General features: G+C 46.6%; 2 protein-coding genes across 4 annotated transcripts; one reads left to right on the top strand and one right to left on the bottom strand.

Moving 5' to 3' along the window:
• Positions 1-2477: 2477 nt before the first annotated feature.
• Positions 2478-46536, bottom strand: SRD5A1 (steroid 5 alpha-reductase 1). 3 transcript variants are annotated; one of them, XM_081291830.1, is made up of 6 exons: positions 45940-46536; positions 19419-19459; positions 19059-19225; positions 16478-16579; positions 7223-7373; positions 2478-2972 (listed from the first exon to the last, which is right to left on the bottom strand). In XM_081291830.1, the coding sequence occupies exons 1-6, from the start codon at positions 46243-46245 to the stop codon at positions 2906-2908; spliced, it is 834 nt and encodes a 277-aa protein (XP_081147956.1). In that variant the 5' UTR covers positions 46246-46536; the 3' UTR covers positions 2478-2905. The 3 variants fall into 3 exon arrangements, with proteins under 3 accessions (XP_081147956.1, XP_081147958.1, XP_081147957.1); XM_081291832.1 differs by lacking the exon at positions 7223-7373; XM_081291831.1 differs by lacking the exon at positions 19419-19459 and having other exon boundaries at positions 45940-46532.
• Positions 46537-46701: 165 nt separating this feature from the next.
• On the top strand, positions 46702-73336 carry NSUN2 (NOP2/Sun RNA methyltransferase 2). The gene is made up of 19 exons (XM_081281619.1): positions 46702-47069; positions 47177-47334; positions 47852-47956; positions 51473-51578; positions 54247-54318; positions 55127-55211; positions 56680-56872; positions 57258-57332; positions 58346-58476; positions 62088-62161; positions 62630-62760; positions 63406-63502; positions 66183-66364; positions 66619-66711; positions 67111-67246; positions 67909-67989; positions 68199-68337; positions 69673-69712; positions 72367-73336. The coding sequence occupies exons 1-19, from the start codon at positions 46974-46976 to the stop codon at positions 72647-72649; spliced, it is 2277 nt and encodes a 758-aa protein (XP_081137745.1). The 5' UTR covers positions 46702-46973; the 3' UTR covers positions 72650-73336.
• The last annotated feature ends 54591 nt before the right edge of the window (positions 73337-127927 follow it).

A 127927-nucleotide genomic window follows, 5' to 3' on the forward strand; every position in this document is an offset into this window, starting at 1 on the left:
TGTTTTTTTTTTATGTTAATGAATCGTGTCTATGAATATAAATACTTAGTGTGAAACCATTAACAGGCCGGCTCCAGCCTTCTGCTGTTGTTGAATATGTACCTGCTCATTAGCCTCGGACTGGCATTACCCCCACACACTCTGCAAACACTGTTCTCGTGTCAGTGATTCCGAAGGAATGCTAAGGCATGTGGCAGAAAATTAAATTGAAAACTACTTGAGTCACTTTTACTATAATTTGGGAAAGAAGCATCTTTGTAAAATGAAACTAGTTTTTGGACAACCTTTTTTTTTTTTAATTAGAAAAAACTACAGTCATCCCCTCTTCTCTATAGGAGATGTCTTACAAGACCCCGCAGTGCATGCCAATATATATATTGTATGTTTCCTCCTATACATACATACCTATGACAGGGTTTAATTTAGAAATTAAACACAAAGAAATTAATAACAATAACCAATATGTAATACAAAAATCATAATAGAATTGCCAGCATCACTGATCTCTACTTGGGGGCCAATGTTAAGTAAAATAAAGGTTAATTGGACACATGCAAGAATTGACATACCCTGATGATCAATCTGATAACTGAGATGGCTACAGAGTGACTAAAGGCTTGTAGGGTATACAGTGTGGATACCCTGGACACATAGATGATTAGCATCCTGGGTGAGGCAAGTCAAGACTTCATTATGTGCAATTTGAAACTTATGAATGATTTCCATAATTTTCCCCTTAATATTTTCAACTCCTGGTTGACCAGGGTATAACTAAAACTGCAGAAAGCAAAACTGTACATAAGGGAGACCCCTATAAGGATAAATTTCTAGTAAAAGTTCACTGTTAGTCAGCCATGTTTGCTTCTCTCGGGTAAGTCAGGCATGAACCTTTCATTGAGCAGATCCACCGTTAGGGGTATGAAGTCAATGTAACTCTTAAGAGGAAAGTTAAGTAACTTGTTTTGGCTAGGAGTATTATGGGGGAAACGTTCATATTTGGGTGTTATCTATTACATTTACAATTGTAAAGTTAAAGTGGAGATCTGATTTGAGGAACCCTTGGAAAGACAAAGCCGGCCAGACCACCCTGAGTGACCTCAGCGCTGCTGGATTTGCAAACATAAGGAACATTTAACGTGAGCTTTTTCTTGTGAATGCCCATGTCAAGCAAGAATGGAACTTAAGCCCAGCCACTCAGAAGCAGCCGGCCAGTGCACGCCGGTGGCCAAGCAGGTGCTCTCCATCTGCCAGTCCTATGAACACCTTTACTTTGGTGCCCTCTGCGGGGCTCACGATTCAACCCATAGCTAACCTAGACTTTTGCACCCACAAGTCATTCAATAAAAGAGACATCCCTGGTGCCTACCTGTCAACCCAACTACTCAGAAGGCCAAGAAAGGAAGACTGTAAGTTCCAGGCCAGCCTGGGTGCCTTCGCAAGCTCCCTTCTCCAAGTAAAAAGCAGAAAGGGCTGGGCACGTAGCTCAGCGGTAGATCACCTCTGGGTTCGATCAGGTACCCAGGGGGCGGGGAAGCACCAACCGAGTAAACCTAACAGTGAGCACCTCTGGGTCTCAGTAGAGCACCTTCGCCCACCAGGTACACCTCCCGGACACACCCGCCCGGATCAATGAAGACTAGCTCACATTCCAGTGTTCCTGAGGATATCCAGAATATTTATTGCTTTACGATTTCACGCAATTATTTGGACAGAAAAAGGGCAAAGTTTATCTAACAACAAAATCCCCCTGCAAAAACACTGCTTTTTTTACAGTGAAACAGCCACACCATATAGTTTTCTGTCGATTCTAGAACCACGAGAGACTACCACCCACCGCGCAGAGGAAGCGCTTTCTGTGGGGATGCCGAGAAGGGCGCGCCCGGCGCTTAAGGCCAGCTGAGCCGACCAGGCCCAGCCACCGGGCAAAACAGCCTCTTCAGCACCACATCCTCCAGTTGCCGCTGGCCTCTGCGTCAGTGAGGCTGAAGCATCCAGCGGGAGGGACCTTCCGGCTGTGTTCATGGATTCTCACAAAGTCGCGGAGGGATTCAGGGTCCTCCGAGTTGGAGCTTTTGCTTCAAAATCTGTGCTTAGGCAGTTGACACCTCTAACTACTGTCATTTGTCTCCATGTATCCTTGGGCGCATCAAACTTAAATTGTTTCAAGATTTTGTTGTGTTACATGAAGAGATACAAGAAAAAAAGGGCCTTAGAAAATTCTAGTTCTTTCCAGACTAAAGGAAGAAAAGAGCCATGCAGCACGCTGGAGGCACCCGGGCAGTGTGCAAGGCTGCCCGACGCTGAGTGGCTGCCCCCGGCCCACTTTCGCCTCCATTTGCTCTTGTGGAGCAGCCCCTGCACCGCCCTGCGCTGCTGGAGCTGGGCTGGAACAGGCGCCAGATGCCAGGGCGCAGCCTTAGTGGCCTAGCTCCCCGCTGTCTTTGAACCGCCGCTGTCCCCACAGGCAGTGACTCGGGTCTAAGTGTGCAGACAGCATTTCCCCTTGGAGGGGGGCTGGGGAGGGTCGGTCCACACTGCCCCTGACCTGGAACCCATCAACACAGGGAGCTGCAGAAGGGACAGTGAAGCCTGCTGCCCTGAGAAGCCATCAAAGACAGCTGTACATTCTGGTCTTACACACATTAAGCCCAAAGAGGGAAAGGCGTGACTGAGCAGTTATCAGCAGTAGTTCAGAAGTCCTGAGCTGGAACGCAGCCCGATCCTTCAACTTGGATTTCAGTTTGATTAGCTTATAATTAGGCAGATCACAAGGGTATGAGGAAAAAAACAGCGTATCTTAAAAACAACAAAAAAGCAGGGAAATTAAAGAGATGCTCATTTATAAGGTCCCCAGAAAAACATCACTGAGAACTTCCAGTTGAAGATGATTTCATTGACAACATATTCAAAGCAAAAATGGGATCATAATTTTTCTGAACTTTGGATAATCTTCAAACTTCTCAAGATACCACCTAAAATAAGAAAAAAGAAAAAGAACATCATTTGGTCCCTTAAACATTTCACAACTAGTAAAAGCGATATCTTTCATTATTAAGAAATATTGAGACTTGAAAAATCATAATAAGGACCTTGGCATTTCAAATACAGTTTAGTTTTATCAGTATCATGAAAAATTACACATATCTGAAGTGTGGTCCAGAGGTGACTTGTGCAATTAATCTTTCCACTGGGAAGGAACTGACCAGCATACCGGTACTGCCTGTCTGCTTCCAGGGCAGTGCACGGACTTGGGGCAGTGGGGCAGATGCATGGTTGTCCCTTCAGGTGACCTTGACACCAGGTCTGAAGAGAGGGCAGCCAGCCAGTGCCAGGTTCTTGGGCAGCTCTTAGGAAGGACTCAGGATAAACTGGGAAAAGGGAATTGGTGTGGTCTGTAACTAACCCTGTGCTCAAAACAAACAATATTTCCAGTTTTGATATAAATTTTACCAACACAGGCATACTCATTCATTTGGAGGTAAAAGCCAGTTGGGAAGGCTAGCAAATAAACAGATGGAATAAGGATTAAACATGATGTAAGGCTGGATGTGGTGATGTGTGCTCACAGTCCCGGGATTCGGAGTTTGAAGAAGAGGATCCCTGAGCGCAGGAGTCTGAGCCCCGCCTGGCAACAGCAAGACCCTCATCTAAAAAAATATTGTTTTTTTTCCCCATAAAAATAGAGACATTATCAGAGAAAGGAGTTCCCATATGCAGCCAAAATCATGATGGTGTTGCTAGGTTGCAGAGTTGCAGGGAGGTGTTCGTCAGCAGGGAAAGAAAAAGGAAAACAGGAACACTCAAGGGAGAAAGGAGGGTGGGTCCTCTGGTGGACAGGTGAGGCCTCTCCTGACCTCCAGTTCACAGAGGGTCTGGGGAAGTTTCCAGACAGCTCCGCCCAAGCCCACCTCTTGACTTCTGACTGACAGCTGGACTGCCCCTGGTGTCCCCAGTCCCCACTGCGGTTTCACTCACAATGGGCAGATTTTAGTGTCACAATGGCATGCCAAAGATCCAAGACCACTCTGGGGCACCTTGGCCCTGCTGATGGGTTCTAGCTGGAACTTGCTTCATAGATTTTTGTGGCTCAGGGGCTGTGCTTGAGTCCTGGAATCCGGTCTGTGTAAAGGTCACAAAAGTCCCCCTCCAGGGTACCTGTGCTCCTCTCATCATCAGCGAGGAGTCTCTAGGGCCCTCGTGTCTCCCGCATAGCAGGCTATTTGCTGAGGAATGTGGCTTATCCCCCTGGAGCCAGGCAGGGCCAGAGGGGTCTCAGGCAGGTTCCCCTCAAAATCAGCAAGTGGGGTCAGCTCAGTAGGCCTGGGCCAAAGAACCACCCCCAACCTCACATTCCCCCACACAGGTCTCTCTGCCATCTATTAATGGGAAGCATTTAGCTTTTTGTTAATGTGGCAGAAACACAAGAAGACAATGGCTTGAAAGTGACCCAGCAGAATCCTGCCAGTTTACACAAATTGAACTCTGTAACCCACAAAGATAGACTTGAGCATGTCCGACTGCCACATTTACTTTCCCATGCTGGTCCATGTATCCAAAAGGCACAAGATAAGAACAATTCCGAGACGATGGTCAGTCCCCAATAGAACAAGTGTCACCTCCTTGGCAGGAGGCCCAGTGACAACAGCCTTTCCAGCTGTACAGGTCAGTGATGACCTTGATGATGACCCTGGATGATGAGGTGTCCGCTCTTCAGCGAGGCCAATATGAGGAAGCACATCCCGGACAATGTACCTGTCATTGACTGAAGGCCCCCACAGGTCTGCAGGGGTCCGGCCATTCACCATGTTCCTAAGAGCCACCCCTTGAGATGCCTGCACAGGGCACTCCCAGAAAAGATCGTGGTTCAGTACGGAAGGTGACACAGTGGCCCTCAAAGGGCAAAGGCAGGGCAAACAGGACAGCATGTGTTACCAGAGACAAACAGCACGTCACCAAGTCACCAATGCCAGCTGCCGCAGGCCAGGCTCCTCCAGAGGCCAAAGGGGCCCTGAGAGGTCACAGCAGCTTTGCTGCCAGTCAGCTGGGATGCACTTCACAGAAACCACCAAACAGGAGTGAGACAGGCTTTGTTAGGTGAGGTCACATGTTAAGGCTTATAAAATGTGACCATGTAGAGATTTTTTTAAAGTGGCAAACAGCATGACTTCTTTTTCTTTGCCTAGCATTACCTGGTGACTTATAGGACCCTGAACAGGGCTGACTTTGATCTCTGCCTTGAATTCATTACTTTTAGTCTGAACTAATGTTCCATGGCCTTTGCGTTGAAACCCCAATAGGCCACCTAACCAAGGGATGCCCACCCGCTACATTATTTATTTTTTGTGGGGCTGGGGACTGCTCATTATTTTTGGATTATGCTAAACCTGAGATCATTCTTCAAATTATTCTTGAGAGCAGTTCTTGTTTTCATGACTCCCAGTTCAGTGCTCCCAATTTCTCTCCCATGTCTTCCTGGGTGGGCTTAGCTCTGAGGTCACTGAGTGATTAGCAAATGTTTTTCAGGCTTCACAAACCGTGCTTCCTGCATTTGAGTCTGATGAACGGAGACTGTGGGATTAGGTGAGCCTTTTGTAAATATGTTGTTGTCTGCCTTTGTTTTTTCTAAAGCATCACCCCATCATCCATAGTGTCTCAAAGATGTACTGAATTAGTTTTTTAAAGTGACAATAGTTTTTTAAAGTGACATTAAATATAACACATAGATTAGCATTTTTTTTTTTAACTGCAGTAGGGTTATTCCTGGCTGGCCTCAAGTTCAAGCAAAATGACATGCCTGTACCAAGCCCACCATGTCACAGAAAGCTGCAGATGGTGGCCATCTGCACAGCCCTCTGCTAAGCATAGCTGCTCCAGGCTGGGGAAAGAGATGACCACTTCCTTAGAATTCCTTTAAGTTTCACCCTAAAGTGAGAGTGTTTGTCAGCAACCCACCACAGCTGATCTAGTGTTCCTGACCTACAAACTGACTGTCAACACAATATTTGTGAATTTAAATACCAGTTGTCATAGTTAGAATTTCATTGTCATCCAATATTGTTTCTAGAACATTACAATAAATATAGTACAAGAAATAGCTCCATGGAGTGCTTTCTTTTTAAATCAATTTGATGGTTTAATTAGTTGAGCTTATTGGATTGTTTTTAAAAGGATAGCTTTTATTTTGTCCTTAGCTAATGAGCCCAACATTTCTGAACATAAAAAACTAATTAAATTTTCAGGATTTTAAAAATGATTTCACACTGATAGGAATTTAAACAGCAACTGAATGACAAAGAGTCCTTTTGCAACACAGGACTCTAAAAAGAACACCTTTGGGTTTTCATTAAAAGAGGTTTTCATCTGGGGAGTGGGATTATTTATTTTGCATTTCTACTGGCTTCATATTCAAATATGGATAAAGATTCTCCTGCTCCATCTTCCTCTGAAAAAACTTCCTTATGACAGACATGGCAAGCTCTTGTTCAATCTTCCCCTGATCCAATCTTAAAAAGTGTCAGTGTTATTTCATTAGTTTTTATTATAAGAAACAAACCTTTATTTGCTTTTTCATACCAAATATTGCAAATGTTTCATACCAATATTGCAAATATTGCAAATGTGAAGAACAGCCTGTTCCCCTGGAGGTGATGACGGCCACATGCGGGGCCCTGGAGGTCCCTGGCCCTGGGCACCCTAGTGCCGCAGAATGGGCACCAAGCTAGCTGCCTCCCTGTCACTGATGTGACCTGAAACCCGGCTCTGTTTTGCTCATTTTCTAAGACTTTGCTAGGTGTATTTAGTAACACTGGACCAAGCCTTCCACTGATGAATGCAGGCTGTGGGACTAGGTGAGCCTTTTGTAAATATGTTGTTGTCTGCCCACATTCTTGATTTTAATCTGTGTTTCCACCTCAGATCTCTGAATCACCTGCTTGGCATTGAACTTGACCATGGATTCCAGCACCACAAGCTCAAAGAGGCTATGAATGTAGTAGAGAAAACAGCTGCGCTGATGAGGATACGATGGTTCCTCATGCTGAGCCACACAGCAGGCGTGGTTCCTGTGGTCGTGCGTGGTTTTATCCGTGGTTAGCTAAATAAAGCAAGGCACACACTGGGACTCGCAATGCAAGTGAGCATAACACTTCAAAAATCCAACATGAAATTGTTACACTAAGATCAAAGAACAAATGAAAGATGGTACAAGTGTTTTCAGACTTACTGGTGATGATTATTTGCTCTGGCCAATAAGATACAGAAGGTGAAGAGAGCAAACGCCCCGCCTTGGAGGGACCAGCTGGCCAGCGCGAAGCCACACCACTCCACGGTTTCCCCAAAGTAGTTGGCTCCACTTACATATTCAAATAAGCCTCCTAGACAAAACAGACCAAAATAGTGCATTTACCACAACATAATACCACTCAAACGCTGACTTCAGAGACACTAGTGAATACGGATTCAGAGAATACAAGTTCAACTGTGGAAAAATACAACTTTTAAAGAACATGAAGCAACAAAACGCACTCCACGTTACACTCCAGTGCTTCACACCACAGCTTCCATGGTGCACTGCACACCTGCCTCAACGCCCGGCTACGGATCCACAGTTACGGTGGGAGACGGCCACACACCAACTGACCAGCTCAGCGTCAGGCTGACCACATCCGGGCAGCACGGGGACACAACGACCCAGCGTATCAAGGAAGATGTCTCTAGAACTCTTGACTGACAGCGACGAACCGTTCACCTTCGGGGAGTTTTGCTCCTTCACTTATCCAATCTTCACAAACACATGAGTCTCCGTCACAGTGGTCCTGCTGTGGGTGCTCAGCAGCCCCTCCCCCTTCACGACCACAAACCCCAGTGTGACAAACAGGAGAACCTGCAGCACAGACAGGGCCAGGGGCCCTGGGGTGCAGATGGGAGGGCAGTCACAGAGACTGGCAGGGAACAGGCTCACAGAAGGTGAAGGTCCACCCCAGGCTGCAGTGAGGGCTGGGCCAGAATTCACTGGGGACAGGAGCAATTGAGGTATGGAAAGGGGCCACAGCAAAGGCCCAGAGGCTGCAGAGCAATGGCTGCTCTCCACTCCAGGATGTGAGGGAGGAGGGCAGCAGGCCCAGTGGGGCTGCTGGGGTAGAGGAGGTGGGTGTGGCTGTGGCTGGTGACAATTTCAAGTGCACAGAACTGCTCAAAGATTTCACAGAGAGGCCTGGCTGACCTGCTCCCGACTCTTGCTCACCACTGTCTCCCAGGCTGTGAAGAAAACTGAAATTATGGCATTTGCAGGAAAATGGATGGAACTAGAGACCACCATGTTAAGCAAAATAAGTCAAACTCAGAAGGTCAAGGGTCGTATGCTTTCTCTCATCTGTGGAAGCTAGAGAGGGAAAAGGAAAACAAAGATGGGTGTAGATGTCATGAAAATCAAGGGAAAATCAGTAGAGGAAAGGGGCTAAGGGGTAGGAGGGAGGGAGGGAGGGAGAGGTGCTGGGGAGTGATATTGCCCAAATTATATGGTTCTATTGTGTGCATGTACGAATATGTAATGTCAAAGCCCATGATAGGTACAACTATAAGCACCAATAAAAATGTGTAAAAAAACTGAAAAATTTGATCACACCTGAAAGTCAACAGCAACTCCAGTGCTGTGTGGAGCCGTCATCTCTGGGCTCGCAACGACTGAATGTACAGGGCCTGGCCAGGGACAGTCCATTCCTTCGAAAGAGGAATGGGTCTTGCTGAGCTGAGACAGAAAAATGCTTTGACAATTCTTACTCGAGGAAGGCAGTGAGGGCGTAAGTTGGTAACACTGTGCTCTTTACTCTTTTGTAAGCTTGAACACGTAATTTTAAAATAATGCCAATGTCTATTCACTAGTCTCTTGGGATAATTAAAATGTAAACTTATCAAACACAGTGCATGAAAATGTAACATGCTTGTCTAAAACCAGGGTGGCATGAGTGTCTGCAGAGGCTAGCTCTTTTCTAAAGCTGTTTTCCCTCTGAGCTCTGGAGATTGGGGCCGTCACACTTTCTTATCTACCTATTTCTGTAACTGCCTCCATTTTCTATATAGTTTTGTCATAATTGTATGTCTCTCATCGGCAGCTAAATCCCAGAGGTGGTCGGGCCTTGGCACCCCCTCTGTAAAAGCTACCTCACTTAAGGCAGCCAGCCCAGGCCAGGGCTAGAGGGGAGAATGGGACCAGACATCTCCGTCCACATTTTCATCAGTGACCTTTCCCTACAGATAGCAATATATACACTTAGCTAAAAAAACCAAAACAAAACCCCATATATGGGGCTGGGGGGGTGTAGCTCAGTGATAGAGCACTTACCTAGCCTGTGTGAGGCACTGGATTCAATTCTCAGTACCACCTACAAATAAATAAATAATAAAATCAAGGTCCACTGACAACTAAAAAATATAGATTTTTAAAAACCCATAAGATCGACAGACCCTTAGCCATGCAAACGAAGAGAAGAAGAGAGAGAACTCAAATTACTAACATACGGGATGAAAAAGGCAATATCACAACAGACACTACAGAAATACAGAAGATAATTAGAAAGTATTTTGAAACCCTATATTCCAATAAAATAGAAGATAGTGAAGATATCGATAAATTTCTTAAGTCATACGATCTGATCTGCCCAGTTTGAGTCAGGAAGATACACACAATTTAAACAGACCAATAACAAAGGAAGAAATAGAAGAAGCCATCAAAAGACTTCCAACCAAGAAAAGCCCAGGACCGGATGGGTATACAGCGGAGTTTTACAAAACCATCAAAGAAGAATTAATACCAATACTTTTCAAGCTATTTCAAGAAATAGAAAAAGAAGGAGCTCTTCCAAATTCATTCTATGAGGCCAACATCACCCTGATCCCGAAACCAGACAAAGACACTTCAAAGAAAGAAAACTACAGACCAATATCTCTAATGAACTTGGATGCAAAAATTCTCAATAAAATTCTGGTGAATTGGATACAAAAACATATCAAAAAAATTGTGCACCATGATCAAGTAGGATTCATCCCTGGGATGCAAGGCTGGTTCAATATACGGAAATCAATAAATGCTATTCACCACATCAATAGACTTAAAGATAAGAACCATATGATCATCTCGATAGATGCAGAAAAAAGCATTCGACAAAGTACAGCATCCCTTTATGTTCAAAACACTAGAAAAACTAGGGATAACAGGAACTTACCTCAGCATTGTAAAAGCTATATATGCTAAACCTCAGGCTAGCATCATCCTAAATGGAGAAAAACTGAAGGCATTCCCTCTAAAATTTGGAACAAGACAGGGATGTCCTCTCTCACCACTTCTATTCAATTCAGTTCTTGAAATACTAGCCAGAGCAATTAGACAGACAAAAGAAATTAAAGGCATAAAAATAGGAAAAGAAGAACTTAAATTATCACTATTTGCGGATGATATGATAAGATAATATATCTAACAGACCCAAAAGGGTCTACAAAGAAACTGCTAGAGTTAAGAAATGAATTCAGCAAAGTGGCAAGACATAAAATCAACACACATAAATCAAAGGCATTCCTGTATATCAGCAACAAAACTTCTGAAATGGAAATGAGGAAAACCACTCCATTCACAATATCCTCAAAGAAAATAAGATACTTGGGAATCAACCTAACAAAAGAGGTGAAAGATTTATACAATGAAAACTACAGAACCCTAAAGAGAGAGATAGAAGAAGATCTTAGAAGATGGAAAAATGTACCCTGTTCATGGATAGGCAGAACTAACATCATCAAAATGGCGATATTACCTAAAGTTCTCTACAGGTTTAATGCAATGCCAATCAAAATCCCAACGGCATTTCTTGTAGAAACAGATAAAGCAATCATGAAATTCATATGGAAAAACAAAAGACCCAGAATAGCAAAAGCAATTCTAAGCAGGAAGTGTGAATCAGGTGGTATAGCGATACCAGATTTCAAACTATATTACAGAGCAATAGTGACAAAAACAGCATGGTACTGGTACCAAAACAGGCAGGTAGACCAATGGTACAGAATAGAGGACACAGAGACCAATCCACAAAATTATAACTATCTTATATTTGATAAAGGGGCTAAAAGCATGCAATGGAGGAAGAATAGCATCTTCAACAAATGGTGCTGGGAAAATGGGAAATCCATATGCAACAAAATGAAGCTGAACCCCTTTCTCTCGCCGTGCACAAAAGTTAACTCAAAATGGATCAAAGAGCTTGATATCAAATCAGAGACTCTGTGCCTGACAGAAGAAAAAGTTGGCTTCGATCTACATATTGTGGGGTCGGGCTCCAAATTCCTTAATAGGACGCCCATAGCCCAAGAGTTAATAAAGAATAAACAAATGGGACTTACTTAAACTAAAAAGTTTTTTTTCAGCAAGAGAAACAATAAGAGAGGTAAATAGAGAGCCTACATCCTGGGAACAAACTTTTACCCCTCACACTTCAGATAGAGCCCTAATATCCAGAGTATACAAAGAACTAAAAAAATTAGACAATAAGATAACAAATCACCCAATCAACAAATGGGCCAAGGACCTGAACAGACACTTCACAGAGGAGGACATACAATCAATCAACAAGTACATGAAAAAATGCTCACCATCTCTAGCAGTCAGAGAAATGCAAATCAAAACCACCCTAAGATACCATCTCACTCCAGTAAGATTGGCAGCCATTATGAAGTTAAACAACAACAAGTGCTGGCGAGGATGTGGGGAAAAGGGTACACTTGTACATTGCTGGTGGGACTGCAAATTGGTGAGGCCAATTTGGAAAGCAGTATGGAGATTCCTGGGAAAGCTGGGAATGGAACCACCATTTGACCCAGCTATCGCCCTTCTCGGACTATTCCCTGAGGATCTTAAAAGAGCATATTATAGGGATACTGCCACCTCAATGATCATAGCAGCACAATTCACAATAGCTAGACTGTGGAACCAACCTAGATGCCCTTCAATAGATGAATGGATTAAAAAAATGTGGCATTTATACACAATGGAGTATTACTCTGCAGTAAAAAATGACAAAATCATGGAATTTGCAGGGAAATGGATGGCATTAGAGCAGATTATGCTAAGCGAAGCTAGCCAATCCTTAAAAAACAAATGCCAAATGTCTTCTTTGATATAAAGAGAGCAACTAAGAACAGAACAGGGAGGAAGAGCATGAGGAAAAGATTAACATTAAAGAGAGACGAGTGGGGGGAGAGAAAGGGAGAGAGAAGGGAAATCGTATGGAAAAGGTAGGAGACCCTCAATGTTACACAAAATTACATATAAGAGGTTGTGAGGGGAAGTGGGGGGGAACAAGGGAGAGAATTGAACAACAGCAGATGAGGTAGAGAGGGAAGATGGGAGGGGAGGGGAGGGGGGATAGTAGGGGATAGGAAAGGTAGCAGAATACAACAGTCACTAATATGCCATTATGTAAAAATGTGAGTGTGTAACCGATGTGATTCTGCAATTTGTATTTGGGGTAAAAATGGGAGTTCACAACCCATTTGAGTCAAATGTATGAAAGATGATATGTCATGAGCTTTGTAATGTTTTGAACAACCAATAAAAAAAATCAGAAAAAAAAGACACAATTAATAAATGGACAAATGAACTAAAAAATACTTCTTAAAAGAAAAAATAAAATGGCCAACAAGTATACAAAAAAAGTTCAACATCTTTAGCAATAAGGAAATGCAAATCAGAACTATGCTGAGGGGGGTGCTGGGGCTGGGGCTCAGCGGTAGTGCACTTGCCTGGCATGTACAAGGCACTGGGTTTGATTCTTAGCACTGCATATAAATAAATAAGATAAAGGTCTATCAACAATTAAAAATATACATATTAAAAAAAAACTATGCTGAGGGGCTGGGACTATATAGTCCAGTGGCAGAATGCTAGCATGTGCAAGGCACTGCGTTCAATTCTTAGCATCTTATACAAATAAAATAAAAGCATTCTGTCCATCTATAACTACAAAAGAAAATTTAAACCACACTGAGATTTTCATCTCACTCCAGTTAGAAGGACAGCCAACAAAAATACAAACAATAATAAATGCTGGAGAGGATGTGGAGAAAAAGTATCACCTTTACACTATTGGTGAGATTGTAAATCAGTAAAACCACCATGGAAAACAGTGTGAAGTTTTCTCAAAAGACTAGGAATTGAATCACCTTATGACCCAGATATACCACTCCTCAGTATTTATCCTATAGAATTAAAGTCATCATACTACAGTGATACATGCATACCCATGTTTATAGCAGCACAATTCACAATGGCAAAAAATAAAAAAAAAATACATAAAAACCCCATAGCTGGGCATAGTAGCACACGTAATCCCAGCAGTTTGGAAGTCTGAGGCAGGAGGATGGTGAGTTCAAAGCCAGCCTCAGCAATTTAGTGAGGCCCAAAGCAACTCAGCAAGAGTTGTCTCTATATAAAATATATAGTTGTCTCTATATAAAATATAAAAAATGGCTGGAGATGTGGCTCAGTGGTTGAATGTCCCCTTGGGTTCAATCCCTGGTACCAAAAAAAAAAAAAAAAAAAAAAAACCCAAAACCAAAAACCCATAGATGCCAATCTGCTAAAAGTGTGCCCTTAAGGCACACACAGACGGCTTAAAGACAGCACACCGCAGCTGTCATGCCTACCCCACAGCACTTGTCCTCCCTAGTGTAGCCTGTGTGTTCTGATGATGGGACACTTGGGCATCCTACCTGTGCTGTGCACTTGCTCTTAACCACTCACCTGTTCACCCTGTACCCTCCCTCCTTTGGCCTTGGCCAATGACACTACCACTAATAGGTCTGGAGAGTGTTTCTGAGAGCAGTTGTAGGTGGCACACCAGCCTGTCAGAGACTGCCACTGTGTCACGTGGAGAAGCCTCCTGAATTTCCGTGAGCAAGGAGGTGACCAGTTACAAAGCCCTCATTCTAGGAGCTCCCAGAGCCCAGGGGTTCTGTCCCCTGCTCCCTGGCTTTCCCCTGGCACAAGACTTCCCTGCCACACTGTGGCTCTTTCAGAGGTGTACTTGTTTCCTTTATACAGTTTTCTTCGGTTAGTTTTAAACATACGTGTTCCTCCCAATGCTTCAGCTTGTCCATCCTCTAGTACGCACAGGACAGGTCCCTCTTCCCACCCTCTGCAGCCATCGCGGAACACAGCTCACATTTCATCCTGTTTCTTCACTTCTATCTTCTAAGTCCTTTCTGTGGTCGCTGGGTTTTGTTTTTGTTATTTTTTTTGCTGTTCTGCTTTTCTTCCCGTGCCTCTTAATTTAAGGATTAGAAATAAAGAATCTTAAAGTGTAATCTTCTGTAGGTTTTACGGGTTTCCACTTGCTCTCCCTGCTGACCTGCAGCACCTCCTGCTGTCAGCAGCAGCCCAGTCTCTGCATCTCTGCCTCGTCTGTGCTCAGAGCTGTGGTGGAGGCCCAGAAAGTGTTGACCAGGGACCAGAGGCAGCCCAAGGAGGAGGGCTTATTCCTCAATGCAGGAGGGAGGCTGGGCTGTGGGGACTGAGGCGCAGAGGTCATGAACTTTGCCTGGGGACAGCAGGTTCTGCTGGTGCTCTCTGATCAAGGGCATCACCCCTGCAATTGCTTCATTCACATTTTGTAATCATGTTGGAAACTGTGTTTTCACTGTAGAATGTTTGCAAATGTCTGATTAGAACACGAATTGGCCACTGGAGCAGGAGACAGAGGGAGGGGCCAGAGAAGTTTTTGTGGCACCTCTGCAGCTGTACGTGGGCAAGTTCGGGGCTTCTCTGAACCAGGGCACCTCTGGACCTCTCTACAACCAGCCTGGCTGGTCAGGACCCTCCCCTGGGATCCTGCCTTCTCTGGGGATGACCTCTCTCTGACACCAGGTTTCTCAAGTCGGCCACCTGCATGGCTTCTGGCATTTCCAGCATCTTTTCATTCTGACTCAGGGGCTTGTGGCATGTCCCATCTCAGTCTGACGCAGAGCACCTCCTCCTGAGTATGTGCACCACTTCTGAATTTGGGATCAAGGGTTCAGCACGTGGGGTGCAAGGGGAGGAGGGAAGGCACTGGCCAGCGGGCTCTGCCGCCTCCAGGGAAGGGCTCCTCAGAGAGCCACATGCGGGTGCTCTCTGCTCCCAAGCCCAGCACCTAAGACGGGAAGTCTTCTCTCTGCCAGGCTGCACAGGCCGTCAGCAGCTAGCCAGGGACCTGTGAGATCTTCTCTTCTCTGCCTCCTCTGTAACAGGACTGCAGTTTCTGGAGGTTGGTCCTGCCGACTCCAGGCTGTCTGGGTCACAGTTTAAGGCATATTTACCTACATTTTTCCCTTTTCCTTTTAGAACTCTCCTTGTTTCTTTGCATCTGCTTAGCCTTTTTTCGGTGGTTTACTCCTTTACTCATTAGTGCTTCCCCCCCTTCCTAAAACATCTCAAGCCCTCGCTTTATAAAGTGCACATATTAATTCTAAGGTGTGAGTCCTTTAGGCCTTCCAGGCTCTTCCTCAAGGTGCTGATCAATCTCCTCATGGTGCTGCAGCTTCTGAGTGCATCTGCCCCTGGATCTGGGGAAGGTGGTGAGTTTGCTTTTGGAGCCTGAGTTGAAAGCAGGTCCCCTGGGGGTCAGAGGCTTTTGATGGCCACATGTGTGAGTGCACCACTCCCCTAGGACAAAATGGACCTTAATTAAAGGCTTAAGGCTTTCAGACCACTGTAGGGCTGGGGACCTGGGCTAGAAGGAAGGCTGCCTGTTGGCCACGCGTTCTCAGAGTTTCTACATGTTGTTTTTTTCATTTTTGGTACTGAAGACCCAACTCAGGGGCACTTTATCACTGAGCTACATTCCCCAGCCCTTTCTGTTTTTTACTTTTATATAGAAGCACTTTTATATAAGTGCTTAGGGCCTGGCTAAGTTGCTGAGGCTGGCTTTGAACTTGTGATCCTCCCATCTCAGCCTCCTGACTCATTGAAATCATAGGTGTGCCTCACCGTGACTGGCTGCTCTCACACATTCTGTGGGCTGCTATGTAGATTCTGGCATCCACTTAGGCTTTGTCCTCTCTTGATTACTTTCTTGTTTCCTAATATTACATTGATGCATTTTAAAAGATTTTTTTTTTTTTTTAAAAAAAAAGGTCACACAAAATTCTAAGTCATTTTCAGGGAGAGTGTCTGACAAGGAATCTATTTCTTCATATTGCTGGACACAGAAGCATCAGATGCTCCTGTGAGCTCTAAGTTCTTCCTCACCCTGTCTCCAAACACAGATGTTTCTTTGTACTTAGTAACCATACCCTTGGCCAGAGACACCTCTTCCACTATTGAAACAGTCAGAACAGTGACATGCACTGGGACACTTTCAGCTAACACACGCTGTGCCCGATTTACCAGAGCAGAGAAACCAAACGGCTGGGCATCATATAGTGTGACTTCCAAACAGCGTCTCCCCTCAGCACTCACCCCTGGGAATCCGGTATCCAGTCTCCCCGGGTTTTCTGAGGTTCCTCAGGATGTGATCTGAGTGGATGTTGATCAGCATGCCCAATAACCACAAGGCAAAACCTACAGAGAAAAACCACAAGATCCTTACCACGAACGAACTGCAAGACTTAAGAACCCCAGGCCAACTTGGCAGAGCTCAGCAGCCCTTCTGAGGGCCACTGTTAGCATGAGACACTACGGTACTGGTAGTAAGCTCCGCAGGGCTGCCGCCCACTGTGCTGTGAGGGATCTGCTCTCCAACACTGATAACAAGGGTCTAGAAGAATCCTGTTGTCTCAATTCCACGATCACTTTATTTCTCTGTTGCTTAAACTGAAAGATGACTACTGCTTATGTGAATCCAACACTTAATTCCATTTGTAGGGATTGCAAAATCTTTGTATGAAATCTGAGAAAGTTGTAGAGTCAGGATGGAGTCACTTTTGTCAAGTCCTAACAAAAGTAAGTATTAAGTAGTCAGGAGGTCATGGAGGAGGGAGTCTCACACATGTGTGCCTGATAAACAAGAACTACAAGACTCAACCACAGCCTCACACTGTGGCCACCCACCTCACACATAAAGTACTTTAGCAAGGTCGTCTGGCCCCAAACATCTGCTTAAGCGTGGACTGATGCCACCCTTGTTATTGATCCCTGACCTCAAAGACCACTGTTTCAAAATATCTTCTCAATCCTCCTCATTTTTCCCTGAAGTCTTCCCCCTGCCTTAACCTCCCTGAATGTGCACGTGGTCTACAATGGCACACACATCCCAGTGCAGTGCTATCCCATCTGTAAGTATATGACACTGTTCTTCCGAGAATCTATGATTGCACTTAGGTGACAAATTCTTCAGGTTAACCACTTCTACTGTTCTAGAAAACTTGTTAGAATTTGATTATTATTTACTAGCCCTTAATTGTAACTATCACGTATAACTAATTATCCATGTAATTTCATGTGAGGCTCCTTACAAAACATAATTTTGTGAAAATATACATACCAAAGAAGATGACCTAGTTTGTACCCCACTGACACATTTTTTTTCATTTTCAAATTCTTCTGTTTAGTGGTAGAGAAATCGAGGGGTTTGTCTATGACGGATCAGTGTCTCAGTTTGTAGACCAGCCTCAAAGGTGCCTTCAGGTGACCTGATCTGTGTGCAGAGCTACTTTAAATGATCCTTAAATTCATGGGTCAGGAGGATTCTTTTGCTTTTGTTGTTGGTCAAAAGTACCCAAACAATTCATCATAAAAATGATTCCTACAAGAGTCTTAACTAAGTATTTAAAAACCTGTTTTTCTGTTAAGAAAAGAAATTCCCCTTCCTTTCATTCTTTCCTGCCCATTCTCAGGCCACTGCAGGGTGGGTGGTTGAAGTCACTGCTCGGCCATTTACTAGACAGAGGCCTGGGCCAGCGCTAACCTCTGGCCGTGTCTGCCTTGGAGGAAGGTGGGGAGGCACCGAGTGTATTCCCCACAGATCTCAAAAGCCTGTTCTTTTCTTCTGACTGTTGGTGCAGGAGAAAATAAGGTAATCGAGAAGCAGGTAGATCAGAAGTTCATAGTGCCATAGGACCATGTGGTGAAGTCCAGCCTTCCATGGAGGCCCCTATCCCTGGGGGTAGAGGATCCTGTAGCTTCTCATCCAAACTTCACCTTCTGGAGGAGGACATGGCCTTCTCCTTGTGCAATTCTCAGGACAATGAGGGCACTGCCCTTGGAATAAATTTTAATTCTTTGAAAAAATAAGACTGAGAAATGTGACGGTGCTTTGTCGGCAACAAGGAATTAAGTGAGCGTTAGTTTTTATATTATTACAAATTCATACACAGAGAGAAATCAAAATGTAATCAGGTGAAGTGCCACAAGGTAGTCTGAAAATCTGATGGGCTGAGTGGAGGCTTGTGGCAGCCGCCATGGGGTGACGGTGCCTGGCCTGTTACCACTTCTAAATGCTCCAGGACATGCCCCATAAGCGCTAGAAAAGCTCCTTTCTATACAAGACCCTGAGACTAAGCATTTCCCCTGCTCTTGCAAAGATTTTTGATTGCTAATGCTTTCTTTTTCACTTTTGCTCAGAATTTATAAAGCTAAAATTAGAAACTGAAAAATTCTAAAATGCATATTAATTCACATTAGTTGGTATACATTTTAAAAATTCAAAACTTCCCAATCCAAAAGTCGGCTTAAGCTAGAATACTCATAAAAGTCTACCTGCACTGTTGGAAGGTAACCCAGTCTGACTGCATCTCATGTGACAGGAGAAACAGTGGGAAGTCAGGGCTGGGTTAGGTTACACAGTCAGCCAGCCCCCAGGTCTCCCAGTCCTGTCTGTTACTCACCACCAGCTTCCTGCTCCCTATGGGTCCTCATTCTGTGGAACACCTGTGCTTCAGTGCCTGCGGGGGCAGGTGTCCTGTGTATGCATCCCTTCCTACCCTCGAGTGGCTCTGGGGTAGCCTGACTTGCCCTCTGGCTGCTCTGGACTCCCTGCTACCCTCTCCCTTGGGGGTTCATTGATGGAAAGGGAGGTAGAGCTGATCTCCTGGATGCTCACCTGTTAGAAAACGGGGCTGGGTGACCCAGTCGTCCGCATACACTGCATATTGGCTCAAGTATCTGCTTTGCAAGTAGCCATTATAGGTACAGAAAACAAATGCCATCGCCCATGAATACAGCAGTGTGGGTTTTCCTCCTCGAATCAGGTATGGGAAAATCAAGGTGCTAAGGAAACAAAAACAAATTTAAAAAGAAATAAAAAATACATTCTGCAATTCTGTTTATATGGCTTGGGATTTTCATCTTGTCTTGGTTTTTCTTGGTTAACGTCATCCTTAGTCACACTTGCATGGATGCACTCTGTGCCAAAGGCATGGATTACATCATAGTAACTGAGAAGTCCACTGAGAGAACTGACCTGCTTTGGCGGTGTTCACCACGGTGCACGAGCTCGGGACTCTTGTCGTGCGTGCAGCATGTGGAACAGACACACTGAATTAGAGACAGGGAGGCCTCAGGAGGCTCTTAAGTTTTCCACTATCCTAAAACCATGGGCAGTTCTACTGGGCAACAGGATCTGGGCCACACTGCCATGTCATCCATCCCTGCTACCAGGGCTCCCTCCACCAAGCACAGAGCGCTGCAAGGGTTCCCAGCTACCTGGCAGGAGGACCTGTCACCATGTTTGAGCAGATAAAAGGAAGACTCAGTGTGAAGTAATCTGTTCCAGGTCACCAGGCTAGTGAGAGGTTGAGTTCAAGTGCTAATCTGGCTGATTCAAAAATGTCACTCTCCCATTACAGCCCGCTGGCCTATAGGCACCCTACTAGAGGGTTAAGGAGGGGCACAAAAGGATCAGGAATTAGAAACCCACCAAGAAAAGAGGATGCAAAATGTATTTTGTGTTTGCATTTTCTCTTAAATGTCAATGTGTCATATATCCAAAGAGAGCACGTCACTATAAATCTTACAGTCCTGAAAAGCAGATAGCAACTTGTGCCACTAACTCTGACAACCTGATGCAACTGTCAAAATCCCTGAAAGACAAAGATGAACAAAACTGACCCAGAAGGAATACACTTGGATTGTCCCTCCAGGACATGGGAATTGTAAACTGCAAACTTTTGGTCAATATCTTCCAGTATGGCTCCAAATTCAGGCTGAAATCTGAACAAGTGGCAAATGCTGGCTGCACCTTGTGAAGGTGAGACCCAAGCCTCTCTCTATCTTCACACTCCTCTTCCTTACAGTCCTTCTCATTAGTACTGTAAATTACATGTACACATGTATACACATGTACACACAACACATAGAAACTGCATGTGCACATTTCTATTGCAGTTGCGGGCAATGAACCCAGGGCCTTGTGCATGTTGGGTACTAACATGCATTTTAAATCTCATCACTAAAAATGTCTTCCCACTTAGCCACCCTTGCCCATGGAACTGTGGGAAATGGCTATTACTGTTCTTTAAGAAAAGAAGGATTGACCAAGAAGATGGAAATCTTATAAGATGGAAACTATCTTTAAGGGAAACTATGAAGTACTTGGACTAACACGTACTTTATCCAGGCAATATGTCATAAGTCTATTTTCTGATCTGATAATTAGCCAAAGATATAAAAAAAATCAGTTCCCAGGGAGCTACAAAGAAATTCTATTTTCCAACTAATCAGATTACATGTAAGATAAACTGTAACACTTTTCTCTGTTATGTTACAACATTTCTATTTTCTCTCCTTTCCACATAAAGAAACAAGACTCAAATTTCACCCCATGGAACCTGCGAACCTCTGCATCCACAGGTTTGTAGACGGGTGTAAAGCGCTGAGCCAAGCGCTTTAAGAAAGAAGCCAGAGTTCTCTGATGCTTCAGTGGTCAGGACACCCTGCTGTCTGCCTCTTGCAGGCTGAGTTTGACAGCATAGGCACAACATGAACGTGCTTCTAAGTTCCTGATACATCTTCCTAATGGTTTCTGATCTTACACTAAGTGCTGTTTTTCACACTTCAAAACTGTTACCATCATCACTGTTTCACAGATCAGGATACAAGGCTCAGAGGCACCACTCCAGCTGACTGGGTTATGAGAGTCTTAACCTCATCAGTGCGCTACGCCCCACTAGGATTAACTGGGTGGAACAGAAGGCAAGCAGGTGCCTGGAGGAGGTGGGTCCCTGGGGATGTGCCTTTGGGGTTATATTTTGTTCCTGGTGAGCAGACCTCTTCTCTCTACCTCCGGGTGCACTGTCTGAGCTGCTTTCTTCTACCCCACTTTTCTGCCATAATGTTCTGCCTCACCCGGGGCCCTGAGGAGCAGAGTGGGCCGTCTATGGATTAAGATCTCTGAAACTTGAGCTGCCACATAAACTTCTCCTCCTCTAGTGGTTCTTGTCAGGTATTTTGGTCATAGGAGCAAAAAGCAGACTAAAGCAGAAACTGGTACTGAGAAGTGGGATCATTACTGTAACTAACCTGACCATGTGGCTTAGAAGTTTTGGGAGCTTATTTGAATTTGTGGGAGGAATTTTGAGACATTTAGATATGGAAGCTGAAAAAGCTTTAGATTGTTGTAAGCAGAGATTAATGGGCAATTCTGGGGGGTGATCAGAAGACCAGAATGCCAACAGGACTGTGGACAGTGATCATGGGGCTCCTAAGGTTTCAGGAGAAGGAGGACTTTAGAAATTGGACTAGAGACCATTCATGTTACATTCTGGCTAAGAAATTGTCTACATTTGCCTGTATCCAAGACTTTCTATGAGGCTGAATTTAGGCCATGGACTTTTTAATTTTAATATTTTATTTTTTAGTTATAGTTGGACACAACACCTTTATTTTATTTATTTATTTTTATGTGGTGCTGAGGATGGAACCCAGGGCCTTGCACGTGCTAGGAGCGCTCTACTGCTGAGCCACAACCCCAGACCCTAGGCAATGGACTTTTTAAAGGGCAGAAGAAATTTCTAGGCAGCATAGTATTCAGGGAGTGATGGCTTTTAGCCAAGTTCACTGTGATAATCTGGAGAGGAAAGCAAAGCAGATAGATCTGAAAAACTTGGAGTTCTGCCAGAAAATGGAGCAAAACTGGGGCTAAGGAATCCTGGTTGTTAATGACATCAAAGCCACTAAGAAACTCTAAAGACTGCCCAGAGACAATAAGAAGGATGGTTTGAGGGCATCTCAAAAACTGGCAAGAACACACCCATTTCAGGCGCAAGGGTGTAAACGACAAAGCCTTTTGAGACTAGACTCACAGGACACCCTGCTTCAAAGGGCAGCCTAGTAACTTGATTCACCAATCACCCAGGCACTCAGAGACTGCTGCAGCCACAGTCCCTGGAAGCTGGCTACTGCTCCAGGTGGGGGTGGACCCTGGCATCAACCCTGGTATCCTGGTGGTGGATGATGGGGTGCTGGTTGTGCAGGAATGCAGGCTGCTGGAGTTAGGGCATCGTGGAGGCTGCTGTGGAGATTTCAAAGGAAGGCCTGGGAGGCCAGGCAAAGTGCTGCAGTGGTGGAGGCCCTGAGGGCTGCCCCCAGAGGGCAACGCATGGAGATGTGAGGAGGAAGCCAAGGAGCACTGGAGACACCAAGATTAAAACATGGCAGTGTTGGGGAATGTCTGCCAAGGCCATCTGCAGGAATTGAATAGAAATAAGGCCACATGGGCTGCAACCAGCAAAGCCACAGGGGCAGAGCTACATAAGCCCTTTGGAAAGGACATCAGGATGCCACGTGCCCTAGATGCTGGACACAAAGCTACAGGACTTGCTCACCCAGCTCCATGTCAGTCTTGCTCTCCTCCCATCCCTGCTTTCTGTGTTCCTGTTTCTCCCATGTGTGGCTGGGGGCAGTGGGTCCCTGGGGGGGCCTGCCTTTGTGCTCTGTATTTTGTCCTTGCTGAGCAGAGCTCTTTCCTTGCTTCCTGATCTTATGTCCTGACCTGCTCTCTGTTGCCACTCCTCTGCCATAATGTTCTGCCTCACCTTGAGGCCTAAGGAATGGAGCTACCTGTCTATGAACTGAGACCTCTGAAACCATGAGCTGTAAAATGAACTTTTCCTCCTAAAATTGTTCATCAGATCTTTTGGTCGCAGCAGCGAGACAGCTGACTAAAACACCAGTAACGTGCCAATGGAGACTGCACGCTGGGCAGCGGCAGGGCTGGGGGCACACACCACCTTCTAGGTGTCCCTTCTACCATGTCATAAGGACCAAGATAGAACACAGCGGGCAGTGCTCTGTCACATTAAGTGGTCACCAGAAGTCATTTTTATTAAATATCCCTATTAAGTTAGAAACACACTTAATATGTCAAATGTCAAAAGTAGGTTACATGATTTGAGTGTGTTTCTGTGGGTACCATTTCTGCTTAAAAAAGGTGATAAAAACTCATGAAGAACAATAAAAGAGATGGGGAAAAGATATACCTTGTTTTCTCTAAGTCATGGAATTATGAGGGATTTTTTCTTCTTCCTTGGATTCTTCTGAATTTTATAAGTTTTGTACAGTGAGTGTGGCTCTCAACTGGAGCTCATTCACACGCAATACTGGCACCTATCTGAGATAACTAATGGGTTCAGAAGAGACTCCATAAGTGAGACAGGGAAGTTACATCTCCTGAGATGAAGAGCTGCCACTGTTGATTGACAAAGCTGATATAATCAGGCAAGTTTCCAAATCTCAGAAAGTAAAAGTACCCTATGAATGCTGAGGAAGAAAAGTGGATTAGGAAATCATCAGAGTACCCTATGTGTTCACTATGCGCTCCTTGAGGACCACAGGTGTCCCCACAGGATGGGGAGCTCTGAGCTTCTCCTACACAGCAGGGTGGCTGCCTCCTCCAGACCCGACCACTGGTCAGCAATGTCTGTGCTCCTCTGCTCCAGAGGGGAAGGGGCCAAGGGAAAGCTTTCCTCCTGAGGGCTGAGATGCAAGCATGCATATGGAATAGCTATTCCTTAAAAACTTACAGTGAGATTTTTGGGGTTTTCTAATCTGGGAGGCAAGTTTCATGCCTTGTGAAGTCACACTGTGAACCAAGAAATTATCTCTTGAAGTATTTTTCCCACAAACTGGAATAGTAATGTCCCAGATCTCTTACAGAGACAAACAAGGCACTCATTTACCAAATGCTTGGACTTTGGAAATAACGTCAGTGGCACCACACCCTACTGGCAACCTTCAGTTTAGGAATATCAAATATCTAGAGATTGGGCATTAATGTAGGCTAGAGTAGATTTAACCACTTTTATTTATTTATTTGGGCATTATAGTTAAACACAGTGGTGGGTTCATCTCGGCAGAGTCATTCGTGCATGGGTGTGATCTGATTCAGTCCACTTCAGTCCCCATTCCCCACTTCTCCCCTTCTCCCTCCCTGATTCGCCTGCTCTACTCCACTGCTCTTCCTCTCATCACCTATTTTTGATTGATGCTTTTTACATACACACAAAGGTGGAATCTCCTGGGCTATACTTACATATGCACAGAGCATGATTTTGCTAGATTCATTCCCCATTTCCTTCCCTTCCCGGTCCTCCCCCTTCCTCTTGTCCTACTGCACTGATCTCCCCTATATTTTTAATGATACCCATCCCCGCCTTCCTCCTTATTTTCTTGTATCTTCAGCATATGAGAGAAAACGCGTCCCTTTATTTTCTGAGCTTGGCTTATTTCACTTAGCATGATGCTCTCCAGTTTCATCCATTTACGTAAGTGACATAATTTCATTCTTCTTTATGACGGAGTCGAACTTCATTGTGTTATGTAAACTACACTTTCTTAAACCATTCTTCTACTGACAAGCACCTGGGATAATTCCATAACTTTACCATTATGAATTGTCTCCTATAAACCCTGATGCAGCTGTATTGCTACAGTATGAGGTTTAGTTCTTCTGGATAAATACCAAGGAATAGGATAGCTGGGTCATACAGTGGCTCCACTCCTAGGTTTTTGAGAAATTTCCACACTGCTTTCCAGAGTGCTTATACTAATTTACAATCCACCAACGATGTATGAGTGTACATTTCACCCCGCATCCTCACCAGCATTTAATATTATTGTATCCTTGATAACTGCCGTTCTGACTAGTATAACATGAAATCTTAGTGTTATTTTGATTTGGATTTCCCTGACTGCTAAAGCTGTTGAATACTTTAGAATATATTCACTGGCTATTTGTGTTTCTTTTTTGAGAGATGTCTGTTTAGTTCTTTTGCCCATTTATTGGTTGGGTTGTTTATTTACTTACTTTTGGTGTTAAGCTTTTTGAGGGCTTTGTATATTTTGGATATTAATCCCCTGTCAGAGGAGTAGCTGGCTAAGATTATCTTCTGTTTTTTAGTCTCTCTCTTCATTCTCTTGGGTTTGTTTTGGTTTGGTTTGGTTTTTTGCTGTGCAGAAGCTTGGAATTTGATGGAATCTCACTTATTGATTCTTGGTTTTATTTCTTGAGCTTTAGGGGTTTTGTTGAGGAAATCGCCTGCATCTCCATAATGAAGAGTTGACCCTGTGTTTTCTTTTAGCAGTTGTAAAGTTTCTGGTCTAATTCCTAAGTCCATTTTGATTTGAGTTTTATGAAGTCTGAGAGGTAGGGGTCTAGTTTTATTTTTCTACATATGGATCCAGTTTCCCCAGCACCATGTGTTTAAAAGGCTATCTTTCCTCCAATCTAGATTTTTTTGTACCTTCGTCAAGCATCAGATGGCTGTGTGGGAGGCAGGAAGGGGGTTTCCGTGTCTTCTACTCTGTTCCATTGGTCATATCTGTTTTTATGCCTGTAAGATGCTGGTTTTGTAACTATAGCTCAGTAGAATAATTTGAGTCAGGTATTGTGATGTCTCCAGTTTCACTCTTCTTGCTCAGAATTGCTTTGGCTATTCTGGGTCTGTTATTCTTCCCAATGGATTTAAGGCTGGTTTTTTTTTTTCTAGTTCTGTGAAGAATGTCATTGGTGTTTTGATGGGGAGTGCACCGAATCTGTATATTGCTTTTGCTAGTATAGCCATTTTGGCAATATGAATTTTGCCTATTCAAGAACATGGGAGATCCTTCTATCTTCTAAGATCTTCAGTGTCTGTCTTTAGTATTCTATAACGTTCTTTGTAGAGCGCTTTCACTTCCTTGGATAGATTAATTTCCAAGTATCTTATTTTTTCAGGTCATTGCAAGCAAGATGGTTTTTCTAATTTCTTTCTCAGAAGAATCACTGTTGGAAGCTATTGATTCATGGGTGTTGAGTGTGTATCCTGCTACTTTGTTGAATTCATTTATCAACTCTAGAAGTCTTTTGGTGGAGTTTTGTATTGAATTTTTGGCCTTCTAGATACAGAATCACAGGATCATGGCACAACTAAACAGATTTAACTTCTCTGATGCCCATTAATTCAATATAAAGATTTGGTGAGAGTCATTCAGTATAGGTTTAATTGTACATGTCTGACTTCTTCTTTTCCTATTTGTATCCATTTAATTTCCTTCTCTAAATCTATATTGAATAAATGTGGTGAGAGTGCTCATCACTGTTTTGTTCCTGATTTGAGAAGAAATGCTGTCGGGTTTTCCTCACTCACTTTGTCACATATTGTCTCTATAATGTTGAGGAAAGTTCCCTTTATCCCTAGTTTCTCCAGTGGTTTTAACATGAATGGGTGCTGGATTTTCAAAGGTCCTTTCAGCTGGTATTGGGATGACCATATGACTCTTGTCCTTAATTGCATTTAGCAGGTGGATTCCAGTTAATGATCTGCATAGGTTGAGACAAGTTTTCACCCAAGAGGAAACCCACTTGATCAGGTGCATTATCTTCTTGATGTGTTTCTGAAGGTGGTTTGCTAATATTTTACTAAGAATTTCTGCATCTATGTTCGTCATCTATAGTTTTCTTTCTTGATGTCTTTGTCTGGTTAAGATATCAGGGTTATACTGTTTTCACAGAATGCATGTTTTAATTTTTTTTTAGTTATAAACACAATATCTGATAGTAGGGGATAGGAAAGGTAGCGGAATACAACAATTACTAATAGGGCCTTATGTAAAATTGTGGATGTGTAACCGACATGATTCTGCAATCTGCATTTGGGGTAAAATTGGGGGTTCATAACCCAGTTCAATCTAATGTATGAAGTATGATATATCAAGAGCTTTGTAAAGTTGTGAACAACCAATAATAAAAAAAAATAATAAAAGTACTCAAAAATCCAGAGCAAAAAAATAAATAAATAAACAAATAAACACAATATCTGTGTTTTATTTATTTATTTTTATGTGGTGCTGAGGATCAAACCCAGTGCCTCGCACATACTAGGCAGGCACTCTACCCTGAGCTACATCCCCAGCCCCACACTCAGAATGCGTTTGTGAGTGTTCTGTTCCTTTCAGTTTGAGAAGGACTGGTGTTAGTCCTTTAAGGTCTGGTAAAACTCAGCTAAGAATCTGTCTGGTTCTGGGCTTCTCTTTGTTGAAGGGCTTTTAATTGCTGTTTCAATTCCATTACTTGATATTGGTCTGTTTAGGTTTTCTGTTCAATTTCTAGTTCAATCTGGGCATGTCATATGTGTCTAGAAATTTGTCAATGTCTTCTAGATTCTCCAGTTTATTGGAGTATAAATTTTCAAGTTTCTGAAGATTCTCTGGATTTCAGAAGTGTCTGTGGTGATATCTCCCTTTGTTTTTCATCTCTAATATTGTTTATTTGGGTCTTCTCACTCTTTCTTTTGGTTAGTTTGGTTAAGGATTTATCAATCTTATTTATCTTTTCAAAGAACCAATTCTTAGTTGCAGTGATCCTGTGTATTTTTTTCATTCTCAATTTCATTGATTTTTGTTATAGTCTTTTTTTTTAATTTTTTTATTGATTATTTATCGCATTACATAGTTCATGATATATCATCTTTCATACATTAGACTCAAATTGTGCTTTGAACTCCCATTTTCACCCCAAATACAGATTGCAGAATCACATCTGTTACATATTCACATTTTTACATAATGCCATATTAGTGACTGTTGTATTCTGCTACCTTTCCTATCCCCTACTATCCCCCCTCCCCTCCCCTCCCCTCCCATCTTCCCTCTCTACCTCCCCTGCTGTTGTTCAATTCTCTCCCTTTTTTTCCCTCCCCCTTGCCCCTCATAACCTCTTATAATTTTATGTATCCTTGAAGGTCTCCTACCATTTCCATATGCTTTCCCTTCTCTCTCCGTTTCTCTCCCCCCATTCGTCTTTGTTTACTGTAGTCTTTTCCTCATGCTCTTTCTTCCTGTTCTGTTCTTAGTTGCTCTCTTTATATCAAAGCAGACATTTGGCATTTGTTTTTTAGGGCTTGGCTAGCTTCGCTTAGCATAATCTGCTCTAATGCCATCCATTTCCCTGCAAATTCTATGATTTTGTCATTTCTTAGTGCTGCATAATACTCCATTGTGTATAGATGCCACATTTTTTTTATCCATTCATCAATTGAAGGGCATCTAGGTTGGTTCCACAGTCTAGCTATTGTGAATTGTGCCGCTATAATCATTGATGCAGCCGTATCCCTATAGTGCGCTCTTTTAAGGTCCTCAGGGAATAGTCCGAGAAGTGCAATAGCTGGGTCAAATGGTGGTTCCATTCCCAGCTTTCCCAGGAATCTCCATACTGCTTTCCAAATTGGCCTCACCATTTTGCAGTCCCACCAGCAGTGTACAAGTGTACCCTTTTCCCCACATCCCCGCCAACACTTGTTGTTGTTTGACTTCATAATGGCTGCCAATCTTACTGGAGTGAGATGGTATCTTAGGGTGGTTTTGATTTGCATTTCTCTGATTGCTAGAGATGGTGAGCATTTTTTCATGTACTTGTTGATTGATTGTATGTCCTCCTCTGAGAAGTGTCTGTTGAGGTCCTTGGCCCATTTGTTAATTGGGTTATTTGTTATCTTATTGTTTAATTTTTTGAGTTCTTTGTACATTCTGGATATTAGGGCTCTATCGGAGGTGTGGGGGGTAAAGATTTGTTCCCAGGATGTAGGCTCTCTATTTACCTCTTTTATTGTTTCTCTTGCTGAGAAAAAACTTTTTAGTTTAAGTAAGTCCCATTTGTTTATTCTTGTTGTTAACTCTTGGGCTATGGGTGTCCTATTAAGGAATTTGGAGCCTGACCCCACAATTTGTAGATCGTAGCCAACTTTTTCTTCTATCAGACGCAGTGTCTCTGATTTGATACCTAGCTCCCTGATCCATTTTGAGTTAATTTTTGTGGATGGCGAGAGAAAGGGATTCAATTTCATTTTGTTGCATATGGATTTCCAATTTTCCCAGCACCATTTGTTGAAGATGCTATCCTTCCTCCATTGCATGCTTTTAGCCCCTTTATCAAATATAAGATAGTTGTAACTTTGTGGATTAGTCTCTGTGTCTTCTATTCTGTACCATTGGTCTACCCACCTGTTTTGGTACCAGTACCATGCTGTTTTTGTTACTATTGCTTTGTAGTACAGTTTGACCTCTGGTATCGCTATGCCTCCAGATTCACACTTCCTGCTTAGAATTGCTTTTGCTATTCTGGGTCTTTTGTTTTTCCATATGAATTTCATGATTGCTTTGTCTATTTCTACAAGAAATGCCATTGGGATTTTGATTGGCATCGCATTAAACCTGTAGAGAAGTTTGGGTAATATCGCCATTTTGACGATGTTAGTTCTGCCTATCCATGAACAGGGTACATTTTTCCATCTTCTGAGATCTTCTTCTATCTCTCTCTTTATGGTTCTGTAGTTTTCATTGTATAAATCTTTCACCTCTTTTGTTAGGTTGATTCCCAAGTATCTTATTTTCTTTGAGGATATTGTGAATGGAGTGGTTTTCCTTATTTCCATTTCAGAGGTTTTGTTGCTGATATACAGGAATGCCTTTGATTTATGCGTGTTGATTTTATACCCTGCCACTTTGCTGAATTCATTTATTAACTCTAGCAGCTTCTTTGTAGACTCTTTTGGGTCTGTTAAGTATATTATCATGTCATCCGCAAATAGCGATAGTTTAATTTCTTCTTTTCCTATTTTTATGCCTTTAATTTCTTTAGTTTGTCTAATTGCTCTGGCCAGTGTTTCGAGAACTAAATTGAATAGAAGTGGTGATAGAGGGCATCCCTGTCTTGTTCCAGATTTTAGAGGAAATGCCTTCAGTTTTTCTCTGTTTAGGATGATGCTAGCCTGAGGTTTAGCATATATAGCTTTTACAATGTTGAGGTAAGTTCCTGTTATCCCTAGTTTTTCTAGTGTTTTGAACATAAAGGGATGCTGTACTTTGTCAAATGCTTTTTCTGCATCCATCGAGATGATCATGTGGTTCTTGTCTTTAAGTCTATTGATGTGGTGAATAGCATTTATTGATTTCCGTATATTGAACCATCCTTGCATCCCAGGAATGAATCCTACTTGATCATGGTGCACAAGTTTTCTGATATGTTTTTGTATTCGATTCGCCAGAATTTTATTGAGAATTTTTGCATCCAAGTTCATTAGAGATATTGGTCTGTAGTTTTCTTTCTTTGAAGTATCTTTGTCTGGTTTTGGGATCAAAGTGATGTTGGCCTCATAGAATGAATTTGGAAGAGCTCCTTCTTTTTCTATTTCTTGAAATAGCTTGAAAAGTATTGGTATTAATTCTTCTTTGAAGGTTTTGTAGAACTCCGCTGTATAGCCATCTGGTCCAGGGCTTTTCTTAGTTGGTAGTCTTTTGATGGCTTCTTCTATTTCTTCTTTTGTTATTGGTCTGTTTAAATTGTGTGTGTCTTCCTGTCTCAATCTGGGCAAATCATATGCCTTAAGAAATTTATCGATATCTTCATTATCTTCTATTTTATTGGAATATAGGGTTTCAAAATACTTTCTAATTATCTTCTGTATTTCTGTAGTGTCTGTTGTGATATTGCCTTTTTCATCTCGTATGTTAGTAATTTGAGTTCTCTCTCTTCTTCTTTTCGTTAGCATGGCTAAGGGCTTGTCTATCTTATTTATTTTTTCAAAGAACCAACTTTTAGTTTTATCTATCTTTTCAATGGTTTCTTTTGTTTCAATTTCGTTGATTTCTGCTCTAATTTTAATTATTTCTTGTCTTCTACTACATTTGCTGTTGTTTTGCTCTTCCTTTTCTAGGTTTTTGAGGTGTTGTGTGAGTTCATTTATTTGTTGGTTTTTTCTTTTTTTGAGGTAAGAACTCCAAGAAATGAATTTCCCTCTTAAAACTGCTTTCATTGTGTCCCATAGATTCTGGTATGTTGTGTCTGTGTTGTCATTTGACTCTAAGAATTTTTTCATCTCCTCCTTTATGTCTTCTACAACCCATTGATCATTCAATAACATATTGTTCATTTTCCATGTGATGTAGGATTTTTCCTTCCTTCTTTTATCATTGATTTCCAATTTCATTCCATTATGGTCAGATATGGTGCATGGTATTATCTCCACGCCCTTATAATTACTAAGAGTTGCCTTATGGCATAATATATGGTCTATCTTTGAGTAGGATCCATGTGCTGCTGAGAAGAACGTGTATCCACTTGATGATGGTTGATATATTCTATATATGTCGGTTAAGTCTAGGTTATTGATTGTGCTGTTGAGTTCTATAGTTTCTTTATTCAGCTTTTGTCTAGAGGATCTGTCTAATGGCGAGAGCGGTGTGTTGAAGGCACCCATAATTATTGTGTTGTGGTCTATTTGACTCTTGAACTTGAGGAGAATTTGTTTTATGAACGTTGCAGCTCCATTGTTTGGTGCATACAAATTGATGATTGTTATGTCTTGTTGGTGGATGGTTCCTTTTAACAGTATATAGTGACCTTCTTTATCCTTCTTGATTAACTTAGGTTTGAAGTTGATTTTATTCGATATGAGTATGGCCACTCCTGCTTGCTTCCGAGGGCCATATGAGTGGTATGATTTTTCCCAACCTTTTACCTTCAGCCTGTGTATGTCTTTTCCTATCATATGAGTCTCCTGAAGGCAGCATATTGTTGGATTTGTTTTTTTGATCCAGGTTACTAGCCTATGTCTCTTGATTGGTGAATTTAGGCCATTAACATTTAAGGTTACAATTGAGATATGATTTGTATTTCCAGTCATGCTTCTTTATTTATTTATTTTAGTTTGGCTAGTTTTGCTTTTTGGTTGTTTTCCTCCCCCTTTACTGAGATACCTCCTGCTGTTAGTTTTGGGCACTATTTATCAAATCCTCTTCTTGTAGTGTTTTGTTCAAAATGCTTTGCAGAGCTGGTTTTCTTGCTGCAAATTCTTTTAGCTTTTGTTTATCATGAAAGATTTTAATTTCATTGTCAAATTTGAAGCTCAATTTTGCTGGATATAGTATTCTTGGTTGGAATCCATTATTTTTCAGCGTTTGAAATACATTATTCCAGGATCTTCTCGCTTTCAAAGTTTGTGATGAGAAATCGGTCGTTAACCTAATTGGTTTACCCCTGAAAGTAATCTGCCTCTTTTCTCTCGTAGCTTTTAATATTCTCTCCTTGTTCTGTACGTTGGCTATCTTCATAATTATATGTCTTGGGGTTGGTCTATTATGGTTTTGAATGTTTGGGGTCCTGTAGGCTTCCAGGATTTGGCAATCCATTCCATCTTTCATCTCTGGGAAGTTTTCTAAAATTATTTCATTTAATATGCTGTCCATTCCTTTGGTTTGAAACTCTGTGCCTTCTTCTATCCCTATGACTCTCAGATTTGGTTTTTTTATGACATCCCATAACTCTTGAATAGATTGTTCGTGGGATTTAAGCATCTTTTCTGTGTTGACTATATTCTTTTCAAGTTGATAAACCTTGTCTTCATTATCTGATGTTCTGACTTCTACTTGATCAAGTCTATTTGTAATATTCTCGTTTGAGTTTTTAATTTGGTTTATAGTTTCCTGCAATTCTAGGATTATTGTTTGATTTTTTTTTAAGATCTCTATCTCCTGGTAGATCTCGTTCTTTGCCATTTGAATTTGTTTGTTTAATTCATTTTCAAAATATACTTTTATTTCTTGGACTTGCTGTCTCATGTCTTCTCTAATATTCCTTTCCATTCGAGTTAGGTATCCCTTGAGTTCTTTCCATATCCCTGTTTCTGAAGTTTCTATGTCCTCCTGTAGAATTGAGTTGTCTTGCATTGTTTGAAATCCTTTTTTCCCTTGTTTTCTCATGTTGTCCACGTTACTTTCCAGCTCTTTTTGATTGTCGTGTTTCTGCTCTCTTCTATAGATTTGTTTTGTTTCTGTATTACTCTGATGTCCCTCCTTTGTGTTGTTGAACTATGCCTGCTAACGTGGATTCTGCTGGGAAGGAATTCCGACGTCTGAGCTCCAGTGACGACACTACTCTGCTATGCCGTGCCCCAGTCTCCTTGCCGGGGTGCCCTAATGGGGGGGTGTGACTGGACTGTCTCTGTTTGGTTTCAGCACCCGGTCGTGGCAGGCGGGCAGACTCCCGCCGCCCAGTATCTCAGGCCGTGGGCAGGTGATCCATCGCCAGCGGGAGGGCGCTCTCCTACCGCCCAGTTACGCTGGCAGTGGATGAACTGTCGCCGGCGGGCCTGCAGTTTACAGCTGCCCAGTCACAAGAGCCTTGCCTCTAGTCTCCTGTTCTCTCCTGCCAGGCTTGGGTTCTCCTGCTAGACCAGATTTCCCCTCAGTGATGGTTCTCGGCAGTTCAAACTGTACTCTGGGCCTGTTTTGTTGCAATCTGTGGGAGAGTGGCGGTGGATACTTCAGCTCTCTAAGATGGTGGCCGCTGTTTGCCTTAGCGGAGTGTCCCTTGTGGGGGGCGGGGCCTTACCGGCTTCCTTCCCCGACTGCAATCCCGAACTCAGCCCGGGGGTCAGTGCGGGCTTGGGCTTGGCTGGTGGGATACCACCGTGTCGCAGCCACTTAATTCCCTGCTGACTGGTTAACCCCTTCTCTGCGGCGCCACGCCTTCTGTAGCCTCGGGGCAGGCCGCGCGTATCAGACAGCCTGGATCTCCGGGGTCACACCGTTGGCTTTTGGGATCCCCGGCACTCTATGGTTTTGATTTTTTCTGCTTGCCCCTCCCCCAGCGCTGGCTAGGCAGGTTTTGTTTTGTCCGCTGATGGGAGGGGGGGTTGAGCGTCAGGTGCCTCTAGCTCCCCTTTAGTCTTTATGCAGGCTCACTCTGATACTGCCTCCCCCTGAAAGTCTAGGAGAGATTTTATGCGAAATCCCCCTAAGTATGGGGGCTGGGCTGGGTCACACACACCTGTTTTGTTGCTGCAATCTGTCGGAGAGTGGCGGTGGATACTTCAGCTCTCTACGATGGTGGCCGCTGTTTCTGTTATAGTCTTAATTATTTTCTGTCTTCTACTGATTTGGAATTAGTTTGTTCTTCCTTTTCTAAGTCCTTGAGGTAGAGCATAAACTTATTTATTTTGGATTTTTTTTTTTTTAATGTAGGCACTTTGCCGCATCCTTCAAGGCCGTTTATTCAGGTTACCAAACTGGGTGGTGAGCGGACTTAGAACAGACCGACCCACACAAAAGTAGAGAAAAAGCAGGGCCCAGCGGTTCAGCCAGCCTCCGATGGAGGAAGACTGACTACGAGCAAGCTCAGCACATTTCTTATATAGGTTTTAAAATCAAAGGGATTTACTGTGAGAAAGTTACTTTAAAACAAACAGAACTGAGGGCAAAGGTATGAACAGTTCAATAACAGTTATCAGCTTATACCCATAATTCTATACCCCAGGGTGCCTGGTATTTGAACATTAGGTCATGAACTGATAAATTCTGGGGCTGGCACAGAAGTCCCCTTTGAAGATGGCATTACCATAGCAATTAAGCAATCTTCCATTGGCACCTTTATACTGTGAAATTCCCAAGAGAAGTATTGCCTCTCTCTCTAGGCAGTTCAAGACCCATGATTCATTTGCTGCTCCCTAACGGCACTCAATCCTATTTTTCTTCTTAGAACCGCTTTCATACTGTCCCAGAGAATTCCATATGTTGCATATCTGTTCTCATTTGTTTCTAAGAATTTCTTGATTTCTCTCTCATTTCTTCTATCATCCATTCTTCATTTAAAAGTGTATCTTTCAATCTCCAAGTGTTTATGTTGTTTCTATTATTTTTCTTCCCATTAATCTCTAGTTTCATTCCATTATAATTTGATAGGATGCACATGATTCTATGGATTTTTAAAATTCATATTAACTAAGACTTACATTGTGATATAAAACACTGTGAATGTGGTCTGTTTTGGAAAAGGTTCCATGAGCTGCTAAGAGGAAGGTAAATTCAGCTGTTCTACAGTGAAACGTTCTCTAGTGTCTATGAGGTCCATTTGATTTACAGTATTTAGGTTTGAAATATCTTTATTGATTTTACATTTGGATGACCTATATATTGGTAATATGTGTATGTTGAAATCACCCTGTATTATTGTATTGGGGTTTATCTGGGATTAAATGTCAAGAAGCATTTTTTAAATGTAATTAGGTTCACTGATGTTAGGGGCATATATATTCGCTGTTGTCAAATCTTCTTGTTGGATCAATCCCTTTACTAGTATGTAGTTGCCTTGTCTCTTTGGATTAATTTTTGCTTGAAATCGGCTTTGTCAGATATGAGAAAAGTAGCTACTCCTGCTTGTTTTCTGACCCCATCTGAATGTAATATTTTTTTCCATTCTTTCACTCTTAGTCTATGGGTGTCTGCCTATGAAATGAGACTCCTGTAAACAGTATACAGTTGGACCTTATTTCTTAATTCATTCTGCTAATCTATGTCTTTAAATTTGATAGTCGAGAACATTGACATTCGGTGTTACTATGAGTGTGTGTGTGTTGTTTCCTGACATTTTTGTTTGTTTACTATATCTAATTCTGTCTTAATTTTCATTTAGTTGGTTGCTCTTCTATGATCTCCATCTGTTTGGTAGATCATCTATTTGGTGTTTGGTTCCTCTGTGTGCTGTTTATCTTTCAGTATTCTTTGTAGTGATCACAAATTCTTTTAGTTTATCCTTATCATAGAAAATTTTTATTTTTCCATCAATTTTGAAAGACATCAATTTTGCTGGATATAGCAATATTGGCTGGCAATTGTTTTCTTTTAGAGCTTGGAATATTTCATTCCAGGCCCTCCTTGATTTTAGGGTCTGAGATGAGAAGTCAGAGGTGAGACTTTTAGTTTACCTCCAAATGTGACTTGATGATTTTCTCTTTTAGCTTTCAATATTCTTTCCTTATCTTCTATGTTAGGCATTTTGATTATGATGTCTTTGAAAAGTTCTGTTATGATATTATCTATCTGGGGGTCCTATATATATCTGTGGACCCTAGCTCATTTCTAATATATGGAAAGCTTTTGTTACTATCTCACTGAAAATGTTCTTAATGCCTTTAGCCTGTATCTTCGAGTTCTCTTCTATCTCAGCGACTCTCAGGTTTCTTCTCTTCGTGCTGTCTCAGAGCTCTTGAATATTCTGATCATGGTTTTTTATTTTTATTTTCCTTTATTGCATACTGTATATTCAAGATCACATACCCTGTCTTCAAGGCCTGAAGTTCTGCTGAAGATCTACGGTTCTATTTTTTACACAATCTAATCTGTTGATGATGCCTTCAAGTGAATTTTAAATTTGATTCATTACGTCCTTCATTTCTAGGCGTTCTGCTTGGTTTCTTTTCATAGTCTAATTCTTTATCGAAATGGTCTTTTATCTCCTATATTTGCTCTCTCAATTCATTTCTTAGTTCTTCTTTAACTTCATTGAACATTTTAATAATCTGTTTTTTAGAGTTCCTCTGAAATTTCATCCACTTCCATATCTGTGGGGTACTGTGAATTTTGGGGGGCAGATTTGCCTGTTTCCTCAAGTTTTCAGAAAGCTCAGACTTGCACATCAATTGAGATGGATTCCCCTTACTTTTTTATACATGTGTCCTTTTATGTGTGGTTATCTTTTTTCTTTTGGGACTTCTCTATTTCTGATGTACAAGCAGATGTTCAGGAGTAGGATCGGAGGTCCCCTTCTATTTGTTCCTATTTGGGGACTGTTTGAGGGTTTGAGGTTTTTGTCTCCCTAGTTCTATGTGTTGAAGTATTTTTGAGGTTCAGGTGGGGCTAGATCTTTGTTAGATTTGGTATTGCTTGGCTGAGCTGTGAGTACTGCTCAGCAGCAGAATCTCTACTCTGTGAACCTGAAGTGTACTGATCACTCCCAGCCTTCTTAGAGGGAGGGCGAGCCAGGGGTAGCACTCATGACAGCAACACATGTGCAGCCTAAGATCTGTCCAGTGTCTACTTTGACACCTATAAAACTTATGGCCACCTCTATAGGAATGCCGAGGCCAGCATTTGACATCAGCACCAACAATAAAAACTGGGAGCCAGATCAGGCATTAAACACAAGGTGTCTACTACATTGTTCACTGTACAGTCTACAGTCACAGCAACCGCACCCTGGCTCCTGCTGAGCTATATGCCTGTGGGCTGAGTGATTTTTGTTGCTTTCCACTCAACAACTTCCCCCACCAACTCTGGTCCATTAAGATCAGCTCCCTCTGTATTCCACAGGCCACTTTTTTTTTTTTTTTTAATGCTGCTGTCCTCCCTCTGCCTGCACGCCCCTCCACTCAGCGAAGGGGGCACCTCTAATGGGCTATTTCTTATATTATGTCTAATGTTTCCAAATTTCTGTGTCCATAGGGATTCTTTACTGTCCAGTATTAAATTTCAGTGACTTCTCTTAGTTACCCACTTCACTGAGGAGCGAGCTTCATGCTTTCTAAGTCTGGTGCTGGGCTGAGCAAGCACATCAGCAGGCAGGGTCCCTTATCCCAGAAGTAAACACGCCCGCCCCTTACTTGCCCTCCCTCTTTGAGATTATGGTCCATCTTCCTTGTCCAGGTACTGTCACTGGCTCTTGGAAGAACTGTCATTCTGCAGCCACCACTGGATGCCCCTGCCTGTGGCCAGCCCCAGGACCTGGCTCTAGACCTCAGCCTACCTGCTGCCCTCTTGGTGTCCCCGTGCCCACCTGGGCTTGGTTTCTTCTGTTCTTGTGCTGGGTCCTGTATCATCTGTGGTGCTCTGTCCAGGTGGAGGGGCTTTCTAAAGTTTGCAAGGCCAGCGAAGAGGGCTTATTACCAGTGCCGAATGCTGTTTCCACCCCAGGTCTCTTGCAAGTTCTCGCCAACTCAGGTCAAATGACTATTTAATAAGTTAGTTGCTTGGGTAAGACGGAAAATGTTCTTGTCTTTTTGGACAACGTTAGTGTCCCTGAACCACATGGGCTCTGTGCAACATATACAGCAGTTTTAAAAACTACACCTGGCCCAGCAAATCCTCTTGGAATGGCGTTTTAACCCACTAGTCCAGGGATCAGGGGCTTCAATACCAGCAGTCCCGCATTCAGCAGCCCTGGTCTCACACCTGCTCTGTGCAGTCTTGCCTGCGCCCAAGGATCTACTCAGGTTGTACCACTCTAGGGACGACTCTGGGTCTTTGGGGGGCAGACAGTGTTCACTCTTCCGTTTGAGTGATGCCTCCTATCCCGAGGCCTCCACTGACACAAGAAGTGCCCCCTTAGTTTCCAACGCCACGCCTTCAGAGGTCTTCACTGGCACTGCAGCTGGCAGCCGTGTGCATGAACCATACAGAGTGCATGCAGGATGTGCCCATCACAGAGCGAGGCCAAGTATTGATGCCAAGTACTGAGCACTGGATGGGTCCTTCCACACAGGCAGCCCAGGGACTCGCCTGGTGTAATATGCATGCCAGGCAGTGCCATCCCTGTGCCTGTTTTGAGGTGGGGAAACCCTGGCGCACATGGTTCAGTAACTTCCCCCAGGTCACAAGTGACGGGTTGTAAAGGCCGTCAGAACCAAAATGGAGTCACTTCTGTGGAGCTCCATAGAAATTAGGATGTGGCACAATGATCAGTAAAAATGAAAGTGTCCTCTGAACTGTGTTAGCATACATCCTTGCTGGGGTTTCTCCGTGAGATGCTTAAGGTCATGAGGTGTTAAGTTTTACCTAAAAATAAATGTGCGAACAAGAGCGCAATGCAACATCCACTGTTCTGTGTGTCAGGCGCAGAAACTTCGCTAAAAGGATTTTTCTGATACCCAAGTTTTCATAAGGTGAACGTAAATGAGATAAATGTTTATAAGTGAACTTTCCCTGTAACTTGGAATGTTAAACTTGTTATGCGAAATTAAGTAAGATACTCATAAAAGTCTAAACCTTAATCCACAGAGAAGCCTTTATCCCCATGTCCCTGTTCCACACCGAACAAGTGGGAGGGAGCAGGTGTTTCTAGACATAAATCTGGTTGAAAACAAACAATTCAAGACTGACTGTTTTCCTTTTGGGTCTTCACTGGAAACTAAAGCTAGTAAGAATTAAAAATTATTAAAACTGTAATTCTATATGCAAAGAATGTAAGAAAATTAAGATGGATTGATGACAAATTAAGTTCATTTATCAAAGAAAAGTGTCATGTCTAAAAGGGAGTGTTTTTAAAAAAGCTTTTCAAAATGTAAATTTGTTTTTTTTTTCCACCTCTTGACTTTTTTTTTTTTTAATTTTCAGTGGACACAACATCTTTGTTTGTATGTGGTGCTGAGGATCGAACCCGGGCCGCACGCATGCCAGGCGAGCGTGCTACCACTTGAGCCACATCCCCAGCCCCTCAAAATGTAAATTTAAGGACGGAAATAAAAACAAGACAGAAAGAAACATACAAGTTGGAAAGAGATGTGAAAACAGGGGTAGGTATCAGGATGCACTTTTGATAAGTTAAAATGATACATGGACAGTGTATGTGTGTGTGAGAAAGGGGTGGGACAGGGGAGGGAATTCTGTGTGGGAGGATGAAGGTTGTAGTCCAAGCAGAACCCTGTGCACAGGGCCTCTGTCATGTAACAGGGTCCTTTTCATCTTCTGAAGGTAAACCTTGCTGCTCAACCACTGGGGGATTGTTTTTAAAACTGGCAGGTTTTGTTCCCTCTTTCTCTCAATCCCTCCCCAGCTGCCGGGAAGCAGGGGTACACTTCCTCCTGTCCTACTGTGAGTGTGCTCACTATCCACAAGCTTAAAGAAACTAGACCTAGCACAACAACCAGGAATTGGATCTGCTAATAATGATGCTGGGAGAACAGCCCCCACAGCCCCTTGTGAGCCCTCGGTTCCCCGGGCAGTGAGACCGGCAGCCTCTATGACAGAGCCCCTTGCCTCCCCGTTTGCTAGTAAAGCAATTAAACTTTTTTTCTGTTTTCTTAAAACTTTGTCCTAAGCATTGGGGACAAGGACCAAGCTTTTGGTATCAACTAGATTGTTCTAAAATGGGAAAAAATAAATACAGGGCAAAGCTAGAGATGAAGCGGGTCTGGGCAGATGGTGGAGTGGGAGGTTTGAGAAGGATGAATCTTATGAGAGAAACTTTGTGTATGATAAGTTGGCGCTAAGTAGAGAAAAACGTTCACAGGTTTTTCTAAAACTTGAGCATTAACACACCAATACAAAATCAGAATCTAGTGTTCTGTTTAAAGATATAGGTTTTCTGGAAATGCCTATCTGTTCTCCATGAAGATGCACAGGAGCTCTTCTCTGCTTCCTTTAGAGTGCTGGGGGTTCAATCCAGGCCCTTCCAGGCACGTTCTCTACCACTGAGCTACTGCGACTTGCACTAGGTTTCAATTTCTAATTCTGAAATTGGTGTCTTTATAATTTCGACCATCTCCTGCAGGGCAACTTTTCTGGTCTTGTAGTCTCCGCTGAATTTTGTACCTCTTAGCTTTGAGTCAGCTCCTGTGGAATTCTGATTTCCTCTCCAGCCCTGGCTCAGCTACTGCAGCCTGGTGCTAACAATGTGTTTTCCTGACATACTGTCCTGAAACCAGACGACTTCATGCACCTCCATGAGAGGTGCTGAGAACCGTGCTGCAAGCGGAGCTGGTTCTCACTTGTCATTCTGACATGCACTCTTAAAGTGCAACACATGCTCCTCCAGGCTCTAGTTAATCCCCAGCACCTTCTCACCAGGCTTGACTTCCAGGTACCTTCCAGGCTTACCAACAGAAGCAAGCACACCACAGGAGGATCTTTTTCCTACCTTTTGGTAACCAACCTGAGAAACAAAGATTTTGTTATATCAAGATAATTTCCTGGGCTGGGGCTGTGGCTCAGCAGTAGAGCATTCGCGTAGCACGTGTGAGGCCCTGGATTTGATCCTCAGCACCACATAAAAATAAATAAAGGTACTGCGTCCAACTACAACCAAATATATATATATATATATATATATATATATATATATATATATATATATATAATTTCCTGTGTTTCATGGTGTCTTTATAAGTTTTTGGTTACTTAGGAAAATTGGCCCTTTTTTTTTACATCTATTTGCTATTGAATTATTTTACTTGTCACTCTTGTTTAATAATAATTGATTATTATTTGATATTGATCTTAACCCTATTTTTCTTGAATGTTTCTAAAATATTGATACGTGGAACATTCTGCCCAGAATCAAAGTTCTAAATGAGTCTTTTCATGTAGCGTTAAGGGAGATTTTCCAGCTGGGCTGTGCATCGAGTGTCCCCTAATGGTCCATGTGGTAAAGACTTGGTCCCCAGCTGATGGTACCCCTGGGAGGTGCTGGAACCTTTAGATGGAAGGGCCTAGTGGAAGGAAGGTCACTGGTCACTGGGTAAAGGGAGAGTGAGACCCGGGCCCTGCCCTCTCTCTTTGCTTACCCCTCCACTTGCTCTGCCATCATATTCTGCCTCACACAGACCCAACGCTTCGTGGTCAACTGACCATGAACTGAATCTCTGAACCATGACCCATAAACCTATCCTCCTTGTGAGTTGCTTAGGTCAAGTATTTGGTCCCAGGGATGGAAAACTGACTAACACAGGCCACCAAACATCCTCAAAGGGATACAAACCTTATTTTGTAATAAACCAACTCTGCTTACCTGGAATGTTGGGTTGAATGGGAAACACTTTAAATAATAAAGCAATGCTAAATTTTTTTAAAGTTATATTTGTATGGACAGATTACTGATGTAAAATTTATGAATTCTGATATTCCTAGTGTCAGTCATGCTGACAGATGATTGTATTTTAAAATCCTGGGTGTGATAAAAATCACTACTTCCTCATCCTCTGCTGAACTCTTGTCAGGATGCTAAGCAGGCTATTCTAAGTCTCTTGTCATCCCCCGTTCTGATTCTTTCCTACACGTTTGCAATCACAGATCCCTGGGAAAGACTCTAAAGAGCACTCCTGAAGATCAATGGAATCAACAGGAATTTCCAGGACTCAATGAAGAAACCGAGGGGTTCATGAAACCACTAGCCAAGATCAAACTGAATCGGACCCCTCATGTGAGATGGACTAAACTGATACAATTTACACGTTTTTACATTTTTTATTTAAATAGTTGTTGGCTTTTTTACTTAAATGCTTTTGTCTTCTAGATTTGAGAAAACATCTTTCTTATAGTCTACAGCAATTTGGTAAAGTACGCTTTTATGAACACAGAAACACATTTTTCTTCCCTACCTGGTACTTCAAACATTCAGAAACTAATCATACTTTTATTTTTTATGCAAATATAGTAATTTGTACAAGTTTAGTAAGAATCTGTTCTCTTTATAGTCTACAGTTGGAAACAATGGCTTCAATTGGAATGCCATATTTGAAAATATGTGTAGAATTCCTGGCTTCAAGGGTTCCCAGCCTTATAGTGAGCAAATAAAAACTGTCACTCTTCTGTAGTCCCTGGGACTCTAAGGCATCATGGTGCTACATGTGAAACCTAAAGCCTACCTTCAGAGGGTTCAAAATCTGAGATTACAAATGGCAACTCACATGTCCTGCTGAGCTAATGTAAATAATCCAAATTGGTAAGACTAAGCTTATTTTGCAAAGTAAGCTTTTCTTTGATTACTTTTGCTCCAATTTTGTTAAGACTGCAAGTACAAAATTATGTTTCAGAAGCAAACTACAGTACACTCACTATTAGACTGCATCTTTATTCATTGTTTTCGGGTTCCTACTATTTACCTCTAGATGGGACTAGATCCTAAATCATTCTAGCTTTTTCCCTAATATCTGGCTACAATTCTCCAACTAAGAACGGGAACTGCTCTTTTCTAAAGAGCTAAAAGCTGAAACGATATAGCTTGATACAAATTTCAAGAAATAAGCCTTGTGTTTGATGTACAGGCTACACAGAAAGTTTATCAAACCACCAGATGCTTTAACCAGAGACTCCAACTACAAATCAATATGAGAAGTTTGGCTGGTCAGCCTGGGGACAGCTTTTCCCAAGACGGTGGAAGGATTCTCCCTATCACAATGCAGTGTCCTTTACCCTCTGAATCTTTCCTTGTTGCTATCACATGATAGGATACTGTTGTAGTTAATATTTCACAATCTCCCTACTGTAAGTAACCTGGCAGAATCTAAGGAATCCTTTACTTCACACCTAGAAGGTAGCTCTGGCAACATCCCCAACTCAACTTTTCGTTCAACTTATTCTAATGGCCCATTTTAATAACACTCTCAATTCAACCTAGCTATAGGCTATTGAATGATAAAATTATCTGTGCCAGTGGTAATACCACATGTTGTATCTGGATAAATCCTTTTGTGAAAATTGAGACCCAACTATACAAAATAAGAGAAACAGCGAATAGGTTCAATGGTTACAACAGTTCCCATTGGACATTTAATTTTGTGTGTTTGTGCGGCACTGGGGATCAACTCCAGGGCCTCATACATGCCTTGGTTCAAGGCCCCTAAATTTTTATGTAATTGGATTTGTTACACTTTGTTGGATTTGTTTTATATTATTTCACTTTGAATTCCTACCTATTGCTTGACAACTTTCTACAGAAGTACAACAGAATAATGATGGCCCAGGACTTTGATGATAGCCAATGTCTACAAAATAGGGGAGGAAAATGAACTAATAGTGGACTCAGTTAAACAGTCTGAGATTCACTTTTTCTAAACCTCTTTATCGCTCAGATGTGGCTAAAATGTGGTCATATGTTGACAGACTTCTCACCTACACTTTCCTCAGTGTTGACCAGACTAGACCAAACCAACAACCAGACAGGCTAGTCCTGGCACCTAGGAACAATCAAACCCAAGTCCATGATGATCGAGTGGCAATGCTCTCAGAGAAAAAGCCTGACCCAGAGGGAGAAATGTGAAAGTGTTAAATCAGCTACAAGTCACTTCTGTCAAGTCCTAACAACACCAGGAGCAGATCATACAGAGGATAAACACCACCAGCAGATCATGCAGCAGATAAACACCAGGAGCAGATCATACAGCTGATAAACACCACCAGCAGATCATGCAGCAGATAGGCTTTGAGGAAGGAGATCTGTGCCCAGTACCAAGAACCAGCAAAAAGACTGCCAGACCTACAACTTTGAACAATGGCCACCACAACCTTACCCAAAATATAACTTCTGCAACGATATCTGTCCAACAATTGTTTATTCTTGTGCTGATACTACCCTTGTTGTTGACCTTTGTAGTCAAGCACCATTGTTGGAAAATATTTCACATAATCATCCTTGTTTTTTTGTCTTGAAAACCTCCCCCAGGGAACGTCTTTGGATATGCATATAGTATATTACAGCACACAGACTTCATTGCAATGCTCTGCTATTCTCAAATTTATTAATCTTTGGAGAATATCTGTTATTTAGGTCAACATATCTAACTGTCTGACTCCAGAGCTTGCTTTTATCCAGTAGAGAAACACAAGTTCTGATGTATTTATGGAAAAGTATATATAGACAGGAGTCTCACTGATATTAAAATTGCAGTAAAGCTCTATCACATAACAAAAAAAAAATAGATCAAGCAGACTGACAATAACTCTGCTTAACAGAATACTCTTTAGGAGCCTAAATTACGTAGTACTCACTTAGCCTTTATTCAACTCTGGCCTGGTTTAAAGTTCCTGCAAGGAAAGCTAAGAGGCAGTTGGTCAGGTGTAATGTGCCTGTCTCCAGTTAACTCCTGTACAGCAAGCCCTCTGGGTCCCAGCCACCTGTTCTGGTCAAAGGATCTGAAACTCTGTCCTTTTCCTCCAGTGGAATGTAAGATACCAGCAGAGAAAAAAAGTCTTATAAACACACACAAGTTGAATTCTCTCAACCTTTCTAGGAGGTGGGTGTTTTAAGGTAGGTTCCAAAAATCAGAGAGGTTGCTTAAGCTGCCTATTTTCCAACAGTAGCTGAACTCCGCCTTCTCAAATGCAGGCACATTGTTTTAACTGTGCAGTTTCTCAGAGCCTGAATGAAAACATTAACATTTTGATTTAAAATTTTTGGTCAATTATTTGCTTTAGCTGTTTAAAAGCCAGACAAACCCCAACTTATTAGACCTAAAGACTTCAGATAATCATTTAAAAAATCTTCACAACTGCCCCCCACTCCCAAAAAACTAGAAGTCACTCTTACGATGTACTTTTGTTTAGGGTCCTTGCCTGGAAAGCCATCCCCATAGTCCTTGCATAAGGTGCTGGAGAAAGTCTGAACTGGTGTGCGAGTATGAATTTTTGGACCAGATTCTCTAGTTGCAGCGGGGTCATGTGGCTAGGGGAAACGTTCCACCAGGGCCAAACATCCCAAAGGGTAACACAACTGAAATAGAGATTTAAGGCAACCAGCGCCATGTCTTGAGGTCAGAAACTGCAGACTACCTCTAGAGGAACTCAATGTGAGACTGTCACTTCCCAGGTCAAAGTCTCAACGCCTTTTCCCATCTCTCCTTTTCTGCCCTTTCTAACCGTCGCACGTCTCTTCCAGACCAACCCCTAGTGTTTCTGAACTAACTCCGGAGTCGCGGGATACAGGGAGCCGCACGGCCGGCGCAGCGCGCGGCAGCGGGGGACGTTACCGGTGTCCGTAGTGGACGATGAACATGGCCAGGAGGATGCGGTTGGGCCAGCTGCGGAGGCGCTCCGAGGACGCGCGAACGCACTCGCAGAGCGGCCAGACCAGCGAGGGCAGCTCCTGCAGGACCCAGGCGGTCTTGGCGGGAAGGCGGCGGCCCCGCCACTGCGGCGAGTAGCGGCCATAGGGAGCGCCCACCAGCAAGATGCACACGAAGCCCAGGGCGCCCAGGAAGCCCTCTAGGCAGGCGAGCGCGTCCAGCAGGCGCGGCTCCGCCAGCTCCATCCCGGCGGGCGGCCGCTCGCTCCATGCCAGGAAGCGGCGGCGGGTGCCATATAGGGTGGCAGAAGGGGGCGGGCGGCCTGGTTACGCAAAGCCTGCGCGCCGCCTACGACTCAGCCTCCTCCCGGCCCGCGGTAGAAGCACGGGTCCGGGAGTGGGAGCAGGCACCTGCTCCGCCACCCAGCGGGCCAGTAGGACCCGCCAAACCTGCTGACCCGCGCGCCGCGCCCCCACAACTGGAGCCCCGCCCACAAGCCGGAGCCACGCCCTCCGGCCCGCGCACTCCGACGGCCCCTGCCCACACCACTGGAGCCGCGCCCCTGCCCTCGCGAAACCCCGCCCATACAGCCGGCCGCGCCCCCATGGGGTCGGAGCCCCGCCCCTGCACTCAGAGCCCTCCTCTCCGCGCCTACTCCAGGGGCTGCGGGAGCACCCTCCACCGGGTCCCGCATTGCTCTGCGCACGCGCCGTTCCCAGGCGGTCCGCGGAGATGCCTGCGCTTCGGAGAGAGCGGCGTGCTTCGCATAAAGACGTCTTTGGAGCTCCTCTCAAGAGCCTCTCTGCCCTGCGGCGTGCTGCGTTTCTCTCGCGCTCGTTTTCCGGGAGGACGGGTTGTGGCGCTTTGGGCACATTTCTTGATGACCCCTGAAAGGACCAGGCCCACCCTCACGGGGGCCTTGGGCACAGGCCGGAAGTCCTGAGCGTCACGGCCTGGCGGGCCGGTGTCTGCGCGCAGCGTGCGCGGCCGCGTGGGCCATGGGGCGGCGGGCGCGGGGTCGGCGGCTCCAGCAGCAGCAGCGGCCAGAGGGCGTGGAGGACGGCGCCGAGGGCGGCGGGAAGCGCAGCGAGGCGGTAGGAGCCGGGCGCGGCGGCCGGGCGCCGCCCGGGACCCCCGGGCCCGCGGGCGCCGGCGAGGGGAGGCTCCTTGCGCCCTGCTTAGACTCCCGTTTGCTCCCCAGGGCTGGGAAGGCGGGTACCCCGAGATCGTCAAGGAGAACAAGCTGTTCGAGCACTACTACCAGGAGCTCAAGATCGTGCCCGAGGGCGAGTGGGACCAGTTCATGGGCGCACTCCGGGAACCCCTCCCGGCCACTTTGAGAATTACTGGCTACAAGAGGTAGGGCTGCCGGCAGGTCCAGGCCCAGGGGTTCCTCCGGGGAATGTTGGAGCGCCGGAGAGCTGCCTCTTTCCAGCCGTTTGCATTCAAGAAATATTGACCAGGGGCTCAGGGGTCAGTGAAATAGGTATATGTCAAGGAGGCATTGCATTTGGTGGCCAGAGGGAAAGGTGAAAAAGGAGCCCGAGAAAGGTTTGGTGAGGAATTGGTGAGCTGAGGATCCTGCCTTTGTAACAAGAGAATATATGACATTGAATTTGCCTGATATAGCTAGGTGTTTATTTCCAATCACTGTAGTTAAGAGCTTTGTAAGATGAGATGCAAGTAAAAATGAGCCGCACGTAATAAATGCAAGGAAGGCATTTAGTGATTCATAAATATTGTTCATAAATTTTTAAGGAATGTGGTGCAAAGGCAGTGGCTGAGGAACATCTTCTCTCCATGCAGTTGGTTTCAGTTTTAAAACACATGAAGTATTAAAGACTGCAATGTATGAAGCTTGCTTGTTTTTTAATAGCCATGCAAAAGAAATTCTCCATTGCTTGAAGAACAAGTATTTCAAGGAATTGGAAGACCTGGAGGTGGATGGTCAGAAAGTTGAAGTTCCACAGCCACTAAGTTGGTAAGTACCACAAGGTTTAGTCATGTTGGATAATTCTTTGAGATTTTAATTTTTGTCCCCTGAATGTATCTCTTGGCAGTTTATTTGCTGTTATCATGAAAAGTGACTTTGTGAACATCCTGGTGCTCTTTGAGCGCTTCTCACCACAGAACATTGGTATGCACGTGTTTACAAATGACTTGCAGTTTTCTGTTTCAGTCACTAACTTCACTTCCTTTGTTTTAGTAGGTCCAGTATCTTTTCTTCCTTGATGTTACCACTCTTGTTTCCATTTACAGCCTTTGTTTTCTCACCTCAGAATTATTGCAAAGTGGCTGCATCACATTCATTCAGAAAAAAGACAGACTCAGTCTGACAAAGGGTTATCATGGCTTGTGGTGGGTCATGTCCCACCCCAGCCCAGACTTCACCTGCAGAGCTGGTCTGCAGCACTTTTTCTCCCAGTGCCCATGCAGTGCCTTCTTTACTTGGGGTTGGGGCGGCGGTGTCTAGGTTACCTGTTCTGGTTTCAGTTGTGTGAAGGGGATCCCCTGTTCCCACAGCACATCCTGTCTTGTGAAATATCTGGGATACTTGAACAATGTGGAGATGCCCAGCCCTGGGTTAACTTACAAAAGTTGTCAAAGCAGATTGTGATTGTTCTGTATTTAAGGTTGAGTTTCAGATATTGAGAATTCCCACCAAGAAAACCACAAACATTTTAAGTAATTGCTGCATGAGAATGAATTTAACAAGTGTTTTCTGGCAACTTTTGAATATTGAAATGGGATGGTGGTGGTGGTGTTTGGTATTGGGGATTAAACCCAGAAGAGGCACTTTGCCATTGAGCCACATCCCATGCCCTCTAATTTTTTTTATTTTGAGTCTCAGGGTCTCACTAAGTTGCTTAGGTCCCTTGCTAAATTGTTGAGGCTGGCCTCAAACTTTAGATCCTCCTCCCGAGTTATTGGGATTACTATTACCACTGTGCCTGGCTTTAGTAATCATATTAGTCATGGAGCGTAGCTTTGCTTGCTTTTCTTTCTCTAGCCATTTGGATTTTCAGTGTTGGTACCACAGATATGCATAGCACATACGTTTTGAATGAATGTGGAATGGTCACATACTAAAACATATGTGCAGCCAAGATCAAAATGAAATATCACCATCATAGAGTACATTTCTGCAATACAAAAATCAATGTTTTTATTTTTGTTACAAATTTTAGTCAGATTTTTCAGTTAAAAATTGAAAGAGTATAGTGCAGGTAGATGACTCATTTTGGACTCCTGTTGGTGGTTACTAATGTCAGTGGAAAAGAAAGATGTTTTTCAGCTGCCATGGTTATGGCTTTGCTTAGTAAGGTGGCCTTCATGGTATCCAGTTTTTCTCCTCTTGAAGATTTCTCTTCCCTTGATTTGAAAATGTGATTGATGGTAATGACTCTTATGCATTTCTTCAAATGGAGACTGGCGTTTTTAGTTGTGCATGGATTTGCCACTTCATAGAATCACCTGAAAACATTTGTTCCTTAAGCCTATGTCTAGGAGTGCAGGGATGGGGTACAGGAGGTCTTGAAGATAACAGCATTTTTGTCTTATCTTGGCAGTTAGGGTGGTTAAGCTTGCCTCCATAGGGACAGGTGTGCTCTCGGGGCCAATCATTGTGGTCATTCTGCTGCAGGTTCCAACAAACTGAGAAATCATGGGTTGTAAATAAGTTTTCCTGTTTTTTATTGTTCTCTGCAAGCCACAGTCAAACTTGTTTTTTTCAGCTCTTTTGACATTCAACAGCCCCTTTCTCACTTTGTTGAACATCATATATAGGAAAAGGCAGTTCCGATGCCTCCAAGAAAGGCACTGCGCTTTTCTGTAGTTGAGTGAGAGTCATTCTGTGTCCCAAACAGTGTTTTGAATTTTAAGGCCTAAGTTTGTTTCTCTAAACTTATCAGTTCCAAATTAGTCACATGTATTTATGTTTGCCAGACATTTCATTTTCATTTTTTTGGTTGCCGCTCTGACTGCAGTTTGATGTACAGAACTATTGTGACCCTGCATTGTTAAATTGAGCACATTATTATTACACCTCAGACTTAGAGCCACAGTGAGATTCATTGCCGCATGACATGTTATGCATGGCTTGACATTAGATTGAGTGTGGTACTTACTGTGTCACCTCAGCATACTTATTTGTGTAGTTGTAGATTTGGGGCTAGGTGCAGGTCAAATTTAAAAAGCATATCTTTTCTTATCAGTGATGTCATTATTTATAGAAAGTACAGATATATTCACAGAATTGGCAGGAGATGCTTTATTCTTAGATCGGTGTGATTTACAGTGAACCTAGGAATTTAAATTAATGCCTTGTTGCGGGGGTTGGTGAAAAAAATGGTTTTTGGTATATTAAACATTTTAGCACATAATTATTTTGTTTTCTAAATAATAAAAATCAATTCACATAGCTAGGCTATGGAACCAATCTAGGTGTTCCTCAATAGATGAATAGATGAAGAAAATGTGGTATATATACTTAATGGAATATTACTTAGCTATAAAGAAGAGTGAAATTATGGTATTTACCAGTAAATGGTTGGAGTTGTAAAATATCATGCTAAGCGAAATAAGCCAGTCCCACAAAACCAAAGGCCAAATGTTTTCTCTAATATGCGGATGCGAATTTACAATAATGTGGGGGATACTAGAGAAGAATAGCATTACCTTAGATTAGATGGAGGAAAATGAGGGGAGGGGAGGGAATGTGGGGGTAGGAATGATAGCAGAATGAAGCATTATGTTATTACTTTATGTATATATGTGACTTCATGACCAATATGATTCTACAACATGTACACTCAGAAAAGTGAGAAATCATATCCCATCTATGTACGATACATCAAAGTACATAAATGCCTTTTACTGTCATGTATAACTAACTAAAACAAATTTTTAAAAAATTAAAAAGAAAATCATATTTTTTAAAAGACCTAATCAGGGCTGGGAATGTAGCTCAGAGGTAGAGAATTTACCTAGCATAGACAAAGCCCTGTATTTAATTCTCCATACTACCCAAAAAAAAAAAAAGCTTAATGTATGTCAAACATTCAGCAGTCTTTCAGACCAGACCTGTTGCATTGTGTCTTAATTCTGTTGTTACCTGTATTCCTTTAGGAAATTCATCCTCCTCGTGCCGCCTTCCCGCCAACCTCCTTACTGTCGTTAACTCACAACTATGAGGAGCAGGAGTGGAAAAGGCTCCATGAGTTCGTCTTTGTTATTGTAATTTTATAGTAACATACACATGTTTCTCACACCACCCACAGTGCACCACTTTCTTACAGGGCTGTGGTCTCCTTAAATACTCCTCATGCCCAATGACATTAGTGAGTGTTTCCAAGTGCATTTGAGAGAGCAGGTGGATGTGAATGAGCAAGTAAAACCAACTGGGAGCATCCTTTGGCCTGTGGTCTGTAGAAGAAAGCGGTTGTCAGGAAAGCACGTCAGTGTGTAGTCCACAGCTGTTTACTTTCTTTTCATTCAGGTATCCTGAAGAACTTGCCTGGCACACAAATTTAAGTCGGAAAATCTTGAGAAAGTCTCCACAGTTGGAAAGGTTTCATCAGTTCCTGGTTAGCGAAACCGAATCTGTAAGTAGGTCTCTCTGGATTGTTGGTTTCCTTAAAGCATTCAGTGCAGAAATGTATCATGGTCAGATTTGTATTGTGCTTGTCACTGGGAGCCATAGTAGATAATGCACACGGTAAGGACACCCATAAGTGTGTGCCCAGCTTTGGTTTCTGACCTTTCCCTAACATGGATTGTTGATTATGAAATTTAGTAAGGATGTGAGTCAAAGGTGTCATTTTGATCTATTGTCTCCTCTTGTGGGTTTGTACAACTTGGACAAAGGTAGTGTCACGTATGAGACCACTGCTTAATCCACTCCCAGCACCTTCTACTTTCCTGTTGTAGACGTAAAATAATAGGTTTTGGGGGCCATATTAGTAGAGTGTAGGGTTTATTTTATTTTTTTGTACCAGGAATTGAATCCAGGGATGCGTAAACACTCAGCCACATCCCCAGCCCTTTTTATGTTTTTAATTTTGAAACAGGGTCTTGTGAAGTTGCTGAGGCTGGCTTTGAACTAGTAGTGATCCTTTTGCCTCAGCCTCTCAAATTCCTGGGATTACACGTGTGTACCATCACATCTGACAAATGTGTGACAAAAGGATTTTTTTTTAAAAAAACCTGTTTTTTGTTAAAAAATAAGACTTGATCTCACTGTTAATCATCTCTATTGTCTCTTTCCACCTATACCTTTGCCAGAAAGTGTAAACACCTGGGTACATCTTTAGTTCTCATGAGATGTTCGTCTCAGTTTTTTTGCTGCTGCACATTTCCTTCAACTCAGTTCACTTAATGACTAATTTTCTTAAGAATCAACTTCCCCCAATAGAATAGTTTTCCCTCATGCAGTAGTTAAATGAGTACCCGTATAGTTTGCATAAACTTTGCTATTTCCTTTTTATTGGTTTGAAATTTCTTAATTTCACATGTAAAGTCAGGGCCCAGGTTTCCTCTTTTCCAGTCTACTTCTTTTTGACCAGGTCAGCTGCGTGCATCACCAGGTTATGTTTCTTTCTTTTTCACTATGAGCTTATGGAAATATTGTGCTTTCCAAGTCTCTTCCCTGAAGCCTTAACCAATTGGGATGCCAGTCACCTCGTTCAGTTCTTACTCCTACTTGATTCTTAGCCATTTTCTACTAATGTGACCTTTCTGTACACTGTTAAACTGGACTTACGTTTGCCTGGCTTTTCCTCCCTGAGTATTCCTTCCTGAACATTAACGAAGACTAAGTGCTGCTACATACACCTTCATCAGCTTTTAATCTAGAGGGTAAATCCAGTAAGGATAAGCAAAACTGTTATGAAACAGTTGTACACTGTTCAGGTGTGCACTGAAAGGTGAATAGAGCAGAAGCTTTGTCGGGATCACTGTGTTACATGGGGTAAGTTTTGAACTGCCAGGTTTTGGCAGCTCTGGGAGGTGGAGGAGATGGGAAGTCAGCGTGGCAACTGGTAAGGATCCTGTTGAGTGTTCTGATCAGGAGCCAGTGTGATGAGAGCTCTCAAAATAAACGTTGGTACCCTCTAGGATACTCAGAGCTGGCTGCAGAACCTCTTCAGGGTGTTTGTGATTCAAGTGACTAAGTGCTGGATGTCTGTAGTCAAGGGCCTGATGTCCCCATTCTACTTAATGCTTTATTTGAAAACTTGGATAGAAACAGAAGGCAGGCTTATCAGAACTCCAGAGTAACCCAAAAGCTTGGCATCAGTGTGTCTAGTGAGTAAATCAAGATTCAGAGAGTCTCCACAGACTCACTGCTGTTCATAAACCCGGAGGTGAAAGCTGCAGGTACAAGCCTAAGAGTAGGCTCTGACTGATAGATTCCTGAGTGTAAGGTGAGTGGTGGCTGCTGGCCTGCAGTCCAGGCACAGAGGCAGGAGTCGTGTGCAACAGGCGCCGCCTGCAGCTGGCAGAGCTTCCAGGCTGTTCGTCTGTGGTGGAGGCAGTGCTGACCTACAAGCAGCAGGACTGTATCTGAACACGATCCACCTGTCACATGCCCCCTTAAGAAGGTGTGAGGACTGCAGTTAGTGAGGAATTTCGGATATCAATTGTCCAAAGAATGAAGAGGAGAGCAGTGACTTTGAAAGGCAGTTGTGAGGAATAGAAAATTGACATGGATGGTTACTGAAAATAGCAGGATCAGAAAATAGAGGTTAGGGGCTGGGAATGTGGCTCAAGCGGTAGCGCGCTCGCCTAGCGTGCCTGCGGCCCAGGTTCGATCCTCAGCACCACATACAAACGAAGATGTTGTGTCCGCCGAGAACTAAGAAAAAATAAATATTAAAAAAAAAAAAAAAAGAAAATAGAGGTTAGACTTTAGTCAAGAAGGAAGAGTTGCCTGACAGAATATTCTGTCCTGTGTAGAGTCGGTGCTTTCAGTATTGCATAGCAGGTCCACCTTTGAGAGCTGCTCAGCCAACCCCCTTGTGCTTTCTGAAGAAGAGGAGTTGGGCTGTAATAAAATTTAGTATTACACCTGAATTTCTAATATTCATCCTTAATTAGCCATCAGTAGCCACTTATCTATAAGTATAAAAGTCTGTTCTCATTTAATATCCTGTGTAATGGTGTGATTTCTTTTCTGTGTAAAATTGCATGATCTTTTCCTGTTGCATTTGATACAATGCCCAGTGTTGAAACTCTTGCCATTTTTATCATGATTGCTGATTTTTCTCCCTCAAGGGAAACATCAGCCGACAGGAAGCCGTCAGCATGATCCCACCGCTGCTGCTGAATGTTCAGCCACATCATAAGGTATGTACCTGAACAGATGGGGCCAGTAGCTCATAGCATTGTCATGCCTGTTTGTTTTGTTGAAAATATGTAATCTTGTATTTTTTTCCACTTTGGATAGAGAATGGCATGTATTAGGTTTTTTATACTTTTAAGTCCTATTTAATTTGCACAAGTCAGATAACTATTTTCCCCCTTTTAAAAATTTAGTAAGTATTGTAAGACTGAGGAATGCTCGAGAAGTGGAAGCTAGTATCAGAGTAGCGCTAGTACCCCTTTATTTACTATACAGATTATCTTTAGTGATCTTGATTAGTCAAGTCACATTGAAAATCACAGTGAGCTCATATGCCAAACATTGTCCATTACTCTTGGTATAAATTAATTCCTTTTATCACCCACACAATCCTGTGAAGGAAGATGCCGTCACTATCTGTTTTCCCAGATGAAGCAAAGAAAGGAGGAAGAAACCAAGTAGCTGGCCCAGGGTTACAGAGACAAGTGATTGGGCTGAGGTTTGAATCTAGGGTGTTTTCTACTGTAGCATTGTGCTCTAATGATTCTTGCTGTTCATCTTTAATTAATTGCTTTCGTTGGTTTCTGGTGCCATTCTGTTCCTGTCTGGAATTGGTGAGGGGATGGTAGTCAGGCATTAGCTATTATGGGATTTCTATAAGTAACATAGGACCTGCTGTAGATTCATTCCATTAAAAAAGTGTGTTCTTGAATTAGAAATCAAAATACTAGAATAACGAAATTTGTTTTAAATTAAATATAAAATATTTGATTTTTTTTTTAAATCAACCATAATTTTCTTGCTCTTCAACAGATCTTAGATATGTGTGCAGCACCTGGATCAAAGACCACGCAGTTGATTGAAATGCTGCATGCTGACATGAGTGTTCCCTTTCCAGGTACTCACTGGGCTTGTTTAGAAGGGGTAGGAGCTACCTTGGTTCATAGCTGAGGAAGAGACCTAGCATTGCCTGCTGGCTGGGCCTTGAAATTTTTCTGACACACAGCTGAGTTTTCTATTAAGCGAAGGTGGAGCTGAGCATTTTTGAACAGTGTCCTCAAGAGTTCTCAATCCCACACATTCATGATTTGGAGGGTCCTTTTTTTTTTTAGGATTTTATGAGTTTTCTATAAAAGCAGTAGTGTCTTTGGTTAGGCCTATGTGGTTTGAAATTTCAGTGGTACCATCCCCCGTTGTCTGTTGACTCACATCATGTGAGTGGCTGTGAGGTGTGGTCAGAGCTGTTGCCAGGCTCTCTAGGTACAGATACTCCACTTTTTACTGCCAAGTTGTGTGGCAGTTTTAGACGTCACATTTGAAACTGAATGTCAGTGCTCACCTTGCAGGAGTACTGTAAGACTGAGGAATGCTAGCGCTAGTACCCCTTTACCAGGGTTCTTTAAAGAAGCACAAGACAGGACACTTTCCATAGAGTTTGTTAAGCCACCTTAGTCTTTGGCTCCGTCCTTTTGAGACAACTGCTCCAGTTTGGTTTACTGTGTATATATGGTGTTTTCTTAAGCCTTCTTATATTGTTCAGAGGTTTTTGTTAAGAAATCTTATTTTGGGCTGGGGATGTGGCTCAAGCGGTAGCGCGCTCGCCTGGCATGCGTGCGGCCCGGGTTGGATCCTCAGCACCACATACAAACAAAGATGTTGTGTCCGCCGATAACTAAAAAATAAATATTAAAAAAAATTCTCTCTCCCCCCCTCTATCACTCTCTCTTTAAAAAAAAAAAAAGAAATCTTATTTACTTCACTGATTTTGTTTTCTCCAAATCAGTCATAAAGAGCCTTGGTTGTGCCAGTAGGAGCAGTTTCTCCTCTTTGTATTATTGATGTTTTGCATTTCATATTTTAAACAATGATCCTGATGATAAATGTTATTGAGCATATTTGTCCTTTTGCTGGAGGCATGAAAGGAATCAGATATGAGCTGAGGCAGCTTGCAGTAAACTTCCAGGCAGTGTTTCTTAGCATAGTTGACCAGTTGGGTGCCTCAGGACAGTTTATGCATTCAAATGTTAATACCCTACTCCAGGAGCCCATTTGTCCATCTATCAAAGCCCTGTGCAATATTTTAACACCTGATGGGTGGTTCCTATATTCTCTCCTCATCTTCCTTTGTAATTAATAGTTGCTTATCACAGAAAAGACATTGTTGGCATAGTCATTGGTACAAAGTGAATAATTTTTGAACAAATTAATCTTGAGAGTTTGAAATTTCATGGGTCCATAAAATCCATGCAGAACCACTTGGCTTCTTTTTTGGGACCCCCTTAAATGCTGTTAGAAAGTCTTGACCTCAGGTCTTAGGTTGACACATCGCTGCCTCTCACCTGACAACTGCAATTTTATGTTCGCAGAGGGATTTGTGATTGCTAATGATGTGGACAACAAACGCTGCTATCTACTTGTTCATCAAGCCAAAAGGTTGAGCAGTCCCTGCATCATGGTGGTCAACCATGACGCATCCAGCATACCTAGACTCACCATAGATGTGGATGGAAGGAAAGAGGTTCTCTTCTATGACCGGGTTCTGTGTGATGTCCCTTGTAGGTAGGTATGTTATTAAGAGGGCAGAAAGCCCATATTTAAAAGTCCAAACAAATCCCGAATACTTCTGGTTCTAAGCATTTCATTTAAGGGTTACCCAACCTGTATTTCTCCCAGATGGAAGCAAAGGAATTGCTCTAGGAGTTTAATGAGGTTTCTTGTTCTAGTCTGTAACTTCCTTTTTGGATTAAAAATTGAAGTATAATGCTTTTAGAGTGTCCCTAAAACAGACATGGAAAGTTGGTTGTGCTGATAAGAACACAGATTGTTTTCTAATTGGTTTTCGTAGTAATGCCTGTTGTGTTAATCATCTTGAGTATACATGCCATTACACTTCAGTCATTGATTAATCTGTGCAGTATCAAGCTCTTAAATATCTTCTTTCCAGCGGAGATGGCACTATGAGGAAAAACATTGATGTTTGGAAAAAGTGGACCACCTTAAACAGCTTGCAGCTGCATGGGTTAGTAAGCTGGTACCTAGTTGCCCTCAGTGACATGTGAAATGATGTGGCTGAGCACCCAGGACTTGAGTACAGAGTTCAGCTTTGGCAAGTGAGATTTGATGCTGCCTCGTGAGAGTTTGCTTATGTGTCAGAAATTGGGCTTATTTAAAACCTTTCAAGGGTAGTTGAAAGTTATGTGTATTTCAGGTACACATGTATTAAAGACCATTTTTATAACATTTTTCCAGAACATTTCAAACATGCGGTTTTCCTTGAATGACATTTTCCATCTTCGTGGTCTTCCCATCTTTTTTCTCTGTTTTGTTTTTTCATGTTGAATTATTAGTTTACTTAAATACCTGTTTTAAACAGCTTAGACTGTACTTTTAACATGAAAAATCACACATTTTTAGACAGAACTGTGGATGATCTAATGAAAATTCACCACAAATGACTTTAATAGGTAGTTTTGTTTCTCTACCAAATACTTATGGCATTTTGTGTGTGTGTGAAATGGAAGCAAGTATTTGGATAAGAGTTAATGAAAGGACAGTTTCTACATTGAAAAAACACATTTTTTGAAATGTGGAGGCTTTTTAATAGTAAAATTCACCTGTTATTTTCAATTCCAGTATTAGCTTTGTGCTTTGCTTACTGACATGGTGGGAAAGGTTAATAAAATAGAAAAAAAACATAAATAGGTGCCCTTTTTTTTTTTTTTTTTTTTAACCAACACAAACAGCACATGTAAGTTTTATACTGATAAACTTAAAAAGTTCTTTATTTGGGGGTGGGGAGGGTTGTTTGCTTTTTGGTTTATTTTTATTTTTATTTTTTTGTGATGCTGCAGATGGAACCCAGGGCCTCATGCATGCTAGGCAAGTGCTGTACAATTGCGCTTCACCCCCAGCCCCTTTTTAAAATTATAACTATGTTGTAAAAATCTGCAACTGACATAATAAATGTGTGCTTACAATATCTGTGCCCTGTGAGTATATTCAGTCTTATGGTGACCTGATGTCAACCTTTAGCTTACAGCTACGGATTGCCACCCGAGGAGCTGAGCAGCTGGCAGAGGGTGGGAGGATGGTGTACTCAACATGCTCGCTGAACCCCATCGAGGATGAAGCAGTCATAGCCTCTCTGTTGGAGAAAAGTGAAGGTACGCAGTTGAGGTGGTTTTTTGTTTTTTGTTTTTTGGGTTTTTTTTTTGCTATGGTTTATGTTCTGTAGATCTCTTCCTGGGCATTTGTTTATATCTGTAACCTATAACCATGACTCCTAAAGTGACGTGTTTCAGTTAAAACACTTCCTTAATGAATTTGTCATATGTTGTGAAATACGGGACTTCAAAACAAGCAGCTTTTCTCATTTTTGTGTAAATCGGAAAATTGTTAGATCCTATCCAAACTGATTTATTTTTAAAAAAATTTTATTGTGGTGACATACACAGCACATAAAGTTTGTCATGTTCACCGTTTGTAAGTGCACGTTATTGTGCGGCCATATCCACCATTATCTCTAGAATTCTTCATCTTGCAAAGCCAACTCTGGGCCCGTTAGCAAGGCCCCTCTCTCACCCTAGCAGCCACCATTCTGATTTCTGTCTGTGGCAGTTTTTCTGCTCTGGCTACCTCATAGAAGTAGAGTCATATGTTTGTCTTTCTGTAGCTGACTTCTGTACCTAACACAGCACCCAGTGCTCATCTGTGTTGTAGTCAGAACTTCATTCCTTTTTAAAGCCAAGTAGTAATTTATATACAGACCACATTTTGTTTACCTGTTTGTCTGCAGGTGGGTACTTGGATTTCTTCCACCTTTTGGATGTTGTGAACATGGTATATAAATACCTCTTAGAGACCCTGGCTTCAGTTCTTTTAGGTCTGCAGCTGGATGGTAATATTTTTCCTGAGGACCCCTCCATATTGTTTTCTATAGAATGACATCATTTTGCATTCACTTTCCCCATCATATTTTCTTAATACCAAATAGTAAGAAGATTCAAACTTACCATGTTTTCAGAATAGAAAGCTAACAGTTTCCTACACTCCCAGGTATGAAGCAAGTGGAACTGTAAGTGACAAAGCGTGTGTTTCTGAGGCAGCGTCCACTACTTGGCTTTCATTTGGTTGGGTTCATCTCATCTGTGGCTGGTCTGGTTGTGCACTTTAGACTAGGATTTAATATGGCGTGTTTATTTTGTTTTTTTTTTAATATATTGTCCTTGGAAAAAGATTTCCTAACCGTGATTTTTGCATGGTCACACCATGTTTGGGGTAGTACTTTGCTTCAGAAGGTATGTGAAAAGGACTGAGGGAATATAATTAGCAGTTTCACTATTATAGAATCAGACTTCTAAGCATTTTGGGTCAGGTGTCAGAAGTCTTAACCTGCTTGGATTTACACCTGCTTTAGCCAGGACTCTTGGAAAAATGAGAGTCTAGGTTGTTTGATAACACAAACTCTCACATGTCCCTTGCCGTGGTCTGGTCCCAGATCTCTGAGAAAGAAAAGGACAGACCGTGTATTCCCTGGTGGCGTGCTTAGCTGCTGTTTGCCCCTTAAACCTGAGGGCTGGTTTCTTTGTGCGAGGGTTCTCGAATGCTTCTTTTGCTGGTGCCTTTGTGTAAAAATGACTTTCTCTGGTTTCTTTGTGAACGTTTTCTCAATTTGGAATGGGTGGTCGTGTCCCCATCCTGTGCTGCTTGATGTAAAGTTTTTGTAGATTCTTTTAAGCTATTTGGTGTTTTCTGCAAAGTCTCTTGTTGCCTGAGTACTTCGGGTCATTACGGTTATTCCTTTTTCTTTTTTAAGCTCATGGCTAAGACCAACAGCCAGGATCCCTGATTATAGGAGAAGAAAGCTCTTGCAGCAGCAAGTCTGCTTCACCCCCAGTGGTGGCATTCTTTACATGCAGTACTTGTGGTTGCACTCCTGTCCACATGTCTTATAAGAGCACCCCTCTCAGGACCAACCTGCCTGCTCCATAGCTGCTGTTTTAGAGGGGCAGGTTCTCACCTGAGCACCACATGCTCTGACATCATTCATTTCCAATGCGCCAGCCTTTGCAGGAGCAGCCCAGGTGAGAGAGTGTTCTCTGAAAGTAGAGTTTCAGTTTTGGCTCTTCCCACAGGGCTCTCTCTGCGGCACAGCTTCATTCTTCTGCAAACCCAGGGGTGTGTGCTTTCATCCACATTTAAGAATCATTAGCTCTCCAGGGTCCTGGGGCAGATATTGTGGTGGGGCAGGGAGTTGGCTTCTGCCTCCTTGGAGGACTTTTCAGAGAGCAGTCAGTGCTGTTGGCCCAGTTCATTTTGTTTGGAGAGTTCTTGGGGGGGGGGCGGATATGTGTGTGTGTTTGTGTGTGAATTCTTAGAGTAACTTGATTGATTTTTGCAATATTTTCTTCTAATCTTTATTGTGTTGAAGAGTTTGGATTATGTATATTAAAATTTATACTGTGATTTTTTTTTTTTTTTTTTTTTTACTTATCTGATAGGTCTGAACAGATTTGTTGCAGCTTGCTGTTGGTCACTTGAGTGTCCTGTTCTATAGGTATTTCTTATTGGGAAAGTGAGTTTCCCGCATGCACCTGTCTGATGGTAATTGTTGCGTGTGGTTGTTTTCAGTCCACACTTGGGTGCTTTGCCTTAATCCTCTGCCAGAGGCTCTGCACAGAGATAGGGCTTCCTCTAAGAGAGCAGAGCTTCAATCTTAGTGGTCACTGGTGTCTTGACTGGAGGTGTCTGTTCCCCAGCCGACAGTGCTCAAAGCTTTTGCTGGAGGAAGGCAGCCAGTACTATGTAGACTACAAATAGTGGGTCAGTGTTGGCAGCTCCTAACCTTCTTGCTAGATGGAGGTCACCCTGAGGTCCATCATGGGGCCTCAGGACAGGGTTCAGTTCAGGAAAGCAGTTTTTTAGTGCCTGTGTGATTATTGAGTGTTTTAAACTTTAATGGAAGAATGTTCAGAAATGACGGAAGTCAGTAAGGTACTTACATAACATTTCTCATTGATACACGTCCACCTTGGGAATTCTTTTACTTTATTGTGTTTTTCTCTTCTGTGAAGCTGGAAAATCTACACTGGTGATCTGTGCCTACTAACTGGTTTAAATCGTTTCCCAAAAGGGCCCACATTACAGATTCTTTTAATGTCACTATTATAAACACTTAATGCCAGAGTGTGTATTCACAGTTGTCCCTTTATTTTTAACATTGGGGTGACTGTGTCCTGACTGGCAATTTTAGAAAATTTACTTTGATCTAAAACTGTTTAAAAAAATTTCCACAGTTCATTTTTAAGAGTTTCTCTTTGGCTCTGGGGTGTGTTTTAGATATAACAGCATGAAGACCCCAGTCATCTGACTGGTGTGTAGCTATAAGAAGAGGGAATAATGAATTTTAGCTGCTTTGGGTACTGGTTGCTGCTCAGAGAGGTTAGCCTTGCTTTCATATACACAACTTTGTTGAGCTGTATGCATCTGTTTTAAGTGTTCAGTTAAATGATTTTCAGTAAGCTTACCAAGTTGAGTACCCCTCACCAGTTTTAGATCATCTTTGCTATCACAAAAGGTTCCTTATGCTCATTAACATGCACTCCCTGCTCCACCTCAGCCCATAGCTGCTGCTAATCTACTTTGTCAGTGAATTTTCTTTTCCTGGACATTACCTATAAATGGAGTCATAATGGCATATGATCTTTTGTGTCTGGCTTCTTTCACTGGGCATAATGTGCCTTGCATTTTTGGAAATTTTTTTCTTTCTGTGAAGGTGCTCTTGAACTTGCTGATGTGTCTGCTGAATTGCCAGGGCTGAAGTGGATGCCAGGCGTTACACAGTGGAAGGTAATCCTGCTACAAGGACCATGTGTGGGTAATGTGAAGAATCCTACATCTTGTTATGTGGTTTAGTATCAGTTAATCACTTAATGACAAATGGTATTATCTGTGTTTCTTTCTCTGGCAGTGGAAAAGTTTTCTTGCCTTTATTTATTGTACAGAAACCTTTGTCATCGTCTCCATAAGTACAGCTTTGCTTTTATTTGATGGTCTGGAATTCAAGCTTTGTTTTCAATGTGAAATAATTTCACTTTACAGTTTTAGGTCAGAAACAGTCAGGCTTGTTTTAAAAATAAAAAGAAACCTGTGTGGAAAATGGTTCTTTTGTGGTGGTGGTTTTGTTTCTGATTTTGCAAACGTCCAGTCTTTGGACATACTGAGTTGCTCTTGGGGGGGGGAGGGGCATTTCCCTGCACCTGTGGTTTTCTTAGCATTGGTTGTGCTTTTAGTCTAGAAAGCTGCCCTCTCTTGCAGGTTATGACCAGGGATGGGCAGTGGTTTGCGGATTGGGCCGCTGTTCCCCACAGCAGGCATACCCAAATTCGACCTACCATGTTCCCACCAAAGGAACCGGAGAAGTTAGAGGCGATGCACTTGGAGCGGTGGTAGGTGTGTGGGCTCCAGGGCTTGGAGAGCCGTGAGGTTGGCAGGAGGGTTGGAAGCAAGCCAGTGATGTTGCTGTGAGGCCTGGCTACAGTGTGGCCATCCTCACATAGGAACTTTCCAGCAAGCAAGGTGTTCCTAGTGTCTCTTGGCTGTGGTATGGAGCATTTATAAATAGTGGCATTGATTGAGCTGCAGTGTTAAGTTTTCCGTTGGAAATTTCCTGTGCTCTTAAAGATTGCATTTTGGCCATTACGAGGATGGGCTGTGAGTGTTTGCAGTTAAGACACGAATTTTCTAAATGAATTACAGTAGATGGGGTAGAGAGAGAAGTTGGGAGGGGAGGGGAGGGGGGGATAGTAGGGGATAGGAAAGGTAGCAGAATACAACAATTACTATTAGGGCATTATGTAAAATTGTGGATGTGTAACCGATGTGATTCTGCAATCTGCATTTGGGGTAAAAATTGGGAGTTCATAACCCACATCAATCTAATGTATGAAATATGATATGTCAAGAGCTTTGTAATGTTGTGAACAACCAATAAAAAAAAAAAAAAAAGACACGAATTTTCTGTTATATCATCTTTATTTTAATACTAAAGAGAACGAATCAATCATAAAACTCGAATTTTCTGTGTTTTTTAGCCTTAGAATATTACCACATCATCAAAATACTGGAGGGTTCTTTGTGGCAGTATTAGTGAAAAAATCTTCCATGCCATGGAATAAACGTCAACCAAAGGTAAGGGCTTTTTTCCAAAATGCATGATAGGACATTTGTGTCTTTTTGTACATTTAGGACAAAAAGTAACAGGAGTCCAGTACCAGAAGTGTAGAGGCAAAGGGGAGGTTAGGGGGAGGCAGGGGCATTGGAGTTAAGAGGGTCTGAACCTGCACAAGGAGAATTCACTTCAATTTGGAGTTTTCCAAAAAGCGGATGTTTCTCTCTGTAGATAGATAGTGGAAAAGGCTATTTTGGGGGGAACACGTTGCTTCTACATCCTAAAAACAGTTGAAAAGACAAAACATGAAGCGCCTTATGGTCCCAAACCTGAAGCCCCTGGGTTCTGCTCTAGCACCCCAGCCTGTCTGTAGCACTTGTTTCACCACAAGGCGTCTCACTGACTGTGAGGAGTTTTGGATGCTTCATCCCACCCTGGAGACACGGCCTCACCTGTTTGTTAGAATCCTCATTGCCTTCTGGTACCCTTAACAAGGAGGCTGGGAGGCAGGTGGGGTTAGAAGGGGACCCCCCTCATCTCCACCCGTGGTGCCATTTGACATGTGCTGTTCCTATCTTTGTTTTACAAGTTATCTCATAAGTCAGCTTTCCATGTATAGAACATGGCCTGGAATCAGGGTAAAAATGAGTGTTTCTTTAAGACCCATGCTTGAAAATTAGGACAGACAATGCTTAGCCTTTGGAGAAACAGGAAGTGTTTCTCCTCATATTCCTGGGCACGTGTTCCAGGGCACCTTTTCTGATTCAGCCTCGTCTAGGATCTTAATGCTGGGGTGTCCCAGCTCCCATTTCCGAGGTAGAGCCCCTGCATGCTTAGAGCTGTGCTTCTAATAGAAATGCACCAGCCACATGTGTAATCTATTTTCTAATAGCCACATTTTAAAAAGTCAAAGTTAATTTTACTAATGTATTTTATTTGTCCCAGTATATTTAAAATGTTAATTTTGGGGCTGGGCATGTGGCTCAAGCGGTAGCGCGCTGGCCTGGCATGCGTGCGGCCCGGGTTCGATCCTCAGCACCACATACCAACAAAGATGTTGTGTCCGCCGAGAACTAAGAAAAAAATAAATATTAAAAAAATTCTCTCTCTCTCACTCTCTCTAAAAAAAATAATAAATAAATAAAAAATAAAATGTTAATTTTAAGTAACCAGTATAGGAAATTATTATTGAGAAAACTTTCATTCTTCCATACTATGTTCTAACAATAACACATATTTTGTTATTTGCTTGTTTGTTGATAGGATTAAACCCAGGACTCATGCTAAGCACATGCTCTACCACTGAGTTACATGCCAGCCCTGGTAGCATGTTTTAGGTGTAATGATTCATGTGACTTGCACTAGTATATTTTACCTGGTCAGTATATTCTCAACTGGCTAGTGGCTTTCAAACTTCCCAGCTGAGGCTCGGAGCCTGCTTGCATTAAGGGCTGCCTTCATGTCTTTGTCACGTACTTGGGTTTTGACTTTGACTTTATTTAGCCTGACATGATTACTGTCTTGCTTTTTAGAACATCTCAGTGTTACTGGCTCAGGTAAATGTTAACACTGCTCTTCCATTTCTGCCGTTTCATCTGTTCCTTACTCAATTCAGCAGTAGTTTTGCTAGTAAGCATAGTGTGTGCTGTCTGGTGATGAGGTGGGGTTTTAGAATCTAGTTGGAGTCACCTCCTGGAATTCATACCAGCTATCTGTATTTCTAGGGCAGTGGAAGGTTGTGGAACAGAGGAAGCACTGTGGAGAATAGGCCACCTGAAATGGGCCAAGAGACAGAAGACACCTTTCTAGATTTGGACAGATAGCTCTGTCCAGGGCATGGGGTTGGTTTCATGCTTTTTATGCTGAAATGGAAGGTGCTCTGAGAGGCAGTGCCGAGCTGTTTTAAAAGCTTGGACTGAGGCCTGAGTCGAGTCTTGGCTCCTTTGCTTAATAGCTTTGTGACCCTGGGGAAATAAAACTTGTCTGCCTAAAAGTAAACTTATTTCACAAGGATCAAAAGGATACATATTTTTTAAATCTTTTTTTTTTTTTTTTTTTTTTCCCGAGTGCTGAGGATTGAACCAGGGCCCTGTGCCTGCTAGGCAAGTGCTTTCCCATTGAGCTGTGCCCAAGCCCTAGAAGAGTTTAGTATAAGTGAAACGTTTTGTTGATACTCAACCAAATTTAAATTATACTATTGCCCTAAATCGGCAATGTGCTTCTTATCAGGTGTCTCCTGGACCCTAAGGTGTGTACTCTACCTAATTCCAGATGCCCTGGAAACTCGTCACCTCCCTCTCTTGCTTCCCTTCTTTATGTGCTTATCTTTTTGCACCTGCCTAGTAGTTCAGGAATTGTGTTTGACTCATTCTGTACTTCACTGTGCCTTGCATGAGCTGATGCACAGGAAGCATTTATAATTGAGAAGGAACTGGTACTTCGGGCCTGGCGGGCCCTACCAAGGATCAGGAAGTGTGTGCTCCTTAGGAGACCAGCTTAAACCCTGAGGGCATATTGCCTCTGAATTCCATTTATAACAGTAGACAAGTCAAAAGCTCTACTTTAGAAAAACTTTTTTTATTTAACAGTGCTATGGAAAATTACAGCAGATTGATTTTGTGAACTTGACAACTTTTATTTTCTTGAAACAGTGAAAAGTTTACATATCTTTATATAAAACAAATTTATTCCCTACATTAGGTACAGGGTAAATCTCTAGAGAACAGAGAAGCCACACAGTTGAGCACTGCAACTCCCACAGAGGGGAAACCTGTGGATGCCTTAGAGCCAGAAAGTCAGCTGGTCACTGGAACTGGTGACTCAGAAATAACAACACCCGAGAATTTAGAGAATAATGAAAATAAGAAAGATGGTGTGTGTGGGTGAGTTATTCTGTGATCCTGAGAGTTGTTGGGCCCAGGGCCTTTCCTGTGGGGACTTTGTACAGGTGGGGTGTGAGAACATTGCACACACAGGCCTTAGCTTAGTGGGCATGCACCATGATTGCTGGGATCCATTGGGCACTAGAAGCCTTCCACTTCTGCCTCTGCCTTCAGCCTTCAGCTAAGGAACCCCTGTGCTTTTGGTTACTGTGCGGGGTACCCATTCATTTATCTCATCCTTATTTTCTTCTTAGTCCTCCTCCGTCAAAGAAAATGAAGTTATTTGGATTTAAAGAGGATCCATTTGTGTTCATTCCTGAAGATGACCCATTGTTTCCACCTATTGAGTAAGGATTAATTCAGCCTGTTTAATTCTTCTTTTGCTTCATGTGATAAATGCACCCTTGCTCACGTGTGCACTCAGCACAGCAGCATTCACTAGGTGGTCACTCCACTGCCTTTTGGAAAACTGGTCCTTTGCATATCCGTAAAAATCTCTTGAGGCTCCTGTGTAGTGCAGGTGTCTCATGTCCCTGTCACTGGAGTAGCACTTGAAGGAGAGAAGCTGCCCTTGTTAATTTAGGGCCCTGACCTTGTGCCTCAAGTACTGTCTGGCAGTTCTAGGTGAAGGTAGATAAGTTTAGCGGTAGAAGTCCGGAGCAGAGCTTGGGTGCTCTTAACCCACACTGCAGTTGTGAAAGCTGAACGCTGTTGGGGAGAGTAAGATGTAACAATTTTTGTTAAAGGAAATTTTATGCTTTGGATCCGTCATTCCCAAGAATGAATTTGCTAACTCGAACTACAGAAGGGAAGAAAAGGCAACTCTACATGGTCTCTAAGGAGCTGAGGAATGTGCTGCTGAACAACAGCGAAAGGATGAAGGTAAAACTGTGCAGGCTTGTGACTGTGATTCAGGGTGTGCAAGATCTTGGCACTTGCTCTGCCCATGTGCAGAGTGGCTGAGGCCCCTGCACTTGGCCTGTGATTTCTGAGCTGGTGGCAGGCACAAGTCTGAATCCCTACTGTATCCTCCTGGAGCTGGTCCTCTGGGTGGGAGGGTGAGGGCATGGAAGCTCTGGCTATGCTCAGGCGGGCCCTTGTACTTTGTCCTGTTGTACGTTTTCCTTATATTGGCCATTTGTAGACCTTTTGTCATTTCCTTTCCTGCTTTTGAGTCTCACAGGTCATTTTTTATAGCAGTGTTAAGACCTGAACTGCCTTGTGCACGCTCCTCTCCAGGTGGTTCTGCTAGGTTGTCAAAGATGTCACATGCTGTGACAGTTCCTTGCTTTAAATGGCCATCAGAATGCATGCTGACCTATTCTTGTGTTTCCAAAATGTCCAGTTTTTATCTCTATTTGTCATGAGCCAATGACACAGGCCATTTGCAGCTGTTGGTGGGTTCTTGAAAACCCATTGTGGCGAGTCCCATTCCCTCCCTGGAGCTGCTCACATACTGTTCACCACCTCATAGTAGAAGGGAATGTTTTGATTATCCTGATTTTTGTTTGTGTGTTTCATGAATATATATTTTTTTCTTACAGGTTATTAACACGGGGATAAAAGTCTGGTGTCGAAATAACAGTGGTGAAGAATTTGATTGTGCCTTCCGGTTGGCACAGGAGGTAATTCTAGGCAAAGCATTTGGGGATGAGGTTGGGCTCTGGCCAGGTAACAGGGTCTGAATGACTTGCGCTTACCACCTGTTGTTGGACCTTGGCGGTTGTCAAGCTCCTCTAGGGCTTGGGCTTCCTCCTGTGGGGCACGCCACACACAGGTCTGTGAGCAGGTGATGATGTCATGGATTGCATCATGGTGATCTTTCTTCCCACAGGGAATATATACATTGTATCCATTTATTAATTCAAGAATTATTACGATATCAATGGAAGATGTGAAGACATTGTTGACCCAAGAAAATCCATTTTTTAGAAAACTCAGCAATGAGACATACAGTCAAGCCAAGGACCTGAGTAAGTGATTTGGATGACATAGAGGCACAACTTGGGTTGTGTCTGTAAGAATGAAAAAATATATATATATACAGGTGTTTCTTCTTTTTTGGCATATTTCTCAACCACATATTTCAGGGTATGCCTCCATATCTGCTTTATATCCTCAGATTTATCCAGTTATGGATAAACACAAAACCTTTTCACTTGTCATACGTGAAGATTACGAGTTCAAAGCCAGCCTTAGAAACTTAGCAAGGCCCTAAGCAACTTAGCAAGACCCTGTCTCTAAGTAAAACATTACAAAAAGACTGGAATGTGACTCAGTGGTTAAATGCCTCTGGGTTCAATCCCTGGTATCAAAACAAAAGTTTTGACTTAGCAGTTAAGAGTTCCAGGTAATTTGGAGCTTGCTTAAATGATGTAGGAGGATGTGTGTGGTTTCTGTGCAGGCTATGAGTCATTTTGTATGGAGGCATTGGGGGCTGGCCTCTTGAGCAAGCCCTCGGGGCAGCTTGCTGAGCTCAGGAGTCCTGGGCCATGCCACCAGCCAGCACTCATCAGCAGGTAGCCAGGGGGACAGGCTCTGGTGCTAGAGTTCACCTGTGTTGTAAGGCACATAGGACCAGCTAATGGGGTATCTGTCACCTGGTGTCTTTGCCAACCTTGTTAAAGCAAAATACTGCCATCTGGCTAGCAGGCCATTGCTCTGCTAACCCACCAGGATAGGTTTTTGGTTACATTTTCCTTTTATATTTCATAAACTTCCACTTCAGGTCCTTCTTTGGGGCATTTTCTCCAAGGCATAAAAATAATTTTGGCAAGGTCTTCTAATTCTGTTTTCCTTTGTTTTCATTGGGCCTCTGTCCCCTTGTCCTTGCTGTGTTCTCAACGCAGCTGTATGTATTCAGAAGGGCTTCTCCATCCAGATTCCTTTTTTTAAAGGTGATAAATATTTTGCTTTAATTAGTCATACATGGTAGTAGAATGCATTTTGACATTATACTGTATGGAGTATAACTTCTCATTCTTCTGGTTGAACATGAATTAGAATTACATTGGCCATGTAATTGTACATGCACATGGGATCCCATTTAGATTCTTTTTTTTTTTTTTTTTTTTTTTTTGATTGTTGATAGACCTTTATTTTTTATGTGGTGCTGAGAATCAAACCCAGTGCCTCACACATGCCAGGCAAGTGTGCTACCACTGAGCCCCAGCTCCATCCACTCCATCTAGATTCTTAGTCAAGAGAGGATTATTTGCTATTTCCTCAAAACAGCATAATGTAGAAGCACAATCAGTTGTGTCCACTGACTCGGGCACTTGGCAAACTTAGGTCTCTTTCTCTTCCAGCAAAAGGAAGTGTCGTGCTGAAGTATGAGCCGGATTCTGCGTAAGTCAGCGCACCCCATTGCCATTGGTTGTGCTGCGTTCTCTCAGGCGACGGGAACCTTGAGGGGTGGTGGGAACCTCGGGGCCCTTGAAAGCCTTTTAAGAATGTTACACCGAAGGTGAGACTATGAAAACCTCAGAACTGAAATACTGTCTTTGTAGATTACCATGAGGATACTTCTTTGTTGGACAGTCGGCTGGGAGGCAGGTGTGATATGTTCATGTTTTTGGAGAACAAAAATACGTAACACTTTCCAGGCATTAGGAATTGATTTGACTTCTGACTTATGTGGAAAACTGGAGTGTTGCACAGTGAGGTCAGGTTGTTGGTTCAGCTGGGGTGTGGTCCCCATCACACTCAGGCGTGGTTCCAAGGCTAGTTAGACAGGCTGGGCCCTGCTGTTGCTCACTTCTAGGTTGTCTAGTGCTTGTACCTGCTCACCCTGGAGCCTCACGGGGATCCCTGGAAGTATAGGTCCCAGAATCGGCGGCAGCTGCCAGATGAGGAAACTGGGGTGAAGAGTTAGGTGGCTTCCTCCTAAGTGGTAGCATCTCAGCCTCACCTCTAACACTGCTTCTTTGTAAAATAGAGGACCACTTCCAAGAGAAGGAATACAGTGGGGCCCAGGGCTGAGTTGATTTGGGGAGTGGCTATGTAGAGCCATTGTGTAGTTTTCTGTGAGTTCTGAAGGGCAAGGAGAAACCTTTGAATCCCAGATGTGAGGCAGGAGCAGACTGGAGAGCTGTGGGGGGGGCTCAGCCACAAAGGAGCAAGGGAGAGAGGATGGATATACAGCCAAGACCTGAGCCCCTTGCAGGGTCTGAGGTGTCGTGTGTTCCCAGGTTTCAGACTGACTGCTGTCTGGTGTGTGCTCTGTAGGGAAAAGAAGGTCTTGGTGTGGGAGTTAAGGAGTAGAAGGGGAGACTGTAGAGTGGGTGAACAACAGATGAGCTGGGTGGCAGAGGCAGGTGACTAGGGATTAGATGCCAGGAGCACTGCAGGTGGCCCTGCCTGATGTGAGGTGGGTAGAGTATGGGCAGTGAAAGAGCAGGAGCACGTGGAGATCACAGCTGAGCATTTCTTGTCTCCAGGACTGGAAACAAAGGGTGCACTTAACACTCATTTTGAGGTGCTTGAATGGACATGGAAATGGACTTTAGGGCAGGCTCCTGGGTAGAGGTTTTAGAATTAAGGGGAAAGAAGGCTCCAGGTCTCATGAGTGTACAGCTCTCTTCCAAGTCCTGGCACTTGGTGAGATAACTTAGGCTTTAGAGGAGCTGGGTTTTTAGGAGAGTAGTCAGTAAAGATGGGAGTAGTCAGGGAGGCAGGAGCAAAGCCACAAGTGAGGACATTGTAGGTGCCAGAGTCACATCGGGATGTCCCTGCAATTTGCCAAGGTGGTCTGTGATACCTGATGGCACTGGGTGGATGGGTGCCACGGACAGTTGGGGAAGGGGCAGAGGAGTGCAGTGCTGATGTGGGCAGCTAGTGGTCTGCTGTGTGTAATGGGAAGGGTTTTGTGGGCTCAGGAGAAGATGTAAAAAGGAGGACTGTTAGATGTGCTCGTAGGCAAGCTGGGGAAACAGAGCACAGCCCACCAGCATATTTTGAATGAGGCAGTTTTCTTAAAGTTTGAATCAAGACCCAGAAATGTTTTTTTTTTAAAAATAGCGGTGACATCTGGCCCTGATTGGAAAACATTGGGATATTCTAAGATGTCGATACACTTTCCCCACATAAATACTAGTTTCCATACAGGTAAATGACAGCTTCAGAAATTATTAGGTTTTGTTTGTTTGCTTGTTTTTGTGGTTAAGAAGATGGGAGTTTGGGAAGTTTTTGCATTTTTCTTGATTTTTGTCAACTTACTGTCTGTGCTTTATACCAGGAAAAATGGGAAGGGTTTGATGTGGTTCTTACTCTTTTTAGTGGTTCCCCCCTTCCTGTTTGGGTCCTTCTCCTCACCTATTTTAAAAATTCAGTCAAAGCCCTCTGCATCCCCTCCTCAGCCTGTGTTTAAACATGGCCTTCGGGAGCCTTCCCTGTGGATGCCTACAACCCTGGCTGGGGGGCAGTTGTCGGGGGCAAGATGTCCAGGGGCAAGAGTGGGGACTGCAAGGTGGGACTAGCAGGCCTGGGAGGTGGTAACACAACAGAACTGTGCAGTGTGCCGTGGGGCTCAGGTCATGATGTGCTCACCAGAGACCACTTCACGTGAAGTCTGGAGTGGGAAAGAACACGCACCCGGTCCGTGGCTGGGTTCTGCCACTCCTGAGTCACCCAGCCTCTGAGGCCCAAAGCTTGTTCACTGACTCCACCATGAGGTGGGCAGGAGGGCTCCGGGGGAGAGGCCTCTTCCTCACCGCAGTGTGCTGGCCCAGGGGGAGCGTGTTCAAGGCAGGGGAGGGGTGTAGATCTCCAACACAGAGCTAGCATGCAGCCTGCAGAGGTGGGGCCAGCCCATTGCCTGCTTAGGTGAGCTGCTTCAGGATGAGGAGGAGGAAGTGGTCTCCTGATCCTTCTTCAAGAAGACCTGCCACAGTACCAGACACAATGTCCTTCCAGCACCTTGAGGGTGTAGTGTGCATGCTAATGTCTCTTTGGATGCAGTTATGAACACAGCTGATGTAACATGCAGCTGTCTTCTTCTGTAGGAATCCAGATGCCCTGCAGTGCCCCATTGTGCTGTGTGGCTGGCGGGGAAAGGCCTCCATTCGAACTTTCGTGCCCAAGAATGAACGACTCCATTACCTCAGGATGATGGGGCTGGACGTGTCTGGAGAAAAGAAGAAAGAGGGGGTTGCTCTCACCGAAGACAGCACAGCCACCACTGAACTGCCGGAGGATGGGCTGGGTGAGGAGTTGAGAGCAGAGGAGGCAAGCCTTCCGGATGCCACCCCGGGTCGTGGCCCCATAGCGCCCGATCCACCCCGATGAGGACACCCCACAGCGCCCGATCCACCGTGATGAGCTATTGATGATGATGCATATATCATCAAGGGCCAGTCTCCGTTGGCCCTTGGTGACAAACTAAATTAAGAATGTCTTCTGAGCTGTAAAGTATATATTTTTTAAAACTGAAAACTGATGGGAAGATCGATGGAGCAGTCTGGGAGGATTGGTACTGCTTCTGGGTGGAGCTCGAGAGAAAGTGTCTTTTAGCTCCCCTCCTAGTCGCTTGTCTGTCATTGTGACAGGCTTTCATCTTTACACCATCCTCCTCTCAAGAAAGTTGCCCCTGTAGGATGTTCTGGTCCCTTTTCTTAGACCTATATTGGTCTTAAGGTCCAGTCTCTTAAGTTATTTATAGGAAGAATTTATAGCTCCTTATAAAGTCTTGGGGATGTCCCTTAGCTTCCTAGCAGTGTTGAGTTGCACATGGGCAGTGTGGAGAGGATGTGCAGTGGGGTTGTTATCTGGACCTCAGATGACTTCTGTGCCTTTGTAATAAAAGGTGAATATAACTTTTCAGAGTAAGTACTCTGTTGTGAACTGGGATACTAATTACGAGGCCTTTACGTGCTTTTATTCAGTTTTTATTTCTAAATGGGGTTGGGGTCTTTATTTTAAATGAGATTGGGAACTCTTGAGATGTTTAAATAAAGAGCTGTTAATGATGATGCATATATGCAGGTGACTTGATTTTTGCCCTTCTGAGGCAGAAAAACTTATTTTGGGCTAATGGAAATGTTGAACTCAAAACCCTCTTGTCTTGCGCGGTGAAAGAAATGTTCAGGTGCAGACTGTTGTGAAGTTGTCAGTGTCTTCTGAGCCACCTCGCCATGGCTCTGCTCCTCACTGTTCCAGCTCAGCAAGAAGCCGGGGTCATGTGGGCGAGGCCCCAGGAAGGCCTTGACAGGCAGGGAACCTGTCACTGATGCTGGGTGGACAGGAGCCTGTTTGAAATGGCTGCACTTGCTGATGGGTGCTAGGGGTGGGACACTGCTTATCAAGATTCAGCAGAAAGACTTGACACCTGCCTCAGCAGTTGCCAGCAGTCTTCCTTTATCAGCATCTGCCCCTGTCTCACTTCACTGTCCTCCTCCCGTAGAGGAGGAGCCTTCTCCAGTAACCTCACACCAAGAGAGGACCACTCTTCAGTGCTGATAACTTGGCCGTTTGACCCCAGTCTCTTATGGAAGTTTACACTGGCCACACATCTCACTTGACTGATGCATCTTCCGAATATCTCCTTTGAAATACTTTCAAACCTAACTGTCAAGGACTCTGGTTTTTAAGATGCATCTGCTGGTGAGGTGGAAGGCCTGGGGCCACAGAGGTGTGGGGAGTCAGTGACTGTCCTCCTCTTGGGCCATGTTTCCCTTGGCTGCTGGGACATTTAGGGCAGCTTAAAAAAAAAGATATTCTTAACACCTACAAAGAGGGGGTTTTCTTCTCGTTTGAATTAACGTTTTGGTGAGGGTTTCTGGTTTCCACACAGGCTGATGTTTGCTGGGGGTTCACCAAAGGAACCTGGTGGGTGGGGACTGAGGGAGACACGCTTTACTTACAGCCTCTTGCTCCCATTAAACTACGGATGATACTGAGAAGATGAATAAAAGAATGGCAAGTATGCATAGCCCTAACCACTTCCCAGACCAGCCAATGTGCAAAATGATCTGTCAGCAAAGTCATTTGATGTAGCATCTTTATAACAACAGAAAACCAGGAAGACCCCTGGTGTCCAGTCCGTCCTGGTGACTGCTGAGAAGGCAAGGTGCCGCCCCTTGTATGGGGGAAGAAGTCTTGCACTCAGAAGCACATGATATCCTTTCAAATTTGTGTAAAACAGCTGAAGGACACAGAAGCTGACAGTACTGGTTGGCCTCCCAGAAGGGGGTCTGCATGGGCCAAGACCAGGTGGAGGAAAGCTGAACCAAGGCTGTCTGCAGCCTATTTGATTGAATGAGTGAATGATGAACGGGTGGTGCACACATGAGAGTCCAGAGGACAGAATTCTTAGTGGCGTGGCGTCCGTGTCTTCTGGAACATATATTCCATTTTAGTAAGTGGAACTCTGGGCTGTCATCTGTTCTTGCTCACTTTGGGTAATGCCACATAGCTGGTGTGGGGAGGCATTGTGTGCCTCAGCAGTGGCCCCTCTGTGATCCCCAGCTCTGGGGATCATGCCTTCGTGCCTTCCCACATGTGGGCTGAACCTGTGACTTGCTTCTAGTGCAAGGATAATAGCAGTGGTGGGTGCTTCTGTGAAGATGAGGTCACACGAGACTGGTTCCCATCTTGCTGATAGCACGCTTCTTCCTGTATCGGGGTCTCTCAGACCACCCCTCCATGCTGCTGCTCCAGGGGGCCATGGAGGACTTGGCCTAGGCATCCTTGCCGCTGTGGCAAAAGGGAAAGATGGTGGTGTGCGGAGCCGACCCGGGGGTGGGGGGGCATCCTGGAGTCCTTCTGCATGGCACATCTAAAATTCCAGACCCAGAGGAGAAAAGCAGGTGTTCAGCATAAGGTGCCTAAATGGCTTGTGGTGGGAGCACTCCTGAAATCCAGGTCCCCAGGTGACAGCAAGATGCCCTGTTTGAAAGGAACTGAGGTCCTCAGCCCAAGGACGCCCTTGGTGCTGAGTCCTGCTGGCTTCCCCTGTACAGCTGTTGGAAGCGTATCCTGGCCTAAGTGAGCCGTGGGATGGCACACCCCCGAGGGACCTCAAGTCCTGCAGGCTCTCCTACCAACATAGCCGATCCGTTTCACGCCACTAAATCCTGAGGTCATTCACTGAGACACCATAGCTAACAGATACAGTTGCCCACTTCCTACTGAGTGGCCCTGGGCAAGTTTCTAGGCCTCTATTTCCTCATCTGTGAAGTAGGTGTAGTGCTGGTCCCCTGACGTGGCCTGGTTAGCAGACACAGGCAGCAGAGAGGCCAGCGCCCGGCAGCGAGTGTTCTGAAGTGGAAGCCGATTTGAGGGAGAGGATTTGCTGAGACAGTGCACTTTGATAATCACTGGCTTCTCTTTTGCTAGTGAACAAAACCTTTTGATTAGGAGAAATGTATAGAGCTTAAATTGTCATTTTTGCTCACATTCTGCCACTACGAAATTTTTAATACTGACAGTGACTAAGGTAGTGATTGAGTCAAAGCCCTTAGAATCTAATTTCTTTTTATCTGCTGGGGAGGGGATGTTTCGTGACACTTCCTGAGCTGCCAGTAGCAGAAAATCAGGAGCTGGACACAACAGGGACTATGAAATTACATAACAGCCACTCTGAATTTCAAACACCTATTTCTACCACCTACCTCTCCCATCCTTAAAGCTAAACCTTCATATTATCGATTTTTCTAAGCATAAAGAAAAACTAATAAAAACTAGAAACCATTGGTCCTCTGTTGAAACTACCATGATGCAAATTAATTCATGTTCCATTTTGGTTATTTATAAAATTGTTGATGTCAGGAGAAGGACCACTTTTAATAATAGAAAAAATACCTGTGTTTTTTTTCTGGGTGGATTTTGGTTACAACAAAGCATATTCCAGTAACAGATCTCTACATACCCAACCAGTCTTTTGTTTTTAATACTTTTTTTTAGTTGTCAGTGGACCTTTTATTTGTTTATATGTGGTGCTGAGAATAAACCCAGTGCCTCACATGTGCTAGGCGAGTGCTCTGCCTCTGAGCTACAACCCCAGCCCCCAACCAGTTTTTAAATAGCAACAACTATAAAGCTATACGAAGCTCTCCAAGTGTGCTACCGAGGCTATACCAGAACCAATAGATGTATGTTCCTGTTCATGACTGGGCACCTTCCATGACCAGCATTGTACAATTTGCCTGTGTTAGAATTTGTTGGGCAAATCAATCTTTGGAGAAGTCAGGCTCCTCAGAAACCAGACTCTGCTGGGAGTTTGCATAGAGGAAGTTTGGATCCAAACCTGGGACTTCGAATGTAACAGGGTTGGAGCACATGGGTTCAGGGAGAGAGGCCGTCACAACTTGACAAAGCTCTAGTGGGTTAGGTGGGGAGCTGGCATGGCTTTGCAGAGTTGGGATCTGGGCCTTCATATCTCACCATCAAGCCAGTCCTGAGGTGGGAGCTGCCCTGGGAAAAGGAGACCCTTCTTCTTAGGGCAACACCCCCAGAGTGACAACCACGGGCTCCTGAATACTTGCAGCTTGACGAGGACAGCTTTACGCTCCAACACCACCGCATCCACTCACTTTTCAGCATGTCCCTTTGTAGAATGAGATGGTAATTAGAAATAGGAAGCATAATTTCCAAACCATTGAAGAAAAAGTATCCAAATTGCATCAGTGTAAGGAAGGAACAAGGGGAGAATGGTAGAAATGCAAGAAAACTATAAAAATGCAAAACAGCTCGAATTTGCTAATGCAAGATGCAGATGTGGGTATGGTATTTTTAATTATGTTTGAATGGCTAAACATTCACACAGTTCGCTACCCGAGGTTCCAGTCAATCACCGCCTCCCTTCTGTGCCTTACCCCGACCCCTGTCAGCAATTTCCTGCCTGGCCTTCCATAGATAGAATGGGCAGATAGAGATGGCTAGGTACAATGTCCCCCTTTTCTACCACTGTTGACATGTACGCAGAATGTTCTGTTCTAGACTTTTTATTGTTATTATTCAATAAGAGATATCCAGGATCATTTCCTGTCAAGTACAGAGGAGCTTCATTCTCAAGAGTGACAGAGGCTACCCCACCTAACCAGACCCCTGTGAGTGCACATTGGGGTTGTTCCCAGGCTTTGGTTATTTCTCCAAAAGCCTGCAGGGAGTGACACTGTACCTCTCATCTCAAATATAACACACGTGGAGGTTGGAATAAACGGGAGTATGTATATTTTAAATTATGGTAGGTATTGGGTGCTAATATAAAATAGAATTTATGGCAAGACACGGTAAATGGGGAAAACAGGGAAATGCTATGTATTTTATATTTATAAAAGGAATAACCCAGCAAAAACATGTAACTGCCTTTAACCTTAAAACACTTTGCAATGACATATGGAGAAAAGTGATGTTAACAATACAAGAAGAAAATGACAAACCCAGTGATACTAAAAACTTTAGCATCTATCAGAAAATAACAAATCAGAATGTAGGAATTTGGGTACCAATTAGCAAGCTTCAGTAAACACCAAGACATGAAATAGAATACATGCTCAGTAAGGGTTATTAATAATTCAAAAGCTCATTCTTATAAAAGACCAATAAAATGATCAAGCCTTTGCTTGGGTTGTAGCTCAGTGGTAAAGCATTTGCTGGCACATGTGAGGCACTGGGTTCGTTCCTTAGCACCACATGAAAACAAAGGCATTGTGCCCAAGAGAAGATCATGTCTTTGGTAACTTCTCAGTAAGAGATTCCATCATTGGAAACTTAAGCTTGCAAGAACATACTAAATCTACTTTTACACCAGTGGATTTGAAGGTGTGGGGGGAGTAAAAATGCCCGGGTAAACATGCTTTTACTCCAACAAGAGAAAAGCACAGTAGGAATGTTGTTGGTCAGAGGAGTCAGCTCTGACGCAGGCGGTGCCCCTCAACCGTGTCTTCTAGTGGGATTGCGGGGAGGGGGAGTTCCCCTCTTGAATTTCCCTGAACATCTGCTTAGTATCTCATTAGAGCTTAGTGTTAGTGTCTCATTTCAACATGGAAATTTGCTCCGACAAATTTCTGAGTCCATTCTAGTTGTTTTAACAAAACACCATAAACTGGTGGCTTATATACACAACAATCATTTCTCACGGTTCTTGGAGGCTGGAAGTCTGAGATGAAGACACCATCGGATTCTGCTCTGGTGAGGACCGCATCCTGTGTGACAGGTGGTGACTTCTTACTGAGGACTCAGTGGCGGAAGGGCCACAGCAGCTCTGGGTCTCTTCTCTACATGACCAAATCTGATCCATGAGGGCTGAACGACACCTCAAGCCCCACCTGATCATTCCACCTTGTTGGCCAAGCTTCCACGTGAGCATGTGAGGGACACAACACCTAGGCCCAGGCAGCATCACTTCCTGGCCCGTCAAGGATGAGCAGGAAGCAGAGGGAGGGGAGGGGACCAGGCCCCTGGGCTTCTCAGGGACCACACATGCAGGGAGACCACCCGGGGTGGGCTTGGCCCCTCACTCTCCTTGGACGGCAGAACCTTCCAGAGGGCTTTTCACACGCAGTGTTTACTTTTATTTTCACACAAGTCCTGTGAGATGCCTCTGGCTTCCAGGAGGAAATCAAAGACTGTAGGGCAGATTTAAGGGGGATCTGAATCTGATTCTTGGGCTCAGGTTTTCTCTCCAAATGAAGAAGCTTTTAGAAGAAGTTGAAGGAGAGGTGGTAATGAAGACATTCCAAGCATGTCAAAATTCCTCGCTGTGGCCACAAAGGCAACCACCTCACCACAGCTGTCCTGTGCGCCCACACCACTGCGGGCCCACCCACTCTCCTGGTGTCCCATCCCTGATTCAGCTATTCTGGGGCCTCTGCCTCTGAGCCAAGAACTTTGCAGTTCTGTGCCTAGACAGCCTCCCCCACCCCATCCTACACCCCAGAATCCCTCTGCTGGGTTCCCAGCCACGCAGGCTCCTCCCTTCAGATTCTTTCCTGTTTTGAGGCATCTCCCTAGAGCAGAAACCCCTGATCATGATGACACAAATAAGGATTGTTCCCATCGCCACAGGCCGGGTGCTGGGCCACATCATCTCTGAGACTGAGACACCTTTGGTCTGGTCTGGAGGGTAGGGTCGTATCTGAGGCCCACTGGCCGGGGGTGACTTGGGCACAGCCTGGTCCACTCGCTGTTTAGGAAAGGCTCCTCTCCTTGTTTTCCTCTCTCCCTCCCTCCTTCCTTCCCCTCCCGTCCTCCGCAGCCCCGCGTGGCACCATCAGTAAAGGTGGCCCTCCCCGAAAGTGGCTCATTGGGTAGCCAAACTAATTACAAAGTCAACATATCGTGTATCGTGTATGAAACTGTGTGTGGTGATGATGAAATTGAGTGATGTTCTGGGAGGCAATCCCCTAATCCCTGCCTCCGAGGGCTTCAGGAATGGGTGGGGAGCAGGTGTCGTGGGAGGGTCTTCTTCCTCAGAGGAGATTTCTCTGGTCTTAGGGCATGTAGTTTTACAAACATGTTTATTCAGCATAAGGAAAATAAATTCTGCATTCACAAGATGAAACTAAAAACTTTTAAAATAATAATATATGCTGCAGAACATTAAGCTCATCAGAATTTTTTGGCCAGTGGAGCCACATAGAAACCACCCATGTGTCTGTGTGTGTGTGTGTGTGTGTGTGTGTGTGTGTGTGGTAGTGGTGGTGGTAATGGATGGCTCTGCCTTATAGAGGACCAAAGGAAAGCAAACCAGCAATGTGGTGACCTTCTAACTCCAGTCTGGGGGCTCCTCTCAGACCACAATTAGGTGATCTGAAGAATGGCCACCACTGAGCTGCAACCATCAGCCTTAAGGGCCATCTTCCCCTGTGCCACCCCCCATAGCTGTCAGGCACCCAGACACCTTGGGCTGGGATCCATGCGTGGCGCAGTGTGGGCCTGCTCCTGAGCTCCTGGCCCCATGCTGTCTGTTGCATGTGTCGCTGTCTCAGGGAGAGCCAGGCCAGGGCCAGTCTTCCCAAGGACACTCTTTTCTAGTCCCTGAAAAGATTGACAGGAACCATCTATCTCCCCTTTGCTCCAGAACATTACCAGTATCTAGGAATTCCTGCCAAAGTCAGGATCTAAGGCACTGTGTCATTTTTAAAATCAATTGAATTTCAACTAGTATGTGAACATTACCCAGCAGAGCTGCTCCCTGGGTCTCCTGGGCTCCCCAGAGCATCAAGGAAGGGCTGTAAGGCTGTGCAAACTTGGAGAAGACACGGACTGGAGCCCCACAGCCCTGCTGCTGGGGGCACTCCCTGGGTGGCCTCTAGAAACAACAATCACCTCATGGGGTCTCTAACTGCTAAATCAGGGGGCAGGACTTGTTGATCTTCCATACCCTTTCCAGCTCAGAAGGTCAGCAATTCTTTGGGTGGGACTCAGCAACTTCACTGCAGTACTTACATTTTATTCATGTGGGGTAGGTAGGGAGCTGGGGATTTAAAGTCCACTGATTTTTACAATCTTGGAGTGGTGAAGATTGTTAAAATATGACCCCAAACCCAGAAACATGAAAGAAGGGATTAATAAATTCAACTACATCATAATTTCCTGTTTGGAAAATGGCCCATAAAATTGTCAAGACAAAAGACAAATTGAAAAGCATGCTATATCAAAGGGCTAATTTCTTTAATAAGTAAAGACTGCCTCCCAATCAAACAGAAAAAGGTCACCAAACAGAGAAACAGACAAAAGGTATAAATATTATCAGCCCGCAACCATGTGGAAATGTGCTCAATCTCATTAGAGAATGCAAATTTAAACAATTGGCTTTTGTCCCCGTCACACTGTATTGACTGGGGGTGCGCGTTGACAAAACTCTCTGGTGGCAGTTCGACAATACCTGTCAAGTTTAACGTGCTCATACCCTTTGATTTAGGAATTATCCTTCTAGGAACTTTCCCAGCATCCATGTTGGTAAATGTGAGAGGGCAGATGTGCAGAGCTAATCACCGCAGTGTTGAAAGAGCAAAGGAAGGAATGCTAATAGGCAGCTGACTGAATCCATCCTCACGCATCCACAGCACTCAAACGACACTGTGCAGTTGCCAAGGGGGGTGGCCCTGTTTCCGGATGTGCTTCTCTATACGGATTAGTAAGTAAGTGCAAACCAGCAAGGTGCCGGGCAGCACCGGGAGCCTCAACATCGGCCCCTGCCCCATGCTGGAGGGTGTGTACGCAGCTGGTCTGGAAAGAGGCTGGCCGTCTGGTGCACTGGAATCCAGAACACATTGTTTCCTTTTAAATCTTGTTCCATGCTCATGTATCACTGTTAAAAATAACAGAGCATTTAATTAGAATAATTCATAGGGCAACACACTTCATGTGGCCAAAATGAAGGGATCTTGAGGGAGCTTTTGTACTAGCATTGGACAGACCACGCCTTCCTTGAGCCCTGGAGGAAGAAGAGGACTCAGGACAAGCGCAGCCCCGCCTCTTCTGCCCAGCCCACATGCTGCCTGCTGCTTGCTCCCAGCTATAGGGTGGCTGGACTGGCCTTTGGTGAGCTGGTGCTCATGGTTTTTAGAGGGACAATGAATGTATATGGCACATTTGTGTCATGTGTTTCCAATGCTGCTTGGACCTCACCAAGTTGGCCTCAGCAGTGATGTCCTGGCCACCTGGGCCTGCCCTGGACAGGGCTACCTGGCACCCACAGGTATCAGGACTCACCTGTGGCTCCCACACACTGGCAGGTTGGCAGCAGCCTGGGATGGAAAGGCATGATGGAGGCAAGAGTGGTCAGATCCAGACCTCTGACCTCTGACCTTTCACAGTCTGGTTCAGTCCTAACCAGCGATGCCCACACAACCCCTGTGGTGATGGCCACCAGCGCTGGTCCTAGGTCCTACACACACCAGGACCAGTGTGTGCCATGGATCAGAGACTTTCCTCTATTTGGCCCAAGATAACTGTGTTTTGCTGCAACTTGCTGATGTTCCAACAACTTCCAAGACCCTTGCGAGCTTTCTGAAGGACTGACTGCTTTGGAATTAAGTGTGGTTTTGAGAAGGGCTTGCAAACTTCCACCATGGCATCCCTGTGACACGGAGGTGACTCTAAGGTGGCATAACCTCAGGGCCTTTTCCCTCCAACCCTTCCATTCCTCTGCACCTTTGGAGCATTATCGTAGGGAGCCTGGGACGGCAGAGGACTCTCAGATGGATCCTTCTGACTTAGCAAAAGCTCTCTCCAGCTGACAGGGACGGATGAGGGACAAGCCCTGCAGGCACTTTGCAGCGGTGCATTTCTAGAAACTGCCTTGGTGAGCAGGCAGCACTTCCCCAAGGAACCATGGGGATAGAGATGGTATAAATGATGAGGGCCCCTGGCATTCCAAGGATGTGACATCCAACAAATCATGGCTGAAACCAAACCAAAGCCACCAAACAAAGCTCCAGCAGGAGCGTCTGTGCTCGCCCGCCGGCCCTCCCTCCTGGCTTCAGAGGTGAGGCCTTGGCTCTTGACCCAGAGGGTATTTGTCCTGGCACAGAGTTGGGGGCTGCTGGGCAGGGCACGGGCAGGTCTTCCTCTTCTCCTGGTTCCTCAGGGAGTGTCGAGCGGGCAGGCAGCAGCAGGCCCCATGTACACACCAGTGCCTGCTGCACTGGAAAGACCGTCCTTGAGCATCGCAGGCCCCAGCTGGTCTGGAATCTATGTGCTTGCTATAAAAAATGCAAACACTTGATTGATGATTCTGGCAGTAGAAGGATTTTGAGCTGGGAGAAGTTGGGGAATTTCTTGGATAATTCTTGTTCAATTTTTTGGGTTGGGGTACTAAGGAGTGAACTCAGGCACTCGACCACTGGGCCACATCCCCAGCCCTATTCTGCATTTATTTAGAGACAAGGTCTCTCCGAGTTGCTTAGTGCCTCGCCGTTGCTGAGGCTGGCTTTGAATGACCCTCCTGCCTCAGCCTCCCAAGCCACTGGGATTAAGGCGTGTGCCACCAGACCTGGCTGTCCTGTTCAGTTCTTCAACTGCTCTCTCACCAGCTTGCAGGCTCTCGGCTCGCTGTCACGTCTCGTAATGAAGAACGATTACCCAGCTGCTTACTCAGAGCTGGTGGTCATTTTAGTGACCTCCTGTTCACCACTGCACTGTGGTCACAGTGCAGAGTGGGAAATGCTTCAGGGCCCATGGGAAGACGCTTCTCCACGTCGGATGTCAATCCTTGTTGAATTTCTGTTATTCTCTCTGGTGTCGGTGAAGCACATCTTTAGCTGGTTTCACCCTGTGGAGCTGGTCAATGCCATGGTGGACTGGTGGACGGTGACCCCACCGACTGGCCTCCCTCACTGTCCCCGTGATGTCTTCTCTGGCGCATTCACTCACTGTGGCCCCCGCTGCCAGCACAGCAGTGATTCTGTCTTCTTTGAGGCCATGATGACCCCAAGAAGAGACTCAACCAAGCCCAAGAGAAATGATGCTATCAAGAGCCGCAGGAGACGTAAGGGGGGCGCTGCTGCTGGCGGGATGGCAGACACTTCCCAGTGGACCTTTCCCTAATAAGTAGAAGGAAACCCCAAAAATAAAGATGAAGGTCAAGTGTAGTGTCAGCATCGTAGTCATTTATCATCATTATCAAGTATGATGAACAGTACATAATCATATGTGCTGCACTTAATTTTTTAAAATTTTTTGGTGCTGGGGGGATTCAACCCAGTGGTACTTAACCATGGATCTACACCCTTAGCCTTTTTTTTTTTTTTTTTTTTTTTGAGATAGGGTCTTGCTAAGTTGCTGAGGCTGGCCTCAAACTTACAATCCTCTTGCTATGCTGTGTTTTTATATGACTGTCCATGCAGGAGGGCAGTTAGCACCAGCATCAACACTCACACGTGAATGATGCATTGCACCATGACACTGTGGTCCTACAATGTCCCTGGGTGACAGGAGCTTTTTAGCTCCATTATAATCTATGGGACCCACATGGCACGTGGGGCCCTTTGTTGACAGACAGGTCATGACGTGGCGCCTGGCTGTGTATGCTACTGGGTTTGGCCTCTGTGTCCCTGAGGGGGCCTTGGGCCATCACGGGCCACACGGGCACCTTGGTTTTCATCTGTAATTCAAGGCACATGCAGTTTATTTCTTACATGTTTTGCCACTCTATGTCATATACGGGAAGGGGAAATGGCTTTTCTTTTTCTTATTGCTATGAATCATAACAAATTTGCTCGAGGAAGAAGTGAGTGGACAGAACAAGAGTAATGTCTGGGTAACTGGCTGGGCAGAAGGAAACGGAGAGGCTGCCTGAGGAAACGTTCCTGGTACTAGGCGATGACCAAGGCCTGCGAGAACCAAGGCTTCCTGGAGCATTGTTGGCTTTTGGTTTTGATAATAATTTTGAGGGACAACAGGACTTTGCTTCTAGAAGTTTGAAATGGACTCTCCCTATGCCTGGGTCTTAGAGCTGCCTGCCCACTGGCCCAGGTCTCCTGGCCCAGGGCCGGAGACCCTCCTGTGGGCTGCTTCCCTACCATTCTGGTTAGCTTACCTGAGAGGACGTTTTGCAACGATTGCTCCTTGGATGAGCTCCGACTCCAGGTTGTAGATATGGAACTGGCCGGTCTGCTCTCAGCAGCAGAGAGTGAGGTGTGAAACATGGTCTGAGTAGTCCCATGGTGACTCGGGGCAGCAGCACAAAATTCTGTGGACAACCTTCCGTCAGAGGCAGCTGCAAGGCTCTGCTGCCATCTGCTCCAGGCCATGGTGAGCTTTCTTTTTTCTCTCTTTAAAAAATGTGGGTATTTGAAGACAAGACAAATATTAGGCTATCGATGAATTGTAATGTGAGACCTGTATTAAAAATGCAAGGGATTTTTAAAATTTTTAATTAATTTATTTATATTTTGCTTTTTAAGCATGACTTTATTTGCAGTGTGCTTAACACCTGTAAGCACAGGCATGCTGCTCTGGTTTGGAAGTGGCTTAAGTGTGCCCCCAAGGGTCCATGTGCCAGAAGCCAGATCCCCAGCATGGCAGTGTGGCTGGGCCTGGGGGAAGGTGATTAGGTCTTTGGGGGCAGCATTCTCAGAAGGAAGAGGTTGACGGTTCTCATGGGACCCCCGTTGGTTCCCTTGAGAGTGAGTTGTATAAAGAACAAGCCTACGCCCTGAATCTCTTGCTTCCTGGTATACCATGTGATCTCACCTTCCTGTACATGCTCCTGCCATGACGCTGTCTGCCATGTTGTCATGATCTGTAAGGCTTTCACCAGAGATCAAACCAAGGAGCCCACCCAATTTTGGACTTTCAGCCTCCACATGTGAACTCCCTAAACCTCTTTTCTTTATGAAATCATCCAGATTCAGGTATTTTGTTATAGCAACAGAAAACAAACTAAAACATATGCCATCATGGGGCCCAAGTATCATTTGAATTTTTCAAAATGCAGATCTCAGAGAAGGATTTAGTAAGTGTGTGTCAATGATGCTTTGAAGATTCGTTTTACTCAGCGATGAGTGAAGTGGTGGGATGGTCCAGTTGACTTAATGAGCACTTGAGGAACAGAGATTTATTCGGCCCATGGGAGAAATGGTGCTGGGATACACTTGCTTGCAGATAGATCTGGTAAGCATAAGTATGTACCATGAAATACTTGGGCTATCCTTACACTAGAAATGTGTCTGTAGCTTATCTGACATTCAGATTTAACTCTCATACTGTGTTCTCTCTGGTGATCCTAACCTTGGGACCAGTCAGAGCAGGAAGAACAGAACGAAGGAGAGCGGGAAGAGGGGTGCTGTGCTCAGGATCTCCAGGGTTCAGTGTGGGGCAAACCATCAAAGGACAGTGCAGCCTGTGGAGAGGCAGCCAAGGAGAAGCCGGAGGCCAGGGCTGGCCACACGGTGTGCCCAGTGGGAGGAAAGTCTGGGGCAAGGGTTGTAAAAAGAAGTGGAGATTAACCACAGGAGACAAGCACAGGCTGTTCACCCAGAGCTTGCTAGCACAAGGGGTTCAGCCCTGTCATGGCCCTGGCAGAGACTCAGAGGCAGGCCGAGGTGGGTGAAGGCACAGCTCCAGGTGTGCCCGATATGGGCGGGTGGAGTGGGGAGCTGCATGCCGTCCACCTGGAAGCAGGGTGTCCGATGGCATGGGTCTCATTGGTCCTGAGTTGGAAGTGGGAACACAACACAGAGAAACTGTCAGTTACTAATCAAGTCCCAGCCGTCTGAGGCCATTTGTGGTCTAGCGCCCTGGTCTGTGCCTGGAGAGAGCCACCTGGAGCCCTGGCTTGCTTCCTGAAGCAGGTTGTAAATCTCCTGTGTCTCTGGGTCCAAGGAGGAATCAGTTCAGAGACAACCCCAAGGGCCCTGAGGCTAGTGGTGTCAACTGATGAGACTGGCACGGTGCGGGGTGCGGACGAGGACAGAGCAGGAGGCACAGAGCCAGGCTGGTCAGGAGGAGCGGGCCCGGCACAGTGGGCAGACGTGCTGCTGTCCCTATGCCGTGTGCACCCGGGGAATGCCTTCCTGTTCCCTTATGGCCTCTCTGCATCGTCACTGTGGGCTTGTGGGCTCGGGAGAGGATGAACAGATCACTCAGCACCCCAGAGGGAACTGCCGAGCCTGCTAAGCCAGGGAGCTGTCTTGTCTAGGGCACATTTAGGGCAACAGCGCCCCACCGTGTGGTTTTGCCCTCGGGGGTGTGGTAGCACCCAGAGGCACTGCAGTCTCTGTGGAGGGGACGCTGCTGGTACTCCAGGTGAGGCCAAGATGGCCCTACACATCCTGCCGCGCACCGAGCACCCCACAGAGTGTTCAAATCTGCTCAAAGGCCATGTCCTCCCTCCCCTTGGGCCAGGCATTGGGAGGCCCAGTTCCTACCTCTGGCCCATCTCAAAACACGCTGTTCCTAACTAGTGCTTTGAAATCTCCAGATTCCTGCCAAAAAGGTCAACCTTCCCAGTCTCACCTCCGGGCCACCTCACCAGTGAGATGAAGACAGCTGTTCTGGTGCCTTGTGTGGTCAGAGAACCCAGCCACCCGGAGCTCGTGGGTGGCCTCTCACTAAGGCCAGGATGGAGCACCCCACCCTGCTTGAGTCCCTAGCCACACCAAGTGCTTCAGGTCCTGGTGGCCCAGCTCTCAATCTTCCAAGTCTGGGTGCACCAGTCACTCACTGGATTTCATGGCACCTCTGCCACCAACACTAGGTTCCCTGGGACAAAGGACGAGCGCCACTGTCGGTGTTCTCTGATCTTATTTCAGAAGGGGTCTAGACGAGCCCCCGGGGCACACGGAGGAAAATGCCCCCCATTTGTTCCCTCACTAGTCAACGCCTGCCCTCGAACACCTGTGTCTCCCAGGACAGGGACCATGACGTGGATGAAGCAGGCAGTCCCCCAGCTTCTGGAGCATGAGCCCAGCAGGGCCACAGGTGTGTGGCAAGGGTGCCAGGGACAAGATGAACCAGAGAGCGTGGGAAGACAGGTAGGGCCTTGTGGGGACACCCCCTGGGGCAGAGGTGAGAGGGCAGCCAATGAGGGAGGCTGAGCAGTGACAGATGTTGTGGGTCACTTCTGACCTCTGTGGCTGGCTGCCAAGCCAGGCCTTCATGGGGAGTCAGCTCGCGCTGAGGAGCCGAGTCAGGGGAGGAGGCAGGGCAGAGGGTGGCCTCTGAGGGCCCTGGAGCAGGAGCCACGGGCAGCACAACAGGATGGCAGTGGTTTCCCTAAACCAGAGGGCCCGGGCTGCACCCACTGGAGCCCGCGGGCAGCTCGACTGACAGGTAGACCTTGGGGAGGGCAGCCAGCGGGGGACGCTCAGCTCTTCCCTCCTGGCCCCCCAGGAGTGACCGCATTGGCTTCCATCAGTGGCCACTGTGCTGCAGTGGCAGGCTTGTCCCAGAGTCAACACGCCTGGCCTGGCCGGGGTGAAGGAGTGGAGGTGGACGGTGGGGCTGCGGGTCAGACCATGGCAACCCCTGCCACTGCTTGGGCCACCAGGTGAGTGGCCAGACTGGCCAGGCAGGCGAGTCACAGAACTTCTGCCTTTGGTTCCCTCCAGGCTTCAAGGACAATGGCCCTCACTGTCCACCCCACAAGGCCCAGGGAGAGGGTCAGGGACATGTAGTTCAGCCCGCCTAGTCTGACATCAAGAAGCCATCCCCAGGCCTCCCCTGCTCTCACCCGGGGCTCTGAGGTCCCCACTGTGGAGAGGTGTGACACAGGTGCTGAGACGCCTGCTTCCTGGTGCCGGGAACTGCCACTGGGGTTTGTGCATCAGGGTGTGCTGTGGGCCTCCAACCTCTTTCTAGAATCCGTCTTCCTGGACGGATTTGAGTCTTGCATTTTTAGTATTGTAATTCAGGGGCTGAATCCCAAAAGGCTTTCTTTTTTTCTTTTTCTTTTTTTGTACCAGGGATCAAACCTAGGGTTACTTAGCCACTGAGCCACATCCCCAACCCATTTATTTTATTTGTTTTTAATTTTGAGGCAGGGTCTCACCAAGTTGCTGAGGCTGGCTTTGAACATACGACCCTCCTGCCTTGGTCGTCAGAGCTGCTAGAAGTCCAGGCGGGTGCCAGCTGCACCCAGCCCCAAAGGCTTTTTATCTTCTTCAGAAGTTCGACAACTTCCCTTCCCTCTTTCCTTCCTCCATGTGCCCTCTGTGCCCCGCCTGCCCCCTGACTAGTGTGACTAGCTTGGGGGGGAGGTGCCACCCCCCGCCTGGAGCACCCACCACTCACAGGGAGCAGGGAGCGTCTCTGAGAAGACAAACCCCTCTCCCCCTGCTGGGTACTCTGTGGGGAACCGGCCACAGGCCTGTGCTCTTGCTGTGAGTCTTCCCTGTGGCTAGGGCCTTTCTCTCTGGACCCCCTCCAGTGTGCTTACGTCCTCTCAAAATGTGGATCCCCAAATTGCAAGCATTTTCCACAAGAGCCTGAGAGGACTTAGCAGAAGAAATGAGTACCAGTTTTCCAACACTTCTCTGTGCTGCCTGCTGAGTGGTGGGGGCATGTGGGGTCCCGAGGCTGAGCCCCATGAGCGTCCCACTAAGCGGGAGGAACACCCTGGAAGCGGCCTTCTCTGTGCCATGAGCCACCAGGTCCTGGCAGCACCAGGCAGGGTGCAGCCTCCAGCCTGTCTCGGACTTTCATGGCCACCTGTTTTCTCCACTTCCCCCTCGGGTCCACGCATGACACGCAAAATCCCACTGCAGAGAGCCCTGTGCAGCCACACTCCTCTGCTTCACTTTGAATTCTTGGCATTTTTCTTTTAATTGACCTTTAACCTTTTAAAGACTTCTTTTTGTCTCTTTACTCACTGATTTAATTAAAAAATTTTTTGACTTTTTTTATTATGGAAAACTTTAAACATATGAAAGTTGGGGGAATGGTATAATGAACCTCATGGGTCATGTGGCCGTCACCCAACGGGCAGCAGCTTGATATAATCCTGTTATGTCCATGAAGATGTCCCCCGTCACCCCCAGCACCTCCTAGCATTCCATTCATAAGTTCCAGGAGAAAGGAGCACAGGATGTGCTTTGACTTAACAACCTTGATGTGATTTTCTCACCTGAAACAAAGTGCCAGGCAGGAGAGCTGAATCCTGTTATGCTCCAGTTAAAAAGAAACCCAGGCTTTTAGCATCTTAAAGGGCACATCATGCACATTTCTGGGAGACTGAAGGCTCCCAGAGGCAGGGCCCCTGTCGATCTGGTGCACAATGGGCTGCAGGTCAAGCGGCCTGCACTTAGAAGCACTCAGTAAGTGCCCATCAGATGAGTCCGCATGTCCAGAAAGAGGCCATTCCCTGCCCAGTTGCACTCAGTCAATGTCTTTGCAACACACATTTCCCCTCCCTGCAGGGCTGCCCTTCTTGCTTAATAAACTGAATACTCCTTCAGTGAAGTCAACTTGTATTCTAAGTTTTATCCGATTGGAAGTTGTTCCTCAAATGAGTATCCAACCCAGTTGTTCCTCACCCTGCCTGCCCACTAGGATCACCCGCATGTCTTTGAAAAAACCCTGGGCCCAACCTAGAGAATCCGTCATGATAGGGCGGGGTGGGCAGGTCTCCAGAGGTCCTGAGAGGTGACCCTTGGGAAACCATTGCTCATCCTCAAAGCACCGATCGCACCCAGAGACAGGCAGGCTGGTTAGTGGAAATTACTGCTGGGCCTGCCTGCAATCATTCGCTTGACCCAGTTTTACGCCTTTCATGACCAGGCAGCAGCCGGAGCCTGACTACTAAGCAGCAAGCACAGCCTAATTGAAAACCACAAGGGGCCCCTTCCCAGGGAGATGGAGGGCTGGTGCTGGCCCTTCCAATTGCCTGGGTCTTATCACCGAGGCTCCCTAGGTCTTAAAAACAGGCTGAAGCCACCAGAAAGGGTGCCTTTTTATTCCTTTGACTTCTCGCAGTGGACTCGTCTTTGCCACCAGGCTCAATAAGCCGAGCTGAGGACTCAGGCCCCGGCCTCATCGCTGTTTTTTCAGGGTAAATCAGAGTCAGTGAGACTCCTCTAATGTGTGGGCCACCACGTTCTGAGACGGCCCCCAAGTTCCCCAGCCCCTGTGGGGCAGACCCTGCATCATTCCTGTCCCTGGAAGGCAAGCAGAACCAGGGAGGTGACAGGAGGCATGCCTGTTCGGCTCCTCATGAACTGACTGCAAGTTAATCTAGAGTGAGATTGTCCTAGGGTGGAGGTGCAGGAGGGCTTCGGCTCCAGGATGGGGTCTGGACCACCCTCTGCCTGGGCCTCAGACTCTTCCAGGCCCACCTGCCCCTTACCCCAGATGGGACTTTGCAAGTCTGCTTCCTCTCACAAGGCCCCTTGGGCTCCTGGTCTCTGCACAGTATCTGCATTCGAGGCCCTTCTCTTCCATGCCCACTTACACATGACGAATGAAGGTTTGCAGAACTTTGCAACTTGCCTAAAGAGTGAGCACTGGGTTTGGAAGGTCACATTGTCATGGCTGAAGTCTGTCCCTTCATGGCAAAGCACAGTCTTGAGCAAATGACTTCTGAGGAGAAAGAGGAAGGAGTCGGCTCTCAGAGTTGCCCAGAGACGGTGCCACCCTGAATTTCAGTGTCCCTGGGTCTACACTTGGCCCTGGTTAGTTCTGAATGTCTGTGGAGATTGTGTACCCCTCCCCTCAACTTTCTACCTGGAGTTACAATGGGAAAATTTGTTTCTTGTAATAAAGTACCTTAAATAAAACCAACTACCAGATTACTGTCTCATTATATTTTTTTCATTTATTTATTTTCCTCATTGCATAAGAAATTCTAATGCAAAGTCCAATTACAAAGAGGAAAAAACAGGAACACAATTTAAAACAGTTCTTGGTTTTTTTTTTGCTTTGAATTGACAAGTAACAATTACATATATTTGTATGATACAATGTCATCGTAGGACAGGGTATGCCTTATGAAGTGATTAAATCAAGCTGATTTGTGTATCTGTCTTGCGTATTTATCATTCCTTCTTGGTGAGAACATTTAAAATGTTTTCTTTAGCAGTTTTGAAATACACCATGGATTGTTGTTAACTATTGTCACCATGCTGTGCAATTTATCACTAAAATTTATTTTTCTGTCTGACACTGTATATCACTTTTTTAAAGCACAAATCAATTAACATACTATTTGTTTCTTATTCATTTAACTTTGTCTCCTGTATCAAAATGTTATTTGACTATTGGCACCCAGAGTTTGGAATCTGCGGAAACATCAGATTGTGAACATCTTGGTGTAACTTTCTGTGACTGTGTAGATTTCACTGACTGCATGAGCCTCACTTATTCTAGGGTATCATGAAGTCTGTTCTGTGTTCAGCTTCCCTGTAACAGTGCGTTTTCAGTGCTTGTTCTCTAAAGCTCAGGCGGCTTTCCCTCCCAGTGAGCCTGCACTCGGAGGTGGAGACCCTATCCCAGGAGCACTATCAAGCCTGAAGTGTTTCCAGAAATATTCCAGAGTTGGCAAATGCTCACTGATAAATCCATGGACTGGTTCATTATAAGATGGCAAATCTGTGAGAGTGCTACGAGGAAGAAAAATCTGGATTTTTATGAGCCATTGTTGCTAATCCTAATTGCAGATTGGATTTCCTCTGGCTGCCATGGCTAACTGCAATGGCTGGCCTCAACCCTGAGACTCAGATTTAATTGGCCTAGGTGGGTCCCTCATGAGCAATCTTTTTTTTTTTTTTTTAATTTAGTGGTGAAGGAAATCCAATCCAGGGCCTCAGGCGTGCTGGGTAAGCTTGCTACCACTGAGCTACATCCTTAGCCACAGAAGCATTTTTTTAAAAGAATTCCCCAAGTGATTCTGATTTTCAGCTGAAGTTGAAGAACACTGGGCTCATATAAACCAGATGCTGGTTTATAGATTGATAATTTATAAGATGCCCTCTTGCCTTGTTTTGAATTTCTTCCCATCTTGCTCACTGGGATGGGTAAGTTAATTTGTGGGATCAATGGGCTGAAACAGAAAAAATTATTTGAGGTTTCCCGTCAGTGGCTCACTTTATGAGCCAGGTCTGACCTGGACACCTAAACTAAATAACATCAGTACAAGAAAGTCAAATTGCAGGCCTGTCTCCCTTGGGAAGATGGATTCAATGATCCTAAAAAAAAAAATATTAGCGAACTGTACCCTACAGTGTTAAAGATGGCCATAATTGATACTTAGGAATCGCTTAGGAAGCTAAGGATGATTGATGCCTAGGAACCCAAAAATTTAATATAAGAAAATCCAAAAAGGATCATCACTTTGAAAGAGAAAATCATCTTAGTAAATGTAGAGAAGCAGCTGATAAAATTACCCATTCCTAATAAAAAATAAAAGATTTATTTTAAACCAGGATTAACAGTAAATGTTTCCGACCTGGTGCTATAGTATGGCTCTTGAATGTCTCCCCAAGGCGCATGTGCTAATGGCTTGGCCCCAGCTTGGGGCACTGTGGGGAGGTGGTGGCACCTTTAGGAGATGGGGTGTGGTGAAGGATATTGGCTCTAAGTGTTTTTGCATGAATGGGTGTGTGATTTTTAGGGTATTATACAAATGAGATAATATCATTTGCAAAAAGAGATTCTTCTTGCTTTGGTGTTCTGGTTAGGATGTAAATTGTTCAAAATACATAGACAAACAAAATATGTTTGAACAAAGATATGTACGTCTAATACTTAAAAAAGAAGCAAAGGCATAAAGAACTCCAAATTCCAGATAATGGTTGCCTCTGGGAACAGAGATTAAGAGCCTGGGGAGAGGGCACACAGGTGTGGTTATCTGCAGAGCTCTCCTCCTTGGGTTGAGTGGCAGGCTAAGGGTGTCACCACAATACATGATATGGACAGATACACGTGAAGGGCCCTACTGATGTTTTAAGGTGAATTGAAAACTATGCTGACCCCAGTTATGTTCATCTGAGTACACTCTAAAAAAAGAAAAAAGCAAGAAGAAGAGAATGGAAACCTCTTCTTAGTTGACTTGTCACTTACCAAGAATCTCAGGAGCAAATGCACTTTTTATAAAGTTTGTGATTGGCCTCAACTTCAAAATCCATCTTCCAAGATCGACAGCCACTCTTGATTCTAGGGGCATATTGTGAAAAAATTTCAGAGTCTTGAAATATAGTGCAATGAAGTCTTTCCAACAATCTAGATTATCCTCGCGTAGTGGTGCACCTTTTCTTCCACGCTAGTCCTGAACTGAGATTCAGAGTCTGGATGGAGCCATTGTGCAACTGTGAAAAATCTCCCTGAAACAGGTTTGATTTTTTCTATCTTTCTGGGAACAGACAGGAGCCTTGCGTCCCCAAGGGTCTGGTATAGCTGAGGCCCGGAGACCATGCTCTGCAAACACCGGATGGTTTGAGGATATCTCTGCTCCCTCGCCAAGGACTTCCTTCCCATAAAACTGCCTGTTCTCTGCTTGTGGCTGCCCCAGGCTGACCCCTTTAAGGAGTTCTGAGGTGACTGACTTTCCTTGTCATGGGAGCACATTAGCCTGCTTGACACCTGGATGTCTTTTTCAGTGATACTATTAACCCAGTTGCTTTTTATTCATCCATTTAACTCTGACTTACACTCTATGTGGAAGTTATTTAATGATCAATTATTAAAACAACCCTGTTCAAGCTCAAATATTGGGTTTTTGAGCAAACAGTTTTACATTGAACAAAGAAAGAACCTGACAGAAAACATGATGCTAATGAACAAACTGGATAGACTTTCTCAGGTATTAGTGAGTGGCCCTCAGGGCATGCTTTGCAAATGGACATTTTAAAATTTAATGATCCTTTAAATGACCTCCCTTCTTTCTTCTCTAGCACATGATGTTGGCGAAGGATGACAGTATCTCTCAGAAGAGATTCAAAATGATTTAATAAAAAATAATACGGAGGTTTCTCTGAGAAGAGGTGCACCGCTTTCTCCTAAGGTAGAATGTCTAGGCAGGCTTATTTGAAGATGTCCAGGTGTTGAATTGTCATCTAGGTTTTGACAGCCCCTGTTAGTCTACCATGTGCTCCACTTATTATTGCTGAATATCTAGTCATCCCACACCTCAGTGACTTAAAGCAAAACGAATCATTTTATTTTTAAATTATTTTATTTAAAATATTTTATTACTATTTTTAATCATGTTATTCCCCTCCCCCTCTTCCTCCTGCTCCTTTGGGGAGTTCATGGGCTCTGCTGGGGTTTCCTAAGAGGAGTTCTCTTGAGTCAGATGGTGATGGGACAGAGTGGTCTCAGGGGCATCCTCACTCACACCTGGGGACTGACGTCAGCCAAGGCCTCAGCTGGAACCCTGGGCCAGAGCCCCTCCTCATGGCTTCCCGAAAGCGTGGCAGCTGGGCCAGCGCGAGTCCCAAGACCCAGGAGGTAGAGCTTCCTCTTTCTCGAGGCCTGGCTTGGGAGTTGTGGGTCCTGCAGGGCCAGGGACAGAACACGTGCACAAGAAGGAAAGGGGCGTCCTCAGGCAAGGAGGACTTTCCATGAGGGCTCATGGGTGGCTTCTAAGAGAAGGGGGACTCCGCTTCTGCCAACTGAGCTAGCCGTGCCTGGAATGGCATGAGGCACAGGGAACATGCACGGGGCGGCACACAGCTCTGAATGGCTCTCTTCAGGAAGTTTAGGCTTCATTTTCCAGTGAGTGTCCCGTGAACCCACATGCTGGACCCTGTGCTGGTGTCAAAACCATGCCAGGGGCCCACACAGAGTGATCTGGGTGGCCCTCAGCTTGCAGTCCACTGTGAGGACACACTATGCTCGTTCCTGTGCCTGTGAGATGCACTGGCAGGTGATCCCTGTGGTGCCTCAGAGCCTGCAGGGGCTTGGTCTCCCTGGGGAATCCTGGAAGGCTTCAGGAGACTGACCAGGAGGGGACTCAGCTCCCTCCAATGGGCCCCTCCCAGCCTGTTGGGAGGTCAGAGGCTCCCAGCTTGGCATTAGGGATGAGGACACTGTGGGCAATCACAGCAGGGTGGAGGTGGCCATCACTTCACCCTCCTGCTCCAGCAGGCCCTGGCTCCAGGGGCTGTTCCCACCACAGAGCAGACCTGGTGAGGGGCAGGTGGACCAGGGCCGATGGGGGAGTCATCTCTCAGCCCTGGAAAACAGAGGATCCTGCCTCTTTGTGGACCTGGACGTCTGGGGGAGGAGAAGGGCAAGGGCTGGGAGCGGACGATCCCTGAGTCAGAGTGGACAAAGGGCCCAGCCGAGGTCCCCGGTCAGTCCCTAGGTGCCAGGCTGGCGATTCAGACCTGTGCCTGAGCTGGTCTGGCCTGGGGGCCTCGAGTCCTGACTGAACTCCTCCCAGAGACGGCGAGGTGCTTGCCACTCTCCAGTCCAGTGGGGCACCTCCCCGCCCAGCCTCGGGCTCTGGGCTGGAGCTCGGCTGCTCGGCTGTAGAGGACTGGAGAGGACAGAATGGGAGGAGGTCTCGTTTCTGGGCTGGCCTCAAACATTCACCCCAACCTCAGGCAGGAAGTGGAAGCTGGTGGGCAGCAACCCGGGCCTTCACCAGCCACCACCCCCATGAGGCCCAGCTGCCTCTTGCCCTTCCCTGGGGTGGGCTCCACAGCCCCTCTGCTCTCAGAGCCCTCTACACCCTCAAACTGCCTCCCCCAGCTCCTTCACCATCCTCAGAGACAACTGTCCTTCATCTGACCTCTGAGTGTTCATCTGACCTTCCTGTGCCACCTGAGGACACAGCCCGCCCCTCCTGGGTGCTTTTGCTCCTCAGCTCACAGAAGCCTGGCATTCCTGTCCCCTCTATTGCAGAGTCACTGGGCTTCTGAAGGGTCTTCTTGGCATTTGGGGTAGACCCTGTGGCTTACCTGTCCAGTGTCCACTTCCATAGACTTTGCCAATGGACACTTAACTTCTTCTGAAGCAAGGCCACATTCTGAGGAAAAATGAGTGTTCCCAGGGCCCCATGCAGCTAGGGTGAAGCAGAGCTGACTGTCACATGCACAGCCTGTGGAGATGCAGGAAGCTTGCCGGCTCCTCACCAAGTGCACCAGGAGCTGGTCTGAGCCCCGTGGGCTGGGAGCCCAAGACGTGTTCTCGGAGAACATGCCCACCTACCCACATGGTGACATCACCCAGGAAACTGGAGCCCAGCCAGGTCCCACTTCCTCCATTTGCTGCATCCAGGACTGTCTGAGCCAGGTTGGTTCCCAGGGAAGCCAGTTCTCTAGCATTAGCTGGAGCAAAGCCCTTGGCCATGAGTCCTAATGTCAGCTGCTCTTCAGAGCATTACCAGGCTGGGCAACAGAAAGGCCCTTCTTTTCCACCTCTGCCAAGAAAGCCACAATCTCTTTTGGCAAAACAGTCTCCAAAAGGCTCTTCTTGGCCAGAGCCCCAGTGTCTAGACAGCCGGCTTGCCAAGACCCAGAGCCCGCATCAAGTGACAAGGAGGTGACAGACAGGGTGTGGCTGCTCAGGGAGCTGGTCAAGGTCCTGACTCCCTCCTGCACTCCCCTGGCCATGGGATGTCCTGATGGGATATCTCCTTCCCAGGGAATCCTTACACTCCATCCACCTGAGGACAGTAGCCTGGAGTCCAAGGGGCCAGATCCACTGTGGCTCCATGTATGGTCAGCCAGGGCAGGGGTAAGCGGGAGGCCCCTGGGGCCAGCAGGCTGCTTCCCAAGGAGGAGAGAAGCAGGAGACGGTCACTCTTCAGGTTCAGGAGATCCATCCTGGGGTCTACTCCCAAGGGGGCTTGGTCTGCTCCCCAGTTTCACTCTGGCTGCCAGTCCTCTGCTCACTGCTGCTCCCTCTCAAATGACCCTCTGGTTCTGTGTGACCTCGCACTCTGGCTCCTTGAGGATGAGCCTTTGGCCTCTCAGATGGACCCACGGTGGCTCTGGCCTGGAACTGAGGAGGCTGAGGGCAGACTCCATGGGGGAAGGGTTGTTCCCAGAAGCATCTGTGGGCTGACTTGTTCTCAAAGGGCACCTACGAGGTCTCAGGAAGCTCAGGGAGGCCATTTGTAGGCTGGTAACAGTGGCTGCCCTTGGTTTTCCCTCCTCTTGGTGAACCACTGTCCGTCTGTGGTGGTCCATCCAGCGAGGCAGAGTCAGCTGGGAGGACTACTGGCCTCTGTGGCATGGGGCTGGTCCCTGTGGCAGGAGGCCTTGGGGGAGGCCCATGTAGTCCAGGCTCCCTCTCCTGGGCCAGCACCCCTTTCCACACCATTCTTGTTCCAGCTTGTTCCCGAGGCCCACCTGCTAAGACAGGGGAAAGAGGCTACTGTCGTCCTCGGCCCTCAGCCTGAATGTGGGCCAGGGAGCTGTCAGGAAGTTCTAGGCAGATGCAGACTCATTCTGGATGGCCCTTTCCTATTTCTCTCCCAGCACAGGACACAAAGTCCCTCTGAGACTCAGGGGAGTGCCCTCCCTTGCCTCCTCCAGCGTCTGGTGGTTCTTTGTATCTTGGCGGTGACAGCCCGTCTATCTGTCCTCATAGGCCCCTCAGCTCTGTCCCTGCTCCTTTCTCTTAAAGACACCAATCGTTGGATTTAGGGTCCAAGCCAAACCCAGAACCATCTCATCTTGAGATCTGAAGTATAATGACGTCTGAAAGACTATTTTCAAACAGGTGCTGGAGACCTGGATTATCTTTTGGGGGGCATTATTCAGACCCCTATAAGCCCTAAGAAAGACAAAAAACATTTACAAGTTTCTAGGCCAAAGAGAAAGATTCCTATAACAGAAAGGACATCAGACTGACCCCAGATCCCTAAATGACAGCACTGTTGGCCTGGTGTTGGGATAGCATCTAGAGAAGGGGCCACAAGTCCACAGCCCCATGGCCCAGGTCCACTTTTGGGTGAGGGAATACCCTCAGTATGGGGCAGTTTGAGGGAGAATCTGCCATGAACCCTCTGGCAGGGAACACTGAAGAAGAAGGGGACTCTCCGGGGACTCTCCAGATACTCATGTGGGCTGAGCTCAGGGTCCACATATATGAACGACTGTGTGAAAATATGTCACGTGATTGCTAATTGAGGATGCATGAAAAGTGATCTTATAAGGGAAATTCTACCAAGAACACAATAGTGAGACAAAAATCACGAATAGGATTGACAGTGGCAGGGATAAAGAAAAACACTTGAAAATCCATAGTCAAGAGGGAGGGGGAGATCTAAAGAGTCACCATGTGGAGACTAGATGACACGCTGCTTACTGAAAGACAAGCATGCTGACCTCTCTGGGACAGCAGAAATGGCAGTGACCTTTAGTGGGAGGGGGAACCCAGCAGGCCTTCCAGGCCAACAAGGAGAGACCTGGGTGAAAGGCATCCGGCCGAGGCAGCAGGAGTGAGAAGGAAAAAGAGAGAACAGCCGTCCAAATCAGCACCAAGGAACCGGGACGGAAGCAGCGAGATCCAGAACATCAGGCCTGGCACTTCCTGGGGTGGGGATCTACCATGGAGGGACCACTGGAGGGCCCGCACCACTGATTAGCCAGCAAACCCCAAGAAGCACACCTGGAGAGGTGGAGGTTGAGATAAAGGATTGGGCAGGAAGACGTTTGGGCAGAAGTGACAGCATTAGAATCCAGTGAACAATCCCAAATTCAAATTTTAGCTTAAAAGTGCTACCTGTGTAAGCGCAAGTGCTCAACTTTGTGTGCGGATGGAAACCTGAATTGGTGGAATAACATCATGATGCATCTGTATGCAAAAAACAGAGCAGAAACACATAAGCAAAAGTTCCTCGACATGATTAAGAATTTCCATACTCCTTTCTCAGAATTAGATCTCATTAATAGCAAAGAGAGTCAGGATATCCAGGACTTGATATCCAGCAAACTTCATGCAGTAGCTATAAAGAGCCATAGGCTGTTGAAAGGCAATGTACATCCCCCATGTGTCTAAGGAAGACTTATTATAGTTTTTTGTGAGACTCTGTCTCAGGGGAAAAAAAATATTCTGGAATTGTGGCTCAGTGGTTAAGTACCGCTGGGTTCAAAACCTGGTACAAACCAACCAACCAACAAATATTTTGCAGGAAAGAAAACCCTAACATATTATAAAAATTAAAGTGGCCAGACCACCTTCATAAACCAAGGAAGCTGGACATAAGTGGTGACAAAAATTTAACATGACTGGGAATAAGTTACACATTTGTGTATCTTGGATCAGCAAGAGATTAATAGGAAAATTATTATGTCAAAGCTATAAAAGGGAAGACAATCATTTTGCAAATTTTGCAGAAAAAAAATAAGCCTTCATAAACAGAGAATGGGAGTTAATGTAAAGATGAAATGAATGAAGTGGAGAACAAGAAGGACAAATCATTCCAAAAGGTGAGATCTCAAGGAGACCACTAAGGCAGATGTGCCTGGAGCAGGTGCAGGAATGGGCACAGCTGGGGGAGGGCGAAGAATCGGGGGTGATGAGGGGACAAGGCACAAAGAATGAAGGAAAAACTGCATCTGCAAATTTGCATAGGAGATGGGACTGTGATTGACCAAGGCCCAGGACCAAGTCTTGGCCTCCCAGCTTGTTCTGAACAGGCAATAGGAAAAGAGGGACATTTTCCCAATTCATTTTATGATCTTTATACCAATATTATATCACAGTTATAGGATTATCTATCTACTTATATATTATATAACAATCATTATATATTATCATGTTATTTAACCAACAAATTCCGAGTTGGGAGTGAGGCTCAGTGGTAGTATGCTTGCCTAGTGTGTGCAAAGCCTTAGGTTCACAGCACTCCAAAAACAAAACAAAATCCCAACCTAAAACAAAATACATAATTCATTATATCAATATATTACAGGAGAAAAGCCATATGATAAATAAGTAGCCATGTATCTGATGATAACACTTATCTGGCATTTCTACTAAAAACTTAAAGTCAAATGGATAGTAAGAAAAAGCAAAACAAAACAGCTTAACTACAACAAACACTGTCTATTAAAAACCACCAGCAATATTATTTTAAGTAGCAAAATATCTACACAATTTTAATTAAAACCAAGAATTAGACAGAAATGCCTGTTTTATCATTTTTATTTAACATTTCTCAGAGGTTCTAAAAATAGAGTAATGAAATAAAGTAAAATAATTGGCATAAACACTGAGAAAAGTGACAGAAGAACATCTTTTGTGCTGAAGATATCGTACATGAAAAAACCCAAGAGACATTAGAATTAATATGAGACTTCTTATATGAGATAAAAATGTAATTATCAATAATCGCTCTCTATGTTAGCAATGTTCCTAGAAATGAAAATAACAAAAGCTATAAATAGCAAAGAAAATTGTAAAGTCTTATTAAAAGACATAAAGCATAAAAGATAAGAATAAATGGAAAGGCATATTATAATTTTAGATGGGAAGGCTTAATATCACAAAAGTATCACATTTCTAATGCTATTATTGTAAATTTAACTCAATTGCAATTAGCAGACCTACAGGGATTTTCATGGGTCTTGAAATTTTAGAGAAGATGAAAGTTCTTTGAGAAAAGCCAAGATCCTAAAGGGCAACGACAGAGGAGAGCTGTCTAAGCAAAGGCGGATACTGCTAGGAGGCCAGGTAGACAGTCCACAAAGACCGTGCAAAGGACAGAAACAGCTCTGCAGAAGACCAGGCAGCTTCCCGTCCTGGAGAAGCTAACATACAGTAGCACTGATAATTTAATTTACTGGAAGAGATACAATTACTTAATATGTGCATCAGCACCATCGGCTAACTGGAAGGAAATAAGAACCAGCATCATTTGACCCCCAAGACCACAATATATCCTTGATGGGATAAAGACTTGTATAAGCAAATAAAATAAAATTTTATAAGGAAATCTAATGTAGTCATTTATTTTTAATATATCTAATATAACACTTTAAATATGGCAAAAATAACATTGGAACAATAGCTTTCTATCACAAAAACATTGGTGAGACAGATGACAGATGTTCATTTCTATCACCTATTAATTAAAAAGGAAAACTCACCTGATGTTTTAAATGGACAAAGGTTCTTAGAAGACAAAGTTTTAAAAATGAAACCCAATGAGCAACAATCACCAAAAAGTTGTTCAAATGCTCCAGTAGTGGGGAAAACATGGATTAGAGCAATGAGAGACTATTGCTTTGTACTTTCTCACCAGCAAAGATTCAAGGTGGCTCTTGTATCTTTCTACCAGCTGGGGCGTGGGGAAGGGTACTCTGGTGCCCTGCTTATGAAGATGTAGTTTTAAAACCTTTTGGAAAGGAGTGTGTTTGCATTGATTGAATTTTAAAAACATGTATAGATTTTATTTTTTTGGTACTAAGGATTGAACCCAGGGGTTTTCAACCACCGAGGCACACCCCCCATCTCTCTCTCTCTCTCTTTTTTTTTAAATTATATTTAGAGACAGGGTCTCTCTGAGTTGCTAAGTTCCTCGCTAAGCCGCTGAGGCTGGCTTTGAACTCTCAATCCTCCTGCCTCAGCCTCCTGAGACACTGGGATTACAGGCATGTGCCACTGTGCCTGGCAAAAACATGTATAGATTTTGATTTGTCACATTTCACTCCTGAGATCCCAGCCCACTGGAAAGAAGGGATCATATGTGTGAAACTCTCCCTGAAAGCTGTTATTCCGCATGTTACCCTCAGTCTGTATTGTAGCAGGGCTGTGGGGAGTTAGTGAATGGTGGGAAGGGTTGTTTCATCTACACTGCAGAAGCTCGTGTAGTTGGGAGGTGTTGTTAAAGAGAAAAGATGACACAAGACAAGTTTAAGGGCAAACGATGACAGAATCACCCATGTGTAGAAATGCACTTATGTATTCATGTGCACACAGATACTTGCACACATATGTACATGTACATATCTATACGATAGAGACATGCACACCTACACACAGCTGTATGCACAGGGATATCAAGTTTGTGCAGATGACACAGGATGCTGTGATGGTTTGGATGTGAGGTGTCCCCCAAAAGCTCATGTGTGAGACAGTGCAAGAAGGTTTAGAGGTGACATGATTGGGTTAAGAAAGCCTTAACTCAATCAGTGATTAGTGATCTGGTGAGATTAGCTGAGTGGTGACTGAAGGCAGGTGGGGTGTGGCTGGAGAGGTGGGTCATTGAGGGCATTCCTTGGGGGTACATATTTTGTGTCTGGTGAGTGGAGTCTCTGCTTCTGGTCATCATGTGAGATGCTTCCCTCTGCCACACTCTTCCGCCATGATGTTCTGCCCTTACTTTGAGCCCTGAGGAATGCAGCCTGCTGTCCATGGACTGAGACCTCTGAAACTGTGAGCTCTCAAATAAACCTTTCCTCTTCCAAAATCGTTTTTGTCAGGTCTTTTGGTCATAGCAGCAAAGAAGCTGTCTAGAGCAGATGCTACGAAGAGACATGGACAGAAGTGCCCTGGGGCTGCGTGTGGGAGCAGGACAGGGACTGGAGAAGGACAAGTAGCAGCGAGAGTGGCACAAGCCCCCGCAGGAGTCCAGCCGGCCCGTGTGGAGGGGTGAGCAGGCTGGCTAGGCTTGCTGGTGCTGGCTGCTCACGGGAGTGGGATCCAGAACGCTGACGAATGACTTGATAAGGTCCAGTGTCTTCACCAGGGGCAGGAGTTGGTGATGGAACTGGGGGAATAAAGCTTTTTTACTAGGGAGTGAGGATGGCATATCTGCGGCCAAGTCCAAGGTTCTCAGCAAAGCGTAAAGGCTCTGTCCCCCTGACCTCCTTGCTGTTCTGTCTGTCACCGTCCTGGGCTTCTCATAATTAACAGATGGGCACTGTCCCTTCCAGACCCAGGGCCTCTGTACTGTGGTCCTCTGGAGAAACTGCAGCCTCACACCTCCACTCTCGTGTGGTCTGTGCACATGTGCATGTGCTTGCGTGTGCACACCCGCCCACACATGCACACACTCACACACACACACACACACCTGTGTAACGGCTCACCCGCATAACGTACATACAGATGCATGCAGAGCTCCTTCATGAACTCCAAAATTAGCCATATTTTTGCCAAACACCTTCCTGGCTTCCCAGGAAGGTAAAGTGGGTCTGACAGTGGGTGCTGTGGCTCTGGGGCCGTCACAGCAGTGCCCCACAGCTGTCCAGGGAGGCAACGCCCCTCTCTCCTGCCCGGTCATGAGCCTTTGCAGGAAGACATGCCGGTCTCTTCACGCCCACGCCCCTGGAGCCTGGCTCAGCAACTTCTGTAGTGGGGGCTCAATGATCTAGGCAATGCCTGGGTGTCTGCAAAGGGAAGGTCACATGACTCGCTCAAGCTCACCCAGGGAGGCAGGACGTCCAGGCAGGACGGGCTTCTGATTCTTTGCCTCATCTGGACAGTGCCAACTGGGAGCTCACTTCGCCTCCTTCTCTAAATGCCTCAGAGGAGGCCCTCAGCGCAGGGGTGTTTCTGTACCCAGAGATAGGAAGCTCAGAGTCCCCGAGGTTGCTTTCTAGCTGTGCGACCTTGGATGAGCTGCCAGAGTTCTCTGTGCCCAGTGGCCTCATCTGAAACATGGGGTAGCGATTGAACCTCCTGAACGCGGCGGGTTCTGGCCAGGGTCAGTCATCACCACGGCCATCTGCATCGCCGTCAGCAGCAGCCGCCTTCTGAGCCAGCTCCCCTTCCTTCCTGGGGTCACTGATTTGTCCCACAAGCAGCCATTGGACCCCTGTCCCATGCAAGTGTCGGGGTGCTCTGGATACCACGGTGACCAGGACACACCTTTGGGGCTGGCTTTCCTCCGGGATGAGGGGCAGGGCAGGGGAAGACAGGGGGTGACCAAGAGACTGTGGAGAGGAGTGTGACAGGCTATTGGGCAGCCGCTGCAGCCTGGCTGTCCAGAGGACTCTGAGGAGGTGACCATGACAGGGGGCAGCAGCTCTGCAGGGCCAGGCAGGAAGGCCCTCCAGCCTGGGCTGAGAACTGACGGGGACTCACCAGACAGCAGGAGGCTGGTGGGGATGAGACGGGCAGGCCAGACCTGGGGCCTTCCTGGGCCTGGGATGGGGGCTGTGTCCTGCAGTGGCGGGGACAAGATGCCAGCTGTGTAACTTGAGCCAAGCCTGTGGTCACACTGGCCCCCAGCCCCTGGAAGACGAGGAAGTGGACACACGGCCCTCCTCACACCACTCTGTGGCATTTCCCACACTGGTGGCCCTTCTGAGTCAGCACTGGCTGGGCTCTCACTGGCGCCCTTCCTGCTGCACTGAGCTCATACCTGTGGTGTTCCCTGGGCCCCGTCTGACTCGCTCACAGCACAGCGAGCTCGCTCACCGACTCTGTCTCCTTGCTCCGCACAGTGCTTATGTACACACCAGGCTGCAACTTTTGCATTTGGCAGCATGAAATATGCGCCCAATACAGGAGGACAAAAGCCCAACTGTGCAGGCAAGCTTTGCGGGAGGGCCACGACGGGATCCTTGGTGGAGCCTCAAGGGTGAGGGGTGGTGCAAGCTGGAGTGGAGAGGGAATGGCCTTTGATGAGCAGAGGGACAGAGTGGGCTCGTCCACTGGGGCAGGGCAGGGCCCAGCAGAGCCGGGCAGAAGTGACCTGGAGAGCAGGTGCGTATGTCCCCAAAAGCCATCTGCAGCACTGGGAGAACACATGGGGCGTTTCTGGGGATGCTGGAATTTCTGGTCCTGGGGGCAAGGTGTGCGAGCTCAAGCTTGGGCTAGAGGTGAAGGTCCATGTTGGGGAAGCAGGTAGTGGGGAAGAGCAGGATTGGAGTGGCCTTGACACGGTCTCGGCCTAGACCTTGGAGGCTCATGATTGGCGGGTCACCGCCTGGTATGGTTGTAGGTAAACTGCCAGTTTTGGAGTGGTGTTGGCAGGTGACAGCGCTGGCTGTGGGAGGCCACTCTGGAGCAGCAGGTTGTGTGGACTGTGGTGGAGGGGGCACACAGTTTTCTGGACAGAGGGGTCATCAGAGCAGTAATGAGGCTGCGGGAGCCAGGCTTAGGCGTTGGTAGTGGGCATGAGAATCTCGTGCAAATAAAAGTCATCCTATTCTGCAGGGGATGTGAATTGGTGCAACCCCTTTAGAAAGCCAGTGATTAAACACAGACTTACTGTATGACCCAGTGATTCTACTGCTGGCATATGCCAGAGGGAAGTGAAAGCTACGGCCACACAAAGGCTTGTCCAGGAATGTTCGTAACAGCATTATTCATAAAGGCCAAAAGGCTTCGCATACCATGAAATGCTATTTGGCTGTGAAAAGGAACACAGCGCCCTTAATTGCTACACCAGAGGGGAAACTTGAACACATTATCCCAATCACTGGAAGACAGTAACAGAGGACAGATGATGTATGATTCCATCCTATAAAGTGTGCAGCACGGACTGTCCATAGAGTTGGAGGTAGATTGGAGGTCTGGGGTTTCTAAAATTGATGGCAGTCTCACTTTATGCCAAGAACTGTTGAATTATGTACACTTTAAATGGGAAGAATATATAGCACAAGAATTGTTTCTCAGAAAACTGGTTTCAAAAGGTAATTTCAGAGGAAGCACTGGTAGAACTTTTTGACAGCCTGGGTATGGGGGAGGGAGGAAAAGCCTTGTGGGCTACAGGGGCAGCATCTTGTGGGCACAAGTTCACAACGTGCTTTGCCTAACTCTCCTCCACTTATATTCAGCCTCAGAGGGATGGACAGAGCAACAGAAGGCAGTGAGGGGTGGACCAGCCAGCCAGAGCAGGGACTCAGCCACAGACCTGCAGAGAGTAAAACTAGGTGGGAGAAGTTCTTTCCCACCCTTGGGTTTTGTATCTCAAGGTTCCTCTCCAGTCTGAGATGTTTTCTGGATTTCGACAGGAATGTGCTTTCAAAGTGGCAGGTAGGTGACAGAGCCAGATGGGAACACAGCCTAAGTGCAGCCACATTGGGCACTTGGATTTCTCCAGAACTTGTTTGTGCTTAGAATGAAAATTTTTTTTAAATGTTACTATGAAGCGTTTATATCTTTCAAGTCTTTGAAAGCTGCTGGGTGCTAATACAACGGCTATGTCAAGGTCACGGTGGCCCCTGTTTGATGATTCATTTTACAGAACAGCAGCGAAGAAAGCGAGAAAACTCTTTATTAAAAAGCCGACCCTTGAAGGAGCAGGCAGGGGACTCCCCCGATATTTCCCACATTGTACATTTTCCTTTTCTGTTGCAGCTAAGACAAATCCCAGGAGGTCAAGCAAAGATCTTCCCCTCCTGGGAAAATAGAACCTTCTTGATCTTATTTCTCTGACATTGCCTTTGACCTTGGTGTGTAGCAATGAACATGCTCACCCACTTACACCCATGCATAAAGACACTGTGGAAGGCAGAAGAGCAGAAGCCCGAGTCTCGCTTTCTTCTTGTGCATCTTGGGACAAAGGCAAGCAGGTCTTGGGTTGTGCAGGTGACGTCTGGCCCTGCCTTGCTGTGGGCCAGCTTCCCGTCAATTTCCAATGTGACAGCAAAGAGACAGGTGAGATGCAAGTATTCCTTCACATGACTTAGCCCAGGCAGGGAGATTAGAGAAGATAAATGAACACCTCAGATTGGCAGCCAACAAAAAGACTGCAGATCATTCTAGAGACAGAGAGGGTCACGGAGATAGAAAAGATGAAGCTGACCTGAAACGTTTGAGGGACCTCGATGCCCTCTGGCCTCCTCCACCAGGCTTTCTTCTCTCCTACAGCATCCGTCTCTTTTCTTCTCAGGACACTTACAAATCATCTGAGCAACACCCCAGTGAAGACTCTGGAGGGGAAGCAGTGGACAAGCCGCTGTTCTGAACATTCACGGAGCCCCTGTGGTCCTGAGCTCCAAGGGAGGCCTGGTTCTTTTCAGTGCGCAGGTTGGAGAAGCAGCCGGAAGAGCACGCAGGTTCAGAAATGCAGGGGGTGCTGGGAAAGGGCTAGAGTAACCACGGGAGCCAGGAGGAAGGAAAGGAAGCACCCTGCTCAAGGGCTGGGGCTCTGGGCCCAGCAGCCACCCTGGGCAGAGCAGGGCAACAGGTCTCAGCTTTGCTGGGGAAGGTGGAAGTCTTGGGAGCCCATCTTGGATCCTAGGAATTGAGGACAGAGAAGGGAAGGAGCTGAGCTTTTGGTGGCTCAGTGATGAGGGAAGCACAGAGTTGGAGTCAGATTCAGATACATCTGGGGCCAGGCAGAAAAGTACGCAGCTTCATTGGGCACCAAAGGCATTGGGATGGGCTGGAAAGGCCGTGTGTCCCAACCGGCCTGGGATGGGGAATGATGGAGAAGATGGGGTTGGGGTGGGGCTCCTGGCTGGTGCACGCACAAAGATTCTCTGAGGGGAGCAGGGCCGGAAGGGAAGGGAAGAGTCAGATTTGAGGCTGATAGTGCGAGCAATTAAAATGGGGCTAGGGAGACAGGATTCCCAGTCCCTGTGTCACCTGCTATGCTGTGGGATGGAGGGGGCTTCCGTGTCACACAGCAGACCCAGGGCATCTGCAGCATCTGTAGGCTCTAGGTGAGGAAGGGATTCTGGAGTAAAACCAAGGCAGGGGAAGGACTCGGCGCTGTTTGGTTGGGTGCTAAGGAATCACCTCTGATGCAGTGATCCTGGGGCAGGGGCTGGAACAAAGGCCCAAGCCTGTGGATACCAGGAACATTAGGGAAAGCAACAATCCCTAGAGAGGCCCCAGGGCTGGAATGTGCTGGGCATGATCCAGGAACCTCCAGGAGGCCAGGGGCTGAAAAGTGAGGAGGAGAATGCCGTGGGAGGAGGGATTTAATCACGTGGGGTCCTGGTGACACTGTTGCTTTATGTCCAGGACAGTGGGCAGAGGAGACTGGGTCTGACTCCTGTTTTGCAAGGAGAGGAGGGTGGAGGCGGCGAGCAGGGCCTGCCTTAACACTGAGAGACCACGGTGGTGGCTCTGGATGGATGACTGGTGCTGCCCTGTGCCATGTGGGAGTGCACAAAATGAACCCAAAGTCAAGAGAGCAACAGCAGATCTTCAAACCAAGCTAGGCCCTTGTAATGGAGGGGTGGCTAGCCCTGAGGGTGGCTAGGACTTCGGGCTGGGCTCACCAAGTCCATACAAGTTCACCACTCTCAAGTGCTGGTGCACTGAGACCTGTTGCTCCACTTGGCTGACACCCCAGGGTGGGTTCAGAATCTCAAGTGAAGGGAGGCTTTGCCACTGGACTAACTTGGTGGCTTTGCAAGATGACTTTTAGGATGAGCAAGAAAGCCAAGTTAAAGTAAGAAAACCAGACGAGGGAGGGTGGCCACAGCAAGGACAGGTGATCTTTCTGAGGAATCCATCTGGGGACAGGGAGGGGTCCTGGGGATGAGGAAGGGGTTGTTGGTTTGTTTTAAGGTGGGAGAAATTCCATACTGTGTGTGTGATGGGCATGAGCCAGCCCAGAGGGAACAGGGACTAATCAAGGGGAGAGAACGGGTGGGGTGCGCCCTCAGGTAGAGAGAGGAGGGGTCCCCAGCAGAGTGGCACACTGAGGATCCGGACACTTTCCTGGGCAATGGGCAGTGGCCTGGCGAAAGGGCCCATGGGCGTGACTGTGGGCATGTCTGTGGGTGGCCAATTTCCATGCTTTCAGTGAGGTGAAGTTTCATTTTCCCACTAAAGTAAGAAGACAGGCCACAGCTGAGGGCAGACGGTGTAGGAAGAGGCCTGCAGCAAGGAGGATGTGGGCTGAGCTCTGGCTGAGCCTGGCCTGAGGGCAGCCAGTCTGCCAGTTGGCACTGTGGACACGACCATCCCACCCACCGGCTGCCCAGGTGGAGGTGCAGAGCTGGGAAAGTCGGGTTGAACTGGCTTGGGGGTTTGCCGGGAGAGTCCAGGTGGGTGGAGACATCCCCCAAATCATTAGTTGCTCTGGCAGAGGGAGAGGTAGCCAGCAAGCGCCTGGGAGCGGAGGGCAGTGCTTCCTGAACGTGAGCAGACCCCGCGACCTCAGCACTGCAGGCTGTTTCAGCAGGCCCAGGCGGGGCCTGGAGTTCTGCCCCTAGCAGGCTGTCAGGTGAGGCGCTGGGCAGTGCCAGAGTCCCTGGGAACAGCAGGTGGGCAGGATCTTGGGGGACCAGAGCAGGAAGAGGTCTGCGGGGGCAGAGCACAGAGGCCTGCAGGGAAAGCAACCCTGCCCGTTTGGGGGGAAAGGACGGGAATGGACCTTCATAGCAGAGCATGAGGCAGAAGCCTTGCTGATGAGCTGGGAGTCCCCGGGCTTAGGGGGCCCAAGGTGAGCCCTCAGGAGGACCAGCTAAGAACAGGTCCTCCCTCCAGAGGAGCAGTGCTACAGCACGGGGCTGGCCTCCTGGGATACCTCCCACCCTGCTGCTTGGTCCATTCTGGCTCCTTCCAGAGGGCAAGGGCAGGAGGTTCTGGTGAATGTCCCAAGGGTGGGGGTCAGTTGAGTCTGTCTGGAGAGGGGCAGGGGTGCTGGCACTGGGAGGCGAGAGCCAACCAAAGGATCGTCAAGCTCTGTGCTGGGGGCCCAGTGGGGATGATGGTGGCCTGTGTGACAGAGTCCCCAGAAGCTGACCCACAGCTGGGAGCCATGCGGATGGGGTCTGAGGGGCACCTGTATGCTCCACGTCTCCAATAGGTCTCCCCATGTCCAGGTCACTGGTCCCTTTGGGAAGGCTGTTGGAGATCATAGATAAGACCACAGTGACATTGTGCAGTGCGGGTTGGCTTCCTGGAGGAACTGTAACAGATGGTCCTAGATTGGGGACTTGAGACAACAGAGGTTCATTCTTACATTTCTGGATCCAGAGTCTGAAGTTGGGCGTCAGCAGGGGGCGCTCCCTCCAGCTCCGTGCAGAGTCCTTCCTGCCTCTTTCTGCTGTGGCTGGTTCTGTGCCATCCCTGTTGTGCTGGGCTTGTGGCAGCATCTGCCACTCCAGTCCCTGCCTCTGTCTTCACACGAATCCTCTTTCTGGGTCTGTGTCCAGTTCTTTCTCCATATAGGACACCAGTCATTGGATTAGAGCCACCTTAACTCAATGACATCTGCAAAGAGCCCATTCCCCTAAAAGGTCACATTCAAAGGTATAAGGATTAGGACTTCAACATATCTGTTGGGGGGACACAATCCCACCCACAGCAGAGGGGAATCCCATGAAGTTCCTCTAGCCCTAACCCTTCAACTCATCTCTCCACCTCATTAGCTGGCTGGTTACTGAGAGCCCAGATGGGAGAGCCTGTTTTGATGGTTGTAGAAAAGGAGGCAAATCCAGCCACAGCTTAGCGGGTCTGGGGCAGGAGGGGTCTGGACTCAAGGCGGTGAAGTTGGTGAGGGGATGGGTGCTGGCTCCAGACCAGGAGGAAGTTTCATGGTCCAGGTAAAGGGTGGATGGTGCTGTTTTAGTCAGCTTTTTTTTTTCTGCTGTGACTAAAAGACCCAACCAGAACAACTGTAGAGGAGGAAGAGTTTATTTGAGGGCTCAGTTTCAGAGGTCTCAGTCTTTAGAAGGCCAGCTCCATTCCTCAGGGCTGGAGGTAAGGCTGAGCATCATGGCGGAAGAGTGTGGCAGAGGGAAGCAGCTCACATGATGATCAGACAGCAGACTCCATTCACCAGATACAAATATGTACCCCAGAGCCAGGCCCCCAATTCCCACCTCCTCTTGATGGGCGGTAGGCCAGGCTGCCCAGGAAAAGCTGCTGAGGAGCCATCTTCCCAGCCAGACCTACCCGGAGGTCTACATCCAGGAGTTCCACATTCTGTGCTCACTTGGCCAGGACTGTGAACACACAGAACATGGCATGTGGCGGTCTCTGTCCACCTCTTCCCCACCCTCTCTCGTGCTGCACACCTGTGTACACTTGCACACGTGTACAGCTGTGCCCGTGCATGCCAATTGCTGCTGCTGTTGGCTGGTACCAGCTGGACCCACTGCAGGTCTCAGTGGATTGATCTGAAACACGAGGCTGTGAATACAGGAGAAGAGGAAGGGAACAGTGGGACAGATCCAAGCCTCCATCACCCACCTTTCCATCAGCCGCCCACCACCCTCTCAAACCTCCCTCCCTCCCTCCATCCACACCTGCTCGCCAGCGCCTACCATGCCAAGAACAAGGACTTGATAATAACCAGCAGCCAGGACGGACCAGGGTCCAGACTTCATGGAACCCGGAGAAAATGTTACAAATGCAAGGACACGAAGGAGTTTTTTCCTCTTATTCACTCCTGCTAATGATGACACAGAGAGGCCACCAGAAGTGATGTGACCATAGTGAAGGGGCAGGGGCAGAGGTGGTGAGGAAGTGCTGATGCTGGCTGTCATGAGTCAGGGTTCTCCAGGGACGGAATCAATAGTGTGTGTGTGTGTGCAAGTGTGTGTGTGTGTGTTTATTGCCATGAGCTGGCTCACATGATTAGGGAGGTGATCAAACTCCAGGACCTGCAGAATGCAAGACGGGCTCAGGTGAAGTCTGGAGAGGGTAGAAGTGCTCATGTCCCAGTTTGAAGGTCCCTGAGTGGAAGAACTCCTCAGGCCTTGGCTGGGGTGACCCACGTAGGGAGGGTCCTCTTCTCTACCCCGCCTATTAACATGCATGAGAACATCATCCCACAGCACCCTCCCAACCCTCCCAGCATGAAGTGTGACCTAGTGCGTGGGCACCTAAGGGTCCAGGCAAGTGGACACATCTAGTGGATCATCACATGCCCCAGGAGCTGAGACCCAGGCCAGTACAGCAGGAAGGAGTCGTCGGACTTGAGTGGTGTCATTTGTGCAGAGATTTGGGAGTGGAGCTGTGGGGAGGGAACTCAGGAGACACATGGAAGCCAGACGGGTCGTGCCTTGCAATGCTACGGTGCCCGCGGCGAGAGGAATTGAGTGTTCTTTCCTTGTGCAGAGGAGTTTCCAAACTGTCAGCACCGGGTATGTGTGAGCTTTATTGTCATGTACGTAAGTGACGTGCTGCCAAGACCCGTGTAACCCTCCCAGAAGACAATGAAGCTGCACCTCCGCATGAGAGTCGTTGGCCCAGTGGCCGAGGTTCCTGGGAGTGGGTGACAGAGGATCGGTCCCGAGGCAGCCGGCATTGGCTCTCCTTGTCTGCAGGGCCACTTAGAAGGCACTAGCCTGGCACCTCAGGGCAAGAAGTGACAACCTGAGACATCAGCAGACACAGTGGAGGGGCGGCACCCTTTTAAGGCCTCCCAAAGTGAGCTTCCCCGTCCCCAGGCCCTGGAGAAGCCAGCATTGCTAAAGGGCTGTCACTCGAGTCCTGGGCATTCTCTGGAGCAGGAACGGTGTCCTTGTCACCAAAACAGAACCCAGCCCCAGGGAGGAGGGCAGCAGTCCACTGTCTGTCCAGGGTCAGCCAACTCCACAGCTCTGGGCCCGAGGGGAGGCAGGACATGGCAGCAGGAGGTCGTGCAGGAGAAAAGCAGCTCTGCTCCCCAGGGACAAAATATAGGCCCCAAAGTCACACCCACAGTGACCACTTCTTCCAGCCACACCCTCCTGGCCTACAATTACTGCCCAATTCATCCATATCATTGGTTAATCCACCGATGCAGTCAAACCTCTCATGATTTAAACATTTCACTCTGAAGATTCTTGTGTTGTCTCACACATGAGCTTTTGGGGGGACACCCCATTTCCAAACCATGATGGTAGATATTAGGACATTATATAAGGAGGTGGTCATAAAAGCAATATGGCATTTTCTAAGGACAGAAAGGAAGAGTGAAACAGAAGACCGACTCAGAGAGACCTGTACACACGGGAGGGTGACACACAACTGGGGCACCTCCCCCAGGTCATAGAAGACAAGGTGAATGTGTGTCCTTATCATAGAGTGGACAGGGGATCACTGGAGAAACCCTGGAATACACAGCAGGGAAAAGTGCTGACGCATGGAGTTCACCGTCACAGAGATCCCTGTCAGTTGGGCTGTCTGCACCCATGAGATCACAGGGAGCCCTGACATCAGGAAAAGAAGGAACCCCGATCCCCACAGAAGAATGAGCGAAGGGTACAAAGAGCCCATTTACAGAAGGGACTTGGAAGACGTATGAAAACAGAGCCTTTGGAAGCCATTGGTGGTTAAGGCTTGCAAATTAAGAAGCACCATCCGCTAGCTCATCAAGGCTCCCACTTCTCACCCGCTGACTTGAAAACGTGTGAAGCTGGGTGGGCCTCTTGGGCCGGGGGCTAGAACCCCCTCCCACTCCTGCTGGGAAGCCAGTGTAGACAGCTGTGGTCATGCCACAGAGCCATCCACCAGAACTTAGTGAAACCAAGTATCTGTGCACCTACAGTCATCAGTGCTGCACCCACAGTGGGATTCTGAAGAGCCGAAGCAGGGTCCCTAAGGGAATCTGCGGGCAGGTTGTCTCATGAAGGTGTTCACCACAGCATTTTTTATGGATGTGGAAGGGCAGAAGCCATGTGGAAGGATGGAGGCCATGGGGCAGGCTGGAGGCCATGAGGGATGATGGAGGCCATGGAGGAGGCTGGAGGCCATGGGGCAGGATGGAGGCACAGGCGAGTCGTCTCCAGGGCTCTGGGCAGACTGTGGAGCAGGCACACTGTGATGATCAGTTTTCTGTGGCAACCTAGGAGACTGTCAACTCCAGTCATCCGATCCCGCACTCACCTGGGGGTCGGTATGAAGGATTCGTAGATGTCACGAAGGTCCACGCTCCCTTTCTGTGCTGAGGGGGGCCTCTTTGATAAGGTCCCTGATGCCCTCCTGAGGGCTCCAGTCTCATGACCTCGTGACCCCCCTCCTGATGCCGTCACCCTGGGTGTCAGGATTTCCGCAGTTGCACTGAGGGACACAGCCACCCAGCGCACTGCGTGGTAGCCCTGATCCCGCTTCCAGGAGCTGCTGGACTCCCCAGTGCCTGCGCCATTCACATTCCCACCAGCAACAGGTGAGGCTGGGCTCATGCTGGTCCCTGAGGATGGCCTTGGGTCTGTCATCAGGTTATCACCCAAAGTGCAGGATGCCCCAGGGGTAGGGAGGAACCAGGCCCTGACCAGCTCCCGGCCAGTGGCATCCATCCTTGGGGGGGGATGAATTGTTTCTGCTCTCCTGTGGCTCATGCTGTGTGTGTGTGTGTGTGTGTGTGTGTGTGTGTGTGTGTGTGTTCATTATCCAGGGACCTCCACAGGTGTGAGACCCTTGAGTGGCGACTCAGTGACTAGGAGGGACATTGACCTGGGACATGCTGTGGTGAGCCAGCCAGCCAGCTTCAGGCTGTCTGGGAGTGTCTGTGCCGTTCCCACCCAGCTGGATCTCTGCTCCGGTTCAGCTCCCATCATCCTGGAACTCCACAGCAAAGCTGAACAAATAGGACCTGGGTGCTTCACAAACCTGCCCCACGGAGGCAGGTGGGGCCAGGGTCCCTGATGACCAAGGATGAATACCAGTGTGGAGGCTTCCGCAGCCTCCAGGCAAGAGGGTGGCAGGCAGGAGTCTCCTTCCAGGGCTTTAAAATCACAGAGGGGAGGAGCATCCGATTTGGTTTCATCATTCCACCATAGAACTATGACACCCGAGGCCGTGCAGACCTCAGGGCCTGCTCCCAGGGAGGCTGGTTCTGCTGCTCAGGGCTTCCTACCACAAAGGGGCACCCATTCCTTACCTGTGGCTTGAGGCGCCCTGAGCACTAATCCCTCCGCTCAGGCTGAGTCTACATCAGCTCCCTGGAGTCACTTGCCATAAGCGAAACCCAGATCCCTGGGCTTCGGTCTCTGCCCAAGAAGGACCATCTCTACAGCGAAAGTCCAAGTCCAGAGACCAGAGGGCAGGCCTGGCTCTGCTTGGGGAGGTGTCACCGGTCATTCCTAACTGCATTACAAACTACCTCAACCTTGGCTGCTCAAGCTGCTCCTGATTTTCCATCACAGTTGCCTGGACCGGGAAGGAGGAGACTTTCCGGGGTCCTTGCTGATCAAGTTGCCATTTGGACTTCAGTTATGTCAAGGATCAGCAGGAGAAGGATCAGCTACCCACTCCTGGTGACTGTTGTCACATTCTGTTCTTTGTGGGCTGCTGAAGGAGGAGCTCTGTTGCTCCTGTTCACAGGCCACCCTCAGTTCCTTGTCCCACGGGTCCCTCCATCCTGGTAGAGTCTCCCTCAAGCCAGTCTGCCTTCCATGGCTTAGCAAACCCCGAGGGGCTGCCAGGGGGCCTCTCTTGAGGAATTTGTGGACCCCAACCTTGTCTGGCACAGACACCCGGCCTCAGCTGGCCCCTTCTGTCCCAGCCATGATTCATCCATCCACAATCCCTTACTCTGCGCCTCGTCTGCACTGACCCTGGCCGCAACATCGAGGGGAAAGCGTAAACTCTGAGGCTTGTTGAAAAGACTCCAAAAGAGCAAGGTGTGTTCAGGTGGATACAAGCAAATCCTTCTAAATATTTCAATAGCTTGCTGGAGCCGAGGGCACCGTGAGGACCCTTGAATGGATGATTCTTGTTTGGATTAGACTTTGGGGGCAATACATTTCTCTAATACTCCAGCAATGTCCTTGCATTAGCAGTGTAAAGTCATCTTTTTCAAGTTTTCTCTCATAGGAGACAATGACACACCGATCACTCAGTGGGTTATAATGTCTTAAAAACTGAACACGTTTTCTCTGTCACTGTTTGCATCCAAGTAAATTGCCTGGCTGGTTTTCACCGTGAAGTGGCCCAGCGACGGGGAGCTCTGAGGTACGGCTCACACTCAGCCCTCAGGCTGTCCCTACATTACAAGGGTTACTGCACGGGGTGGTGACATCCCATCCTGAGCACAGACGCCTGGCCTGCGACCAAGAGCATAGTGAAGTGGCTACAACTGGTTTCTCTTCCCCGAACTTTCTGACCACGCGTATGAGGCACCTGGAGGAGTCTTCACAAGCACCTGCGTGTAGACAGGGAGACAACCGGGGTTTACCTGAGGCAGAATCAACCCACTGGAATTCAGGGAAGACTGTCTTGGGTCTGAAGTCTAATGTGGGGCCCCTGTGCTGCTGTGTGGAGAATCCCTTCCCAGGGAACCCCAGTCTTTATTCTTCTGGCCTTCAACTGATTAGATGAGAACCACCTGCGTGATGGAGGGCAATCTGCTTTACCTGAAGTCCACTACTATGATGTTAATCACATCAAAATACCTATATGGAACATTCAGCCTAGGGTTTGACCAAATAGCTGGACACCAAAGCCCAGCCATGCTGACACATGAACCATCACAAGGGGAGGGCCAGCTCTCCAGACCTCTGCCACAGGGTGGTGTTTTGATTTTGCATTACCTGCTGGGAAGCCCAGGGAACTCACTCAAGGCGGCCACACCTTATGCCCACCTGGTGAGGGCGCTTGCCCACGCTGACCCCTGCACTGCCTCCAGGGATGTGAGTAGCAGTCCTCTCCCTGCACAGCTCCTTTGGTGCTCCTTCCTCTTTTGATGGGGTGACCTGGTTCTTAGGCTTCCTCTCTTCTCCAAGCAGGAGGGGGTGAGTTATAGCTCATGGTCAAAAGCAGAAGTCGTTTGTAAGCAACTCCTGGCTGCAACTGATAAAGGTGGAGGACTGCTGGGTGTTCAGAAGGGAAGTAGACCTCGAAGACAGTACACAGGGGGCCTGGGGGCTTCTGTTCTCAGTGAGAAGGGCCTTCACCAGAGGTCTCAGGAGTCCCCATGGAGGGCTGTACTGGGCTGGGGGTGGGTGTGCTCACAGTGCCCAGGCAGGCACCCAAGCAGGGACTCCAGAACCTTCTGTGCCCTGGCTGTGTGAGGTCCTAGGGTATGGCTAGGCTGGGATTCAGATTCTGTCTACATGGCAGATGGAGGACCAAAGTTAGAATGGATTTAAAGAAAATCAAGAAATGGCTTGGTCCCACCATTTGTTAGACTAATATCTATACCGTCTTCACCCACTCGTCACCTCTCAAGACATCATCCTCGTTCCTCACCATTGTTACTTATTTCCATCCAGAGCTGCAATCACAATAAGATTGTGCCAGTTCATCCGAACTGTTCCCTCGTTTGACCCCATAGCATCCAGCTAGGTGGAGCCTCTCCCCTCTGCAGAGTCACCTGGTACAGTCACCTGGCTGAAGTGAGTGGCAGGCACCACTGGCCTGGGGGAGAGCCAGCCTTCATTAGCCTCAGCTCCACCCCCAAGGTGAAAGCTTGGACAGGTGGGCGCAGCTGCTCCCCATGCAAGCCAGGGGGCGCCTTGGCACACAAGTCCTGCTGGATGGGTGAAGCCAAGCTGGGCCAGGCCAGGTGGCACCTCTGCCCCTAACAGCCGCCGTTCAGGAGAGAGTGAATTCTGCACAGGCCAAGTGGAGACTCTCTCCTGCTGTCTGGGATGCTGCCCTCTGGGATCTGGTTCTGTCTCTCTGGACCTGGGGCTGGCTCCTTCCAGTCCATGGCTCTCCTTCTCTGCCAGCAGTCTCTTGCCTTTCCAAGATGGTGGGGCCTCATGGTTTTTGCCCTGTCTGTGATACTGAGGCTGCCAATGTCTTGGCATGGATACTGGAATCGGAAAGGGCTTTCAGACTCATCCTTCCCGCCACGTGGTTCAGAGACCTCCTCCTCAAGAGGCAGGGAGAGAGGGGTCTTCTGGCAACTGGATGCTCCTGTGTTGGGAGCTCGGCAGTTTTCAAGAGCTGCTTCTCGCTTGTCCACAGCCCTGCTTCACAGAGTTCTTCTCTGCTGGCCTCCCTTAGCTCACGCCCAGGCAGACTCCTGAAGGGCTGTGAAGGGCTGCTTCCTCTTTATAGGGACCATTCTTCAAAGCACCACAATTGCTGCCAGGAGGCCTCTGGGTAATAGCCTGACTGCTGACCACTGTCCACTCCAGAGATCCTGAGGAGGAAACGGGGACCGGAGGCCTCAGGGTTCAGGTGAGGCTGAACATTGTGGGGGAAGAGTGCAGCAGAAGGAAGCAGCTCACACGGTGGTCAGAAAGCAAAGAGAGAGACTCCACTCGCCAGATACAAAATACACACCCAGGCATGCCCCGATTCCCACCTCCGCCAGCCACCCCGCCACTTCAGTCACCACTCAGTTAATCCCAGCGGGGGATTGATCACTGACGGGGTTAAGACTCTCACAACCCAGTCATTTCTCCTCTGAACCTTCCTGCGCTGTCTCACGTGCGAGTTTTCAGGAGACACCTCACATCAAAACCATAACAAAGGTTTTACAAAATTACGTGCTGGGAATTATAGGGCAGTCATTTCTGAACAGACCCATGCAGGAACTCGAGTCAGCATTTATTCACTTTTTCTTTTCTGGAAGAGCTTCTCCTATGGGTCTGGATTCTGGAATCTTCCCAGGGTGACCCTAAGCAGGCACTGGGAGCCTCTCACTCTGTGGTCCTCCCCAGCGATATGCAGGTCTGTCCACGAGGCCCCACAGGTCAGAGGGAGGCCATCTGGGAGGTGGGGGTGTGTGCAGGGGCTCAGGGGCGGTGAGGCCCCCCTTGGCCTCAGCAGGAGGAAGGTCAGCCTTTGTTCCCAGTCCCAACCAATGGCCTGTGTTGTCTTCTGCCCACTCCTGCACCATGGCTCCTGTGGCTGAAAGATCACAGCTTATCCCCTCCCCCTGCCTGCCCGGAGCACCTGTCCTCTGGACTGAAGCGGGCCACACCCTGTCCCTCAGCAGTGCCAGCTCTCTTCCCTCTGCTCTGATCCGTCTCATGGACTGCTGAGGCAGTCCAAAGTCAGGAGTGACTTGGATCGTGGAAGCTGAGTCCCACGAACCCCACCTGACCTCAGTTGCCCTCTGCCCCATCTGGTGCATCTTTACCTCCCTGGCCAGCTTCCGCCAGGGCACACAGGGCTGTGCTATCAATCCCTGGGCTTGGCAGGTGGTCGGGCTTGAGGCCTCCCTCCCCTTCAGCACTGGGGCGCACATGGCCCAGGTGCTCCCAGACCCAAGTCTTCCACTGTGTCTTGGGGACCCTGTCACTGACCTGCTCTTGTCAAAACCTCTTGTTAACCTCTCCTTGGACCCTCCGCCTCTTGAGGCACCTCACCCCATCTCCCAGGGCTCCATTGCGTGATGGCCACCTGGATAACCATGAACACAGCGTGGCCCTGGCACTGCTTGATGTTTGGGTACTGTCCAGGCCCTTCCTGAGGATGCCTGCAGGGACCTGTGCCCTTCTGGGGGGCCAGCTATGTGGTTTCTTAAGGCAGCAGACAACACACACAGAGGCTGAGGGCAGCACATGCTTGTCATCTTGTGGGGCTGGAGGTCAGAAACCCTCAAGTGGGAAGTGGCAGGGGCTCCTAGGGTGGGTCCCCTCCTGGCCTTCCCCAGCCTGGCGCTGCCCGTGTGCCTCGCCCCTGGCTCTCTCCTGTGTCACTCCAGGCTCTTCCTTCTGTTCTCACAGCTCTGATCCTGAGCCCTGCCTCCCTCTGCTGACCCTGACCTGACGCTGGGCCCATGAACGATTCAGCACAAACCTCGTCTCAAGCCCCTGTTTGCACCCTCATGAGGGGCATGAGTTCCATTAGGACATCCTTGGGCACTATGTTCTTCCACCACACCAGGCCAGGCCTGTGTCTCCATGACCCCACCCTGGACTCCCCTGCGGTGGCCACAGTGTGTGCCTTCCCGTGGGCCTCGGGCCTTCCTGCTGCTCGTCTCTGCTGTAGATTGTTTGGCATCTTTTTAGATTTATGCTCACCATGGAGGAATCTGCTCCAGGCCACCTGAGGAGGGCGCCTGGCCACCTAAGGAGGAAGCCTGGGCACCTGGAGGAGGGCACTTGGTCACCTGGAGGAGGGAGCCTGGTCACCTGGAGGAGGGCGCCTGGTCGCCTGGAGGAGGGCACTTGGTCACCTGGAGGAGGGCACTTGGCCACCTGGAGGAGGGCGCCTGGCCACCTGGAGGAGGACATTTGGTCACCTGGAGGAGGGAGCCTGGTCGCCTGGAGGAGGGAGCCTGGGCACCTGGAGGAGGACACTTGGTCACCTGGAGGAGGGAGCCTGGCCACCTGGAGGAGGGCACTTGGTCACCTGGAGGAGGGAGCCTGGTCACCTGGAGGAGGGAGCCTGGCCACCTGGAGGAGGGAGCCTGGCCACCTGGAGGAGGACACTTGGTCACCTGGAGGAGGGCGCTTGGCTACCTGGAGGAGGGAGCCTGGCCACCTGGAGGAGGGCACATGGCCACCTGGAGGAGGACACTTGGTCACCTGGAGGAGGGCGCCTGGCTACCTGGAGGAGGGAGCCTGGCCACCTGGAGGAGGACACATGGCCACCTGGAGGAGGACACTTGGTCACCTGGAGGAGGGAGCCTGGCCACCTGGAGGAGGGAGCCTGGCCACCTGGAGGAGGGCACATGGCCACCTGGAGGAGGGCACTTGGTCACCTGGAGGAGGGAGCCTGGCCACCTGGAGGAGGACACTTGGCCACCTGGAGGAGGACACTTGGCCACCTGGAGGAGGGCACATGGCCACCTGGAGGAGGGCACTTGGTCACCTGGAGGAGGGAGCCTGGCCACCTGGAGGAGGGCACTTGGTCACCTGGAGGAGGGCACTTGGTCACCTGGAGGAGGGAGCCTGGCCACCTGGAGGAGGGCACTTGGTCACCTGGAGGAGGGAGCCTGGTCACCTGGAAGAGGGCGCTTGGCCTCAAAGGACCTCATTGGCAGCCCCGAGTCACTGGTGGGCGGTTTCAGGGCCTGATGAGGTGTGTCACACCCTTGTGTTGTACTCCTGGGGCTGCTGTCCCGTGGGTGCCTCCCTTTCCCCCACCCACTCCCCACTCCCAGGCCTCGGGGTACAGCAGCCCCTGGTTCTATGACAGCAGCAGAGCAGCTCCTTCATGTGCCGAGGCCCCCAGCCTCCCCTCCCCGCAGTAATTCTCCCCCTTCTGCTTTCTCACTCCCCCACCCTGTTTTTATTTTTTTGTATTGTTTCCTTTTAAGTAAAAAAAAAAAAAATTGCTGGAAATACCCTGCTTTCCCTAACGGAAATGGAAAGAAAAAGAACCCACATAAATAGAACATCAGGCGGCTCAAGTGGGCAATTTGGGCCGTTCTGAGTGAGCTCTCTCATGTCCAGGCCCACGCAGCCCGCTCCTTGCTGGGCTCTCTGGGTTCGGATGGGCCCTGCTGTGTCCTGCGTGAAATGCAGATGGGGACTCTGTGACCCCAAGCAGGATCCCTATTTCCACCCAGTGTTCAGAATGGGGGAAAGGAAAAGGAGCTTTTGAAAGAAACAGAAAAATGAGAGAAAGTAAATTAGAGGGCGGGCTCTAGACGGATTTTTTGCACAGGTCTTGCTTGTGCGGCTGCCTGGGTTCTACTTGTGGTTGAGAAATGCCAGCCTTCTGTGTGGGTCTTGGGATGACAAGGCACCAGTGGACCCAGTAAGCTACTACGAGGCCTCCACACCCAATGACAACACCAAATGTCACCCAACCTGAGCAGAGGCCTCCAGTGGACCCCTAGGAACAGTGGCCCTGGGAGAGACTGGGATGTCTCGTGCAGTTCGATTACTTGACATATGATTTGGTGTCCTGTTTAGTCCTGGCCTGTGTGAGCTCTGGGAAGCTGAGCAGGTGGCACGGCCCAGCGCTGCCCGGCACCTCTGCCCGCAGTCAGAGACTGCCAGCCTCAGTAGAGGCGGGTCAGCCTCTCCCATCTCAGGTGGTCGTCCTCAGCTCCCTCTAACTAAGAAGTTTCCTCTTTCTTCACCAGGCCTTACAGAAGCTCCTGAGTGGGAGACAGACAGACCCAGACAGCCCACCCGGCTGCATTCTGACTGGAGGGTGAGATTGGACCTCAGCCCCACGGATGTGAGTGTTCCTTGTTGGGGAAGAGGTCACTGTGGCGGTGGACGGAGGTGCCTGGTGCTGGGAGAGGTCTGACCTTCTATTGCAGAGAGAGAACCTGAGAGTGGCTGGTCTGTATTTGCCTCAGGGCTGGTGGGCTGGGGTGGGAGGTGGGGGGTCTGGGGGTGGAATGGGAGGGGTTGGGGTCTGGGGGACCAAGGAGGCTTGCTTCTCAGAGTCGAGCCATGATGATCTTCAGGGGGATTGGTGATGCATTTACAGAGCTTTGAGAAGACTGATTTTTTTTAAACCCGATTTCTCTTCCCTCTGTGCTCTAATTGCCCCAAGACATCTGCTCCCAGTCAGGCTGGGAGCCCTCTCAGGAGGCTGATGAGTCAGGACCAAGTGGCAGGCCTGGGGCTGTGGGCTGGTGACACAGCAAACATTTAAGGACTTTGAACAAACTAGCTAGAGAAAAATCCAATTAAAGGGAAAAGGTGCACTGTGACTCACTACCCCCTGGGGAGTCACCTGGGGCGTCCTAATAAAACGCCTTTATGGGTCCTTAGACCAAGCAGAACCACCCAGTCCTGCCTACTCCTTTCTCCCCTGACAGTGTCCAGTGGAGGAGCAGTGGCCCCTCTGTGCCTGGCCATGGGGAACTGACCTCCTGCTTACCTGGAGGCTGCCTTCCCCTTCCCAGAAGAGGGGCACTTTGAGATGGGGCCTAACTGGGCTTCTGGTATTCAGGTGTGATGCTCATGGGGCAGTGGGCACTTGGGGATGAGGGTGGTCAGCAGATCACAGAGGAGAGAAGGGCTGCTGTCGGCAGATGGAGGCAGATGGGGCTGGGATGTGGGCGACCACGTCCTTGCTGACCATGATGCCCAAAGTGGGTGGAATAGAGGCCAGAGGATCTATCCATGTCCTAAACTCTGAAACCTGTGATTGTGACCTTAGAAAGAGTGTCTGCAGGGGTGATCAAATTAAGGATCTCGAGATCATCATGGATTATCTATGTGGGGCCCAAACCCAGTGACCTTCTCTTCCTCCTTGAGTTCTGGGTCTGGGGTAGGGACAAATCAGGACAGAATGGGAGGTTTGCCTGGCATCTCAGTTGCCGTGTGACCAGTCACAAATGCCGAAGTTGAAAATAGCAAGCGTTTATTACCTCCCCATCTGCACAGGCCAGGAGGAGAGGCTCATGGGCCAGCGGGGTCCTTGGGCAGGACGTGGCAAGTGTGCAGCCAGGGCATCATCTGGGCTGTGCTCTTTGCTGGAGCTCAGTCTGTGTCCAAGCTCAGGAGGTTTCTGGCAGAACACAGACCCTTGAAGCTGTAGGACGGATGTCTCTGTTTTTGCTGGCTGTCACCTGGGTGCTAGTCTCAGCTCCAAGAGGCCCTACAGTGCCTGCCATGTGTCTCCCTCATGACTTGGCAGCTCGTACCTTCAGGGACAGCAGGAGAATCTCTCTCTGTCTTTCAGGGCTGGGAAGTCCACTCAGGCTCATGCTAGACAGGTGCCCTGTCACTGAGTTATAGCCTAGATCACAGTGATCTCTTTTCAGGGAGGCTCCAGGCATCCTTCTAGGGGCTCATCTGATTAGGTCCGACCCACCCACAGTAATTTCTCTAAGTCAACTGATTAGAGGCCTTAACTACACCGTCAAAATTTCCTCATCTTTGCCATCAAGTGAAATATATCGGGTGAAATTCCATGACCTTTTCCATGTGCTATTGGCCTGCCCCACTCAAGGGGAGAGGGTTCTACCAGAGCACGTCTCACTGGGGTCACCTTCAGGTCACCTGTCGAGTCTGTCTTCCTGGCTCTGGGCACAAGCTTTCACTTTCTCTCTAGGCCCCTCCCTCCTTGCCCCCAGCCTAAGAGCATTGCACCATTGGGGTCTTTACTCCCAACAGAGGAAAGTGTCAATGTCACTAGAACCCTGGCACCCAGAGTGTCAAGGATTTAAAGGGTGAAGCTCAAAGAAATGACTTTCAGGTTACCAGTTAGTCTGCCTAGCTCCAGGGAGGAGTCCTGTGGAACTTGTGCTCGGCTGGGCTCTGTCCCTGTGGTATGGGAGGCAGTGGGGACTTTGGCCCTCTGACTTTTCTCCTCTCCTCCCAGGTGTAGACACTGTGTCCCCTGCATGTGACACTACTAGTGATCTCATGTGAGAGGTAAATGGGACAATGGGGGTCCAGTGCCTAACCCAGAGCCTGCGGGTGGCTCTGCTGCTCCCCTCCCTCCTGTAGCCACCGTCTCCCATGGCCCAGCCTCTCTTCCTGAGCAAGTCACAGGGACAGGGCCATTTCAGAATGCCATGTGCCAGAGAACATCCAGTAAAAAGACCCAGTGTTACCTGTGGCCTTCTGTCCCAGAACCCAGGGACTTAGGAGGAGAGGGACACCCTGCTCTGTGCTTCTAAGGTATATTTGAAGTAGGGCAGAAGTGTCCTAAGAGGGTGAAATTTTAAACCCTGTTCTACCAGTAGACAATAACGATATATGAAAAGTCTTATTAAAAGAACAAGAATGAAAAAAAATGTAAAAACCAGATTGATACAGAAGCATAGTAGCTAGCAATTTCTATTTTACATTTTTTATTATTTTAGCCCAAACATGCAATTTTGGCATGACATGAAGCCAAATGTACACATTTTCCATATGCCTGAGATTTTTGAGTTAGCATTACTAGTATCTTTTGAGGTATTATGTGATTAAGAATGTGACAAATGGGACTGGACACTAAATTCTGTCTAGACCACCTGGACCCCGATGGGACACTAAGGCAGAGGCAAGTGGAGCTCTTGGTGTGAGCCTTGCCCTGGTACATAGAGGAGCCCTGAGGACTGGTGAGCTGGGGAGGTTTCCCACGAGGCCAGAGTGCTCCCGGGTGCCTCTGGACTCGGTGCTCTGGAAGCAGGAGGATCTGCCTGTCTGTCCTTTCCCTGGACCTCACAGCCTAATAACATAAGGCCCCATGGAAGGATCAATCCTGCTGGAGGTGAGAAAGGGGAAAATAGAGGCTGTTTCCACATAAAGCCAGAGGTCAGGCTGAACCAGCCACTCCACCTATATATCCATCCACCATCCACCCTCTCCATCCGCCCACTCATTCATCCACCCACCCATCCACCCACCTGTGCATCCACTTCATCCATCATCCATCCATCCCCTGCATCCCATGTGGTTTCTGACTTCTTCCACCCAAGCAAGATGAGCAAAATGGTCTTCATTACTATACCAGCTCTACGGCAGAAGACTCTAAAGGCAAGTCCAAACAGACAGAAAAATAAGAAATGATTAACCAAATGAACCAGAGACTCCCAAGAAATTGAATCAAAAGAATTATCCCATTTGATCCTTACCCGCAAAGAGTCATCTCACAACAATTGGGCCCCCAAGAGAATCCAAATTTCCCCTTGACCATCATTTCTACTCCTTCCCAGTCGGGCTGGAAACTCCTTTGGAGGTTAATGCTTCCTTTGGACCAAAACAGGAAGTCCATCATCTGAAGAGGTCCTGGTTCGAGTGGCACTTTGAAAGTGGTTCAGTGTGTTTCAGATGCAATCCTCCAGACACCAACAAAGACCCTTGCTTATTGTTGTGAGCCTGATAGGAACTACTTGTCTGATGTTGTGGTCTTTGATGGACTGAATGTCTGTGTCCCCTTAACATTCAAACATTGCAACCCTGCCTGGCTCTCAGCCCCAGTGATTGTAATGGGAGGCAGGAGCTTTGGGAGGGGATCAGGATTATTCTGAGAGGGAGCCCTTGTGATGGGATTAGTGCCATTTTGAGAGACCCCAGAGTGTTCTGCTTCCACCAGATGAGAATGAGGAAGGGAGTCTCCTCCAGATAGAGAATCTGCAGACTCCTTCACCTTGACCTTGACTTTCTCAGTTTCCAGAACTATTAGAAATAGATGTCAATTGTTTAAGCCACCGATCCTTTATTCTTTGTTATAGCAGCCCAAACAGACAGAGTCTGACTAACTAAGTTATATTTTAAGCAAATTTGTGTCCTCCACAGTCAGACTAAATCATTATATGAGAGAACACAGCTTGAAGTGAGCATGTTCTGCTCACTGGGAGAAGTTATTTCTTCCTTTTATTCTTTTCCCATGAGGTACTTTTCAGCATGGTGGTTTAAAATAACAGAAATTTGCCTGTAGAGTTCTCAGGAACAGAGTGTAACACGGTTGTCTTTAGGGAGGCCCTTGGTGCTCTTGGGGTATGGAGTGTCACGATGTCCACCCATTTCCTGGGACTTCCCAACTTTATCTCTGCTTCTCAAAATTTCTTTTCTCTTGTAAGGACCTGCCATTGATTTAGGGTCCAGACTAAATCCAGGGTGATCTTAGCATTCTGATATCTTTAGTTACATCTGCAAAGACTAATTTTTCAAATAAGTCACATTTACAGACTCTTTGTTTTAGGACATGAATATATCCTCTTGGGCCACTATTCAATACACACACACACATACACACACATATATTACATATTACATGTGCATCATTTACATGCATTTATACATGATTTTCCTTCACATTCCAAGATCAGGCCTACTTCTTAGCTGCATCTCACATGTGTTTATGTAGATACATTTTGTATTTCCAAAGCAGTGTAACCAGGAGGAACAGGGTTCTCATTTCTGCTCCCAGTATCACAATATGTTAGCTGAAGACCCTGGATCTGAATGTAACTTTCTATGCCTTAAAATGTCCTGAGAAGTGAGGCCTCTAGGTTTTGCTATGTCCCTTGTCACAGAGAATCCTTAGTGGAAGCCATGGGGATGGGTTAGGTTGCAACTCTCCCTGTACTGGGATAGAAGTGTGTTTGAACAGTTTCTGAGCTGAGGCCTGAGCCTGGGACAGACCCAACCAAATTCAATGACCGAGTTCTTCCCAGTGATCTCTATGGCTCTTTCCAGTTAGTTTATTTAATAAATAATGACGTGAAGTTGAGAAGTCAGAGCCTTGCTTTATTTCTGATGCTTCAAGCTATTATTTACCAAATGCGGCTTCTATTCCCAACATTTGAACAGGAGACATCTGATCCTTGGAGGCTGTGAAATCCAGGGCTCCGTACAAGTGACACAGGACTCAAGAGCCCTCACAGGTGTGAGCGAAGGCCCTAGAGACCCTCAGCCACAGAGAGGAAGAGAAAGGAAGTCGGAGCTATTCTGGACATTCATGTTTTATGGAAAAACAACACCATCGATTGCAGAAGCCAGAATAAAGCAAGAAGAAAACCGTGGAACAATGAGAATAAGATCACACAAACCAGCAGTGTGTGTGTGTGTGTGTGTGTGTGTGTGTAGAACTTGATGAAAGTATGAAGAACTTTCAATAGCAAATAGCAAATTTCCTGCTATTGACAAAAGGCAAATTTTGGAGAGTTGCCGCTCAGAATATCCCTCC

This window comes from Spermophilus citellus (assembly GCF_964194105.1).
Source record: "Spermophilus citellus genome assembly, chromosome: 1".
NCBI classification, from domain to species: domain Eukaryota; kingdom Metazoa; phylum Chordata; class Mammalia; order Rodentia; family Sciuridae; genus Spermophilus; species Spermophilus citellus.

Excerpts from the sequence above, each read along its gene's own strand:
- SRD5A1 (XM_081291830.1), bottom strand. The coding sequence starts at position 46,245 with ATGGAGCGAGCGGCCGCCCGCCGGGATGGAGCTGGCGGAGCCGCGCCT. Across the intron at positions 16,580-19,058 it reads CCAGCCCCGTTTTCTAACAG|GTTTTGCCTTGTGGTTATTG; the intron begins GTGAGCATCCAG and ends TTTTCTCTGTAG. Across the intron at positions 2,973-7,222 it reads AGAGCAAATAATCATCACCA|GTGGTATCTTGAGAAGTTTG; the intron begins GTAAGTCTGAAA and ends TTCTTATTTTAG.
- NSUN2 (XM_081281619.1), top strand. The coding sequence starts at position 46,974 with ATGGGGCGGCGGGCGCGGGGTCGGCGGCTCCAGCAGCAGCAGCGGCCA. Across the intron at positions 56,873-57,257 it reads CTGTGTGATGTCCCTTGTAG|CGGAGATGGCACTATGAGGA; the intron begins GTAGGTATGTTA and ends TCTTCTTTCCAG. Across the intron at positions 58,477-62,087 it reads TCTGTTGGAGAAAAGTGAAG|GTGCTCTTGAACTTGCTGAT; the intron begins GTACGCAGTTGA and ends CTTTCTGTGAAG.